Source organism: Thalassophryne amazonica, chromosome 23 (genome assembly GCF_902500255.1).
Source record: "Thalassophryne amazonica chromosome 23, fThaAma1.1, whole genome shotgun sequence".
Lineage (NCBI taxonomy): Eukaryota > Metazoa > Chordata > Actinopteri > Batrachoidiformes > Batrachoididae > Thalassophryne > Thalassophryne amazonica.
Genome location: NC_047125.1, coordinates 20950673 through 21094851, shown reverse-complemented (window position 1 = coordinate 21094851; position 144179 = coordinate 20950673). Strand labels below are relative to the sequence as shown.

General features: G+C 41.7%; 1 protein-coding gene and 1 long non-coding RNA gene across 3 annotated transcripts; one reads left to right on the top strand and one right to left on the bottom strand.

The window, feature by feature from the left end:
• The first annotated feature begins 42696 nt into the window (after nucleotides 1-42696).
• On the top strand, nucleotides 42697-134024 carry slc8a4b (solute carrier family 8 member 4b). Of its 2 annotated transcripts, XM_034164115.1 has the most exons (16): nucleotides 42697-42788; nucleotides 49372-49607; nucleotides 50269-50408; nucleotides 51943-52095; nucleotides 52189-52416; nucleotides 52520-52936; nucleotides 58758-58868; nucleotides 58960-59112; nucleotides 65818-65914; nucleotides 66112-66303; nucleotides 69980-70172; nucleotides 108487-108593; nucleotides 112519-112643; nucleotides 115141-115240; nucleotides 116467-116739; nucleotides 131968-134024. In XM_034164115.1, the coding sequence occupies exons 2-16, from the start codon at nucleotides 49448-49450 to the stop codon at nucleotides 132345-132347; spliced, it is 2829 nt and encodes a 942-aa protein (XP_034020006.1). In that variant the 5' UTR covers nucleotides 42697-42788; nucleotides 49372-49447; the 3' UTR covers nucleotides 132348-134024. The 2 variants fall into 2 exon arrangements, with proteins under 2 accessions (XP_034020006.1, XP_034020007.1); XM_034164116.1 differs by lacking the exons at nucleotides 42697-42788; nucleotides 49372-49607; nucleotides 50269-50408; ... (6 more) ...; nucleotides 66112-66303; nucleotides 69980-70172 and adding an exon at nucleotides 107136-107142.
• Nucleotides 120877-135177, bottom strand: LOC117504621. Its single transcript, XR_004558849.1, has 3 exons — nucleotides 134771-135177; nucleotides 124945-124952; nucleotides 120877-120888 (listed from the first exon to the last, which is right to left on the bottom strand). It is a non-coding gene; the product is annotated as an uncharacterized LOC117504621 (long non-coding RNA).
• Between the last annotated feature and the right edge of the window lie 9002 nt (nucleotides 135178-144179).

The following is a 144179-nucleotide window of genomic DNA, read 5'->3' as shown; positions in this document are numbered from 1 at the left end:
ATTAAACCTTTGTGAAATTAGCAATATAGCCTTAAAAAGAGTTGTGAAATATATCTGATCTTGTACCTCTTGTTGCTGCAACTTATAGGTTCAGGATAAGGACATAGACCCTTATAAACTTACTTGTATGCTTTGTCAGTCGATCAGTGCATCAGTGTGACAGCGAACTACGAGGGCCAGTGATGAACACATTTAAGCAGGGGTGTAAGCAGCTCTCAGTTGAATGGAGTCAGAGCTCCATCTACTGGACAAATGGTGCAAAGACATTTCATATTGCCGACACAAACATTAATTCAGTAATTGTTCTGTTTATGAGAATTATCGGCGTTTGTATCGGCAAAATTTCGGCTGATAGTGAGTACTTTGAAAGGGCTTATATCGGCCGATAATAGCGGCCGACCAATATATTGGTCGGGCTCTAATGAAACTCAAAAATTTCTCCTTTGACTCCAGTAACCTTGACCCCATTGACTGACTTTTTACCAAATGTGACCTCGTCTGGGCAATTCCAGAACTCACCTACATGTGTGACAGGTTTGGTGGACATCTGAGTGAAAAATCAAGTCAAAATTTTGACCTTTGCCAAAACAAACCCTTTTTAGAGCAGTTCCAAAACTGACCATCCATATACCCAAATACTGGTGTAATTCAAGCAAATTCTGAAGACAAAACGGGTAACTAACACACAGATGAATGTCAAATGAGAGCATGATGTTTTACATGATGGTACTGATTAATTGACCCTCAAACAAACAAACAAACAAATGGAGAGAATGAACAACAGCAGGGAAAAATCACCAGAGAGGCATAACAAATGACAGAATAATTACGAAGAAAGTGCAATGTAAAGAGGTGGACAAAGACAGGTGGGGATGAGTGGGACACTGCCGATGAGGGCGATGAGATCACATCAAGAAGGAACAAGAGGAGCAATCCATTTTGATTAGCAGCCGAGAAGAAAGAACAGAGAAAAAACACAACGAAGAACAAACACCAGTGATACGACCTACGATTTGTTACACAGACTTTTTTTGTTGAACAGTCAGACCGGAGAACATCTTTAAAGAACAAAAATTAACTCTGATAGTTTCTTACCAGTTAGTTACCTGTTATATCTTTCGGTGAATCTACAACACACACAACCTTTTTCACATTCCTCCTCCTTATATTTGACCTTTCGTCAGTTGAGGCGTATTTGCGTGAAGCGTCCACAATGTTGCAGAAATCCTCTGTTGCGCACCCAAGACTCTGGCCATCAGGTGTCACTGTCGTGCTGTAAAAAGTGAGTGGAAGTGAAGAGCCGTAAGCCTTATCAATAAGGTGCTGTTTCTTGCAGAAATGTAGAATTTTCCATGTTATTGTCCATTTTCATGATGTTTGGATACAGTCTTGACATTTGGCCATATGAGCATAGCAATAGGAAACAGAATGTGACCTTTTGACCTCTTAAAATAGCCATGTTTGAACTTGTCCAAGGTCTATGTCCCAAGAATGTTCCCTGTGAATTTGAAGACCCTGGCAATAATAGGAATGGAGTTATGCCGCATGCAGACAGTGGACAGACGCAAAGTCTTTGCAATACCCGATGGCCATAATTGGCCTCGGGTAAAAATCATCACAGTCGTCATGTTTCTTCATCTAAACTCACCTCTTTTGCAAGGATACAGAAGAATTCCAGCACACTTGATGAAGTTGCTGTTGCTTAGCATATCCTTCTTTTCTAATTTAAACGTAGTGTCCGTAGTCCAGGTGAGTTGTTTGCTGTTAGATGTTCAGTCTGCACAGGATTGGACACATCATGACCCACCGTGTCCTGCACCTCATGTACCCTCTGACCTAATGTTACACTAAAAGTGACATGTCAGAATTTTTGACATCTTGTGGGAAGATTTGCAACCAATACAATACATAAAAAATGATGCAGTTCAGATCAGACCAGAAAATCAGTATTTTTACATGAAGTCGACATTCATGAGCCTCTGCAAAAGCTCGACAATGACAGCAAAACTAGCTAACTTGCTAACTCTGACGTTTCATCGGAAGAAAAAGTTTATAAACGGGATAAAATTGCAACATGCATGAGTTTTTGGTTTGGTTGCAATTTGAAACTGCAGTACTAGGTGGCGTTGACTGTTATGCCACCGCAAGAGCAAGCTCTTTCACAGAGGAGTGGAGGAAACTCCTAGAATTTAATGAAGGGGAACAAACAGTTGGTGATATTATGCTAATGTTTAGAACTGCATGGTTTCAAGTATCTTACACTCCATGTTTGGTTGAATGTGGTCGTGTTAGTTCAGATAAATGCTGCCCTCGTACCAAATCAAGGCTGAATGAGACGAGGCAGTTTAAAGAACCACTAGACCCCAACACACACACACACACACACACACACACACACACACACACACTATACCGCTGTATATCTGACAATCAGTCAGTGCTGCTGTCTCCACCATGCCCAGCCATGCATGCAAATGTACCATGTCCCATTACCTTCACGCCACAATTGGGCGTAATATTGGAATTTAATGGAGTAGAATCCGTCAAAGCTGGAATATTACACTTAATACAACATTTAGCTCCAGCTGGGCGATATGATTGGACAAAAGTCATTCAGCAGACGCGGCTGTGGTGTAAGAGTTAATAAGGTGAGCTACAGGCCAGGCGACTGTCACTTTGAATCCCAGTGGAGGATTAAGTGTGGAGATGTGCACATCGTCCTCTGTCACCAGTGGCCATGACAACGGTTGTACAAACAAGAAATCCCAACTGAGTGGACAGTGCAGGACTCTGCACCAAATGTGATGAACAAACAAACTATCTTTCCATTGAGCTGTGGTGGAAAGTAATGATTGATGACTGTTTTATATAATTTTGCACTCCTCATACAAATTCCAGGAATTTACTTGGTGCTGAAATCTTATTACGTATAACATACCTTTATGTCTGTGGTATGTAGAAAAATTGCAGGTAACTTTATTGCTGGTAAAGTCAACATTTCAGGGGGAATTTCATGGCAACTACAGCCAGTTAGCTTTGTGAGATCTTGCACAAGACATGAAGGAGGAAGTGCAGGTTTATTCCATGTTTATACTTAGGAACTAAGAATTTCCAGCTTCCAAGTAGGTGAAACATGATACAATGCTAGCCTTAATTATTGGCAAATGAGTAACAGGTAACTAGGCCTCTGTGAGTGTTCTCTTCCATGTCCAGCAGATATCCAGCAAAACCTTCATGTGAAATACATTCAGATGTTGTCCCAAGTGGTTCCTAATGGATTCTTGATTTCATACATTTAGCAGCTGTGTCTGTCTCTTTCTTTCTGCTTTAATTTTCCGTCATTTTTTGGCACTTTCAGTCACAACTGAAAGTCTCTCGCGTTTCTTCAGCTTGTAGTTAGGTTCCAACCAGGTTTGTAGTCTGGGGAACATTGGCGTTTCTTATCTCAACTCACAAAGACAATAAACTGAAGCATGCTCCATGTGTGCCATTATTACGGTAAACAAGTAATAATTGTGGACTAATTGCTGTCTGAGGTAACTGGAGTGTAAACATAATTTCTCCACTGTGAGATCAATAAAGTATATATCTATATCATCTATCTAATTGTTGTCATATGCTCTGTGAATATTTCTCATAAGCTTTAGAACAAAGTGATAAAGGTTTCCCCATTAGTGAGTGTTGCAGGTTACAACAAAACTGCATACAACCGACAATAATTGTAGCTGTTTAAATTGCTACATCCGTTTATACATTGTTGTCTCATAATTTCATGGTATATACGTATAATAATCATAGAAAAAGCTCAACAGCTACCATCTGAGGTTCCTTAGATGAATTCTGCACATTGGATGGCAGGACAAGGTGCCCAACACAGAGGTCTTGGAAGGCGCCAACATGAGCACCATTCTTGGCGAAAGGCTCCTTCGTTGGGTTTGGCCACGCCAGGAGAATGGATCTGGGCTGCATTCCTAAAGATCTACTGTACAGTGAGCTGGCAGAGGGCAGTCGTTTGGCTGGTTGACCACACCTGCTCTTCAAGGATGTCTGCAAGAAGGACATGAAAATGTGCAGCATCAATGCCAACACATGGGAGCAGTGTGCAGAGGACTGTACAGCCTGGCGCCTTACTGTCAGAACAGGTGCACAGAGGGCTGAGCAGGAGAGGAACCAAGGTCTTACTGAGCAACGAACTAGGAGGAAGGAGTGACAGTGGCAGCCTCAGCAGGCATCACAGTGACAGGCATCACGAATGACTGATAAGGTTCAGATAGAAACAAGACAAAAATTTCCTGTATATTCGTAATGTCAATTGTGTCTGTAGCATGGCCCAAGCAGAGGGCCACCCCTTTGAGTCTGGTCTGCTTGAGGTTTCTTCCTCAAATCATCAGAGGGAGTTTTTTCCTTACCACTGTCGCCTGTGTGCTTACTCTAGGGGTTGGTAAGGTTAGACCTTACTTTTGTGAATGACCTTGACGCAGGTTGTTGTGGTTTGGCGCTATATAAATGAAATAAATTTAAATTGGAAAAGTGGAAAAAACAAACAAACCAAAAAAGCAAGAAAACAAACAAACTGGATGCTACACCATTGTCTCCTGCAGACGGACAAATGCCAGGATGGAATAATAATAATAATAATAATAGTAATAATAATAATCATCATAGATTGTAAGACTCGAAGCCCCCTCCCAGAAGGGCCATTTAATTGATCTTATTCCTTAGATTTTTAAATAATGAAAATGATAATAGTTGGAGCTCATTTAGTGAGTGCTGGCATGCAACATTTGGACTAAAAATATTTGATAATAAAATAAAAGTATGAACAAATTAGTGCTCGTAAGGAAGCGTGCAATGTGAAATCATTGTATTTTATTCTTTTGTTAAGTCTATTTTCAACAATGGTGCTTCAGTACCCTCAGTGTGTGATTAATTGCTAACTAGCGTGACTGGTCACCAGCTGGATAATAATTTAAAACTTTTGGTGAGGAAACATATTTCATATTTCCAGTCTTGTCTCAAAACTGACTGCAGACTAATTGTTTTGGAACAGACTACATTTTTATAGGGCGTAATTATTTAAAATTAGATTATGTGCCAAAGCTAGCTAATGCGATGGCTACTGGGTTAAGCTAACATGGAGAGCCATTGTAGCGACTGGGCCATGCTAGTTAGAAGCCATGCAGATTTGGCACACTTCTCTCCAATTTGAGCCTACAATGGTTTTCTTTCTTTCCTGCAATGCAGAAGGCAGAGCAAGTCTAGGAACTGTTTGACTGTGTGTCTGTTCATCCACGTGGTCAATATGAACAGAATATCTTGACAATGACTTTGGTTATCACGGTGAAACTTTATACACAAGGTCATTTCATGAGGACCTCAGATGAATTAAATTTTGGGCATGTTTTGGTTCTTCTTGTGACCACCAGGGGGGCAAGTTCCTGAAACAATGATTATATGATATACAGACAAAAAACTGGTGAAAATTGCTAAACAAGGTCACATCACCAAGACAGATGAATTCAACATTAGACACATTTTAACCCTAGATTTGGCCACCAGAGGGCTGAAAACTCTGAAACTTTATGTATGCAATAATGCAATAAGGTCTTCATGATTGAAATGAAACTTGCTCCTGTTTATTATGCTTTACTAAGATGTTGCAAAAATTTGAAATTAGGATCACCAACACGGGGTAGGGAGTGTCCTACCCTTGCTCTTGCTTTATTGCTCTCTGGAGAAAACTAATTTGTTGTTGCCCAACTGTAGAAATTTTGTACAGAAGTGAAAATCCAAAGGCATTACAATCCCACCCACCCTGTTTGATTGATAGGTGATCTTGGTAGATGCATTAGTAGGATTTTGGCAGTTGCCACAGCAGTGCAGTGGATGCTTGCAGTCTTTGAAATGAAAGCATTTAATATTTAAGCAGGAGTAATTTAATGCAGGCATTTGGCAGGGAGCTCCAGAGACTCCTATATTTTACTGCTGGGCACAGAGAGGAGGTCTGAAGCTGTATGAGAGGTTATCTGCATCTTAATTGATTTCCTCCTGGATATTTTAAAATTTATGTGAACATGCATACATTCTTAATGAATATGTACATTTCCTATTTTGCTATGCAAGTGGGATATGTAGTTTATGGTTTTTATAGTAACTGTGTGTACTGGAGAGCATATTATTAACTCTGTCTGTGTGAGAAAATGTGTTTGTGTGAATGATTTATTTTTTTCTGCCCCCCCTCCTTAACACGAATGGTAAAAATGGCTTGTGTGTGTGTTGGCGGCTCCCTGCAGCTGAGCCAGATGGCGGTGTCAAGTGCAGATCGCCAAAATCACCCTCTCTGACATCCCCACACACCACATCCAGCCGCAGACAGGCTCACGCACATTTGAGAGCGTGCACGTGGAAGCTGACCATAATGAGCAAACACAGACAGACACGCAGGCAGGATTCGGTAATTAAGAGCCAACTGTGAGGAGCCGTTATCACTGAAGGAATCTGGTGGAATCACACAGCTCCATGTGCATAACGGACACTTAGACCCTTTAAGTTTCCACTAGGATTGTTTTTTTTTTTTTTTTTTGGCTGTTTTTAAGATGAAAGTAATCATCTTTCTGATTCTTTTAATCCAAAGCAATTTTTGCCATTGGTTTGTTGACACCAAATATAGAAAAAAGCTTTTCTAAACTGGAGTGATGACTTTCGGTTTTTCCGGAAATATGCCAAAGTGGCCTGTCGGTGTTATTTTGAAGCTGTCATGCTAAGGTTGTCGTGAAAGTGTCGTGACACGGACCCACAACAAGGGGCGTTAATGAACGGACAATGGATAAGCCAAAAGTAACAATTTAATGTTGTGAATCGCACAACGACGTACAGACAATAACAATATGGTGGAATGTCAATTATACACCAGGTGACGTGTGGGCAGGCTCGACGATAGAAGACGCCTGGTGAGAGAAGAGCCGGATCCCACACAGCTTCCACCGCCAACGGAGCTGAAGAACACCGGAGCCGCCAAGCCCTGCGCCCCAGTTGGCCGCTGTCTTCAGCAGTCAGACCCGGTACTGCTGGCAGAGAACAGAGACAGTCCTGATGAGTGTGAGGTCGTACACTCAGTAATCCCACAGTCTGTACACAATTAGGAGGGAGAACCTCCACCTCCAGCAACAATTTCACCCATGCAGCTCCTGTTGGTCTCTTTCCTGGATGGAGTGAGAGACGAAGAACGTCGTCCTCTCACTGTCCGCCAATCCAGCCTCCGACAGAGCCCGCAGGAACACGGCTACACACAGAACAATGTTTTGGACAACAATAATTACACCAGAGAAGGTTACCTGAATGGTAGCTGATTTCTCAGCGGGGAGGTGGAGTTGCAGTCCGGCCTTTATGGTGGTGGTGATGAGTAGTGGATGAGTGACAGCTGGTACAGATGATGAGTGACAGCTGTCACTCCTGGTCGCTCCGACACCCTCTCGTGCTTGAACCCCGCACTTCAAGCAGGGCGCCATCTTGTGGTGGTGGGCCAGCAGTACCTCCTCTTCAGCGGCCCACACAACAGGACCCCCCCCCCCCCCTCAACGGGCACCTCCTGGCGCCCGACCAGGCTTGTCCGGGTGACGGGTGTAGAAGTCAGCCAGGAGGGCCGGGTCCAGGATGAAGCTCCTCTTCACCCAGGAGCGCTCTTCGGGCCATAACCCTCCCAGTCCACCAGATACTGGAACCCCGGCCCTTTCGACGGACGTCCAGGAGCTGGTGTACCGTCCACGCGGGCTCCCCGTCAATGATCCGGGCAGGAGGCGGCGCTGGTCCCGGGGCACACAGTGGTGAGGTATGGCAGAGCTTGAGTCTTGACACATGAAACACGGGGTGTATCCGCAGTGAAGCTGGCAGCTTCAGCTTCACTGCGGCCGGACTGAGGACTTTGAGTATGGGAAAAGGTCCGATGTACCTGTCCTTGAGTTTGTGGGATTCCACCTGCAGGGGGATGTCCTTAGTGGATAGCCAGACCTCCTGCCCGGGCTGGTATGCAGGGGCCGGGGAACGCCGGCGGTCTGCATGGGCCTTAGCCCTCGTCCGGGCTCTGAGCAGGGCAGAGCGGGCGGTACGCCACACCCGACGGCACTTCCTCAGATGGGCCTGGACCGAGGGCACCCCGACCTTTCCCTCCACTAGCGGAAACAATGGGGGTTGGTACCCCAAACACACCTCAAACGGGGAGAGGCCGGTGGCAGATGAGACTTGGCTATTATGAGCGTACTCGATCCAGGCCAGATGGTCATTCCAGGCCGTTGGGTGCGTGGAGGTCACGCAGCGGAGGGCCTGCTCCAGTTCCTGGTTCGTCCGCTCTATCTGCCCGTTCGTCTGGGGGTGGTACCCAGACGAGAGACTGACGGTGGCCCCCAGTTCCTGCAGAAACTCCTCCAGACCTGGGAGGAGAACTGAGGACCACGAGCCGAGACAATGTCTGATGGAATCCCATGCAGGCGCCCGACGTGGTGGACCAGGAGGTCTGCAGTCTCCTGGGCCGTCGGGAGCTTCGGGAGGGCCATGAAGTGGGCCGCCTTGGAGAACCGGTCCACTATCGTTAAGATGGTGGTGTTGCCCTGGGACGGCGGGAGGCCCATGACAAAGTCCAGGCCAATATGAGACCAGGGGCGACGAGGCACAGGCAGAGGCTAGAGGAGGCCTTGGGCCTTGTGGTGGTCGGCGTTGCCCCTGGCACAGGTGGTGGAGGCCTGGACATACTCCCGGACGTCGGCTTCCATAGATGCCCACCAGAAGCGCTGCCGGACCACTGCCACGGTCCTACGCACCCCTGGATGACAGGAGAGCTTGGAACTGTGACAGAAGTCAAGGACCGCAGCCCTGGCCTCTGGTAGGACGTACAACTTGTCCTTCGGACCTGTCCCCGGGTCCGGGCTCCGTGTCAGGGCCTCCCGGACGGTCTTCTCCACGTCCCAGGTAAGGGTGGCCACGACAGTGGACTCGGGGATGATAGTGTCAGGAGGGTCTGACGGCTCGGTCTTGACCTCCTCTTCATGCACCTGGGACAGGGCGTCAGATCGTTGTTTTTTTGTCCCGGGGCGGTAGGTGATCCGGAAGTCAAAACGCCCGAAGAACAGCGACCAGTGGGCTTGCCTGGGGTTCAGACGCTTTGCGGTCCGGATGTATTCCAGGTTCCGATGGTCCGTGAAAACCGTAAATGGTACCGATGCTCCCTCCAACAGGTGTCTCCACTCCTCAAGAGCCTCCTTCACCGCAAGAAGTTCCCGATTGCCGACGTCATAGTTCCGTTCAGCTGGGGTCAACCTGCGGGAAAAGTAGGCACATGGATGGAGAACCTTGTCGGACTCCCCGCTCTGGGATAGCACGGCTCCTATCCCTGAGTCGGAGGTGTCCACTTCAACTACGAACTGGCGCTTGGGATCGGGCTGCACCAGAACCGGTGCAGTCGAGAACCGGCGTTTCAACTCCCTAAACGCGGCTTCGCACCGATCCGACCAGGTGAAGGGGACTTTTGTGGAGGTCAGGGCTGTCAGGGGGCTAACTACCTGACTGTAGCCCTTGATGAACCTCCAGTAGAAATTTGCAAAACCGAGGAACTGTTGTAGTTTCCTACGGTTCGTTGTTTGGGGCCAATCTCTCACCGCCACAACCTTGGCCGGATCAGGGGCGACGGAGTTGGAGGAGATTATGAACCCCAGGAAAGACAAAGAAGTGCGGTGGAACTCACACTTCTCGCCCTTCACAAACAGCCGGTTCTCTAACAACCGCTGTAGGACCTGACGTACATGCTTGACATGGGTCTCAGGATCCGGAGAAAAGATGAGTATATCGTCTAGATACACGAAGACAAACCGATGCAGGAAGTCCCGCAAGACGTCATTAACCAAGGCTTGGAACGTCGCGGGCGCATTGGTGAGGCCGAACGGCATGACCAGGTACTCAAAGTGACCTAATGGGGTGTTAAAGGCCGTCTTCCACTCGTCTCCCTCCCGGATCCGAACCAGGTGATAAGCATTCCTAAGATCCAATTTCGTGAAAATTTGGGCTCCATGCAGGGGCGTGAACACTGAATCCAACAGAGGTAACGGGTATCGGTTGCGAACCGTGATCTCGTTCAGCCCTCTGTAATCAATGCATGGACGGAGTCCGCCGTCCTTCTTGCCCACAAAAAAGAAACCAGCACCCATCGGGGAGGTGGAGTTCCGGATCAACCCGGCAGCTAACGAGTCCCGGATGTAGGTCTCCATTGATTCGCGTTCCGGACGTGAGAGGTTGTACAGCCTGCTGGATGGGTACTCAGCGCCCGGTATCAAATCAATGGCACAATCGTACGGACGGTGCGGGGGCAGCGTGAGTGCCAGGTCCTTGCTGAAGACGTCAGCAAGGTCATGGTACTCAGCTGGCACCGCCGCCAGATTGGGGGGGACTAAAACCTCCTCCTTAGCTGTCACACCGGGTGGAACTGAGGATCCTAAACACTCCCGGTGGCAGGTTTCGCTCCACTGAACCACAACCCCAGATGGCCAATCAATCCGGGGATTGTGTTTTAACACCCATGGAAAACCCAAAATCACTCGGGAGGTAGAAGGTGTTACATAAAACACAATCTCCTCCCTGTGATTCCCAGACACCACCAATGTCACTGGCTGTGTCTGGTGTGTGATTAGTGGAAGAAGGGTGCCATCTAGCGCCCGCACCGACAATGGTGACGGTAAGGCCACTAGAGGGAGCCCAACCTCCTTTGCCCATCTGCTATCCAGCAGATTCCCCTCCGACCCCGTGTCCACCAGTGCTGGGGCGTGAAGGGTTAAATCCCCACTCAGGATCGTGACTGGGATTCGTGCAGATCGTCGGGGTTTCCCCACGTGGGTGTTGTGACCCACCCTTAGCCCAGTCTCTAAGGACGAGTGTTGCTGTTTTGACCGTTTGGGGCATTCTCTCTGTGTGTGCTCGGTAGAGCTGCAGAGAAAACACTCTCCACGGATCAGCCTCCTTTGTCTCTGATCTGATCGCTTTTTGGCCCTGCTCGTTTCCCTAGCAACGTCAGCAGGGGGAGCTGTCGTCACGTGGAGAGCCCTGGCAGCGGAGCGTGGGGAAGTCGGCTCCCTTTCGGACCCGGGAGGAAGAGGGACGGCTTGTGCCTGACCACGCCCTTCGTCTCGCTCCCGTCGGTGTTCTGTTAATCGGTTGTCTAACCGTATAACCAGGTCGGTAAGCCCATCTAAATCCTGCGGCTCGTCCTTCGCCGCCAGGTGCTCCTTAAGGACCAGAGACAGTCCGTTTACAAAGGCGGCGCGAAGCGCAACAGCATTCCAGCCGGCTCGTGCTGCTGCGATGTGGAAGTCGACTGCATACTTCGCTGCGCTCCGACGCCCCTGCCGTATCGACAGCAGCACACTTGAAGCGGTCTCGCCTCTATGAGGGTGGTCAAACACCTGTCGGAACTCCCTCACAAACTCAGTATAAACCGTTAGGAGCCGTGAATTCTGCTCCCAAAGTGCCGTAGCCCAGGCGCGTGCCTCTCCTTGAAGCAAATTGATCACATAAGCCACCCGGCTAGCGTCTGATGCGTACATGACGGGACGCTGTGAAAAGACAAGCGAGCACTGCATCAAGAAGTCCGCGCACGTCTCCACACAGCCTCCGTACGGCTCCGGAGGGCTTATGTATGCTTCAGGGGAAGGTGGGGGGTTCGTTGAACGACCAGCGGAATGTCTGTTTCTGGCACACGGTCAGCAGGAGGAGGTGCTGCAGCAGCGCCCTGAGCATGCGCTTCCACCTGGGCGGTGAGAGCCTCCATCCTACGATTGAGAACACTGCTCTGCTCGGTAACTAAGTCCAGCCGAGCGGTAAAGGCGGTTAAGATGTGCTGCAGCTCACCCAACACGCCTCCTGCTGGCGCCTGTGCACCTCGCTCTTCCATTGGCTGTTCAAGCGATGGTTGACGCCCCTCGGGATCCATGACGCTGGCCGAGAAATCGTGTTGTGAAAGTGTCGTGACACGGACCCATAACAGGGGGCGTTAATGAACAGACAATGGATAAGCCAAAAGTAACAATTTAATGTTGTGAATCGCACAATGACGTACAGACAATAACAATATGGTGGAATGTCAATTATACACCAGGTGACGTGTGGGCAGGCTCGACGATAGAAGATGCCTGGCGAGAGAAGAGCCGGATCCCACACAGCTTCCACCGCCAACGGAGCTGAAGAACACCGGAGCCGCCAAGCCCTGCGCCCCAGGTGGCCGCTGTCTTCAGCAGTCAGACCCGGTACTGCTGGCAGAGAACAGAGACAGTCCTGATGAGTGTGAGGTCGCACACTCAGTAATCCCACAGTCTGTACACAATTAGGAGGGAGAACCTCCACCTCCAGCAACAATTTCACCCGTGCAGCTCCTGTTGGTCTCTTTCCTGGATGGAGTGAGAGGCGAAGAACGTCGTCCTCTCACTGTCCGCCAATCCAGCCTCCGACAGAGCCCGCAGGAACACGGCTGCACACAGAACAATGTTTTGGACAACAATAATTACACCAGAGAAGGTTACCTGAATGGTAGCTGATTTCTCAGCGGGGAGGTGGAGTTGCAGTCCGGCCTTTATGGTGGTGGTGATGAGTAGTGGATGAGTGACAGCTGTCACTCCTGGTCACTCTGACGCCCTCTCGTGCTTGAAGCCCGCACTTCAAGCAGGGCGCCATCTTGTGGTGGTGGGCCAGCAGTACCTCCTCTTCAGCGGCCCACACAACAAAGGTCTTGTGTTTTTCATGCACACAACATGAAACGTCAATGACATAAAAAGACACGGAAAGACTCAGGCTGCAGTAAAATGGCTGATTTAACTGAATTATCCTTCGAAACAAATGATGTAATGAGTTTCAAGAAAAATAAAATCCATTTTTGCTCATGGATCATTGATATTCAATTTAAAATATGAGTGGAGGTTTTCAAATTCCACTCATTAAACAGCAGTCTTATTGCTTATTATCTGATAGCAGATGTGTGGCACCAGTAGCTTGAAGCAGTGATTTATTTTTTTATTTTTTTTTTAAAGCCACCTTATTTTGCATTCTTCCCACATATCTGAAGGATTATCATATGTCACGGAAGTCTAAAAACGATCATTTTCAGGGCTTTTTTTTTTTTTTTTTTTTTTTACATGCACAGAAACCAATTCACACTGCCATCTACTGGATGGTAGTGTGAATGACACCCAGTTATATCAGTTGCTGCTGCCTGGCTGAATCACAACTTAAACAAAATTTTCAGTTTTGCAAATGCCTTTTTTCAACAAATGAAAAAAAATTACAAATACACATTTATTTGTAAATGTATTTGTAAATGTATTTCCTTTATAAATTTATATCCACATTATAAGCTGCTTTGACCATATTTATTTTGAAAAGGTCATTATTAAGATGTTTTTTAAAAAAAATGTAGTTACGTAAACATAGTTGCAACTTTGTTTTCAGCAGATGTGGCTGAAGCTTTGCCCCGGAGTCTGGACCTCCATCTCTCATGTCATTCCTTAATTAATTTGACGTGTCTGAAGAGAAAACCAACAAGAATACAAACGCCATCAAAAATGTAAACCAGGAGCTGTCTATCTTGGATGTGTTTTCCTTTTTTAACCCTCTGGAGGTGTTTGATGCAGATACACGTCAAAGTCACATAACCGAATTAAGCGGTCCTCCCGTTCGCTTTTTCAATCTCTCCTTCTCTCTGCCCTGAACAATTACAATGTGAAACAAAACCCTGGCTTTCCGTTTCACTTTGGTTGTGCGTTTCCCACCAAATGGCTCGGCCTTCCCACCAAATGATAAATACAATGTTCACAGACCCACGTATTTGGATGTGGATGCACGCTGCCTTCGATGCATGCGTAAACATCTGTCTGCCTGTTTTGACACCTCTGGCTGGTGGAAAACAAGTCTTCTCCTTTGTCATTGGTGGAAACGCATGACATCACCAATGAAAAACCACCGACTCCACGTGGGTGCAGATGTCACTCAGATTAAGAAGAAAGAAAAAAAAAAGCCTCCAAGGGCCCAATGCTGCTGCCAACAACAAGGACAACATGAGGAAGTGTCAGGCCTATAATGTTCAACACAGGAAGGACCTTTAGATGGATTGAAATTGTTTTTCTGAGCGGCAGAAATACAATTTGTGTGGCATCTCACTGCATGTAAATAATTGTACAAAAAAACGCCTGAAGTTTTTCCTGCATTTTAATGTAAATAGTTGTGTGTATACACAAATTTGTGCATATGTTTTTCAAATTTACAATTTATATTTGCATTCAAAGTTATAAAAAATGTTTTTTTTTTTAACATATTTGTGGTTTTCAGAGTAAAAAATACAAAACTTTTTTCCGATTCAGATTTTATGTATTTGTGTGAATTTAGGTTCACTGTGCTAATGCAGTCACACAGGTGAGGTTGTGCTAAAAAAAAAAAGATACCAAACAAGGCCAAGTAAACCAAAGTTTTTTTTAAGGTAAATTCTGAAGGTAAAACCAAAAGTAGTCAAAAACACCCAATTATACCCTGGACTCAAGGGGGTTAAAGCCGACCTCTTGGGCTTCCAGCTGTTGTCATATTCTGGCTTCTTGTGCTTTCAGCTTTGTCGAAGTACTTCTTCATAGCTACCAGTTTTTAAAAAATAAAAATGAAATAGAACTCTGCTAGCCGAAATGGAAATTCACATCCTCCACATTAACCAGGCCATATATCTCATTTAGCTCCAGTTCCTGCATCGTCCTCTTGTGTTTTTATAACGCTAATCTCTTCTACTGATTTGACCCGTATTACCTCCTCCTTTTATGTAAATAGAAATTCGTGCTTTTAATGATTTTCTTCAGTTCTCTCTGGTTCATCCTCTTTCAATCACGGCTCCTGTTAATTAAAGAGTTGATTGCATTGTACCAGTCAGGTGAAGAAACTTCTTGCTTCAGGTGGACTGTGAAATATGAATTCATAATCATCTCACAGTTTCCACTGCACCAGTGACCAAGTTCAATGTGTTAGCCGTAGCCCCAGAGGTTTTCTATTCAGCAGCTGGAAAATAGTTGGTTCTCTGCCAAATTGTCACTGCTTGCAGAAAAAGCAAAGATCTGGGGATGACTTGCGGGTGGGTTTGCGTAATGGGGCTTATTTTTCAGAAAGACCTCCCTGTAAGTTTCCCCGAGGAGCTCAAATTCATCCGCACTTTATATGTTAATGTGGGCGTCCTGTTGTTACTGGCTCTTCAGCCACGCTTTCATCTCATCTAACTTCTGCCATTATCCCACGTGCCTCTTCACTCTTCCACTATTACAGTGAGGTTGATAAGTACTGAGGCTTTGATGAAGTTGTTGTTTCAGTTGACTGTATATTGCATTTGTAATGTGTCATTACATATGGAGTCCGAAGATTGTTATTGCCAGGGAATCGAGCATTATTACAAAAAGAAATCCCAGATAAATCCATCACACTGTCACAAAAACAGTATTTGTGGTCAAATTGACTATTTTGTCATTCTGAAAATAAAAGCAAAAGAAAAAAATGACACACAGAGGTCACAAAACACAAATGACTCTAATGTGTAGAAGGAACAAAAGTGTGAAGGAATACTCCATTGTAACAGTTGGTCAGATCAAGAACACACTGCAGGAGGTTGGTATAACTGTTTTCAAAAGCTAGAAACTAATCAAGAAGCATGAGATGTCCCACAGACAGATAGTACAAACAGGAACTTTGGTTGGGTTGGATCGGAAATGTATCAAAATCAATGGTTAGATCTTCTTTGTCAGTAACCCATGCTCCTGGTTAATCAATTTCGGTTAAATTTATCTTCGTAAAGTTCGACATGAATGGAAAAATTAACCCCTGAAACATACAAGATCCCCCTGTGTTCCATCAGTGGTCTGCTGCGTAAGCGATAGAGTGACGGAAGTGATAGCCGCCGCTCTAGTTAATACTTGCTATCTCACCAGGTGGATAGTGTATCTATGCTCTGCTTTGCTTCAAATGCCTTATTTTGCAGAGTATAAGTTGCACCGGAGTATAAGTCACACTTTCATTCTGTATTATCAGCTCTTTAATATGGTAATTTTGTGCACTCGTGGTGTATACTTTTATTATTGGCATTTATTATTTGAGTTGATTTTGTTTAGTGCTTTAACTCCTGCGAAAGCCCTATATAAATAGTTGTTGTTATTGTTGTTGTTATTAATAAATTATAATTATAACAAATGCATTCATTTTTGGATTAAGTTACACCACAGTATGAGTTGCAGGACCTCCCAAACTAGTTAAAAAAAATAAACTATGAGTTTTATTTTAAAATATGGTACTCACAGGTCTATTTTTGTCTGTCACATCTGACCAGCTTCTGACTGGCCAATAGAGTATTCCATCATCCTGTCTCAATAATTACTTCAAAATGTTCAACAATTAGCCATAAATAAAGATAACATATGCACTTGTTAATTTGTTTTAAAAAAACATTCCAGTTTAGAACTACAAAGCCAGTGCACAAAAAAAAAAAATCTGACAAAAGAGATCAAATTGTGTCAGTGTTCTTTAAAGGTCATCAAAGGTAATGTTTGAAATAATAATGATGATGTGATTTGGAGTCATATCGCCCAGCCCAACAACAACAGAAAGATTGGAAGAGAAAGAACTGTACTTGTAAAACAACAGAGGAATAGTTTCTTAATGCAGAGAATTAATGAAGTTGATCATCTGAGTCCAACTGACCTGCATTTAACATGTTGACAGCATAACAGGAAGTGAAGAAACCCAGCGTCTGGTGACATCTACAGTCTCTATACGCCATGCAGTCATTGAATGCAAAGCACAGTTCACCTAATTTCTATAAAAAATGCCTCGAATTAAAGCTGAAAACTGTTTTTTTCTAGACTTTTTCTTTAGAATGTCTCAGTATTTATGTAGAACTGTAGATGAACCGTGTCTTTTATGAGTAGAAAGTGTGAGGAAAAGAGGCATCACTACTTTATAATTCATACAGATGAAATGCTAATTGTTTGTTTCCATTGAGATTCCCAACGAGCCCATAAAGACAAACTGTTGGAGACCCAAACGGACGCCTGCAGGTCTGGTGTCTTTCACTCTGTTTGCAAGAAACATTTGAAGGTAAAATTGCAAAGAGTCAGAGAAGGGGAAGTGTGTGCGTTGGGGAGACAAAGCGCTGAAATCGTACGCCCCTGGACGTAATGCTGTACCCTTTGTTTGTCACACTCTTCGCGTGCGCACGAGCGTGCATGTGTAAAATTGTGTGACCTTGAGGCAACAAGGTCCATTCAGCTGTTGATTGCCAGACCTCTCTGCGCCGCTGTCAGAAATGCCGCCAGTCGATTTGCTGCCAAGCCTGAAATTTTCACGTCGTAATCCAAACCGTTCCCACTCCCTTTTTATTTCTTTTTTGCCGCCTCCACTTGGTCCCCCAACTGGGTTTTACCACCCACCTCGCTCATCTGTCGCTGAGCTTGGACTATTGTGTGTGTGTGTGTTTGTGCAGGCGTGTTGCTCCACTAATTGCTCGTGTTAAAACTCCTGCCAACCTCATTGCCGACTCATTACAACACTGATAGTAAAGTCTATCTGCATTCGTCTGTACTTTACTCTTATTGTTTGCATCCGCGCATGTGTTGTTATCACCCCCGTGACTAGCAGATGCTTCCACCTGGAGTTACCATTGTGTTTTTACTTTGTTCCATGTGTATATAAGCAAGGCTCAGGTTTTCCGGAGGTCGTGTCGGGCACTCGAGTTTAGATTAAAATTTTTGACATCTGGTTTAAGATGAATAAATTCCAGCTGGCTCACACCTGACTTATAAACAGGCGGGTTTCTTGTGGTTGCTCCCATTTTTGCTTGGGGTTGCCACAAAACACAACTCTAGATGTAGAGACGGTCTGTGTTAAATATTTTTAAGCTTCTTAACTGCTTTAACAAACAAAAAAATCATAGTTTTCAACCAGATCAGTTTTTAAATACAGACAATGACACAGTTGGCCCAGTTTTTGTTGTGGTTGTTGGGTTTTGTGTAGTTTTTTTTTTTCCTCTTGCATATCAGTGTAGCACTGATTGTAATTTGCTATATTCATTCATTCGTTCATATTAAAAAAAATGAGTAGGCTGGCTTTTGTGCAAGTTCACACATCACTGTAGGCTCGGGAATTCTTTTTTATTTGTTTTGTTGTTGTTGTTATTTGAGGGTGTGCGTGTGTGTACCACTTCCATGCACCTTTTTGAATCATTAATAGTAAAATAGAGTTGTATTTCTTGTCACCGCTCTAATTTATCACAGTACATATGTCCACTCACTCCACCACCTACACACACACACACACACACACACACACACACACACACACACACACACACACACACACACACACACACACACACACTCCGAAAACTGCCGCCATTCCATGCACAAATACAGCAGGGACACTTTCACTGACTTGGTTAACAAGTTTGGACAGATTGTGAGCACAGACGCATGGTACTGTTTCCCAATTTCGTCATTTAAATATTAAAAATGTTTTTTTTGAATGGATTGCAAAAGAAATCAAACATAAATGAGAAAAAGAGATCAACATATAAATTATACAGAGTCGCTGAATAAAATGATACACAGCCTTGAAAATGTGGAGTTTAGCAGTAATATCACATTGTTGAGATTTATTATTAGTAAGTTCGTAGTCGTCTGTCACTGTTGTTTGGTGGTGTGTGTGTGTGTGTGTGTGTGTGTGTGGCGGGGGGGGGGGGGGGGGGGGGGGGTTGTTTGCAGTTTAATTACCACAGTTGATCAGAGAGCAGGATCAAAATGTCAGCACAATTGAATCCACAGATTTAGCTGTTGTGTGTGTTGTTTGTGCACATGCCCAGGCTGCATCCAGTTGACATTCTGCAGATACTGAGATACTAGTGAATGTGTGCATCTATAATCTCTGTTTAAGCATTGAATGTATGAGGAAAACCATTTCATCTAGTCTCCAGTTTGGTTAATGTCGTGATTATGAATGTTGCTGTGCAGTTTCTACCTTCTTCTCACAGTGTACCCAAACATTTCATAATTGTAATGATAATAAAGTTCCAATACCATTAATCATAATGTTAACGCCATAACAGGTCTGCAGTTCTCGTGTAAAAAGTATTATTATTATTATTATTATTTTTTTTTTTTTTTGGTAGTTTCTGTACTGAAATACTGAGTTTAAGTCAAGCAGGGGAAGGGATCATATAACCTTATCAAGGTGCAGCGGCTTTATCAGACCAGAACACCTGCCTGAGACCATTTAATTACTCTTGTGTCCTTCATGGAGGATAGGTGAATGGATGAGTGATTTCAGTGACCCGTGGAGTCAGGACAGGCTGACAGGAGGGTGGACATTTGGGGTTTTTTGTCCACTTGTGAATGGGTAGTGCATTTACAGATTTTGAAAATGGGCCATAAATATGTATGTGGACATGTTGAATGTCATGTATCCCACAAAGAATATCAAAGACAACTGGTCTGTGTGCCTTTACACCATGACAGTTAAAAATAAGCTATATATATATATATATATATATATATATATATATATATATATATATATATATAAATTAACACTGGCAGTGTTAATTTAACTCTGGTGATTTTACTGTGTACTTATACTCAACAAAAATTAAACGCAACACTTTTGGTTTTGCTCCCATTTTGTATGAGATGAACTCAAAGATCTAAAACCTTTTCCACATACACAATATCACCATTTCCCTCAAATATTGTTCACAAACCAGTTGAAATCTGTGATAGTGAGCACTTCTCCTTTGCTGAGATAATCCATCCCACCTCACAGGTGTGCCATACCAAGATGCTGATTAGACACCATGATTAGTGCACAGGTGTGCCTTAGACTGCCCACAATAAAAGGCCACTGTACTGTATAAAAGACTTTTATGAGAGAAAACTCACCATGCACTTATTTTAATGCTCCAGGTGACTTGCTGGGTTCTTTCGTTGAAGGTCTTGCTGCATTTGATACAAGTTGGAAATCAAGAGTATGATTCTGAATGAGTTACCTCCAAGGAAACCCATGCTGGTGCAGCTGGGACATTTGGAGATAGAGTTCCATTGTTGTCTTTGAGAATGATGTCTTGAAACTGACTCGAGGTCTGCATGGGAAAATGGAAACAAAGACAAAATGATCTATTTTCTACCCCCAAAAGATAATGTAGAACATTCTGAAGAAAATACTACAGAGGGAAACTTTCCCACTATTCAAACTCCTAATCACAAGGGCACCAGACTGATTGGGCCAAAGAAGAGTGAACATTTACTTGGGAAAGTTGACAACTGTGGTCTGGAACACATTCAACACCCACCAATCTTGAATGATCTGCGTTATTTCACTTCCGTTTCTTCCACCACATGAAGACATAAATGTCACAACAGCATTTTTCAGTGTAATAATGTTGTATTATCAGCTTTTCAGAATTTATTTGATGAGTAGGAGGAAACTTCACAGCACGTCTGGCACAGGTATGTGGACCAACAAGGGGACCGGGATGAAAACCCACGAGCACAGAAATCCGTTCTGGAACAACATCTTAATTAAGCACAAAACCTTTCAGCCAATCATAGTACATTACTTGAAACTAAAGAGAGATGCAGGAGAGTGTGTAAAATGAAGCGGTACAGAGCAGGAGTGGATTGATGATGTTCCCGAGATACCGGTGTTATTATTAATGTTTATTACGAAGAGAGGGAGTGTTTGTAAAAAAGACTGCAGTAAGTGTGTTTATGTTTGTGTGCATCTGTCGCTGCACTACTGAGGGATATGAGAGAGATCAGGAAGGATTAACGTGGCTTCCAATTATTGTTCTTGTCTTTACTTTCTGTCTATCTCCCCTTTTCTCCCTCCTTCTTTCCTCACTCATCCCCTCTGCCCCCCTTTCAGAGAGCAAGTCTTATAGACAGCCGTCCTAATCTCTCTCAAGCCAATGGCCAATCTCTGTGTGACAAGAGGATTTTCTTTAGCCTTTTTATTAAGATTGCTTTTATTTGTCGTGCAGGAGAAGAGGGGAGTGAGAGGAATTGTGTGTGTGTGTTGGGGGATGGACAGAGCGGCCATCAAAGTTATGAATGACGTGGACTTCCGGTTGGACAGTGAGGGAATGGCAGCTTAAATCAGAGCTCTTGCCAGGAGAAGTAATTATACCCCACAAAACAACTAAGAAGCCTGAATACATACATCAAAGAGTGTGATGAGTGGGGGTGACAAACGTGAGAAGCGAAAGACTCGAATCACACGAAACAAAACTCAAGAAAACGCCGAAATGGCCGAAAATCCAATCGCTTCCGAAACTAGCATGCTAACGGCTAACACCTCGGAGCCACGAGAGGGGATACCTGGACTGACCATGCAAATTGTGGAACTACGAAAAGAAATAAAAGACGGATTTTGATGAAGTTAAGGCTGACTTCAAGAGGGAGTTTAAAACATTTAAGATGGACATAAACAAGAGAATTGACGACACTAATACAGAGCTGCAAGATCAATGGGAGACATTAAACGAAGCACAAACGCACATAAGTGAAGTGGAAGATTGGAACATGGAAGCGAAAGATGCTCTGCTTATGGTTCTTAAAGAGCAGAAAATATTGAAAGCTAAGCTGACAAATTTAGAAGGAAGGAGCCGCAGAAATAATGTGCGCATTTTCGGAGTTCCGGAACTTTCCGAAGGAGACTCTGTTATACGCTTCGTGGAGGACCTGTTGCAGAGAGAGCTGGATCTCCCCGCAGAGACAAGAGTCATGATACAACGTGCGCACCGGACTGGGGCTGGGAGACCCGACCATGGAGCAACGCCCAGGTCCATTATCGTAAACTTCCTTCAATTTGACACAAAAGAACTGGTCCTCAAGAAAGCTTGGCAGAAACGTGTTAAAATAAATGAAAAGCCAATATTTTTTGACCATGACTATGCCTACGATGTGGTGCAAAAGCGCAAAGCTTATGGAGGGATAAAGAAGGTACTAAAGGAAAATGTTAAGTTCCAGACACCATTGACCAACATCAAAATCCACTGGCACGACGGTCCCAAGACATACGGCAGTCCGGGAGAGGCAGCAGGGGAGATGCGGAGAAGAGGGCTCGAGGTGACGACCAGAAGTGCGGAGCAGAAGGAAGACGTGATGGAGAGATGCATTCAACAGGCTTTTCCCTGGACGCGCACCTCTACAGCGTCTGATACACAGAGCAGTGCGGGCCAAAGAGCGAGGGAGAGACTACAGGAGTTTCGGAAATAAGGTGGAAAAGTAATTAAAGGGAGGTAACTGATTATAAATAACAGATTATCTTTTTTTTTCCTTATTCTTATTACTTTCTCACTGAGTGAGCAAAGGGGTGAAAAACAAAGTTGCATAGAGACATTTAGATAATATATATTGAAATTCGAATTATTTTACGTTTCTTCATATTAACACCCCTCTTATTTAATTTATCGGAAAAAGAAGCTAGTGAGTGAAAACCCGATAATCTGCTTCCCGGGGAGGGGAAAGGGGGGGAGATAAAGAACTGGCAAGAAGCAAAATACAAGTTATGTTGGACTTGGGTAGATTGGAAGGAGGACTCTTCGAATCAACACCTACATCTACTGAGGGGCCCTTCTTTTTCAGGAGGCTTTACCCCTCTCCTACCAACGGGACTTTGGGACCAATTAGTGGTTCCACAGGATATCGGATAGATCCTTTTCATTTTTTCATTAAGTGTTCTACAGTTCTAGAGTTCATTGTGTTGTTATGGTCAGACTGTCTTCAGAGTTATTATCTTAGTTATAATGCATCTTGATACTGTAAGGTTCATGTCACTAAATGTGAACGGTTTAAATAATCCAATAAAAAGGGGCAAGGTTCTTACAAAGCTTAAAAAAGAAAAAGCTGAGATAATTTACTTACAGGAAACTCACTTGACAGACAAGGAGCACCAAAAATGACAAAATATGGGTTTTAAAAATACATTCTATAGTTCATTTAAAGGAGGAAGAAAAAGAGGGGTAGCGATCCTAATTTCTAATCATGTAAAATTTGAGGGTTTAAAGGAAATTAAAGATAAAGATGGAAGATACATTCTGATCAGGGGAAAATTGGAAGATCAAATGGTCACATTATTAAATATTTATGCCCCACCAGAATCTGATAAATCTTTTATAAATCTGTCTTTGATAATATTACACAAGAAACGGAAGGAATTCTAATCTGTGCAGGAGACTGGAACGTAGTCCTAAATCCTTTTCTCGACTCTAATAGTACTAAAAAGAAAAGTAAAACACATTTGTCTAGATACATTAATGTAACACTAACTGAATTGGGAGTGATGGATGTTTGGAGAGAATGTCACCCTTTAGAGAGGGATTATATATTTTATTCTGCTCCACACTCAGCTCACACAAGAATAGATTACTTTTTCATGAACATAGAAGATCGGTTTCGGGTTGCAGAATGCTGTCCAGCTGATCTATCAGATCACTGTTCCTTGAAATTAACACTGGATCTTAATAGGAAACCTAAGGTTACAAACTGGAGGTTAAATATTGGTTTGCTAAACAACCAGCAATTAGTGCAGGATATAAAAAAATCAAATAAATGCCTATCAAAAAGAAAATGATAATGGAGTGACAGATCCCACAATGGTGTGGGATGCTATGAAGGCAGTAATAAGAGGCAAACTAATTTCTTACTCCTCATACAACAACAAAAAAAGAAGAATTGGAAATATCAGAACAATTACATAAGAAAAACAAGGATCTGGAGTCCCTGAAAAAGGTTAAAGAAGCAAGGATGAAAATAGATAAAATATTATCAGAAGTAGAAAAGAAAAGAAAATTTGATTTTTAAAGCAAACATACTATGAAGAAGGCCCTAAATTAACTAAATCTCTTGCCAGGCGATTAAGAAACAAACAACAACTAAATACTATAAATAAAATCAGAGACCCTGTACACAAAACATTAATGTATAAACCAGAGGAAATTGAAAAGGCATTTGAAGACTATTATTCAAACCTGTAAAACAATTAAAACATTTTTAAATACATTAGACCTCCCAAATATAGGAGAAGAACAAAACTCAATATTATGTGCACAGATTACAGAGAAAGAACTAGAATATTCAATAAAAAGAATGAACTCAAACAAAACTCCAGGAACAGATGGATATCCTATTGAATGGTATAGGATTTTTAAGAAAGAGCTATATCCAATGTTACTTGCATCCTTTAATCAAACTCTGAAGAATGGTACACTGCCACCATCATGGAGAGAGGCTGTAATTACTGTCATTCATAAGGAGGGTAAAGACAGGGAGCATTGCGAAAGTTTTAGACCAATATCAATTTTGAACTGTGATTATAAGATATACACATCAATAATTTCAAATAGATTCCAATCATTCACTTCAGAAATTATAGATGAAGATCAATCAGGCTTCATTAGAGGGCGCCAAACTCAAGACAATGTCAGAAGGACACTACATATAATAGAAGAAATACAAAAAACAAACGAAAGTGCTGTCCTTTTAAGTTTGGATGCGGAAAAGGCCTTCGATTCTGTTAGTTGGCGATTCCTCTATCTCTGTTTAGAAAGGTTTGGGCTTAACTCACAAGCAATCAACTGTGTTAAAACATTATATCAAAACCCAAAAGCAAGAACTAAGATAAATGGTAGCCTCACAAATTGGATTAGATTAGAAAGATCAGTGAGGCAGGGTTGCTGCCTGTCTCCAACCCTGTTTGCCATTTATATTGAGCCCTTGGCTCAGGCAATTAGACAAGAGCAAGAAATAGAAGGAATAAAAATTAGAGATATAGAAAACAAAATTGGATTGTTTGCAGATGATGTGTTAATATATTTTAAACAACCAGACAAATGTTTACCTAAGATAATGGATTTATTAAGCTATTATGGTCACCTCTCAGGTTATAAGTTGAATATTGATAAAACTCAAGTGCTCCCCATTAATTATAGCCCCTCTCCATCTATGAAACAGCAATATACGAGGTCTATTAGAAAAGTATCCGACCTTATTTTTTCAAAAACCATATGGATTTGAATCACGTGTGATTACATCAGACATGCTTGAACCCTCGTGGGCATGCAAGAGTTTTTTCACGCCTGTCGGTTACGTCATTCGCCTGTGGGCAGTCTTTGAGTGAGGAGTCGTCCACCCGCTCGTCGATTTTTTTCATTGTTTAGGAATGGCTCAGAGACTGTTGCTTTGTTTGATAAAAATTTTTTCAAAACTGTAAGGCACAACTGAGTGGACACCATTCAATAAATTCAGCTGGTTTTCGGTAAAAATTGTAACGGCTGATGAGAGATTTTGGTCTGGTAGTGTCGCTTTAAGGACGGTCCACAGCGCCTGACGGCGATCTGCGCTTCGAGGCGGCAGCGTCTCGCGTTTCAAGTTGAAAACTTCCACATTTCAGGCTCTGTTGACGCAGTAAGTCGTCAGAGAACAGAGAACTTTCAGAAGAAGTCGGCATGAGGAGTTTATTCGGACATTCCATTGTTAACGGTCATTTTGTAATGAAAGAACGTGCGGGCAGAGTCGCATGTCGGGCTGGACCCGACCGCGGGGGGTCGCGGCAGGAAAAACACCTCCGATGGAAATCTTAACGGGCAAGTTGGAACATGCCCAAGCTGTTAAACAATTTCTCATTTACTCACTTGTTGAAAGCCATTAAAAGCCGCCTGAATTCTACAAATGGTTTTCAACACGGAGGTGTTTTTCCTGTCGCGGCGCACACAGATTTGCCGAGTCGTCACGGAAACGACTCGGCGAATTTGCGCGTACGTCTTTCATTAAAAAAAATGTCCTTAAACAGTGGAATGTCCACATAAATTCCTCATGCCGGTCTCTTCTGAATCTTCTCTGTTCTCTCACGATGTCCTGGGTGAATTAAGCCTTAAATTAGGATGTTTTCAGCTCGAAACAGGCCGACGACAGCGCCTGGAAGCGCTGCAGGACATCCCGCTCCGTGGGAAGTCCTTACACCGACAGAAACACCCCATAATCTCTCATCAGCCGTTAAACTTTTCACAGAAAACCAGCTTAATTTCTCGAATAGTGTCCACTCGGATATTCCTCACAGGTCCAGAAAAAATTTTGATAAAGCAACGCGCGCCGTCTCGAGCAGCGTGTGAAACAAAGGAATTCAGCCGAGAGGGCGGGACCACATCTCACTCAAGGCCTGCCCACAGGGAAATGACGTCACCGACACGCGTGAAAAAACTCACGCATGCGCACGAGGGTTCAAGCATGATTGGTGTAATCGCATGTCATTCAAATCCATATACATAGTTAAAAAAAAAAAATAAAAGGGTCGGTTTATTATCTAAGAGACCTCGTAAATACAAGTGGAATAAAAAGTCAATCAAATACTTGGGAATTCAAATCACCAACAACCCTACCAAGTTGTATGAAATTAACTACAGATCTTTAAATACACAAATATACCAAGACATGGTGAGATGGAACATTCATTTGCTAGATTTACAATCTAGAATTGAAACGATCAAGATGAATGTGCTGCCTTTGAATTTTATATATATTTCAATCTCTGCCAGTGCCAATACCAAGCAATCAATTCGTAGAGTGGGACAGAAAAATCTCTAGATTCATTTGGAATGGGGCCAAACCTAGAACTAAATTCTCAACACTTCAAATTCCTAAAGATGAGGGTGGATTGGCACTGCCCAATTTAGAAGAATATTTCTATGCACCACAGCTCAAACATATCATGGTCTGGTGTGATTCAAACTACATGACAAAGTGGAAACAAATAGAAATGGGCAATGTAGACCATGTACAAGCTATGATAGCAAATAAGAAGATGTTTAAGGAAAGAGAAAATAAGTTGGACTCTATTACTAGATTCACCTTGGAGGTTTGGTTTAAATTAGTAAAGAGATGTAAAATAGAGGAAAAAATTAAAGTATTTAGCTGGATAGCTTTTGACTTAAACTTTAAACCAGGCAGTATGAATTCTAAATTCAAGGAATGGGCAATTAAAGGATTAAACATTCTAAATAAATTTCTTTAAAAAGGCCAAATTGAAAGGTTTCAAACACTACAGAAAGAATTTGATTTAGCATCTCGAGATTTCTATATGTACCTTCAGGTACGGGACTATTATTTAAAAGAAGTAAAGCCAAATCTCCCATGTAAAATGAATGCAATTACACAAATATTAAATAATGCATATAAAAACAAAAGTAGTAAAGTCATATCAAAGTTGTATGAAGGATGTTTCTGTGTAGGCTCTCAGTTGTCCAGGTGGTTTCCATAGTAGAGAAGCTTGAATCTTCGACTGGACTGGGTTGCTTGACGCGAGGACGTTTCACTTCAAATCGCAGAAGCTTCCTCAGCTAAAATTCTTGCTCTGGAAGTCTGACTTCTGTCTGACTCTTGTAGAGAAGAATAAAACAGAAGCCAACAAAAGCTGGAGTTTTAAACCTAACCAGGCCCCTCCTACTGAGAGGCAGACTGCTATAGGCTAGTGACTAAACAATAGCTCTATTTAGCAACTATTGTGCTGTAGTTAGCACACCTAATGGCAGGACAGCTGTCCCTCTAATGATGGGATGGATGCCTTTCTGATGGCTCCCTTGATGATGTGAATGACGTGATGTGACATTACCATGAACAAAAGACTGAAAGTCCTTTGACCTGAGTACCCCATTGTAAACAGGGGATAAAGTGTGTCTCAGACCCCCTCCCCGGTTAAGGCTGGGTTTCAAACGTTTCACAAAGAATGCCTCCTTGACCCCTCTCTCAAACCATTTCTTCTCTCTGGCTAATATTTTAACTTCCTTGTCCTCAAACGTGTGGTTAGTGTCTTTAAGGTGGAGGTGAACCGCAGACTGAGGTCCACTGGCGCCCTCTCTGCGGTGCTGGTATAGCCTTTTGTGTAAAGGTTGCTTCGTTTCACCTATGTAGTGTTCGTTACAGTTTTCCTGACATCTGATAGAATACACTACATTGCTCTGTTTGTAACTAGGGATCATGTCCTTAGGGTGAACTAATTTCTGTCTCAAGGTGTTAACCGGTTTAAAGTAAACTGGGATTTTGTGCTGTCTGAAGATCCTCTGTAGTTTTTCCCCTACTCCTGCTAAATAAGGGAGAGACACTCCTCTTCTTCTTGTCTCTGTCTCCTGTCTAACTGGTCTCTTTGTTCTCTGGGACTTCTGCACTTTGTCCAGGGACCATCGTGGGTACCCACATACTGTGAGGGCTTTCCGGACACGTTGTTGTTCTTTAGCCCTTCCCTCTGCAGTTGTGGGCACCTGTAGGGCTCTGTGTTGAAGTGTCCTGATCACCCCGAGCTTGTGTTCAAGGGGGTGGTTTGAGCCAAAGAGCAGATATTGGTCAGTGTGAGTTGGTTTTCTGTAAACCCCTGTCTGGAGCTGCCTGTTCTCTCCAATCGTAAAATCACAGTCCAGGAAGGCTAAGTGGTTGTTTCTGGCATCCTCACGTGTGAACTTGATATTGGCGTCCACCGAGTTGATGTGTTCTGTAAAGTCCTCAACTTGCTGTTGCTTGATTTTGACCCATGTGTCATCAACATATCTGAACCAGTGACTGGGAGAGATGCCCGTGAAAGACATCAAGGCTGTCTTCTCCACTCGCTCCATGTACAGATTGGCGACAATGGGGGATACCGGAGACCCCATCGCACAACCATGAATCTGCCTGTAGTAATTCCCCCTAAACAGGAAATACGTGGTGTTGAGACAGATCTCCAAGAGTTGGCAGATGTGGTCTGGTGTGAGTTTGGTCCTTTCAAGTAGAGACACATCCTCCAGCAGTCTCTGCCTCACAGCTGAGACGGCCTCAGCAGTGGGGATGCAGGTGAACAACGATGTCACATCAAATGACACCATAGTTTCATCTGCCTGCAGCTGTAGGTCAAGATATGGTCTTTGTGACGCATGTCACAAGTGCAAAAACGAGCTGTTTTGAATCTGAATTTGGTTTACATCTGGGTAGTTTCTACATAAACAGGTGTAAAATTGTAGAACTTTGAAGTTGTACAAAGTGAAACCCCAAACATACTTATCAAAAGTACATAAAAATATTTTGCACAATAAGACCCCTTTAAATCATCCCAAGAAAATATGGAGTTGCACAAAATTGACCAGGGACTTGATCCAGCTTTCTACATTTCATCTGACTCAAGATGACATGTATATGTGACAGTTATCTTCGCTCTCTCTCTCTCTCTCTCTGTGTGTGTGTGTGTGTGTGTGTGTGTGTGTGTGTGTGTGTGTGTGTGTGTGTGTGTGTGTGTGTGTGTGTGTGTGTGTGTGTGTGTGTGTGTGTGTGTGTGTGACGGGGGCCCTCAAGAGTGATGAATGAGCTTGGTGTCAGATCAATATTAAGTCCAATCCTGTACAGAACACTGAGTGCCCACCACGTGCTCTGTCTGGCAGCCTTTAATCTTTAATTGTTTTCATTAGTTTCGGTCATTTTAGAGCAATTACCTTCATATACATATATTTAAAATGCAGAAAGTTTGTATTTTGGCCCTCCTGGTAAGTGTCTGTTTGTCCGTTTACTGAAACTGCTCAAAATTGCACAACATAACTCAGCAGGAAACCAAAAACATACGCTGGCTTCGACCACAACCTTCACCTTTTTAAAAATAGCAACATAATTATTTTGAATCCATAACTTTAGTGCTAATTAAGCTACAACACCCAAACAAAAACAGAACACCCAGTGAGATGTCCTTTGCAATTTTCTAGAGTTATTTAGTGTGTCTCAGGCGTACGTTAAATTAGAAGAAAGCTTCTCGTGTTAGATCGGACAGTTTGGAAGTGGTTATTAACTGTAATATTGATTCCTATCCTGACCTGTCCAGCTGTTATGGATGCAAGAATCCAGGGATTTTTTTAATTTTTTTGGGGGGGATTTTGATGCAGTGAAGTAAATCTGTACTATAATTTGACCAGTTTAACAATTAGTTTATCAGATAACTGAAACAATCCTTCAAATGGTGATACAAGCACCAAATTTGGCACAAATAATCCTTAGACATGACTCTTTGTCAAACAATTGGCCACTTGAATTTTCAATAGGCAGCCAGGTAGGGGTCAATTGAAGAATTACACAGGAGCCAAAATTTAAAAATGCTCTAATCAAATTGAAAACTACACATTATTCATCTGATCATAACAATTCCAAAAAGTAAGTAAGTAAGTAAACTTTATTTATATAGCACTTTTCACAGACAGGGGTCACAAAGCGCTTTACAAGGTAAAACAATAAAAATATACAGTAAAAATACACACTCAGTACTAAAAGATTATTGGCCATGAAAAGCATGTTTAAAAAATAAAGTCTTTAGTTGCTTTTTGAACATCTCAACAGAGTCCAGGGATCGCAGGGACAGAGCGAGTTTGTTCCAGAGACGAGGCACTACGGCTTTAAAAGATCGGTCTCCTCGAGTTTTAAAGGAGGTTCGAGGAACCTCTGAGGCTGCAGGCTGAGGTGTAAAGCTGAATCAAGTCAGCAATGTAATCAGGAGCCTGACCATGTAGTGCTCTTAAAGTCAAAACCAAGATTTTAAAATTAATTCTGGAGGCAACAGGGAGCCAGTGGAGGGATTCCAAGATAGGCGTGATGTGGGCTCTCCTGTTGGTGCGGGTCAGAAGCCTCACAGCAGAGTTCTGGACATACATATAAAAAAGTATAGTTTGGACTACCTATGACTGAATGTTATGGAGTTATGGGGTAAAAAGAGCAAGAATGGTCACAAAGGTCAATTTCAGTTTGTACAGGGGTCAAAAGTTAAAACTGCTCCAGTTTTGGTAAAAAGTGATGCAAATTGTTGGTTGCACTAATAGGATTACTAAATGGAATAGTTTTGACTGTGTTGAATGCTTGGTCTAGAAGGTAAAGGTCAAACAAGGTCAACGTCCATTGGATTCAATGACATGTGACATATGTTACCGCGTAACATGACAACTAAGCATGACACATGGTGCAAACTATTCCGTTTTAAAACTCTATTAACTCAACCAATAACTTGCATTACCTTTTACCAAAACTGGAGCAAGTGTAATATTTGACACCTGTGCAAACTGAACTTGACCTTTGTCACCATTCTTGCTGTTTTTACCCCATAACTCCATAACATTCAGTCAGAGATGGTCCAAATGATACCTTTTTGGAATATTTCTGATCAGGTAAATAATGTGGTATATTTTTCAATATGATTGGAGCATCTATTAATTTTGACGCCCGTGTAAATTCTTCAATTGACCCCTACCTGGCTGCCTACTGAAAATTCAAGTAGCCAGTTGTTTTTTGTTTTTACAAAAGAGGAATGTTTGATGCTTGTATCACCATTTGCGGGACTGCGCACTAAATGTGATGCAACTCCTGTCTTTTGGTAGAGATAGATCAAAATACACACAGCATAATTGGAAATTGTCAATATTGAAAATCCAGAAGTGGTTGATCCATGGCGTCTGTTTGCCGCACACAAAAGCCGTAAACGACTCACAGTTGCGATTCTGGCAAATTATTCCCATTTGTTGCACATCTACTACCTCCACCATCTTTGCAACCAACGTGAACTGTGACGTCGACACTGGACATGCCTCTCGAGAGCGACCGCTGGCAGTGCCCTGAATTGTAGATCCACTAAATTCCATGTGTGATCCGAAGAGGCCCACAGTACACGTTTTACCAGCAAAGTTACTTAAAACCTTCCTAGTTCCTCTGCTCTTTTATAATTCGCTGCATATAGTTAAAATTTTGCACGAGTGAGTTTAATGAACATCTGTTTGCAGATTGCTTTGACCGTCCTCCTCCAGTCTGCACATGCACACTACCATCACACCCCTGCAGCTCAGTGATGCAGGCTCTTGTGCGCTCGTTTGGAGGTAACGTCCAGGCTGCATCGCCGCCTCCTTTGATTTCATTCCGCTGGGTTGGTTGCCTTTGCCATCGCCTTAAATCTGCACAGTGCTGTGGAGAGTGGGTGCCACTGCACTGCCCAGTGGGGCGCGTTTTCTATCGCTCTTAAATCTGCCTAATTACACATCTCATCAGCTCCTCACATGCTCGATAACTGTAATCCCACAGACATCTCTGGGATTGTCAGTCCCTCTTTTCTTGGGTTTCATCTGCATCATCCTCCTCTCTTGTCATCCAAACCAGGCTCTGTGAGCCCAGTGCAGATGAGGCTGCACTCTTTTCTCCCCCTTGGTAACATTGCCTCACTGCCTCATTGCCTTCCCCCTCACCCCCTCGCCCAGCCTGGAGCTTCCATGGCTGCAGCCAACAATCAGTCATGCATGCACACTTGGAATTTGCACGCACACATCAAATTTGTGAAAATGGCACAACACTGGGAAAGTTGCAGCGAATAACCTATGTAGACCCCCCCCCCCCCCCCCACACACACACACACACACCAAAGATTATGAACAACATCAGTCATGCTGGCTTCATCTTCCTCACTTTCTCTCTGTGTGGAGCAGAGATAATAACTCTCCTGAGATATGAGGGAGGGAAAGTGGAGATAACGGGAAGAAGCGATGAAGGTGAAGACGAAGGGTAGAAAATGTAGGCAAGGGCAGCTGTCGATGTGCAAAAATGCTTGACAGAACCTAAATGGAGATACATGACAATGAGGCTGGGATAACACTGTGTCGGAAAAGGATGAGGGAGGTGTGAAAGATGGACCTTTGGGGCTGTATTTTCACCAAGGAGCAAGCAGCACATTTAATTCTGAGAGCTGTACTGACACCTAAATCCACTTTGTGTCTCTGTTTGACCAAAGCCTTGTGTTTCACCCCCGATTAGAACTGGCTAACATTAGAAGACTTAACTTAAAGTGTCTACTTCCTGATATCTGCATGCAGTTTTCATACAATCAGAATGACAAAGGCAGAAATTTGTTCATTTTAATGGCGGCTGAGGGCCCTATCTTGACCATCTATAGCACATGATCCAAGATGCACAGCACAGGTGCATGTGGCTTGTATCAAAGTCATTTTTGCTATTTACATGCCACATAATCAAAGTTGGGAACAGGACGCAAATGTCTTCCCCTGATTAGTCATGGGCGTGTTTTGGCTGTAGCATGGTATAAACCAATTAGTGTTGTCTGCCATCCTATATTCAGAAAGAGGACTCAAGTGCAGGTATATTGGTAAATTAAAGGATCTGAGCTAATGTGTCAGAATGCACCAACAGTGCCACCAATGCTCCCTGAGGTGAAGCAGTTCGGCAATAAGGGGATGTTTTATGTTTTTCCATTAGCGTTTACTTTTATCTTGCTTAATAGTTGTTTTCAATTCAGTTTTGTTGCATGTAGAAGCAGAGCTTGCGTGCATCATGAATCCTCATATTTGAAGTTGCATTTGAATATTACGCCCTATGATTATTACAACTATTCACTGGATGTTAGATCAGGTTTTGGTGGTCTGTGTCCTTTAGTGGTCACTGTACTTGCTGGCAAATAATTTGTAGATAAATTGGAATTTTCCTTACTGTGCTTTAATCAAAAGGCAGGCATTCAAGGTCCTCAACAGTTAAATAAATATGTCCACTCAGATAAAATTTCAGAAAGGAATTCATGTTTAAATGTGACATGTTCTGAATTGTTTAATTCATAAACCTTTTAATTATTGTTCCTGTTTTGTATTACTTTTCATGTACTCCTCCAGTAAGCATTGAGACTTGTCTATAAGGTCTGTCAAAGCAACGATATTCATTGGATGAAATATTGTATCTAAAATAATTGCAATAACTGATATTATCATAATTTCAGACAATTTTATTCAACTTTTAATTATGAATATTCACACATTAGATGTTGATTTTATCTGATGTTGCACTTCCCCAGCTGTTACATCTTAAACATTAACTAAATCCTACAGCTTTTTATGATGGTTTTATGGTGCGTTTATGCTGGATTTAGACTGGTTTTACATAGAATTGACTGTTTTTATGATGGTTTTATGATATATTTATGCTGGATTCAGTCTGGTTTTGTGTGTTTATGCTGGATTTAATCTGGTTTTATGATGGGTTTATGCTGGATTCAGTCTGGTTTTGACTGGTTTTACGCTGGATATAGACTGGTTTTACGCTGGGTTTTGACTGGTTTTACGCTGGGTTTTGACTGGTTTTAAGCTGGGTTTTGACTGGTTTTAAGCTGGGTTTTGACTGGTTTTAAGATGGGTTTTGACTGGTTTTAAGATGGGTATAGACTGGTTTTACGCTGGGTTTTGACTGGTTTTACGCTGGGTATAGACTGGTTTTATGCTGGTTTTTGACTGGATGTTATGCTGGATATAGACTGGATGTTATGCTGGTTTTTGACTGGTTTTAAGATGGGTTTTGACTGGATGTTATGCTGGATATAGACTGGTTTTAAGATGGGTTTTGACTGGTTTTAAGATGGGTTTTGACTGGTTTTAAGATGGGTTTTGACTGGTTTTAAGATGGGTTTTGACTGGTTTTATGCTGGATATAGACTGGTTTTACGCTGGGTTTTGACTGGTTTTAAGCTGGATATAGACTGGTTTTACGCTGGGTTTTGACTGGTTTTACGCTGGGTTTTGACTGGTTTTATGCTGGATATAGACTGGTTTTACGCTGGGTTTTGACTGGTTTTACGCTGGGTTTTGACTGGTTTTACGCTGGGTTTTGACTGGTTTTACGCTGGGTTTTGACTGGTTTTACGCTGGATATAGACTGGTTTTACGCTGGGTTTTGACTGGTTTTACGCTGGGTTTTGACTGGTTTTACGCTGGGTTTTGACTGGTTTTATGCTGGATATAGACTGGTTTTACGCTGGGTTTTGACTGGTTTTACGCTGGGTTTTGACTGGTTTTACGCTGGGTTTTGACTGGTTTTACGCTGGGTTTTGACTGGTTTTACGCTGGATATAGACTGGTTTTACGCTGGGTTTTGACTGGTTTTACGCTGGGTTTTGACTGGTTTTACGCTGGGTTTTGACTGGTTTTAAGCTGGGTTTTGACTGGTTTTAAGCTGGGTTTTGACTGGTTTTAAGATGGGTTTTGACTGGTTTTAAGATGGGTATAGACTGGTTTTACGCTGGGTTTTGACTGGTTTTACGCTGGGTATAGACTGGTTTTATGCTGGTTTTTGACTGGATGTTATGCTGGATATAGACTGGATGTTATGCTGGTTTTTGACTGGTTTTAAGATGGGTTTTGACTGGATGTTATGCTGGATATAGACTGGTTTTAAGATGGGTTTTGACTGGTTTTAAGATGGGTTTTGACTGGTTTTAAGATGGGTTTTGACTGGTTTTAAGATGGGTTTTGACTGGTTTTATGCTGGATATAGACTGGTTTTACGCTGGGTTTTGACTGGTTTTAAGCTGGATATAGACTGGTTTTACGCTGGGTTTTGACTGGTTTTACGCTGGGTTTTGACTGGTTTTATGCTGGATATAGACTGGTTTTACGCTGGGTTTTGACTGGTTTTACGCTGGGTTTTGACTGGTTTTACGCTGGGTTTTGACTGGTTTTACGCTGGGTTTTGACTGGTTTTACGCTGGATATAGACTGGTTTTACGCTGGGTTTTGACTGGTTTTACGCTGGGTTTTGACTGGTTTTACGCTGGGTTTTGACTGGTTTTACGCTGGGTTTTGACTGGTTTTAAGATGGGTTTTGACTGGTTTTATGCTGGTTAAAAGGTGGGCTTATGTTGGGCTTTGACTGGTTTTACGTCGGGTTTAAACTGGTTTTGTGCTTGGTTTATGCAGAGTTTAGACCTTTTTTTTAAAAAAAAAAATGGATTTACATTGGTTTTTACGACAGTTACGCTGCTGTTAGCAATGAAATGGTGGAAGACTTTCCCCCTTCTGGCTACAGGTGTTTGCTGGAAATGGTGTCTTTTCATTTGAAGGAGGAAAAAAAAGGTTTTCCTTTTAGCACCGCTATGATTTATGAAGCTTTTAAAGACCTATGAGAGAAGTGTTGTGATTGGCTTATTGGACAATGATCACTCAGCACAGGCCCATTTTACCACCATGTGGCCTTCTGTGAACAATATGAAGGAGTTCTCTTTTGTTTTTGTACCATTACGGTAAGTTGGGAGTCATGACTACAGTTATACCAAGAAAAATACCAACTTCGCCATTACACACAACACCTCGTGATTTAGTCACAGTACTTTAACTTTTAAAATAAGATCTTTAGTCTGAAAATACTACAGAGACAGGGCGGACAAGGACGAGAGAATTTAGAGACCAAATGAAGAGCTGAAGAGAGATGGAGGGACATAATGTTGACAAACTGGCAAATGTGCTGCGCTCATTGCAGGCTGTGAGAGAAATGCTTTCAAAACTTGCCGTATCTTTCTTTTCTTGCAAATACATTCATGAGAATAAGCCATACAGCTGTCAGAGCGTGGAGAAAAATCACCCTAAATTCAAAGTTGAGCTGAAGAACGGGGGGGAAGAAAAGGACGAAAAGCAAATCAGAAAAGCACTGAGGGCAAAAATGAAGGGTTGGTTGAGTGAAAGTAGATTTTGCTTACTGAGCCTCGAAAGATGTGATGAATCAAATGTCATTTAACCCCAAGACAACATTAGGCCTGTGCAGAGTCTGTGTGCACCATGATTCAAGACACCAAACCAAGCACAACTGATGGAATACGAATGAACAACCGCGGTCAGCGATTTTACTGCTGTTAATAAACTGGAGTCTGAGCGCGTATACGGACACATAGGTGTGAATATGTCTCCACTGATTCCATCTTCTATCAAAATGAGCTGTTTCAGTCCTAAAGTGTGCTTATAACAGAATCATGAAACCAAAGACATTTAATTTTAAAAGGGAAATAAATAATTTGGTGCAATATAACCTCTTTGAGAGCTTGGAGCATACTAGGATACATTGTAACATTGAGCATGGATGATGCTAGCCGTTAATGGTTAATTTCCCTCGGTCATTTAAACGCACCATATTGACCTAACAATGTTGAACACCAATGGCTGTTATTCCAGTTTTATTTTCTTTTACTACATTAGATTTAGTACAGTCACAGCTGTTCCTAATCCATCATCAGCCATCCAGCAGGTGGCAGACACATCTATGGGGTATTACATAAGCAAAGTAAAGCTGCTTTATGGAGTGATCTGGTGCATCAAAGTTCACCACATTTGAATATTTGTCCTCGTACGTGCCCTTTTCAAAAGCCTGTGAATCAGGTGACCCCACGTCCGGTTCTGACCACAAAGATGGGGAAATGTGCATCACTTGCCACAATACATGTGACGATTTGTCATGGGTGCCATGGGAACGAAGCTCTCTGTCAGGTTTGAGAAAAGTCAAGCCACTGTGTGTGTGAACTGTCACAGTGATTCATGTCCTACACAAAAAAGCAGCGGGAAATTGGACACGTGTGAGAAACACACACTTGTGCATGCACAAGAGGATTAAAGGGTCAATTATATCTCTCAACCTGCTTTCGATACTCAGTCTTCAAAGCTACAGTGTGTAGGATTTAGCGGTGTCCATTAGCAGAAACTGAATAGGTCATTCATAACCATCTGTTCATTAGTGTGCAATTACCTGAAACAATGAATCCATGTGTTTTCTGAAAGCTTTGGCTGTTCAGAGTTCTGGATCAAAGCAAAGCATGGAAAGTTGACTGGAGATGAAACGTGTGGTCGGAAAAGATGCACAAGGAACAGGGATGACCACAGCCTTGAGAAGATTGTGACACAAAGCTGATTCTAGAACTTGGAGCAGCTTCAGGAGTGGACTGATGCTGCAGTCAGTGCATCAAGAGCCAACATGCACAGATGGAAATGGGCTCCATGTGTTGTATTCCTGGTACCACTACTGAACAAAAGACAATGTCAGAAACGTTTTACCTGGGCTAAGGAGAAAACTAACTGGAATGTTGCTCAGTAGTCCAAAGTCCTCTTTTCAGATGAAAGTATATTTAGCATTTAATTTGGAAATCAAGGACCGGAGTCTGGAGAAAGACTTGGATAGGGTCAGAATTCAAGCTGCTTGAAGTTCAGTGAGTGATGATTTGGGGAGCCGTGTCATCTGCTGGTGTTGGTCCACTGTGTTTTATGAAGTCCAACGTCAACCCAGCCATCTACCAAGAGGTTTGAGAGTGCTTCATGCTTCCATCTGCTGACAAGCCTTATGGAGATGCTGATTTCCTTTTCAAGCAGGACTTGCCACCTGCCCACAGTGTCAGAACTATGAGTAATCGGTTTGCTGACCATAGATAATCCCTCATAAATTCTCTGTGGCAGCGATTCTCAATCTTTTTACAATAAGTACCACCTTAGAAAATATTTGGCTTTCCCAGTACCACCATTACAACTGGAATTAAAAGCATCACAGCGCTCTGTTTATTCACGAACAGTGTTCACCACAATCATCCTTCATCTTTTCAGCATTCTGCTCGTGACTAAAATACATCCTATTAATGATCCACCAAGACAAAAAAAAAGTATGTTAAATTATACTGTTAACAACAACATGTCATTGTCAGACACGGCAATGACATCATCATTTATAAAATAAACCTCTGCAAATTCAGTGGGGTATGACTATACACCAGAAGGCATCGAGAGGCACTGGAGGGCAACAAAAAGCTGTCTGTCTGTCTGTATGTATGTATCTTAGTGCAGGGTCAGTGTAAAAGGCTTGGGAGTGATAATTTTAAAAAATGGCACCTCTTGGACATGTAACATAACAGGAGGCATGTGGGAGATTTCCATCAATTTATAATTGCTCTCCGTCACATTTGCCTGTTACAGCAGGAACTGATTTACAGCTCGGTATCTGAAGCGTGTATTAGCCGAGTCCATCTCTTATGAAGCATTGCTTCATTTCGCTTCTCTTACAGAGCCAAGTTCGACTCTTATGAAGCATCGCTTCATTTCACTTCTATTACAGAGCAGAGTTTGACTCTTAATGTCTGAATAGATCCTTGTCGTCTGATTGGTGGTTTGTATGTCACGTGATATGGATCATTCATCTTATCTGCCCTTGTGTTCTATTTACTGTGCAATTTTGGTTCCATATGATTTGTACCATTGCACGGCGCCACCACTGTGCACGCTCACACTAGCAGCGACAGTGCTTAGCTTAATAAAAATATGCCAGGGTTTGTTTTATTAACAGTTCTCATTCTTCTAACATAAAAAACAAATTGACTATGGTGTAAGCCGTCTGAAAGCATTTGCAGTATTTGCTGGGACATCTCTACCTGAAGTACAAGTGCTGTCAGAGCTCTACAAATTTCTATTGTGATTTTTTTGCAGGATTGAGGAAAGGAGACAACAGTCTGTACACAAAGAATTCAGTACACAGCATCAGGCATAAACTACATCGTCAGGATTGTTAGGCTAGGGTCGAGCTTATTTTTAACCTGTTAAGAAAATTGGTCTCACCCTTTTAAATTATTCCTCTATTACATAAAACCATATTCTGAAAATATTAGGGCTTTTGGTTAATATTTACTGGTAGCTCAATTGGACTAAAGTTTCATAGTTTTAGTTAAATTCTACATCAAATGTCATGGTATAACTGAAAGATGGAAACCTCCTGTCTCTCTTCCAGTAACATATTCCAATCTCAGACATATAATTATGACTTTTTGGACACTATTTGTTGATTCTTAATAACTTAGCCAATGACAAACTAGTTTAATAATGAATTAAATTGTCTGATGTTTTCACTGACTGTCCAAAAGTTGGCAATTTCATCGTAGAAGATTTTGTTTCTCCAGAATCCAAGGTTATCTTAAACATGCTGAAATTGCCAGAAACATTTCTTGAAGTAGACCCAGCAGAATGGGATGAAAGGTAAGACTACCAACTGGCTCACAAAACTGTGATGGCCATCAAAGTTGTGAATGATCATGCAGAGCGAGGTGTCGCCCTTGTTCAAGAATACTGTGGTCTTATTACAAAGGATGAAGCTCAGCTCCAGTACCTGCTAAAAATTATTGAAAAACACCGCAAAGATTACCCAGACTGCCGCAAGAAGACATAAACTGCAACAGCCACTACTTCCTCAGTTACAGACTCTGTAGTCTAGTCAGTTTACACTCTACATTGTATATATAAATCCATAAATTTGATTGCAGTTTCATTGCAGTACTTACTTTTGTTTAATGTTTATTATTATTAAAGCTTGTATTAAACTATGTGTTAAGCTTTGGTAATTTTTCAGAAGTTTCACTTATTTCTACAACAGGGTTTAATATTTCTCATTCAGTTCAATATAATTATGATCAAACTTTGACTTCTTTGAGCTACCTCTAAATATTATCATAGGACTCTCAAATTTTACCTATATATTTTTTAACTTAAAAAGAAACTTTTTGAGGGGTGAGACCTTAGAAAATCTAAATAAAAAAAAAAAAAAAAAGTTAATTTTAAGCTCCACCCTATTGTTAGGCGTTATATAAAACAAATAATGAATGTTTTTTCATTCAAGCAATGGAAAAAATATTTCATTCGGGGAAAGATGGAATGATCCATCTTTCCTTATCCTTATTTGAGATAAAGCCTCTGATTTAATTACACCATAAAAATGTTAGAAGAATGTTTGTTCAGTACAGATCTACATACATGCACGGTACATGCAGTGACCCTTTTTATGGAGCCTTTCGTTGCCTCCTGGCATATAGTCAGAACAATTCAGTGTCTTTGTGCTGATGTGACGGAACCCGAACCTGATTATCATTTCAATATGTTTGTTTGAACCCGGCTCGACCCATCAGGTCCCATTGGGCCCGGTTTGGGTGCATACACTATATTCTGCATAATAATTATGGAATAATTCATCATGGCTTCAGAAATACCAATAAACTATATCTGTCCATCTGCGTCTTATTGGTAGGAAATGTAATCAAAACAAACAGGTTTAATCTATATTTCTTCTCCTTTTTTCCGGGCAATCATGAGTTTTCTCTGCCGCTGTTTTAGCTCATAGTTGCTGTTAGTGCAGATGTATATACACAGTCAGCACCAGTGATTGGTATAATTCTCACCTTTAATGTTCAAAATGCTTTAACGTTCGCAGTCCGCTGTCTGTACCCGTATACAAATTTCACTGGTGGTTTGAATGGGAGCCCAAGCAGTTAAGTCTCTTAAAAAATTAACATACATTTTTGTTTTTGAAAGATGAAAACCTCATTTAAATACAATTTCAGTGCTTACAAATTTTGTCATTCTGCTGTGTGTAGAGTACTTGTGTTTTTTTTTTTAAATAAAAAAAAATCTTGGTGGCTTGGAGTACCACCAGATGGAGCTCACATGGTACACGTACCACAGTTTGAGAAGGATGGCTCTATGGGGTATTGTCAAGTGGAAGATTAGAGTCGATAATAAAAAATGTGACTTTGATAACTCTTAACAGGACTGAATTATTTTTAAAAAGCTGTGAGATCACTGCCAGTCGGAACAATGTGAAAATGAGATTTCTCCGAATGCATTAATTAACAAGATAAAAACAACATGTTCTGCCTTTTTCAGATGTTGGTAAAACTGTATTTGCTTTCTGACCTTTAAATTTAGTCCCCACTAAAAATTGTGTGTGTACAGTGAGTTGTAAGTTGGCTGCACATCCACATATTGAGTAGTTTCATTCTGTACAATGTACATTTGTGTATTTTGATTCTGTATTCACTTGTTTAAGCAGAGATCATCTAAGCAGACTTAATTAAACTCATTTCTAGTGAACACCTCCTGGTTATTTTTCCTCTAGTTTTCTCCATTTGCGCCAGCAAACCTACTCGTTATGATCTGCACTGCCGTTGAGGATTAGATGAAAGGAGCGATGAGTTTGGAGAGCATGAAAGGAGTGAACGCGATGTGTGAAAAAGAGGGACGCAAAGAGAGAAAGGGAGAGAGAGGGTGAGCCAGCGGGGGAGATGGAGATGTACTACAGACATGAAGTGGTGATGTGTGGGTGGGTGAGGAGAGATGGCAAAATGAGCGACATATGAAATACTGCATGCAACACGAAGGGGTCAAGTCCAACATGCATTCACAGTTCACTGTTCAGTCAGGTGTACACACCTTGTGTTCAGCGCAGAGAAATGCACTTCAAGTGGTCATGAGAGGCTGTTTTTTTGTTTGTTTTTCTTCATCAAGTTGTACAAAATACACGCTCGGAAAACTGGCAAGACAAATTTGTCTCTTAGCTCTTAGATCACCGGGAGATCAATGAGATTGCTGAGAGACCGCTTCCCTTGGAGATCATTGAGAGATTGTTTGGAACTGAGGCAAAACTTTGAGGAGACCGTGGAGATCTTTGAGAGATTTTTGTGATCGCTGGGCGCTCACTGAAAGATCTTTGAGAGATCTGGTCATTTTTTCATCTCTCAATGATCTCTCAAGCTCTTCATCCTGTGTCAAGGGGGTTTAAGCAACAGAAACAAAAGAGCTAGCTTGCTAGCTAGCCCTAGCTTCCTGGTACACAGCACGGTCAATCCGAAATAGTGTGCAAAAGTCCTTGGGGTGGGGTTTCAACACACTTGAGGCAAATTCCTCACAGGCAAAAAATGGAAGGAGCATTGTACTATGTTGTGCAGAATGGAGGAGCCCATAGAAATGACTACGTACACACATGGCCATGTGGAAACGAGGCGTGAAGCTCCTCTGCTGCAGTGGGGTTAGAGGAGGAGGAGGAGAAACGGGAGCTTGAACTGACAGGTTGTTCTCAGCAGCGAGACCCTGGAAGAGCGATGGCGACAGGGTCAGCGAGCCCTTCCACATGTCATCACAGATGACTGTGTGTGTGTGTTCACAGGTGTGAGTTTGTGTGAGAAAACGGGCTGAACAGCGTTCACCGAGGCTTGTCTGAGGCAAGGAGACGTGAGGACACAGTCGGCCGTCTCTGGACTGCACGGCTGAAATCCCGTGTTTGTGCTTGTGTGTATCTTGTCCTGACAGTTCAAAATTTCCCTTCTATTTTTTTTCGGGGGGTATTTCCCCCTCGCAGCACATTAATTCTGGTCCAACAGCAGATGCACTTTGATTCGTTTGCGTGGAAACATATTGCCGCCGTAATGTGGCTGTCAACTGTTTGTCCTTGACTCGCGTTTCCTGCGAACAAACAGTTGACTTTGTACAGCCCCTGGCAAAAATTATGGAATCACCGGCCTCGGAGGATGTTCATTCAGTTGTTTAATTTTGTAGAAAAAAAGCAGATCACAGACATGACACAAAACTAAAGTCATTTCAAATGGCAACTTTCTGGCTTTAAGAAACACTATAAGAAATCAAGAAAAAAAGATTGTGGCAGTCAGTAACGGTTACTTTTTTAGACCAAGCAGAGGAAAAAATATGGAATCACTCAATTCTGAGGAAAAAATTATGGAATCACCCTGTAAATTTTCATCCCCCAAATTAACACCTGCATCAAATCAGATCTGCTCGTTAGTCTGCATCTAAAAAGAAGTGATCACACCTTGGAGAGCTGTTGCACCAAGTGGACTGACATGAATCATGGCTCCAACACGAGAGATGTCAACTGAAACAAAGGAGAGGATTATCAAACTCTTAAAAGAGAGTAAATCATCACGCAATGTTGCAAAAGATGTTGGTTGTTCACAGTCAGCTGTGTCTAAACTCTGGACCAAATACAAACAACATGGGAAGGTTGTTAAAGGCAAACATACTGGTAGACCAAGGAAGACATCAAAGCGTCAAGACAGAAAACTTAAAGCAATATGTCTCAAAAATCGAAAAATGTACAACAAAACAAATGAGGAACGAATGGGAGGAAACTGGAGTCAACGTCTGTGACCGAACTGTAAGAAACCGCCTAAAGGAAATGGGATTTACATACAGAAAAGCTAAACGAAAGGCATCATTAACACCTAAACAGAAAAAAACAAGGTTACAATGGGCTAAGGAAAAGCAATTGTGGACTGTGGATGACTGGATGAAAGTCATATTCAGTGATGAATCTCGAATCTGCATTGGGCAAGGTGATGATGCTGGAACTTTTGTTTGGTGCCTTTCCAATGAGATTTATAAAGATGACTGCCTGAAGAGAAATTTCCACAGTCATTGATGATATGGGGCTGCATGTCAGGTAAAGGCACTGGGGAGATGGCTGTCATTACATCATCAATAAATGCACAAGTTTATGTTGATATTTTGGACAATTGAAAGGATGTTTGGGGATGATGAAATCAAGATGATAATGCATCTTGCCATAGAGCAAAAACTGCAAAAACATTCCTTGCAAAAAGACACATAGGGTCAATGTCAATGAGCAGATCTGATTTGATGCAGGTGTTAGTTTTGGGGATGAAAATTTACAGGGTGATTCCATAATTTTTTCCTCAGAATTGAGTGATTCCATATTTTTTTCCCTCTGCTTGGTCTAAAAAAGTAACCGTTACTGACTGCCACAATCTTTTTTTCTTGATTTCTTATAGTGTTTCTTAAAGCCAGAAAGTTGCCATTTGAAATGACTTTAGTTTTGTGTCATGTCTGTGATCTGCTTTTTTTCTACAAAATTAAACAACTGAATGAACATCCTCTGAGGCCGGTGATTCCATAATTTTTGCCAGGGGTTGTAGTAGCACAAATCTGCAGCTCCGCTGTGCCAAAGTGTGGCATTTACAGCTGAGCAGAGATGTGCACATGAGAGTCAACATGTCCATCATGTCCACCGGGGAATAGGAGGGGGAACACATGCTAATCCCTCAGGCACCATCATTTAGATGAGAGAATGCCTGGAGTAAAAAAAAAACAAAACAAAAAAAACCTGCATGCTTTGACGTTTTCCTCTTTTGGCTGTCACTGTCCACTTCTACGTCATGTGAGGAAAGAATCATTTAAAGGCCACAGTGAGAAAATCAATGCTTCTGCTATAACTCAGGTTGCAAAGGGTGGAACATTTCAGGAAAATTTCCCGAAGCTTTCCATGGGGAAGTTAAGCTTGAGAATTCTGGAAGGTTTGACCTGCAATTTGCAAAATTTCAAGTTGGAAAGTTTCTACAGGAATTAACGTGAATTTACAGAAATTAACTGGAAATTTGGGGTAATTTATACAAATTGTATCATGTACAAACATAAACATGTGTCAGAAGCAGACAAAACCTTTTTCATTTAAATCGCATTTTTGAACTTCTTTAATGGAACCAAAAAACAAACAAATGAATGTTGAATAAAATAAATGCATTCCCTGTGATTCAGTCCTTTTTCTGTGCATGTGGTGGAGGAACACACTGTGTAGAGCAGACATTAAATTGAATTTGCATTAAATCTGGTTGTTTTAACTAAGATTACGCTGCAAGATAATATCATCGCTCAATGACTGCAACAAAAGGTTTTTAAAAAAAGTACAGTGTATATCACAGAAAGGCTGAAAATATTCCATATGTATAGAGGGATAAAAAAACAAAACGTAGCCCTCTCTTTGCATTAACAAAGTCATAACGAGGCTCCATCGCCCAACAAAAATGGATTTTTGAAGCTTTAATCTGTATGTGATGTGCTCCATTTGACAGAGACCCCATACTTTTCGGATCAATATATTATAAATTGGTGTATCTGGCCTCAGCCTCCTAACAGTTATACATTTTAATGCAGCTATGAATAAAACATTCAGTAGATATTTTGTGGCCCTCTCTTCCAATCCTCCAGGAATTGCCTCCACTAATGCCACTGTAGGATCCCGTGGGATATCTTGTTGGAAAACCACTTTGAAGGCATCAGATACCTCTCTCTAATAAACACTTATCTTAGGACAAGACCAGAATATGTGTGTGTGTGATTCGCTAAAAGCGCTCCACAGTTCCTCCAATGTGAGCTGGAATGAGCTGGGCTCATCTGGACTACTGTTTCTGGTGTCCGAAGAAAACCTAAAGATAATTTTCCATTTAAATTCCCTCCATGTGTTTGAATTTGTGACCTGGTTCCAAGTACCCTGTGGGATGATCTTGATCATCTCTGCGTCCCACCTCTGTTTTATTTGTAGGGAGTTATGCAGATTCATAGATAAGAACAAATGGTAGAATTCGTTAATTATTTTCTTATCTCTATTCCCCGTTTGAATTTCTTTTATGGAGGTAGATTTTCTAAGTTTTGTCCATTCCTTATGTGCCATCAAGAAAGTTCTTAACTGTAAATATGTAAAGAAATCTGTCTTCAGAAGATCAAAGTCATTTTTCAATTGTTCAAATGTCTTAAGGTTTTCACCATTAAATAATTGGTGTAAATGAACCAGTCTTTGATCAGACCATTGTCTAAAGCTATTATCTAAGTTGTTAGGTATGAATGTCAAATCCAATACTCATGCAAAAGATGACTGTATCTTTTTTCCAGATTTTAAGAGTAATCTTAGTCCAGTCCGCTAGTTCTTTGATGGGTGTGTATAAATAGGGTAGCATTTGCATGGGTTCTGGGCACATTTGTTCAATGGATCCAAACTATTATTCAGTTTTGCAACCCAGAAATAATATTTTAAGTTTGGAAGCTTAAGACCACCATTTAGTTTAGATAACTGTAAGGTTTTAAATCTAATTCTAGGGCGCTTTTTTTTTGTCATATGAAATGTGAGATTATTTTATCCAGTTTATCAAATATTTACTTTGGGATTTCTACAGGTAACATCTGAAATAAATAAAGCAGCCTTGGAAAAACATTCTTAAGGATACTCTCAACACCACCAAGCAGAGAGAGAAGGAGCACAGACCATCAACAATATTGTTGATGTTGGTTTTGTCAGATATAATAATACATCATCAGCGTATAATAATATTTATGCTCTTCTTTATTTATGGCAATTCCTTTTATATTATCATTGTCTCTAATGCGCTGGGCCACTGGTTCAATGCTAATGGTGAACAGCAGGGGTGATAGAGAGCAGGCTTGTCTGCATCCCTGTACCAATGTTGAATTCCTATGATCTATACTCATTGATGTTAACAGTTGCCTGTGGAGATGAGTGTAATGTTTGTATCCAATTTGTAAAATTAGGGCCAAATTTAAATCCCTCTAATGTGTGAACCAAATATTCCATGAAACCTGGTCAAATACCTTTTGGGTATTCTCTGGATATAATTATTGATTCTGATTTCTGTACTTTTTAATGGGATATTATATTTAATAGGCACTGTAAATTGTCTCCATAGTATGTCCCAGTGAAAAATCCAGTCTGCTCAGGATGAATAATTTGGGTGATTACTTGATTAACTCTTCTGGCTAAAATTGCTGCGAGTATACTCAGATCTGCATTCAGTAATGATACTGGTCTATAGGACTGGCATTCAGTGGGGTCTTTACCCTCTTTATGTATGACTAATATGGCTGCTTCGGTCCAGGATGGTGCCATAGTTTTAGATTCTAGTGCAACATGATACAGTGCATCCGGAAAGTACAGGGTGACCCCCCCGTTGACCGTTGGGGTTTTTCCGTAATTATTGTATGGCCTTGCCTTACAATATAAAAGCGCCTTGGATTCAGGTGTGTTGGAGCAGGGAAACAACTAAGAGTGTCAGGAATGTGGCTCTCGAGGACCGAACTTGGCCACCCCTGATTTACACCCTTTGCTCAGTACTGTGTTGATGCACCTTGGGCATTAATTACAGCCTCAAGTCTTCTTGAATATGATGCTACAAGCTTGGTGCACCTGTTTTTGAGCAGTTTTGCTCAAAGCATCAGCATCAGGTTGGATGGGGATCGTTGGTGTACAGCCATTTTCAGATCTCTCCAGAGATGTTCAATCGGATTCAGTTCTGGGCTCCAGCTGGGCCACTCAAGGACATTCACAGAGTTGTCCTGAAGCTACTCCTTTGATATCTTGGCTGTGTGCTTAGGGTCATTGTCCTGTTGAAATATGAACCATCGCCCCAGTCTGAGGTCAAGAGCGCTCTGAAGCAGGTTTTCATCCAGGATATCTCTGTACATTGCTGCATTCGTCTTTCCCTCAATCCTGACAAGTCATGCCAGGCAACATGATGCCTGGCGGCACGTGCAGTACGGTGACTTAGTGGTTCGCACTAATGCTTCACAGCCCTTTCTGTGTGGAGTTTGCATGTTCTGTGGCGGTTTTCTCCGGGCACTCTGGTTTACTCCTACAATCAAAAACATGCTTATTTAGGGTCTGCTCCTTTCTCTGTCCCTGACCAAGGCAGAGTCCTTACATTTGGAGTTGGTCCCCAGGTGCTGGACTCAAGCTGCCCACTGCCCGTAGTGGCTGGATTGTGTCTAACTGTAATTAAGATGAGTTAAATGCAGAGGAAATATTTTGTTGTATGTATGTATATGTACAATGACAGCAAAGGCTATATTATTATTATTATCATTCATGACAGCAAAGGCTATATTATTATTATTATTATCATTCAAACTCAATTTTGAGCAGTTACACCAACCTTTGGTGTCCTCAGTGAGCTTTAAGACTGGTTTTGATGCCGAAATAGCTGTTTTGATATGACAATGTGTTAACTTCAGCAGGATCTCTGACAAAGACATCTTAATCCCTACCTTCCTCACTAGCTCCCCCCCGGCAAGATGTTGTTAAAAACATTAAAGTTCCCTGTTATCAGCTAACCTGCATTTTTCCCATTTATTCCTGTTAATTCCAATGGTATAGCGGACATTCAACAAGTAATACACATTGTGGACATAATTCACCATACCAAGGCGTGCATACTGAGTTTTCCTGTCTTGGCCCCTTCGTGGGAGAGCAATGTGTATTCTATGCATATAAAGCTGTCCCTGCAATGTGTATGTCTGCTATGCATATAAAGCTGATTCCTGTTCTCAGAGTGCTTCTGCCTCTTTGATGTGTTCCAGCTGGGACTACTGTTTTGCTGATGTGTATGCCTGTTCTGGTCACATGTTAACATGTGTGCGGTGCATATCCAAGCTTCTCGGCCCCTTTAATGTTGTTCCTGTCAGGCAGGTGACAAAACGCTGAGTCTTTAATGTTTTCCTGTTGGGACCCTGTGTTGTTAATGGGTGGGGCCGAGCTGCTGTTAAAGGTCTGTGAATTGTGTGACAAGAAATAAAGGAGAAATGCAGAATTCACGAGAGAAATAAAGTGACACGCCGATGTGCTGTCAAACTGGGAATTGTGGCTCCTTCATTCATCACAGTTTCTACAATGGAAAGTTTCCAACTTTGAAACTTTCCCAAATTTTGCAACGCAAGCCATAGCTGTTTGGTAATTAGGTAATGTTAGGTCATGAGTTATAATGCTGCTGTTGTACGCTGTTAATGAAAAAAGTTGTGTTTGAACTAATCTATAATAAGATTTATAAACCTTGTCATAGATTGATTGATGACTATTCGTTATGTCGCTCCCCTTCTTCCAGATTGTGGATACCTGAGCCGACCTGGTAGAACTCTGTAGAATCTGGCAGAAGCCCAGCTGCATCAGTTCCAGCAGCCATGGCTGAGCCTCCATCCTGCTTCACCTCCCTCCACCCGTCCCGCCTTTCTTTCTCCTCCTCCCTCCTCTTCTCAGTCATTTTGCTCCTGTCGTCCCCCGGTTTGGTCCAAGGTTCATCGACAAAGAACTGCACAGCTGGTGGAGACCCCTGTCAGGAAGGTGGGTTGGGTGTCTCTGTGGAAAAAAGGTCAAACGGACTCCCAACAATTATTTGTAAGCTTAGAAAAAAATCTTGTACATAGAGCATTTGGTGTTATGTTGCTTTGATCGCCGGTCTTAGCTGGGGAAGTAACCTGTGATGGACTGGTGTCCCATCGAGGGCAAGTGGTAGACTCTCATCTGCTTGATGCTACGGAATCTAAAGATAAACACCAGCACTAGTGGGTCTATACAGGACTTACAGTATTAATAATAATAACTGTAAGTGCCATATATATGTAATGATGTACATTAGCTGTGTTTCTGAAATAGACCACACTTGGTAATGTTGTGTTTCGTTGTCACTATTAAGCTTGTTGGAAATTGTAGTACAGTTCTAACTATATAATATTGCTGTTGTTGCCCCTTGAGGACCGACTGTAATATTTTAACATAACCCTATATTAGCTGTGAATTATTAGGTTGTTTTATTCCCTGAATCTAAAGGTCTTTGGACAAATGGGCCCAAATGCAAAGTATCTCATTCACAGTCAAACTCTGAATGAGTGTGACCCATCCTGTTGTTTTCATGTGTGTGTGATGAGGGAGAACTGTGACGAATCTGCAAAACCGTTTTCTGGTGTCTTTTTTTTTTCTGGGGATAAATAAATGGAAATTTCAGGAGTGGTGCTGCCAGTGTGGAACCCACAGAATCCCTCCGTTGGAGACAAAGTGGCACGGGCCATCGTGTACTTTGTAGCGCTCATCTATATGTTCCTGGGAATGAGCATTATAGCAGACCGGTTCATGTCGTCCATCGAGGTAGGCAACAAATGAGTATGTCCTCATTTTATCATGATTGTCCCGTTAAATGATATAACGGTAATAATGTTATTCTCGCCAACCGGCAGGTAATGCTTTCAGCTTCACCGCTTTTAGTGAAGGTTGGTGTGGAGGAATGAGGCATATTAAATTTTTCATGCAGGAAATTTTGTTTTGCTTTGCTTGTAATCATGAACTGAGATACATGTATTTCTATATAAGTCTGCTAAATAAAAATATTTTGGCAATTCTGTGATGGGTTCTAGAACAGGTGTGCAAATGGTAGAAGTGAGGGAAATGTGTTGATGCAATATTAAAAACAAATTAACAAACTAAAATGGAATCCAACCACATAAGGCAATGATTTGTAAAGCAGGTACACGTAACTTTGGTCCTCAAATGGCCAAACGTTGGCCCCCAATTCTTCAAGGGAAATAATGTGTTGGAACAATCCCATGTCAGGTTTTAGCCAAAACTGCAGCATATAAACAGTGCTCACTAAAATAGGCAATGATCTGAAAATAAATTCTGACATAAGAAATACAACATTAATTTTTATCGTTATGTTGATGACAAACATTACTGTCGAGGTTGTCGATTAAAAAATAAAAAAAATATATATATAATATATATATATATTTATGTTCTCACTCAGATCCTGTTTATTTGTAATCAATACATGGATGAGTAGGAATTTATTGTAGCTCAGTGACCACAAAATGCATTTTTCTGCTTCGAGGCCAAAAACATGGACAATATTTGCCTCATATAAAAACTGAATTCACAAGTTTGGGTGTTATTTTACACTAATTCTGATTTTAATTTAATTTTAAGAAAGATATCCAAAACGGTCTTCTTCCACCTTAGAAATATCACTGTACTACATCTTTTTCCATGTTGGCAAAATGCAGAAAAGTTCATTCATGTGTTCATGCAGGTTAGGAATTGTAATGTACATTTTTACTGGCATTCCAAAAGAAACAACTGAAACTCAAAATAAAAACCAAGAAAAAAGAGCCATCATTTCTGTGTTTGCTGAAATTCGCTGGCTCCCAGTCAGACTAAGAGCGGGTTATGTGTTGGGACAAGAGTTGGACTACCAATATATAGTCTCTGGTATCATTCCAGGTCCGGGATTCATGCTACCTGTCTGTCCTTAGACAAGACACGTCATCCTCATAGTTTCAGCCCACCCAGCTGTAAATGTGTACTAGCCTTGGCTGGGCAGTCAATGCTTGGTGATAGTCAACTGTAGTACAACCTCCCCAAAAGCATTAGAGAGGCGAGGTCAGTGAATGTACTTGAGAAACAACAACAAAAAAAACATCTACTCTGTTTAGCATTTAATTAGGCCATTATTTTATTGAATCTAACTTTATTTTATATTCTTATTTACATTTTACGTTGTCATTAAAACAACGGTATTTGATGGGATGACATTTCGACAGCCTTGTTGATATTTGTAAAATACTTGACAAAATGAAAGCAAGAAATGTAAAAATGTACCACATTGGTTCTCTCAACTTCTTCTCAGGTTATAACCTCTCAGGAGAAGGAAATCACCATAAAGAAACCAAATGGTGAGACTACCACGGCCACAGTCAGGATCTGGAATGAGACCGTTTCAAATCTAACTTTAATGGCTTTGGGCTCCAGCGCACCTGAGATCCTGCTATCTGTGATTGAGGTGAGTACAATATGAGATGAGTGGTTACGCGTTATTCTAACCAATATGATAGGAAATGGGAAGACTATAATCTGATTGTACCACCACTTATAGGTTTGTGGACACGATTTTGAGGCTGGTTCTCTGGGTCCCAGTACCATTGTGGGCAGCGCGGCCTTCAACATGTTCGTCATTATCGCCCTGTGTGTGTATGTGGTTCCTGATGGAGAGACGCGCAAGGTCAAACACCTTCGAGTGTTTTTTGTGACAGCTGCCTGGAGCATCTTTGCCTACATCTGGCTGTACCTGATTCTGAATGTCTTCTCTCCAGGGGTGGTAGAGGTAAAGTGCATTCCTAAAGGAAGGGTCTAATAAAAAAAATAATAACGATGAAAGATCGCCTTAGTTATTTCTCCACTTCGTTTTGTCTGCTCTTTTCCTATAGGTATGGGAGGCAGTGCTCACCTTCCTCTGCTTCCCTCTATGCGTGGTCCAGGCCTGGGTGGCTGACCGTCGCCTGCTCTTCTACAAGTACGCCCGCAAGCGCTATCGTGCCGACAAAAGCCGCGGCATTATCATTGAGTCAGAGGGAGGGCCAGATGGAAGGATTGGCGGTGGAGGTTTGGACAGAGGAGGTGGAGCGCTAGGCCTGGGGGGATTCACCAAGATGGACATGTTGGAGCTGGATGGGCAGATAGGACTGAACTGTCACAGCGGGATAGATGGAGGGTTGTTGGAGGATGGAGGAATAAAGGACGAGGAGGATGAGGCCAGGAGGGACATGGCAAGGACGCTGAAGGAGCTGAAGCAGAGGCATCCGGATAAAGACATGGAGCAACTAATTGAGATGGCGAATTATCAGGTAGGGTGGACGAAAAAAAAACATAATGTCACATATTTCACATTCACCTACCTAGAGATAAACAGAGTACATTTGCCTCCTTCACGATTTCCTCTAGTGTTGCCATCCATATTTTCAGGAGTATAAGCCAGACGTTTTTGTTTTTTTACTACATTGGGCAGTTCTGCAACATATATTCCAGCTCAACTTGCATCCCGAAAATCACACATTTAATAATAACGATTTATACGGGGCTCTGCCAGGAATCAAAGCACAAAACAATCAAATCCAATAATCCAAGAATAAATGCAGGGGTAGTGGCCAAGTAGTTAGTGTACTTGGTTTCAGTGCGGAAGGTTCCCGGTTCAAATCCCAGCCCTGTGACATTTCTCCATGTAATGTAGAGTTGTGTCAGGAAGGGCATCCGGCGTAAAACTTGTGCCAGTTTAACATGCAGATCCACCTGAGATTTGCTGCGGCAACCCCGAGTGCAAAACAAGGGAGCAGCCAAAAGGACTTACTATTCAAAGTACACTACAACAAAGCACAAAAATACCAAAATCAAGAGCCGATTAAAAAAAAAAAAAAAAAAAATCAAATGGGCTCATGTTTTTATTGTTGTGTGCCCAACAGTGTGGGCCGGCAATTTGTGTCCATCTGATGATTTAATTTGTTCAAACTGCATCAAGTTTAATATGCTGTCCATTGAACATTAATTTCTCCATATTACTTATTTTTGTGGAATTTAACAGTACTTATGTTACACGTGACAATCTGAGGTCTTTCTACATAAATCCACAGTTCAATTGCCCGTGTTGCTGTAGACCAGCAATCTGCATCCTTGCATCCATCTTGATTGTTTTTGGAATTTAAAAGTCCTTATGTTAAGTAACAGCACAGACTGTGGTGTGCACATGCGCTACAATGACATCCTAGCTATTGTTAAATTTGCCCTCAGAAAAACCCTAACGTGGTATAAATTGATATACAGAAAACGTTGCCACTTGTATAGTTTTTCCTCTCTTCAAAATGTATTTTTTTGACAGGTGCAACTTATACTTATTCATCCAAACTCCAGTATGGCACAGAAAGCCAACATCAGAAATAAAAGTTTTTAAATGATAATGTTATTTGTTAGAGGTACAACATTATCCCACACTGACTGAGCATGAGTGAAAAGTTATTAATTTCTTTATTTATACAGCCTGAGTCCAATCAGTAGACACATAGAGGCTTGAATTTGGCCCTACTGAATCTAAACATCACTTAAATAGAACCTTAACAGCAGCGTGAAATAGATTACAATACCTCAACAACAAGCACATTATGCCAGAATCAAATTAGACTCCCTGAATTTGGAATATATTGGTGTGGAAGGGACCCAACACCCTTTATAGGGGTCTGGGACTCACAAAAGAACCCTAATGAATATTTAAGGATCTTCAGACCTGTCTGTTGTCTGTTTGACTCAGCGTTCCTGAATCCAGCATCAGAAGGAGACCAAGTACAAATGATTGAACTGGGACAATTTCAGGCAGCAGAACACTGCATACAAAGAAGAACATAAAACCTTGTCTCAAAGTCGATGAAAGCATTATTGAACAATCTTTTATTGAATGATGAGTCTTCAGTGTAACATTTTGGAAGATATAGATCCTGTTCCATCAGACTAATGCATAGCATTAGTCAGTGAGAACATTATAGCATGATGGCAGTAGAGTGTCCTCGCGTTTGGTTTTGGTGCGGAAGGTTCCAAGTTCAAACTACACTCCTGCCCATTCTCCATGTAATGTGGAGTTGCGTCAGGAAGGGCATCTTGTGCCAAAATCAACATGCAGATCCACCTCAGATCTGATGTGGCGACCCCGAGTGCAAAACAAGGGAGCAGCCAAAGGACCTATATGGAACTCCCTTGAGGTGAAGATCCAAGATCATCAGTGGGATGTTCATGCCCAAAAATCTTCCAAATATTAAAGTACTTCTCCAAAGAATAGTAGCCCAAAATACCTGTCAGTGAAGCTTCTGTTTTGTTAAGTTTATCCACATGAGTGATATTGGTGGTGACTAATTTTTGCTTGAATAAAACAAATTGGTTTTGTCAACGAGAGGAAATCGGGGGAAGGGAACAAAAAAATGTGGCCTGTTGTTTGAAAAGACACAAATAGAATGTAGCAGATCCAAGTGTTTTAGGTGACAATCCTGAGAGGTGACATCACACAGATGTTATACAGAGAACATTTCACAGATCAGCTTAAGAGCTCGTTAGCAACTTCATGTGCAACAGTACTGCTCAATGTCGTACATTTAGCTGAGCAAATCTGGTTACATTTCAATTTTCCATACTTATGTACTATATTGACTTGTTGACTTGATTGACGGCACTAATATGCCACCCCTCTGCCATGCAGGTGATTTTTGGCCCGGTAAGTTATGGAACTATTAGAACATATGTGATGAAAATTTAGCACTTGTGTAGTTGGTTCTAAATGTAACTCTGGGTCACTGATTCCCAAAGCACAGGCCACAGCCCTCTGGTGGGACGTGATAGTCCCCCAGGCAGGCCTTAAGTGATTATTCAAAATGAGTAAATAAAAGCTCCTTGGATTTTCAATTTGTTCTAAAATGTAAAATCACCCCAAAATATGGGATGATTTTTTAAAAATATAACGAGAATTCTTAAACTGAAATATATGGGGTTTAAATGTTATAACCCAACCTGTGGCTTTATTAGATTTGGGAATGGTTGCTCCAGGTTATATGTTGAGCAAAAAACAAGAAGAAGAAACAGTTGAGTTCATAGAGTCCTTTGTTACTGCATATTTGCGGGCATGACAACCAATTAACCAACCAAAAAGTTGGTTAATTGGTTGTCACGCCCGGTGAACATAAGGAGCTGCAAACACACAACTAATACACAGTACTTAATTTGTAAACTGGGGTGGGGAGCTCATAAAACCACAGAGATGTGCTTAACTGTCATTAATTGGGGCACCACAGGGCAGGGTAATTGACTTTGTGTGAGATGATACAAAAATGACCAGTTAGGTAGAAAGGAGGTCATTATGAATTTAACGGTCCAGAAAATCTTGACCCAGAGGAAAACCTTCTTGCCCCAGTTAATCTTTTTTATGCTCAGAAGACCAGAAGCCCTCAGATACGTGCATCAGTCATGAAATACAAACAGCATGGTGCTGAATGGTAAATCTGTCTGGAGAAGACAGTTTTCAAAAACCGACTGGCCATGCAAGAAGGAGACTAGTGAGGGAAGCCACCAAGCCACCCATGACAACTCTGAAGGAGTTATGGGCTTCTGTGCCTGTGACTGGGGAAACTGTGCACAGTGCAACCTTTGGTGCACTATGCACAGTCGTGAAGATGTACAACTGGTGTATAGTTAACCCGCAGCGTATTGTGAATTCATTCGACTTTTGAAGTACGTTTGAGGTTGAGTGCCAGCGAGCCTCCGTACAAGTAAAGCTCTGCACATCATTACTGTAAGACTGAAACTATCACATGAAGGATTTTCTTCTTAATCCAAAGTGCACACACGCAATGTGTCCACTATTCCTCCTTTTAGTGCTTTTCCCTTCCACCTCTCCTCGCCTCCTCTCCGCATTATTTCTCACTCTTTCTGGCGGTGGAGGAATGTGTGCGTGTGTGTTTGTATTAAATCCTCACTTCCCCTGCAGCCGACACGAGGCAGGAGACGAACGTGGCAGCCTCATGTCATCTCTGCAAAATAAATAAATGAATAAAAAAATCAAAGCAACCCTACAGACGGAACTTGACTGAGCAAATAAGAGTGTAGTAATTGAGAATATTTAAGTAAAACATGCACTTTTATCAAGGTAGTATTATTAACCTCTGTGTACATTTTGTGGTGATTCTGAAATAAATTCTCCCTTGTTACGGTTAAACAAATTGTAGTTTTTCCACCTCTAAGGCCGCATTAAGTTCAATTTCCTCCATGGCTGCAGTGGCCAGCTTGTTTATTTTCAATTAGTTGCACTGTTAGGACAGTAAACTGCGACCCACTGTAATCTCTTTATTCGCATTTTATTTAATAAGCATTGTTGAAATTGATGAGGCTCATTAGGTTTAAAGCCTGCAGCCACCAACGACGACGTGGTAAACGGAAGGCTAACGGCGTGTACGCTGAGGCGTCGACCGCCGTGACGTCAAAATCATCCATCATCGGCGCGATTCAGCCCGACGAGTCATCTCGTCAAAAAGTGAAAGGAATTACAGCGGCTGGAGGCAGGAACTAAAGCTCCATCATCACTAACAGCACAGAAACAGACGACACAGAGTCCCAGTGTCACTGTTTGGGTGCAAAACTCAAACACCTGCCTTGCTCAAGTGTTTTTTTTAAACATCATGTGGAAACTGTAGGTTGACTTTGTACACCAACCACAATGGAGTTACAATTAAATAATCAATACATACTGTTAGTGTTGAATTTCAGCTTAAAATGAAAAGGCTTAACAAAAAAATACAGCATTAATCGTTGAGTTACAGCTATTTTACACAGTCCTTTTACATTTTCAGACGCCATGAGTAATTGGACCAATTAAATCAACAAATACAAATCATGGAACACTTAAAAGTCATTGACTATATCTTGAGTTACATAAATCATTTAGAAATACAAATAGTATAATACTGTGTGGTAAATGGGAACTTTCCACTAGTCCTAGGAAGCCCTAGTCCGAGTATTAAGGAGAGCATGTTGAAGTTGTTTTTACATTTATTGTAGGCTATATGTTGCACTAAAGTAAGATAAGTAATGTTACAAAAGTGTGACAATTAAAAAAAAAAAAACAATTAATTATGATGAATTACCATTACTTTTTGATTTTCAATTCAACAAATTTACAGACAGCAGTATAATTAAAGGTGATTAATGGTGTATGTCAACAGAATCATATGTTTTATTTTTTTAAACTGAACAAAACTGGATCTAGTTTGTTAGCTATTTGAAAGTATTACATTTTTTAGTGAACTCTAAAATCAGTTTGGGGTTGTAATATACACCATCAAATAATAAGAGGTTAGGACTAGTGGACAGCAGGACTAGTGGACCCTCCTGGTGGGAAATCTGTCTGGAGGAGGCAGTTCTCAAAATGTGAGCGAGCATACAAGAAGCAAACTAGTGATGGAGCCACCAAGGCAGCCATGAAAAGTCTAAAGGAGTTACAGGCTGCTGCAGCTGTGAGTGTACAAACTGTGCACAGTGAAACGTCAGTCACAGCTTCACGGTGGAATGGAACTGAGAAGGATTTTGTGACAAGAAAACAGAACAAATCTAGGCTCAAGTCTTCTGTGTGCCTTCTGACAAACTGTGTCTTATTTTGAAGTAAAGATTTCTCGAGCCACCATGAAGCTGTTCAGCTGTGCAGTTTCTCCAATCACAGCCACAGAATTCAAAACCTCACTTCAGAATTATCGTAGGTGTCTTGTTGGCTTCCCTCACAAATGTACTTCTTGCACACTCACTTTTCCTGAGAATTGCGTACTTCAGACAGATACAGAACTGTACGGTTTGCATTTCTCAAAAAGTGATATAAATGTAAACCAAGACATACTGAGCGAGTTGAAATGTCCCATGTGTCCATCGCCTGATTTGTCCAAAGAAAATTGGCTGTAAAATTGTACATTTAGAAACGGTTGATGTGATATTTTTGTGACACCTCATGTACAGAGCTCAAAAGCACAAAAACCGGCATTGTTCACTCGCAGACCTGACTGTAGCAGTCAGGTCAGAGATGAAAGTCTGTAGCAGGAAGTCAGTCAGAGACAAAAGGTAAGAATTAACAATGAATTGATTGATTTTGTCGATCAGGTGCTGATGCAGCAACAGAAGAGCAGAGCGTTCTACCGTATCCAGGCAACCAGGATGATGATCGGAGCCGGCAACATCCTCAAGAAACACGCCGCTGATCAGGCTCGCAAGGTAACGCACCTACGTTATCAACAGATGTATTGACAGACCGGAGCGGCGCTCTACCTGACTCTGACTCTGCTTCTGTGTTTTCTCGATGAAGGTGGTGAGCAGCCATGAGACCCAGGCCCAGGAGGACGACCCCCACACCATCAGGATGGAGTTTGAACCCTCTTTGTACCAGTGCTTTGAAAACTGTGGCTCCCTGAAACTGACAGTCGCAAGAAACGGAGGAGAACCCGGTGTTACGGTGAAGGTGAGAGCCAAGGGAATAGTCGAGAGCAGGACTGAGAAGAACAAGAAATGTGTGTGGGCGAGTGAGCGAGGGCAGTCAAGAGACACTCCAGGGAACAAATATAGTCTCCTCTGGACTGATTTCACTCCCACTCTGGCGCCTTTCCTAGTAGTCGTCTGATTCTTACTCATAACTCTGTTTTCACCTCAAGAGGCTTTCAGGCATTGATGCTGTAATTTCTACACATCAAGTGCCAGGAAAGGAAAAGAAGAGGAATCCTGAATAGAGAGACAATAACTGTCACGTTCCTTACACAGGGAGTCCTAAAAATGTGTAAATATTGAGTTCCGTTGAGTCCTCTTGATTAACTTGTTTCGACCAGGTCACCAAAGACAAAGTATCACAATTGTACAATACGACAGGAAGCACCAAGACCTTGAAGTCTTGAAGTTTGTGCTCATGGAAAAATATCAACATCTTAGTGTTGATCCAGGGCAATCACCAACAACTCACTCCATTTCTTAAGTGCTACAATCAGGGCTTCCATTGATTCCACAAAGATCACAGTGTTGTCCACAAAGTCAAGGTCAGTAAATCTCTTAGATGTAATAAATTACATTTTGGCCTTTTTGGGTTTTTTTTTTTTAAGATTACAGAGATGCTTATTGTTTTACAGCTTCAAAGTGTTGGTTTTCAGAATGTCGCCCAAACTTGATATCACCCAGAGAGCATTTTTGGCAGTGAAATGATGCCGCATGTGCTCCCCGTTAGCCTAGTTGGTTTTGAATTGCTGGTTCTTCTTTCTGTTCTTCCTCTGGCCCACAAAATAAATCCAACATCAGTGGCTGCACGCTGATGGCACAGCCTTTGTTAGCATTGTGGCTTGCCTCTACTGGTGGTTGGCTCTCACTGTGGTATTGTATCACTTCCTGTTCTGGAGCACAGCGGTGTTTTGCTGTATCTGTTAGCTGTTTAATCTGCGCAGTTAGATTGATCTAGTTAACTAGATAATGATTTGTTTCACAGTGTAATCTTCACGTGCCTTAACTAAAGCACTCCCTCTGCTGAATCACCTCTAAATTATTTACACATTATTCACTTTGTGTGTGTAACTTTGCAAAAACAATGTCGGACTCTGTAGTTTTCTCTGGGCCCCTCCCCAATCGGACCGGGAGTGACATGTTTAGCCGCATGTTCTCCTTGAATTGCTGGCTGTCTGAGTGGTGTCCAAAAAATGAGGTGGGCTTCATAGATAATTGGCAAAGCTTCTGGGGAAAACCTGGTCTTGTTAGGAGAGACGGCATCCATCCCACTTTGGATGGAGCAGCTCTCATTTCTAGAAATCTGGCCAATTTTATTAAATCCTCCAAACCGTGACTATCCAGGGTTGGGACCAGGAAGCAGAGTTGTAGTCTTACACACCTCTCTGCAGCTTCTCTCCCCCTGCCATCCCCTCATTACCCCATCCCCGTAGAGATGGTGCCTGCTCCCAGACCACCAATAACCAGCAAAAATCTATTTAAGCATAAAAATTCAAAAAGAAAAAATAATATAGCACCTTCAACTGCACCACAGACTAAAACAGTTAAATGTGGTCTATTAAACATTAGGTCTCTCTCTTCTAAGTCCCTGTTAGTAAATGATATAATAATTGATCAACATATTGATTTATTCTGCCTTACAGAAACCTGGTTACAGCAGGATGAATATGTTAGTTTAAATGAGTCAACACCCCCGAGTCACACTAACTGCCAGAATGCTCGTAGCACGGGCCGAGGCGGAGGATTAGCAGCAATCTTCCATTCCAGCTTATTAATTAATCAAAAACCCAGACAGAGCTTTAATTCATTTGAAAGCTTGACTCTTAGTCTTGTCCATCCAAATTGGAAGTCCCAAAAACCAGTTTTATTTGTTATTATCTATCGTCCACCTGGTCGTTACTGTGAGTTTCTCTGTGAATTTTCAGACCTCACTGCATTTAATCTATTATTAGACTCAATTGGCTTTGTTCAAAATGTAAATGAGTCCACCCACCACTTTAATCATATCTTAGATCTTGTTCTGACTAACAGTATTCCCTGAAAACTCCCTTCTGTCTGATCATTTCTTAATAACATTTACATTTACTCTGATGGACTACCCAGCAGTGGAGATTAAGTTTCATTACACTAGAAGTCTTTCAGAAAGCGCTGTAACTAGGTTTAAGGATATGATTCCTTCTTTATGTTCTCTAATGCCATATACCAACACAGTGCAGAGTAGCTACCTAAACTCTGTGAGATAGAGTATCTTGTCAATAGTTTTACATCCTCATTGAAGATAACTTTGGATGCTGTAGCTCCTCTGAAAAAGAGAGCTTTAAATCAGAAGTGCCTGACTCTGTGGTATAACTCACAACCTCGCAGCTTAAAGCAGATAACCCGTAAGTTGGAGAGGAAAGGGCGTCTCACTAATTTAGAAGATCTTCACTTAGCCTGGAAAAAGAGTCTGTTGCTCTATAAAAAAAAGCCCTCCATAAAGCTAGGACATCTTACTACTCATCACTAATTGAAGAAAATAAGGACAACCCCAGGTTTCTTTTCAGCACTGTAGCCAGGCTGACAAAGAGTCAGAGCTCTATTGAGCTGAGTATTCCTTTAACTTTAACTAGTAATGACTTCATGACTTTCTTTGCTAATAAAATTTGAACTATTAGAGAAAAAATTACTCATAACCATCCCAAAGACGTATCGTTATCTTTGGCTGCTTTCAGTGATGCCGGTATTTGGTTAGACTCTTTCTCTCCGATTGTTCTGTCTGAGTTATTTTCATTAGTTACTTCCTCCAAACCATCAACATGTCTATTAGACCCCATTCCTACCAGGCTGCTCAAGGAAGCCCTACCATTAATTAATGCTTCGATCTTAAATATGATCAATCTATCTTTATTAGTTGGCTATGTACCACAGGCTTTTAAGGTGGCAGTAATTAAACTATTACTTAAAAAGCCATCACTTGACCCAGCTATCTTAGCTAATTACGAATAGGCCAATCTCCAACCTTCCTTTTCTCTCAAAAGTTCTTGAAAGGGTAGTTGTAAAACAGCTAACTGACCATCTGCAGAGGAATGGTCTATTTGAAGAGTTTCAGTCAGGTTTTAGAATTCATCATAGTACAGAAACAGCATTAGTGAAGGTTACAAATGATCTTCTTATGGCTTCAGACAGTGGACTCATCTCTGTGCTTGTTCTGTTAGACCTCAGTGCTGCTTTTGATACTGTTGACCATAAAATTTTATTACAGAGATTAGAGCATGCCATAGGTATTAAAGGCACTGCGCTGCGGTGGTTTGAATCATATTTATCTAATAGATTACAATTTGTTCATGTAAATGGGGAATCTTCTTCACAGACTAAGGTTAATTATGGAGTTCCACAAGGTTCTGTGCTAGGACCAATTTTATTCACTTTATACATGTTTCCCTTAGGCAGTATTATTAGACAGCATTGCTTAAATTTTCATTGTTACGCAGATGATACCCAGCTTTATCTATCCATGAAGCCAGAGGACACACACCAATTAACTAAACTGCAGGATTGTCTTACAGACATAAAGACATGGATGACCTCTAATTTCCTGCTTTTAAACTCAGATAAAACTGAAGTTATTGTACTTGGCCCCACAAATCTTAGAAACATGGTGTCTAACCAGATCCTTACTCTGGATGGCATTACCCTGACCTCTAGTAATACTGTGAGAAATCTTGGAGTCTTTTTTGATCAGGATATGTCATTCAATGCACATATTAAACAAATATGTAGGACTGCTTTTTTGCATTTGCGCAACATCTCTAAAATTAGAAAGGTCTTGTCTCAGAGTGATGCTGAAAAACTAATTCATGCATTTATTTCCTCTAGGCTGGACTATTGTAATTCATTATTATCAGGTTGTCCTAAAAGTTCCCTGAAAAGCCTTCAGTTAATTCAAAATGCTACAGTTAGAGTGCTGGCAGGGACTAGAAGGAGAGAGCATATCTCACCCATATTGGCCTCTCTTCATTGGCTTCCTGTTAATTCTAGAATAGAATTTAAAATTCTTCTTCTTACTTATAAGGTTTTGAATAATCAGGTCCCATCTTATCTTAGGGACCTCTTAGTACCATATCACCCCAATAGAGCGCTTCGCTCTCAGACTGCAGGCTTGCAGGCTTACTTGTAGTTCCTAGGGTTTGTAAGAGTAGAATGGGAGGCAGAGCCTTCAGCTTTCAGGCTCCTCTCCTGTGGAACCAGCTCCCAATTCGGATCAGGGAGACAGACACCCTCTCTACTTTTAAGATTAGGCTTAAAACTTTCCTTTTTGCTAAAGCTTATAGTTAGGGCTGGATCAGGTGACCCTGAGCCATCCCTTAGTTATGCTGCTATAGACGTAGACTGCTGGGGGGTTCCCATGATGCACTGAGTATTTCTTTCTCTTTTTGCTCTGTATGCACCACTCTGCATTTAATCATTAGTGATTGATCTCTGCTCCCCTCCACAGCATGTCTTTTTCCTGGTTCTCTCCCTCAGCCCCAACCAGTCCCAGCAGAAGACTGCCCCTCCCTGAGCCTGGTTCTGCTGGAGGTTTCTTCCTGTTAAAAGGGAGTTTTTCCTTCCCACTGTTGCCAAGTGCTTGCTCACAGGGGGTCGTTTTGACCGTTGGGGTTTTTCTGTAATTATTGTATGGCCTTGCCTTACAATATAAGGCGCCTTGGGGCAACTGTTTGTTGTGATTTGGCGCTATATAAATAAAATTGATTGATTGATTGTGCTGAGGGCGGAGTTCCTCAGTGAAGTGGCATTCTCAGCTTGCTCTCGTGCTCTCGGGGCACGATGTCAGAGCAGCACTTCTATGATTAATGTTCAAACTAAAGAGATGACTGGATTCACCGAGCGGGATTTCCCACTACAAGGCCAACTGATGGCTTGATGGCCGGCTTATTGAAAATTTTCAAGTGCACAACCAGAGACTGCTGTGTGACCTTCTCTGAATATGTAATTTGATTGAGCCATCTGTGCGCTATCTTTGTCCATAAGAATGGAAAACAGGTCACTGTGATGACAAATGTATGCCCTGCTTCCACCGGATTGAGACCTATATAAGACCTACAAGATCATGACATTTTGTCAACTCCCACAAGTCTTGGCTGATCTCCGTTGTGACACAACCCAGCTTGCAATCTCAGTGGGAGTTAGTGAGAGTGACAGCGAGCAGAGGCCTTTTTTTCTATTGCAACTCGGCCGTGGACTCGGTGTAAATGGGGTGCTACTGCCTTTGTTGCGGTCAAACTGAAGGAGCAACATGGACGTTTTTCTCAACTAATTCCAACTGTATCATTTAGACAATGATAAAACGTTGCAAACACATTTTCCGACAACACAGCTTGTACATGTGCTGAATTTCCAGTCGAAGGCACCTACATTTTCATGGACTATGAAAGCTGACATTGTGACCATGGCCAGCGATACTACAGCTGGTGCTGTGTATAATTTACAATTGACATGAAATCAAGGGTTTACTGACCTTAATGTTGTGGACGATGGTGTGATCTTTGCAGACTCAATGTAGCACACGAGAAGCCAAGTGAGAAGTCAGAGTATGTGGGTTTACCATTGTGTTGGATCAAGACCAAGTTCCAGGCTCTCAAAGACTTCCTGGATTCTGCCATCAGAAGTGTATCTGTATGTGGCGAAAGTGTCAAACTTGTAGAGACATTAGCTTCGCAATGACATTCATGTCTCTGGGTCGTCAGCCTTTGAGATCGAGAGAGTTCTGGAAACAGCTTGTGGAGTCATGAGGTCTTTGGACAGAGGTGTTTTATGCTGCTGATATCTTTGCAGAAGATGTCCTGGTGCTTCTTGTCTTAGTGTGAGACTTGGACATTAACCACTGAGGCGATGACTCGGTGCCTTTGATACTAGGTCTCTTTGAGGAATCTTTGGGTAGCACAAGAATGACTTTGGGTCAAAGAAGCAGATACTTAGGGAGATTCATACGAGGAGTATCGCTTGCATTGTGAGGGAACATCAGCAACAACATTTTGACCTTGTGACATGTTCCCTTTGCTTGATCCACCACTCTTGTGCCTCACTGTTGATCACCCCAGCAACTGGAGAAAGCCAAGAGGACAAGCACATTTCACCTGGCAGCGGCGGGTAAATGGCTGCTTTCTAGGTGTCCATAAACCGGTTGTCTGCCTGGGTGGCCGACATCTAGGATCCAAGATGGTTTCATAGTGTGGTGCTGCCAGACCTGACCTCATTTCCATGACTTATGCACATCTGATGAAGACCTAAAAATAGAAGAGTTGTGATTAAGTAGTTCAGGTGGGAGTTCGTTAAATCCTGCAACATCTGTAACAGGTGGTGGAATCATTCGGTTCAAACAGGTGTGTAATACACAAAGAGGGTTTAAAACGAAAGCAAACAGGGAAAGTTTTGTTGTTCTAACTTTAAAGTCTATCTATCTGACCCGTAGGCTTGTTTTAATGAAGCCGTTGTTCTTGTTCTCTCTCACCCTCTGCTCCCATCTCTCCAAATCTACTATCCTGTCTTTGTTCTCCACCTCTGTCTTTGTATCTTTCTCTCTTTGTCCTTCTTTCCCCGCTGTGTTTATCTTCCTTTTTCATGAGCAGTCGCTTCTTTTTCATGCTGGACGGTGCTCTGTTCCTCATCTGCATCCGCTCACTGTCTATCTCTGCGTCTGTCCCAGGTGGATTATCGCACGGAGGATGGCACGGCTAATGCAGGTTCAGATTACGAGTTCGCTGAGGGTACGCTGCTCTTTAAGCCAGGAGAGAACCTCAAAGGTAATAAATGGCACCTTTTACTGAGGCCGTGCCATTGAGACATTGAAGCACAAACTGCGAGATCACCTGCAGCACTGAAGGCACATGTGCTTTTTGTTTTTCCTTGTATTGTGATTTCAAGGCTCATTGGCATTGTTTAGCCGCAGACTGTTTGTGCAGGCAGGAGCATCATAACTGACAAATTGCTTCTTATGCAGAAATCACCGTCGGGGTGATCGATGACGACATCTTTGAGGAGGATGAGTATTTCTACGTCCACCTCAGCAATCCTCGCGTGGTTGGCTACCCAGAGCTTGGCTCTGCCCCTCTGGATCCTAGTACCACCCCTAAAGCAGTACTAGGTGATGCCCACACGGCCACTGTGACTATCTACGATGACGATCATGCAGGTAAGAGAAATCTACTGCAGGAACTATCTTGCTCTGGCATTGTACATAGCTGATTACAGTAATTGAATAAGATTTCTGGCTGTAACATTTTGATGTTAACCTTCTGTTTGCTTTGAGAAACTACCACAGACAAAGCGGCAATAGCAAGAAAAGAAAAAAGTACCATAAAATATGACCTGTAGTAAGAGCTGTAATCAAAATAAATGACCCCAAAATGTGCATCCCCCTAACATAATTTAGCTGTTGCATAAAGCAAATTCCTGGAGTATGTCTGTCCTTTAGTATTTAATTTTGAGATAGTCACCAAACATTATGTAGTTACATCTGATATTACGCAGGTGCAGGAGTTATTAGACTAGAACCTCTTTACTCCTAATGTGCTTGAAACCTGAGCTTCAACTCCAGGTGTGTGCAGTTTACCTGCATTATTTTCATTGTCTTTTGTGTTGTAAACTACCCAGAGGAAACGAAATAAACCAAGTTTGAATCGATTAAACACCACTAGCCAGTATTATGATGGTTTCATGTTAATCCAACTCTTGATGAGATTTTGGTTTTGGTCATGGGCGCAGCTAACCAAAAAGTTAGCTTTGATAACCATTAATCCGATAACTGAAAAGTTATCTTTTATGACGCTAAACTGATAAACTGCTAAAAAAAATGTATTTTTATTACAGATAACCAATAACTTTTAGTATTGATTCGGACGCGGCCACATCAGATTACACTGTCGGCTTCTGATAAAGTAGTTTCACTTTTCGCTGTTGGGTAAATTCAAGGATCACAAACACATAAGAGCACATGAAAAATGAATGAATACAAAAATAAAACCCCAAACACTGCCATCATCTTTCAAAAGCAGTAAAACACAGTATTAGAAGTCACAGTTTATCTCGGTATTAGATACAACGTCATCTACAAACTAAAAGCTGCTGTTTTTTTCATTCACTTTGAACTCTGCGGCTTAAACAACCCAAAATACATCCATTAATGCATTGACTGGCAGAGTAAAATACACGTAGTAAATATAAATTCTTACCTGTTAGTTTCTGTTGGGAAAGTGTAGTGACACAGACCCACAACAGGGGGCGTAAATGAACGGACAATGGAAGGAGTCAAATTATAACACTTTACTGGTGTGAATGTCACAACCAAACACAGCAGAATCAGAATGTGCAACAGTCAATTAATAAAAGGTGTCGTGTGGGCAGGCTCGATGATAGGAGACGCCCGTCTGGAAACGAACCGGAACCACATGATTTCCACCGTCACCTGAACCCGAGGAATACTGGAGCCGCCAAGTCCCGGAGTCCCCAGGTGGCCACCTTCCCGGCGTGTCGGATCTGGTACTGCTGGCAGAAAGCAAAAGACAGTCAAAGGGTGGGTGTGTGAACACCCAGTAACACTGGTGGGAATGCCACCTCCACCTCTCACTCAGTGCGTTGCAGCGGTCTCAGCTGAAAAGGAGCGCCGTCTTGCACAGTCTCCTCAAAAACGACCAGTTCTCCTGCAAACACTCACAATAAATAGATTTACAAAAGGCTGAGGATATTACCTCCAGATGAAGATGATATCTCAGCAGTTTGGTGGAGGTGTCTTCCTGCTTTTATACCAGATGTGTTGATTAGTGACAGCTGTCACGGATGATGGGTGACAGCTGTCACCACGGCTTGTTCCTGAGGCGGCAGCGCCCTCTCGTGCCTGAAGCCCGCACTTCAGGCAGGGCGCCTTCTGGTGGTGGGCCAGCAGTACCTCCTCTTCTGGCAGCCCACACAACAGTTTCAGTGGCATTCTTCTGAAAAAATAATCCACATAAAGCGTCCTCTTTTTAAAAATACAAAATAGTGTGTAAACGTGAAGAAAAGTCCCTCTGTACACACAGCTGTGGCGTGAGAGCTCCTCTCCCCCACCGAGTCTTGGCGGTTAAATTACAGCCACAAAGAAATAAAATGAAATAATGTTAAAATTAGTCTGTTTTGTTTTTGTGTCGAGCGGACTCACTCACTGTAATGTCCAAAGTGAACCTGAACTACACTACCCACAATGCTCCCTGCATCGATCGGCCAATTACGTTTTGCACTTAATGATGATGTCATCAGGAAGCGACAGGCAGCCAGTCTGCTACAAACACACAACAGATGGACTAAAATGTTTGATTTGAGGGTTTACAAACGTTTTTGACCGTTAAACTTTGCTCACTTTACCAGCAAAAAAAAAAATGTTTTTGGACTGAAAGTTATCTGAACTAAATTTATCGGAAAATAACTGGTTCGATGATGGTTTTAAAACTTATCTGAAAAGCTAATCCGCTAGCAAAAACATTAGCTTCAATAATTATCTGTTATCAGATTAGCTGAACTGTGCCCACCACTGGTCAGGAAACAGATACTTGTCCTTTTCAAAGAATTTCTAAAGCTGTTCTCACTTACAGGCATCAACTAGTGAAAAAAATAGGAGATAATTATGTTTTAGTTATTGTGGTGTTTAGAATTACAGCAATTTGAAGGTTGAGGATATTTTGTGGCAATATTCTGATTGCAAGATGATAATTTATCCCAATATAGAAAATACAGTTCACTACTCAGAAGACTACCTTCTAACCTTGGGCAGAGACTGGGCTGGTGTTCTATGTGGTCACTTGACCGAATTGTGAAAACACTGGTTACATGGATGGTTGTCAATCAGGTTTTGTTTTGGGTGGCGTAAAGTAGAGCTGAGCAATCAGCTCAGTGGGATAGGAGTTGGACGACCAGTGGGTAGATCTGGATTTGATTCCCAGTCACGCTACCTGTCTGTGGCCTTGGATTTCATCTGCATGGTCTTAGTTCACACAGCTGTAAATTGCACCGGTCTTAGTTGGAGAAGTAACCTGGCATCCCAGAAGTAAGTCCTGTACAGACCCAGAGGCCAATTAGTACCTGAACATATTCCTGCATACCGTAGCATCTGTTTCATGCTACGGGGTCTCGGGATAGGTTTGTGCACCAAAGGGCCCCGGGGCCTGTATAGGACTTCCAGCACCAGCCATTTTCCATCTCTGACTCCCCCCCCCCCACATCTGATTAGCTCAGTCAGGCATGTAGAGTTTGCCAAGAGCTGGAGGGGACCAGAGTTCATTTAGTGACTCCCCTTCTATTCAAAGCTGGAAAACTACATGAAAAAAGGTGCTGCTTCCCCAGAATTCCACCCATTTCTCATCTCTGCTTAATGGTGACTGGTCACATCCCCTATATTGCACAGCTCAGACGCACCTGACAAGTTTTGTAGCATTATTCCCGTGACATACGAGTGCATCATCTCAGCTGCCGATGTGTGAGTCAGTTTTTTTTTCTTCCTTGTTATAGTAATGACCTCAACATTACCGTGGAAGCCACACTAAACTAAAACCATCCATCATATGACATCATAATAATACGAAGGTTAGAGAGTTCCTGTCCCTTCAGTGGTACCGTCTTTTCAGTACGGAGAGCAGAGTGGGTGTCTTCCTCACGCTTATTAGCTTTCCTCTTGAGACAGTAGGTGTAATCTGTTAACCTCCCCGTGCATTTACTGTACTCCCCACAGAGGCAGCCCATCCTCCACAAAGTAGGTCGTAATTAACCCCATCCTTCACGTCTTTCTAGTGTTTCCCCCCTTGTGATCTTTCTTTCTTTCTTCGTTTTTCCTTTCACTTCAGGTATATTTACCTTTGAGAGTGCCAGTCAGAGGGTTAGTGAGAGTGTAGGTGTGATGGAGGTGAAGGTTCTCAGGACCTCGGGAGCCAGAGGCTTGGTAGCCGTCCCGTATCGGACCGTAGACGGCACTGCTAAGGGCGGGGAGGACTACGAACTGACCGCTGGCAAACTGGAGTTTCAGAATGATGAGACCATGTGAGTACATGTACACAGCAACTCTCACGTCACAAAATTATCAAGTGACTCTTGGAAGTTTGCAATGGTTCTTCAGAATATTCAAATTTGTATACTTGTGAACGAAACTAGTACAGTGTTGAGGACAGTAGGGTGAATGTAATGTCAAAGGTCTCATGGCTTATTCACAAAATTGACCAACATTGAATTCAGTAAAAACATTTGTGGAGTTGTTTGGCAAGGAGAAAATTCTGTTGCCCAGTAGGAGATAGTATAGCTGGTGATTGACCAACCCAGTCCATGTGTTGAGAAAAATTTGACAATTCATCACTGTGTGGCCTTCCAAGTTACTCATGTCTTTATTGTCTTATAGTTATCACTAAAATTACACCTAACTACAATGGTACCATAGGAAAGCAGGAGTCACTATGTAGGGTGGTTCTCAGAATTAGAAGTTGCTGGACATTGTAGTCAGGTGCTGCAAGTGCTGTGTAGAGAGGAAGCAAAACGGGTGATCCTCAGGGATATGCTCCGGCGCCTCCACTGTTCAGTGCTTGCGTAGACTAGGTGTTGAGTAGGATTGTGGAAACCAGCAGCTTAGGTTGTTTTTGTTGGCGAGGAAAGGTTTACAGAGCTCGACTTTGTTCATGACACTGTCACCTTTGCGGAATCAATGGATTGCACCATTTGATAAACTGAGTGAGGAATCAGAGTGCCTGTGTTTGTGATTGTCCTGGATCAAGACTAGCATCCAGGCTTTGAATGACTTCCTGGGTTCGGCCATCAGAACTTTAAGTGTATGCAGTATAGAGAGAGCCACGTACGGGGACACGTTGAAGAAGAAATACTGCCAGTTAATCAAGCCTTTAGCCCGTATCCTGAACGTGAATGTCTGTATTTGGAGATAACATTGTAATAATGCCACTCTTTAAGGTTGCCAACTCTTCCTTAAGGGGCACACAGGCACATGCGCACACACTCACAAAACTGCTCCCTGCCTCCTTGAGCACATGCATTTTTAACATGCTGATGTTAGCTGTGTTAAATTGACCAATACATAAAACTGTTGGGAATGCAGTTTCCACACGGCGCCCTGGGGCCGATAAAGCACCCGCTCCGTGTTTGTGTGGGTCACTGTAGTTATCTTGTGTTGTGGCATATGCAATGGAATTATCTTTGCATATTTGCAGGTGTATAGAAGTAATGTCTGCATGTGTGTTTGAGCCTGATTGTGTTTAATGTTGGTTAGTGTTGAAGAAACTGCTCATCTGTGGCTGACTGTAGATAAAACTTTTGAGCAAGATGGAGATTCTTTCTTCTTCTCTATGTGATGGATTCAAATAGTCTTCCTCACCAGTTGCTCAGTTGGTAGCACTGTTCTATCCTAAACTGATCTAGACTGAAGGCCTAGATGGCAGCTCCAACAGGTAGACTCAGGACTGACTCACTATGTACCCAAATCCTCAGGGTGTGGTGTTTTGTGGGTGAAGGCTTGCTGTCATCTTCAAGGCTTTTTTTCCTCCTTGAATTCTGGTGCCAATGGGTTCATGTTGCAAATGAAGGAGCATCGTTTCTCAGCGCACCAGCCGTATCTGCTTGTGAAAGTCTCTTCTGAGAAGAAGGTTTTGTGAACTGCAGACTAACAAACCAGATAGTCTCTGAAGTAAACACACAGTGAGTTTGATTAATGTGGCATCACTCCTTTGGAGTGACACAAACATCTCCATCTAAAGTGTTATACAGCCCAGACGCTCACAGAAAGACACCTTGTCCATACGCTGGAAAACCTTAGAGAGTTTGGGTGAGTGAGCTGGGAGTTTGTCATTGTGACGTGGTCTTGATTGAAGTTGGTGCCTTGGAAGAGCTGGCTGAGAGGATGGGAAAGTCTGATCAATAATCATTTGTTGCCATGCAAAAGAGTGAGTGAGGGAGTGACAGAAGGACAGAAGTAGAAACACCTCTTGCATATTGAGCTATTCTTCCTGTAGATTCACTTCCCACTTTTTTCTTCTCTCTTTTTTCTCTCGTCTTTCATCTCCTCATTGTCTTCCTTCATACCGTTGCTCCAGCACGCTCATGTCGTGTGTTCTCCCTTCCTGTTTATTTTTTTTTCCACAAAATTTACTTTGTTGAAATCTAAAGCAACTTTAATTCTGTTGCATCACAAAATGCCACCTAATTGTATTGTTGGCAATGTATTTTCAGGGTGCATCTACTAACACTAAAACATTTCTCTTCCCACTGACTCATTTGGACAAATATTGCAACTAAATAGAGCCCGACCGATATATCGGCCAGCTGATATTATCGGCCGATATAAGCCCTTTTCATAGTACTCACTATCGGCCGAAATTTTGCCGATAGAACGCCGATAATTTCTCATAAACAGAACAGTTACTGAAATAATGTTTGTGTTGGCAATGTAAAATGTTCTTGCACCATTTTTCCAGTAGATGGAGCTCTGACTCCATTCAACTGAGAGCTGCTTACACCCCTGCTTAAAAATGTGTTCATCACCGGCCATTGTAGTTCGCCGTCACACTGCACTGATCAGCTGACAAAAGCATACAAGTAAGTTTATAAGGATGTTGTTTGTAATAACTTTGCACTTACATTCACCCTACATTTCTCCCTTTCAGTTCAACTCAGTTTGATTAACTCACTTTATGTAGTAAGATCAGATGTATTTCATAACTCTTTTTAAGGATATGTATTTGCTAATTTCACAAAGGTTTAATTCTTGATTGCATTTTCTGAACTTGAAAATTCTTCTCTGTTATAAAGTTAATCAATATGAGGACAAAGCTTCAGCTTTTAGCTCATACCTTTTTTGTTAAGGGTCCAAAAAAGGACATTTTATTCATTTAAAAAATATCGGCTGATTTATCGGCTATCGGCATTTTTTTTTCATCCAAATATCGTTACCGGCATCGGCCTCAAAACATCCATATTGGTCGGGCTCTACAACTAATAGTAATTAATGTTACTACTGACAACTGACACAACAGACCTGTGTGAGCGCTGTCTTACCGTAGCAGGTATCCAGCAAAACATTTTTGTGAAATGTGTTTGCCCGTCTTTCCGTTTACATTTGCCTTCTTTTTCCCTGTGGGGTCTACGGTGTTTCTTCAGCTCTGTGATTGTAACGCCAGCATATGTAGCTAACGTTACAGCATATCATGCTGGGAAATGGAGTTTCTAAGTGTGTCATGGAATCATGTCACTGTATTTTAACCCACAGGGGTTGAAATCCTAAATTGCTTCATCATACTGGCAGTAAAATTGTTAGACACATTTTATTTGAATACTAAGGAACAAATTTATATTGGTGCAAAAGAAAATCCTTTTTTGTGACTGCAATGGTTAAAAGATAAAAGGGAGTACACTTTTAAGTATCCGCATTTGCATCCTCCCATCCTCTCATCCATCCATCCATCTATCCATGAAAAGGAAAATCTGTCTTTAATGTGTCGTGGGAGCTCATTATTCTTTTGTTCTCTTCTCACTTTCTTCTTTGTTTGGGCTTCATTCCTCACATTTCTGCCTGCATTTATTTTTCACATCTTTCCTTCACTTTGCCCTTTTTCTTTCCGTCTCTCGTTTTCATCATACTTTCTAAAAAAGAAAAAAAAAACACTCCTTTTCATGACATTAGAATTTTGTTTTAATTGCTTGTTTCATTGTTTTTTTTTAACAGACTTTTTTCTTTCCTCTCCTCTTTAATGACTCCTCTGCCTTTTCTGCACTCTTCCACCTCCTCATTTTCAATCATCTTCAACTCTTTATTCTTTCACCTTCACTCATTTCCGCTGTCAGACTCCCCTCTCACCTCCTGCTCCTTCTACCTGACACCTTCCCTCACCTCCTTAAAGTCTGTCCTTATCCTTCTTTCATACCTCCTCTTTATTATTCTTCTGTACTCCTCCTCCTCATCTTCTTCTCTCCATCTGTCCGTCCATCCATCCATCCATCCATCTATCCGTCCATCCATCCATCCATCCTTGTGTAAACTAAATTCCAATAAAGGACTTGATGCCAATTCACTCGCTCACAGCGCCGTCATAACTCATCGTCCACTCCTCCCTCCTTTGTATTCCTCGTGTTCATTCATCCTCAACACATTTCTTCCTTCATTTCTCCTCTTTCGCTCCTTTTGTCTACTTCCTGCATTCAAGCGCTGCATATTAATCTGTCACTTTTCTTGTTTTCTCTGTTCAAAAGAGGGAGAGAATTAAATGGCTTCAAAACTTTGTGGGGAACATTTAAAACTCACCAGAGCCGAACTGTCGGAGGAAGGAATTAAATCAAAGTTAGCGAGGGAGGGAGAGAAAGAGAGATGTTCACAAACTCTTTGTAGAAATCCCGTGTTGATTTTATGGCCATTTCCATGACTTTTGGATCCCTAGGATGAGAGTTCAAAGGCCATATTTCTGCTGAGCATTACTGCAGTCACACTTGTGTGACTGTGAAATTTTCGAGCAAAGATCAAATATTTGAATGTAATTCACTGAGACTTTTGGATTCACCCTGATTCCTCCAGGAGGCAAAGCACCGCAAAGTGGAAAGAGGAAAATGCAATGTCAATGACTTTATGTCCACTTGGTGAACAAAGTTGCTGGACCCTTGTCTCCTATCATAGGTCACGGAAAGGTCATCAGCCAAAGGTTAAGGTCAAATTAGAGGTCATTGCCTACAGTCCACAATAATATTTTCAAAATGCAAAGATCAGATTTAATTAAATTTTGTGGACAAACTGAGTGGATGGTGTTGATGTAACGCAGGTCACTTGAAGGTCACGGGTCTAAGGTTAAGGTCAACTCTGAGGCCACTGTCTCCTGTTCATGGCAATTTCAATCAAACCAAATGCATCCAATCCACTAATAGCACAGGTTATGCGAAGGTCATACATCCAAGGTCAAGGTCAAATCAGAGGTTGCTGTCTCCTTTTCATGATCATATCTTCAAAATGCAAAGAACAATTTCAATCAAAGGAACTGCATAAATTAAACAGGACAATCCACTAATAAGACAGGTTATGTCAAGGTCATACATCTAAGGTCAAGGTCAAATCAGAAGTCACTGTCTACTCCTCAGTAGTAACATTAAATGATAACAAAGGTCAAAGTCATAGGTATAAGGTCAAGGACAAATGAAGGTCATTGTGTAATGTCCATGCTGATATCTTCAAAATGCAGTGAACAATCTGAAATAAACTTGGTGGATAAACTCAATGGAATGTCCTCAAAAGAGGTCATGTCAAGGGCCTAGGTCTAAGGTCAAGGTCAAATCAGAGGTAATCAAGAAATACCTTCATAATTCCCATATGTATCTCATCAAGTAGATGATGCTGAAACACAGTTTTCTGTATGGACTTTAGTTTTCCTGGGGATAGTTTTGCGCCGTTTCATTTGGCTCTAATTGATGCGCAAATTTGTGTTGCTGCCCACAAACAAGTAGTTGTAATACTGCTGTTCCTTAGTGACAGAAATAAACCCTGTCCAAATTGGGGGCAGCTCCAACTTTTGTTTGCCGATTCATTATCAAAAATGTGTGGCGCTCCCCTCAAAATGTACAAAACACTTTAACAATAATACACAAGGGAATGTGAAAGCAGAACATGCAATATTAATAAATCAGCAGTTATTCAAGTTTGTAATGTGGCTTTAACTGGAGTAATTTGGTTTGTAAACTGTAAACAACCATGCAAATACAACAAAACGACACTGCAGGATTGATGTCATGTTGTTGTATTAAATCTGACTCTCTGTGGGGTAACATGTACGTGTGTCTGCGATATGTTGCATTGTGTGTTATTGAAGTTGCAACCTGACTTCTTAATGTTTGTGACAAAGCTGTCAAAAGAGCTGTGATCAGGCTTCGCTGGTGGGTTTGGAGACGCTGGCTTTTGCCAAGATGTTTTTATGGTGTTAGAGGGAGTGAGATGGAGGAATTTGAGGAAAGTGTGAGCGAGTTTGTCACAGTTCTTGTAAAGTGTTTGATATGTGCAACCTGTTTCTCCATCTGTCACCAATGTAGGGTGACTAACCCAAAGCTGTTACCAAAACAAAGCCTCCTCTGAACTACCAAATCCTCAAAGTGTGTACTGTGGGTACAGAATGTGAGTGTGTATCTTTCTGTGCCTATAACACAAAGGTTACTTGTGCTTGAAGTGTGTATTTTATCATCTTTAGCATAGTGTAATACTGGCTTTAAGAGTCTGTTGCTTCAAGGTGACACACTGAAAGAAGGCAGAAAAAACAGGAGTCAGTGGTGTGACTCCGTGATTGTTTCCTAATATTTGGAATCCTCCAGAAGGCTTTGAACTTCTCCAGGTGCAACTGTTTTGTGCTTCAACCAAAAATTTAATCTCTCTGCATCGTATGTCTGAATCCTGAGTGCTCCTTGCGTCGCCTGTCTCATTTTCTGCTGACGTCATCACAGAAATTCCACAACAGTTGCTCGTGCAGGCTAAGAAATTTGAGAAACCTGATTTTTATGAAATAGAGATTCATACATTTTGCTTATCACAAGAAAAAGCTAGAGAGCAAGAATCCCCATAGTCAAAGAAGCGAAAATATGAAGGGAAGGAAATTCATGACTTGTAATCTGCAACCTCACCACTAGATGACACAAAATCTGACACACTGCAGCTTTTAAGGGCCCCTCCACTTCATAATCACCTTTACACATGCTTATGTGTCTGTGGGGCGAGATTTGTATGTAAGTGAGTCACGGAAGGAGGGGCTTTCCAATATAGAGGGGTCCATTTAAACCTGACGTATTCTCTGTTGCACAATTCTCTGAAACATCGGGTACCAGAAGTAAGAACAGATCTTGTAGACGATTTTGTCTCAACATGAAAGAAATCCAAGCACAAATTGTGTGCTAATGCTCAGTGATCTTATTAAAGCGAGTGGAAAAGACTTTATGACATCATAAAGGTCTATTAAAATCAGAGCACATGCAGGAGGCAAGTATTTAATGTGCTTGTGCTTTCCCCCTGCAAGACAAACCCCTCCTCCTCAAACACTCCGAATAGAATATCAAATTTGTAGCTCAGTCATGCTGATGTTCCCTCACAATGCAAATGACAGTTCTCACCTGAGTCTGCCTAAGTAATGGCTTGTTTGACACAGAGTCCTTCCACTGGTACCAAAGGTCCATCTGAAGTCACCAACTCCCAAAAGCATCCAATCATTGCCTTAGGTTGCATATGTACTGAAAATCACGACCTTCTGTTTATCACATACGACTGAGTAGACACCTGAACAGTCACAACCATTACCCAAGGATAATGACTGGCTCATTATCCACGGTTCGCAGTGTGGATAATGACACTATTATCTTTTGTGCAGCAGCATGGATATGGATTATAGTCTAATCATCATTTGTACCGCTGCACCAATTATTAAAAAGTGCAGTCTGACACAAGAAATAGGTTATAGAGATGTTAGCATGTTGTGAATCTAATACTGAAACTGTGAGGCTGTAGGTGCTCTATGTTTATGTCATTATGGTTACAAGTTCCTGCTGGTTGTATTTATGCATCAGATTTAGTACTCAACCATAGTAACGTCATAACCTAAACCTAGATAGTAGCTGACTTATTGGCTCAAAGTAGCAGATGTTTGTTATCACACAGTTTGTACTGCATTTTACCACCGGTCTGAGAGTGCAAGTAGCTGTCTAAATGCAGAATGCACATCCATTTGGGGTATGTTTAAGTCTTTGCTGCTATCTTGTGGGCGTGCAACCTGAGTGCAAATGCGTTTACATTAAAGAAGTTGAATTTGCAGCAGTAGCTTTACACATTTAGTTTTACTACCTGCAGCAAACGGGCAGACTTAGTCACAGAAACTTCATTTTACTGTTATCATAGATAGTGCATTTCTTAAAAATTTCAGGCACAGCAGCTTCCAGCTTTGCACGGGCAGCCCTACATTCTGATGTCATGATAGGGAAACCTTGAAATAAATTAATTTGCTTAGTTGAAAACCAAAAAGAAAAAAAAAAGAAAAAAGGGGAGTCATTGACAAAGGAAAAAGGAGAAAGGGCTTTGTTGTTTAATAAATTGCTAGTATTGTCAGGATTTATTTTTCACCCTTGTGTCTAAAGTTTAAATAGTGGGAATATAAAGACTATTCTCCATAATATGTGAGTTTGCAAAAGCATTGACAATATCAGATGCGCAGGTTATTTTTTTTAATGAAAGTATTAATTGGCCAAATGAAATATGAAAATTAAAGACTCAGAACAAATGAAATTTTAGCCAAGTCAGTGTTGTTCTACAATACAAAGGGGGAACGAGGAGAGACTGTGATAAAGAGAGATGGAATGATAAAGAAGACAGCAAAGTGAATAAAGGCAAAGAAATAGAGTGCACGTTCATGTCAGCCTCCCTCCCTCTTTTCCAGCCTCATCTTGTTTCTCCTCCTTTTCCCTATTTTTTGATTCTATTATCTCCTCCCTGCCATCGCCTCCTAACTCGCTCCGTCATTACTCCTCTCTGCATGTCATAGCTGTCAAAGTTAAGTCGCTTAAGTGAAAATTCTTAACTTCAGAAGCTTCCAGTCTCGGTGTGTTTGTGTGCACTATGTCTCAGCAGCCAACGGAAATCATCACGGCACGCTCCGTCTGCTCTTTGCCGATCCGCATTTTACTCAGCCCTGGAGAATTTTGACTGGCAGCGCCTCGCACATAAAGCCACGGAGCACCTCTGGCTCTGCCGAACTCAATTTCAAACCAGTGTAAATACACACTTCTGGCTTTCCCCCCTCTTTGTCTCTTGCGGTCTTGTAGTAGAAAAGCCTATTGATTTGTTGGTCTAAGATGATGCAAACAACCTGACAGCGGTAGTTAAGGGTTTTACAGCAGTGCTTTGGACTGTTAAAATCCAAAATGGTGTTGTGTTGAGCCAGCTCACACTTTCACATTAACCTTGGCAGCTCTGTGCGGATATATTTTAGTTTATATGAGGTCTGTCAATAAAGTATAGGTCCTTTTTATTTTTTTCAAAAACTATATGGATTTCATTCATATGTTTTTACGTCAGACATGCTTGAACCCTCGTGCGCATGCGTGAGTTTTTCCATGCCTGTCGGTGACGTCATTCGCCTGTGAGCACTCCTTGTGGGAGGAGTCGTCCAGCCCCTCGTCGGAATTCCTTTGTCTGAGAAGTTGCTGAGAGACTGGCGCTTTGTTTGATCAAAATTTTTTCTAAACCTGTGAGGCACATCGAAGTGGACACGGTTCGAAAAATTAAGCTGGTTTTCGGTGAAAATTTTAACGGCTGATGAGAGATTTTGAGGTGATACTGTCGCTTTAAGGACTTCCCACAGAGCGGGACGTCGCGCAGCGCTCCCAGGCGCTGTCGTCAGCCTGTTTCAAGCTGAAAACCTCCACATTTCAGGCTCTATTGATCCAGGATGTCGTGAGAGAACAGAGAAGTTTCAGAAGAAGTCGGTTTCAGCATTTTATCCGGATATTCCACTGTTAAAGGAGATTTTTTTAATGAAAGACGTGCGGACGGATTGCAGCGTCTGCTCGCAGCCGCCGCGACGCTCCACCACTGGAAAAACACCTCTGTTGGAAGCCTTAAGGACAAGTTGGAACATGTCCAGCTGTTAAACAATTTCTCATATACTCACTCCACTGAAAGCCATCAAAAGCCGCCTGGATTTTACAAATGGTTATCAACACGGAGGTGTTTTTCCTGTTACGCCGCACCGCGCTGGCTGCGTCCCGATGCGCGGACCCGTCCGCACGTCTTTCATTAAAAAAATCTCCTTTAACAGTGGAATATCCTCTCCTCCTCCCACAAGGAGTGCTCACAGGCGGATGATGTCACCGACAGGCGTGGAAAAACTCACGCATGCGCACAAGGGTTCAAGCATGTCTGACGTAAAAACATATGAATGAAATCCATATAGTTTTTGAAAAAAACAAAAAGGACCTATACTTTATTGACAGCCCTCGTATTTCCTTCTGTACCATTAAATGGGTACAAGCCTTGGCTGGCAAAGTAACCTGTGTCAGACTGGTGTTAATATTCTTGATAAATTCCAGTCTGGGTTCCGTCACTTGCACTCTACAGAAACTGCCCTTCTCAGAGTTTCAAACGATATTTTAATGTGCAGACGCAGGTGAATATTCTGTACTTGTCCTTTTAGATCTCTCTGCAGCTTTTGACACGGTGGATCATGGAGTTTTAGTTGAGAGACTAAGGACTTGGGTGGGCATTTCTGGGTCTGCTCTGGACTGGTTTTTATCTTATCTTTCACGCATGACTTTCGCTGTTGCTACTGGTAAATTTATGTCCTCCTCTGCCATGCTATCCTGTGGTGTGCCTCAAGGTTCTGTTCTGGGACCTATATTGTTTGCTCTATATTTGCTCCCACTTGGTCATGTCTTGAGCAGTTTTAAAGATGTCTCCTACCACTGTTATGCGGATGACATCCAGCTGTATATTTCATTCACTCCTCAAACGGTGTCTAGGGTATCTGCTCTTCAGAGCTGTGTTGAGGTTATTGGTGGCTGGATGGTGGCCAAATATTTGTCTTTAAATATAACAAAAACTGAGGTCCTTGTTTGTGCCCCTGACGAGTTTGTTCCCACTGTGGTTGGGAATCTTGGTTCTCTGGCCCCTTTTGTTCGCTCAGCAGTGAGAAACTTGGGTGTTACGTTCGATCACTCTCTCAATTTTGACGCGTATGATACCCGCCTGGCACAGTCTTGTTTTTTCCATTTGCGTAATATTGCCCGTCTGCGCAGCATTGTGTCTCGGGCGGAGTTGGAGATGATCATTCATGCACTTGTGTCGTCACGTCTGGATTACTGTAACTCACTATTTTTTAGCCTTAGCAAGTCCTCTTTGGACCGCTTACAAACGGTTCAGAATGCGGCTGCAAGGCTGCTGACGAGGTCATCAAAGAGGTCACATATACCCCCAATCCTCTCCTCCTTGCACTGGCTCCCCATCCATTTCAGACTCCAATTTAAAATTCTAGTACTGACTTTTAGAGCTCTGCATGGTCAAATGCCATCTTATATCACCGAGCTATTACAGCCATATGTGACAAGCAGGTCTCTGAGGTCTTCGGACCTGGGCCTATTGGTTGTGCCTAGGACAAGACTGAAGACCAGGGGAGACTGTGCTTTCGAGGTGGTGGCACCTAAAATGTGGAATGCACTGCCTTTGGACCTACGCTCCGTGGACTCTGTTGAAACATTTAAAGTGAAGCTAAAGACCCTTTTGTATAGGCTGGCTTTTACCTAGTTTTATGGTTCTATGTTTCGGCTGCTTTAAATTTCTTTGTTCTTATGTGAAGCACCTTTGTGATTTCTATCTTGAAAGGTGCTATATAAATAAACCTTACTTACTTACTTACCTCTCGGAGAGAGTCGTGCTCTCTCACCTGCTTGATGCTATGGAGTCTGTGTATAAGTACCGGCACCAACGGGCCTCAGAGCCCGTGTCAGACATGTGACTGAGCAGTGCTGGTATTGAGCTTAACAATCTGTCGCTGTTACCATTCAGAGGCTAACACATGGCATTTCCTCAGATTGCCAAGGGACCTAGTAGACATTAGGATTCCAATTATTAGGGAACAATCATGGAGTCACACTGGTGCTGGTGTCTGTAACGTAGCAATGGTTGCTAACGCAGACTTTTCAATTTATCTATGTAAGGACCATGTCACACCTTGACGATGTAGCTGACTCATGAAAAATGTGGCGAATACGCTGGATACGTGGAATAAGTTATGCAGCTGTCACACCATGATGATTTAGCCGCCATATGCTGACAGCCCCATTTCCTCTGAGCGGTACGGGCTGGTATGGTACGGGTTGGACAAGTTAAGTCTGGCTTGGTTTGCATTTCCACCGCCGGCAGAACCCTTTTGTTTGACAGGCGAGGCACGCAGATATTGTCCAGGTCGTCATTGTAAATGAGAAAGTGTTCTCAATTGACTTACCTGGTAAAACACTGAATAAATAAAAAATAAATAAATATTAACAAGCATGTTATCAAGCGCACATAGACTTTTGCGCGGCCTCTCTGCTACACATGGAGGCCAAACAGAGTAACTTAAATTTTATTTTGTTTCTGTCTTGGTGGATAATTGGATTTATTTTCATTGCATGCAGAATTCTGAAGAATTGACTGATGCCTGTGATAAACACTGACGTGAATGAGGCACCGTGACTGTTTCACCTTTTAAATTAAGTTAATTGTGTTGTTGTGGTACAACGCACCGGCATTCTCTGGTACAGGCTGAGAGACAAAACCCAGAGGGACTTCTTTTAAAATGCTACATTTCTTCAGCCATAACGAGGAACTAAAGTATTTTCAAATGTCATTTTCCAAAATCAGGACACTGTATGGAGTTTCCATCAGGCTGTGATGATGAATCTGACTGAAATGAACGGGTAATATTAAGACTTTATATTTACTCTGTGTGTGAATGATTTTAATATTTGAAACAGTCTGAACTGTTTGCATGAAGACTGCAGCTTTCAGTTGTTTAGCCTCTCGATTGACAGTGTGTCAACAATGGCATAACTTACCTACAACTTATGGCCCGCATATGTGGGACGTATCAGCCCTATGCTTGCATGCGTAGAAAATATTGTCCATGTTCAAAATTTTTCAACGTACTTGCCGTAATATGCCGCATACCAGCGTGCTTCAATGTGTTGTTAACTTACACAAAACGTATCCATAACTTATTAGATGTAAGCCAAACTATTCCGTGTATTTTTCGTATATCAGCATACGCTGGCTAAATCCTCAAGGTGTGACAGGCCTGTAAGTTAGTTTCCTGTGGTTACACATTTGCCATATTTTCTGTTTAATCTCTGTCATAGAAAAACTTTGAGTTTATTCTTGCTACTCATTTAAAAGGGTTAAAATACAAAGAATACCAAATTAACTAATTATTTAGACATTATCTCATGCCTTCAGTTCCGAAGAAAGAAGACGCTTAGGGTGTGCATCTCCCCCTTATAAAACAATCCGATACGCAGGGATGATAGGCTCTACTGTAAAATAGTTGAATTTGGTACGAGACGATGTGATTTCATACAGGCTTACTTTTCAAAGGGAGTCCTCGTGGTTACTGGCATTTCAAATATCAGTAACATTCACTGGTTCACTTGGTGGCAGTGCTTGAGGATGCATCTACATCCAGAAAATACACAGTAACTCTTTTCTTTTTTATGTTCTGTCTACATATTACTCCGCAAACCTGCTATTGATGGCATGTTGTTGAACAGATGTATTCCCTTGACTTTTAACAATATGATCTAATAATACAGCGGTTTGTCTGTCAGGGAGTTGAGCCGTTGAAGGTTGTGTTGGATCACCTCCTGCCTGGGCTGGGTTGCTTTTGGCATAGTTGGATTCTAGTTGTGTTTTATAGTGGGTTTTGGTTTATATGTAGTTCTTAGCATCCTCCAGCAGTTTTTTTAAGCCCTGTAGTCTCAACAATTTTCTCTGTACAAATACACCCTATGGTCAGAGTCTTGGCCACAAAGCTTTGTCATCAAACTGTGTGGATTGCCACACCCTGTAATTCTGGTTTGGACAAACCCCCCCCCCCCCCCCATGGAACTGGAGCAACTCTGGCTCCCTGCTCTTCCATGTTCATGATTAGAGCCTCACCAGGGTACAGAGACACCCGCTGCCCCTCTCTGCTGTCCATCTGCTCTCCTGTAGTATTAACAGCCACCTCCCTGCTGAGCCAAACCCACATTAAAGGTCTCTGTGTTTGGTTCACTGACCAGCAAGGCGAAAGTAGAATCTTCAGGGTGGGTCAGCGAGGGCAGCTTTGACATGTTTTTTTTTTTCTGTTTTTCTTCTTGACTAGAAGTTAGACTTCTCAAGTCTTTTCTCATGAGACTGTGTGATTGAACTCAATGAAGTTCCAGCAACATGCAGCATTACTCCTGCAATGTAATGAAGCATATTTCAGAAATCAGAAATTCCAGAAATCTTCCATGAACTCCAGACTCAACTTTTGTTTCCAATTGCCGATATTTTATTGACTAGATGATTGTCCATTGAAAGAACAAGATTATATATCTGTGATACAAAAGCTGTCTTATGGGGCCTAAATTCAAGAGGTCCTCCCAAGGATGTTTAGGGGGCTGAGTATGGAACTCAGGAAAAATGGTAGAATGCACAATGTCCATCCATCCATCCATCCATCCATTCATTTTCTTCCACTTCATCCGAGGTCAGGTCGCCGGGGCAGCAGCTCAAGCAAAGCCGCCCAGACCTCCCAATCCACACACACATATTTTTTATTTTTAATTAGACATTGTGCATTCCCAAGAAAGACATTATCCCTAAAAACATCACAGAAACATTTAAGGCCCTTCTTACCCATAAATGAAATGCAGCATCTACGAAGGAAGGAGGAAAGAGGCGATAACAAGAGCAATCAGAGATTTCTGACTTCCACCAATCCAGATCTGGATCCCCTCCAAAATTCAGTGAACTCTTCCATGCCCTAATATCTATCTGTGGTGCAAATTTGGTGAGAATCCATGAAGTAGTTTATGTATTACTTCAAAGCGTATTATCAAGTGAAATCTTGATCCAGAATCCGTATTTGGATCACCTTCAAAATTTACTGGAGTATTCCATGGCCTAATATCTATCTGTGGTGAAAATTTGGTGAGAATCTGTGAGGTAGTTTTGATGTAATCCTTCAAAGCCTATATAAAGTGAATGTTGATCCAGAATCTGGGTACAGATCTGGATTACCTCCAAAACTGAGTGGAGTCTTTCATGCCATAATATCTATCTGTGGTGCTAATTTGGTGAGAATCTGTGAAGCAGTTTTGACGTAGTCCTTTAAAGCGTATATAAATGAAATGTTGATCCAGTTTCCAGATTCAGATCTGGATCACCTCCAAAATGTAATGAAGTCTTTCATAGCCTATTATCTATCTGTGGTGAAAATTTTGTCAAAATCCGTACAGGAGTTTTGACATAATCCTGCTAACAGTAATCCTTCAAAGCCTATATAAAGTAAAACTTGATCCAGAATCTGGATCCAGATCTGGATCATCTCCAAAATTTAATGGCTTCTTCCATGGTCTAATATCTATCTGTGGTGAAAATTTTGTCAAAATCCACACAGTAGTTTTGATGTAATCCTGCTAACAAACAGACAAAGAGACAAATAAATAAATGCCATTGATTTTATTATGTCCTTGGTGGACGTAATTACATAAAGGGCCAAGAGCAGAAGCAGAAACACATTTGAAGTGAAGTCAAAATTGATACCATATTTTAAGAGAGGCAAATACAACAGGATTATCTGTGTTTTGAGACAGGGACACAAGGAGGGATGAAAATAATAAGGCATGGAGAGAAGGAGATAAGCACGACTGAGCTTCTAACTGACGCCAAGTTGTATGAGGATCTTTCAACCAGTTAATGTATTTTTGAATGTTAGCTGCCCAGTAATGAAATAGCAAATTAGGTAAAGACAGACCTCCACTGAGCTGACATTTTTGGATTAACGAGCGATGAACTGAACACTTCAAAAGTTGGATCCCGATTTCAAATCTGGTGTCGATGATTGTTGTAACTACTATTAAAATTCAGTAAGGTATGTCTTCTATAATACATTCCCATTGTAAGGTAGAACTCTACTAGTGTACACTAAGGTATATCTACAACCCCTGGCAAAAATTATGGAATCACCGGCCTCGGAGGATGTTCGTTCAGTTGTTTAATTTTGTAGAAAGTAAGCAGATCACAGACATGACACAAAACTAAAGTCATTTCAAATGGCAACTTTCTGGCTTTTTTGTTGCACCACCTCTGGCTTTTATAACAGCTTGCAGTCTCTGAGGCATGGACTTAATGAGTGACAAACAGTACTCTTCATCAATCTGGCTCCAACTTTCTCTGATTGCTGTTGCCAGATCAGCTTTGCAGGTTGGAGCCTTGTCATGGACCATTTTCTTCAACTTCCACCAAAGATTTTCAATTGGATTAAGATCCAGACTATTTTTTGACCCTATGTGTCTTTTTGCAAGGAATGTTTTCACAGTTTTGCTCTATGGCAAGACGCATTATCATCTTGAAAAATGATTTCATCATCCCCAAACATCCTTTCAATTGATGGGATAAGAAAAGTGTCCAAAATATCAACGTAAACTTGTGCATTTATTGATGATGTAATGACAGCCATAGCCCCAGTGCCTTTACCTGACATGCAGCCCCATATCATCAATGACTATGGAAATTTACATGTTCTCTTGAGGCAGTCATCTTTATAAATCTCATTGGAATGGCACCAAACAAAAGTTCCAGCATCATCACCTTGCCCAATGCAGATTCGAGATTCATCACTGAATATGACTTTCATCCAGTCTTCCACAGTCCATGATTGCTTTTCCTTAGCCCATTGTAACCTTGTTTTTTTATTGTGTTTAGGTGTTAATGATGGCTTTCGTTTAGCTTTTCTGTATGTAAATCCCAATTCCTTTAGGCAGTTTCTTCAGTTCGGTCACAGACGTTGACTCCAGTTTCCTCCCATTCGTTCCTCATTTGTTTTGTTGTGCATTTTCGATTTTTGAGACATATTGCTTTAAGTTTTCTGTCTTGACGCTTTGATGTCTTCCTTGGTCTACCAGTATGTTTGCCTTTAACAACCTTCCCATGTTGTTTGTATTTGGTCCAGAGTTTAGACACAGCTGACTGTGAACAACCAACATCTTTTGCAACATTGTGTGATGATTTACCCTCTTTTAAGAGTTTGATAATCCTCTCCTTTGTTTCAATTGACATCTCTCGTGTTGGAGCCATGATTCATGTCAATCCACTTGGTGCAACAGCTCTCCAAGGTGTGATCACTCCTTTTTAGATGCAGACTAATGAGCAGATCTGATTTGATGCAGGTGTTAGTTTTGGGGATGAAAATTTACAGGGTGATTCCATAATTTATTCCTCAGAATTGAGTGAGTCCATATTTTTTTCCCCTCTGCTTGGTCTAAAAAAGTAACCGTTACTGACTGCCACAATTTTTTTTTCTTGATTTCTTATATTGTTTCTTAAAGCCAGAAAGTTGCCATTTGAAATGACTTTAGTTTTGTGTCATGTCTGTGATCTGCTTTTTTTTCTACAAAATTAAACAACTGAATGAACATCTTCCGAGGCCGGTGATTCCATAATTTTTGCCAGGGGTTGTAAATATCTAAAGAAAAACAGAAGAAGAGTAGAATAGAAGAGTAGAATAGAGTAGAGCCACTTAGGTGCCTGGGCTTGAGAACCAGGGATGGTAGGTTGAAACCCTTTTTTATCCCATGGGAACTCTCCCTACCCACCCAAATGGCTCAAGAAAATGGACATCATGTATATAAGTGATATTTACACAATAACGGTAGTAAACAACATATACAAGAAATCTAGTTACTACATAATATTATAGGTGTTAGCTTCTAAAACCTAAATATTCATACAGGAGAAGATTGTATTATACGTATACCTAGTCTGTAGACTAGTAGTAAAATTAAATTATGGCTAATAGGCTAAGCTATAAATATGGTTATTTTATTACAGAAACAGAAGCAATGATGTAATATGTTTTAAGTATCTAAAGTTCATCCTGCTAGCTTACTATAGGAAGACAAAATACATATTTTATATGCTATCTAATGGAAACCCAAACTTAGATACTATATGTTGATATCTATTAAAGAACCTATAAAATGAAGAATCATTAAAAATCTACACCATGTAAAATAAAAATGTAAATCACGAAAAAAAGCTAACTACAGCTAGATGAGCTACCGTTAAATTAGCCGTTAATAATCCAACCGTACCTTGCTAGCCAACAAGGTTAAACAAAGCCAGTAACTAGTGTATAAAGTACAATAGCGTAGTTTAATCCTACAATAATGGTATTAACAAATATATATAACAACAAATGTAAACAAAAGTGTACATTAACATCGGCTTCCAAAACAGAACAGAACCGACTATATTATTAGCTATGATAAATGGTGCCGCAGCCGGCTAGTTAAGCTAACGTTAGCTGTTAGGTTTAGCTAATTTTATCCCACTCCTCCATTTTTATCACAAATATAATAATATTATTAAAAAAGAACAAGAAAAAGTTAAAGCGTGCTGAAATGTATATGGAAACATCATATAAGTACCTTAGTGAAAGGATATAGAGGTGGAACCGCTCCCGGCTAAAGAGAGCTTGGGGCTCGTGGCCGCAGTGACATGTAGGCCAGGTTAGCCTTAAAATGCATATATACTATGTATACCAAGTTACTTCAAGATTGACAAAGATGGATCAAGTTACTATGATCCTTCAAAATGTGCCCAGAGTTGCTATTCAAGAGTAAACGGGAAGGAATGGTGCTCTGTGGAATAGTTGTTTTAGATTCTGTGGCAGTGCCAACTAATATGGCTGGCTGTCCAAAAGCTGGGTTGTGCTCGTAAGCAATTGTCTTGTAAGTTACTGCAAACTGTATCTGTTTTTTGGAACATTTTATGCTTCACCAGGGCCAAAGTATTAAAGAATGTGAAACTGTTAGCAAAGATGACAGCCACTGCTGTAAGTTTTTACTGGTTAGCAACTACATTTGTGCTGTGTGGTAGCTAGCATGGGGGAACAGAAGGTGAAGCACATGGTGTCAGACTGTCCATTTTTCCTGATATGTGTGTATTATTTTCTCACATATTGTGTGGAAATCTTGGGGAGAGAAGGCAATGATGTGGTCTGTCTGTTTAATGGAGTGTTATTTTTGCCAAACAGTTCTCTCTTACATTGGTTGGAGGGCATTGCTCAGTTCAGTCAGAGCAGTGCCCTCTCTTTTTGCAACATCAGTTCCTTTTCTGAGGACATCTGCTTAATGTGAAGCGTAATGATAATGCAGTCTTGCGTGTCAGATCTGTCCTATGGCAAGGACTTCCATATGTACATGAGAAACATCATAATAATTCACCAGAAATAATCGTAATGGGCCAAAAAACGTACTTTGTCCACATCAGTGTTGCTTGTCGGTGCATTAATGAGTTTGGATCAGGTCAGGTGTGGGAGCACGTTGCTGCATTCTGATGTTCCCAAGCTACTGTGAGTTTTGCATACAACCTTCCCTCCTGAAAGCAGCCATCTATATATGCTGCAGCTAGGTGTTACGTGGACATCCCCTTGGTCTTTCCTAGTTGCTGGGGTCCTCAACACTGAGGCACCTGCATGCTAGATCATGACCAGAGAAAGTGTCCACAAGGCCAAAATGTCAAAGCTGATCTTCCCTCACGATGCAGGTCAGGTCAAAGACCGTGCAGAATGTTTTACGGTGGTAGAAGGGCCTATCCCACCACCAACCCACAAAAGAGAATTATTTGTCACCTGGAGGATGCAGTGGACCATCCTGGCCAGGATGCAATTAATGAGTTCCTACAATAGTAATTTATTATTTAAGTCACTGATAGATGTGGAAACAGTAACACGGCTCTACTGGGGTGATAAACCCGTGATCTGCTTCAGGTCTTGGACTGTCCTTTCAGAAACCAGACTTTGACATGATGAATGCTACAGCATCAGATTGATGAAGCTGGTCGCTTCAGACTGGACTCACACCGGATAATCTGGCATGATAAGAAAGAAAGAGAGTGAGTGAGTGACTGATGTCATTGTGATTGAATCACAAATAGCTCATGGAAGAGATGATGGGACTCACAAAAGTTCTCATTGCTTTCTGTCTTTGTTTTGTATATAATAGTTTCTTCACAAACACACCTGTGTCATTACGTGTCAGTCAATTTCTCTCTGTCCTTCTCTTCTTCCTTCATCATCTTCATTGCTTCCTCTAACTCTGTCCAAGTATCCAAGTTGGTCCTGATCTGCTCATTCCTCAACAGTGCTTCTCCTGCTTTATTAACCTCTCGTTTTTGGCTTCATCCGTCTTCCTTCTGTGGCATCCCTTCACTCTTATTCCCCCCATCACAGATCTCTTCTTTACTTTAGATGAAGACATATCACTTTTCACACCTCGCCATAGTTTCTCCTCTTGTATTGTTTCCCTGTGTCAATTCCATTCAACCTTCACCATGTCATCATTTGCTCACCGCATTCCTTTAATGGGGTCATACATTCACCTTTTGGGGATGTTAATACAGTTCAGCAAGTGATTTAAAAACAGATATTCAAGTCTGTTGCTCCAAAGTATCAATGTGATAAAAACAAAGAAAACAGTAGCCTCGTTGATGGAGGTTATGTTTTTGCCCGTTTGTGCCTGGAGCCCACAATTGTTCATATACTGTTGTGCAGTTTTTATTGAATATTGATATCCTGATAGGCAAGACGTGATAAAATTTTCAAGGTCATTGGTAAAAGTCAGGAAAAAATCTTTGGAAATTGGAAAAAAAAAAAATCCCTGTACTGTAACATTGAATGAATTTTCAAAAATGCATAACTGTCAAAAAATATAAAATTTCTTTCATATTTGAAGGTGTTATGTAGGATGGTATCCTTTATCGACTGACAAAGTTTGATTTGGATCTGATCCAGAATACAGATTTTGTGGCCATTTAAAGTATATTTTACATTATATCTTTATCAGATAAGCCAGAGAGAGAGAGAGAGAGAGAGAGAGAGAGAGAGAGAGAGAGAGAGAGAGAGAGAGAGAGAGAGAGAGAGAGAGAGAGAGAGAGAGAGAGAGAGAGAGAGAGAGAGAGAGAGAGAGAGAGAGAGAGAGAGATATGTCTTTTCTCTTTAAGTCTATGAAAATAAAGCTATAAAAGTCTAGAAAACAGAAAAGTACTTAATTCTTTCACCAAAACATCAAATCTAGGTTTCATCTTAAATATACCTTCTGGCAAATTGTAGCTGAACTTTGAGGTCTTTCGTTTTAAGAAAATCCTCATATAAAATCAACAATAATAATGGCAATAATATTAAAGCAAACAGAGCTCTGGTGTCATATTGGAAAAGTTTCGGTATCGGCAGCTATCCAAATTCAGATATTGGGATCGGATCGGAAGTGAAAAAATTGTGGATCCATGCATCCCTAATTGTTACGTTCATTTAGGATTATTTTTAAAATGACCCGTCATCGACGTAATATTGTGGTTAAAATACGCCACTTTTCTCAAGTATATGTCATATTGACCTAATATAAGATGACCTGTAATTCTCAAGTATATATCATATTACAGGTCATATAAGATGACCTGTAATTCTGCTTAGAGGATGATCTTATATTTGGGCTACAATGGTAGCAAAATGAGCATGAAAACTCTTTTGTGTCATTCTGTCCAATTATAAATTGTTCTATAATGGAGCTTATTCAAAAAAGTCATTTGATAAATAGAAATATCAGAATCAAATTTGTAATATTTGCATTCACATGGATGCCATTTCCTGTAACAATCCCAATCAGGCTGCAATGATTATATATAATGTACTTTGCATTAAGCAAATGTCCTCAAAGCTTTGTAAATTCAAATGTCTTAGATCTATTGTAACTGTGAGTGGAGTTTGGTTGGGTGTAAACCAAATAATGAATGGGTCCCAATACCAATTTTTTTTTTTTGCCTGCCAATTTGTATGTCTACATTTTATGAAGTTAGAGCTCGTTTAGGACTAGGGTTAAACTTCCTGTCCACATGTACCCAGTTAGGTTGAGGTTGGCTTCCTGTCGCAATCCACCTTCAAGCATACATGGTCATCCTGTAGCACGCCGCCCGCTGTGTGGAGTGTCTGGATTATTGGAAACCAAATTTTGGACTGTTCAAAAATCCAACCCTGATAGAAATAATCGGGAGCTCATGGCAACTTAACCGGGCCGTCTGCATCTTCCCAGGAACCGTGGTGGAAGCTGTCGGCGTACTGATGCAAATCTGTACCCAGTCTGCTGTCCTAAAGCACAGCGCAGAATGCAGGCGGTGAAATATTCCATCCCATGAATAGGTGTCTGCCAAGGTCACTGCCAGCTTCAGCTCCATCCCTTTTTGCGGCTTCGGATGCGACTTCTATCTGGACCACATCTGGAAGCTGACAGAAACATGTGGACACCAGGTTTTAAAAAGAAATGGACAAAATCTCTTCAGATTTTCTTGACCTTGATTTTCCTCCCAGAGTAAAGTAATATGCCACAAAAAAGTGAATATGCAAAGAAACAACTGTGTGTGTGTGTGTGTGTGTGTGTGTGTGTGTGTGTGTGTGTGTGTGTGTGTGTGTGTGTGTGTGTGTGTGTGTGTGTGTGTGTGTGTGTGTGTGTGTGTGTCCCTCTCCTGTGTAAATGGCACCTTGGACACACACAGTTTTTGACATACAGGGAATGACATAGGCTCTTGAGCACTGTAGTAGTAGAGTAGGAGTGCTTAGACACTTTATTAGGCATCATCGTCGGCAAGTGTGCTGAAAGGTTGGTGTCAAACTTTTCTGTTCTCTTGTTTTCCCTTGAACTTTTTACGTCTTCATTTTTGCAAGTAACAGTAGAATAATAGTAGTAGTAGTAGTTGTAGTTTTAGTATTACAACCCCTGGCAAAAATTATGGAATCACCGGCCTCGGAGGATGTTCATTCAGTTGTTTAATTTTGTAGAAAAAAAGCAGATCACAGACATGACACAAAACTAAAGTCATTTCAAATGGCAACTTTCTGGCTTTAAGAAACACTATAAGAAATCAGGAAAAAAAATTGTGGCAGTCAGTAACGGTTACTTTTTTAAACCAAGCAGAGGGAAAAAAATATGGAATCACTCAATTCTGGAAAAAAAATTATGGAATCAGGAAAAACAAAAGAACGCTCCAACACATCACTAGTATTTTGTTGCACCACCTCTGGCTTTTATAACAGTTTGCAGTCTCTGAGGCAGGGACTTAATGAGTGACAAACAGTACTCTTCATCAATCTGGCTCCAACGTTCTCTGATTGCTTTTGCCAGATCAGCTTTGCAGGGTGGAGCCTTGTCATGGACCATTTTCTTCAACTTCCACCAAAGATATTCAATTGGATTAAGATCCAGACTATTTGCAGGCCATGACATTGACCCTATGTGTCTTTTTGCAAGGAATGTTTTCACAGTTTTTGCTCTATGGCAAGATGCATTATCATCTTGAAAAATGATTTCATCATCCCCAAACATCCTTTCAATTGATGGGATAAGAAAAGTGTCCAAAATATAAACGTTAACTTGTGCATTTATTGATGATATAATGACAGCCATCTCCCCAGTGCCTTTACCTGACATGCAGTCCCATATCATCAATGACTGTGGAAATTTACATGTTCTCTTCAGGCAGTCATCTTTATAAATCTCATTGGAATGGCACCAAACAAAAGTTCCAGCCTCATCACCTTGCCCAATGCAGATTCGAGATTCATCACTGAATATGACTTTCATCCAGTTTGTTGTGCATTTTTCGATTTTTGAGACATATTGCTTTAAGTTTTCTGTGTTGACGCTTTGATGTCTTCCTTGGTCTACCAGTATGTTTGCCTTTAACAACCTTCCCATGTTGTTTGTATTTGGTCCAGAGTTTAGACACAGCTGACTGTGAACAACCAACATCTTTTGCAACATTGCATGATGATTTACCCTCTTTTAAGAGTTTGATAATCCTCTCCTTTGTTTCAATTGACATCTATCGTGTTGGAGCCATGATTCATATCAGTCCACTTGGTGCAACAGCTCTCCAAGGTGTGATCACTCCTTTTTAGGTGCAGACTAACGAGCAGATCTGATTTGATGCAGGTGTTAGTTTGGGGGATGAAAATTTACAGGGTGATTCCATAATTTATTCCTCAGAATTGAGTGAGTCCATATTTTTTTCCCTCTGCTTGGTCTAAAAAAGTAACCATTACTGACTGCCACAATTATTTTTCCTGATTTCTTATAGTGTTTCTTAAAGCCAGAAAGTTGCCATTTGAAATGATTTTAGTTTTGTGTCATGTCTGTGATCTGCTTTTTTTCTACAAAATTAAACGACTGAATGAACATCCTCCGAGGCTGGTGATTCCATAATTATTGCCAGGGGTTGTAGTAGTAGCAGTAGTAGTAATAGCAGTTGTCTCTTCTTTCTTGGCTGTAGTTGTGTCCTTACGGTTCTCTGGAATCCGGGATAGGTGGGAGGTGATAGCCTTATTGGGAAAAAACAAAGTTTTCATGTCAGTCTCTGAATCAAACCTGCTATTTGAGAGATAACGGGCGATGGAAAAAAAGTGAGTAAAGATGCGTGGTTTTTTTTTTTTTCTTTTTTTTTTGTTTTCTTTGTTTAAATAGGCAAAACAATTCCATGCGGGAAGGTTCTGGTGAAGTCAAAGGCCAAATTTATTTGATCTGGTTTTAGGTGAAACAATCCACACAGTTACAACCTGCACTGACAGTGTGTTGAGCTTCTGATCAGCACCACGGACAGTGAACTTCACGGTGCATGAAAACTTTGTCTCAGAGGTGGAATCTCATTTTCTGGCAACGTGTTGGATTGAAATATGGTCTGGGCTTCTTGTTAGACACCTTCAAAGTTCCAGATTCTGTGCTTTGACGACTGTGATATGGCACAGAAGTAGATATTTGAGCTCCTGCTTGTTGTGAGAGATGACAGATCAGCATCTGGCAGCAGAGGCACTGATGGTCAGTTAACCTCCTGTTGCCCCCTCGAAGATGGAAGCTACTTCTGTGTGGGCTGACAGGTGAGAGACTGAAGAAGGCAAAACAGCAGCAGAGTGAAGGTGTGGAAGTCAATCAATCAATTTTTTTTTTATATAGCTTAGCTAATTGGTGTGTGTCCTCTGGCTTCATGGATAGATAAAGCTGGGTATCATCTGCGTAACAATGAAAATTTAAGCAATACCGTCTAATAATACTGCCTAAGGGAAGCATGTATAAAGTGAATAAAATTGGTCCTAGCAGAGAACCTTGTGGAACTCCATAATTAACTTTAGTCTGTGAAGAAGATTCCCCATTTACATGAACAAATTGTAATCTATTAGACAAATATGATTCAAACCACCGCAGCGCAGTGCCTTTAATACCTATGGCATGCTCTAATCTCTGTAATAAAATTTTATGGTCAACAGTATCAAAAGCAGCACTGAGGTCTAACAGAACAAGCACAGAGATGAGTCCACTGTCCGAGGCCATAAGAAGATCATTTGTAACCTTCACTAATGCTGTTTCTGTACTATGATGAATTCTAAAACCTGACTGAAACTCTTCAAATAGACCATTCCTCTGCAGATGGTCAGTTAGCTGTTTTACAACTACCCTTTCAAGAATTTTTGAGAGAAAAGGAAGGTTGGAGATTGGCCTATAATTAGCTAAGATAGCTGGGTCAAGTGATGGCTTTTTAAGTAATGGTTTAATTACTGCCACCTTAAAAGCCTGTGGTACATAGCCAACTAACAAAGATAGATTGATCATATTTAAGATCGAAGCATTAAATAATGGTAGGGCTTCCTTGAGCAGCCTGGTAGGAATGGGGTCTAATAAACATGTTGATGGTTTGGATGAAGTAACTAATGAAAATAACTCAGACAGGAGAATCGGAGAGAAAGAGTCTAACCAAATACCGGCATCACTGAAAGCAGCCAAAGATAACGATACGTCTTTGGGATGGTTATGAGTAATTTTTTCTCTAATAGTTAAAATTTTGTTAGCAAAGAAAGTCATGAAGTCATTACTAGTTAAAGTTAATGGAATACTCAGCTCAATAGAGCTCTGACTCTTTGTCAGCCTGGCTACAGTGCTGAAAAGAAACCTGGGGTTGTTCTTATTTTCTTCAATTAGTGATGAGTAGAAAGATGTCCTAGCTTTACGGAGGGCTTTTTTATAGAGCAACAGACTCTTTTTCCAGGCTAAGTGAAGATCTTCTAAATTAGTGAGACGCCATTTCCTCTCCAACTTACGGGTTATCTGCTTTAAGCTATGAGTTTGTGAGTTATACCACGGAGTCAGGCACTTCTGATTTAAAGCTCTCTTTTTCAGAGGAGCTACAGCATCCAAAGTTGTCTTCAATGAGTCTAATAATAGATTAAATGCAGTGTTGAGGCTGTCATTCTCAGCATCTGTGTGGATGTTAAAATCGCCCACTATAATTATCTTATCTGAGCTAAGCACCAAGTCAGACAAAAGGTCTGAAAATTCACAGAGAAACTCACAGTAACGACCAGGTGGACGATAGATAATAACAAATAAAACTGGTTTTTGGGACTTCCAATTTGGATGGACAAGACTAAGAGTCAAGCTTTCAAATGAATTAAAGCGCTGTCTGGGTTTTTGATTAATTAATAAGCTGGAATGGAAGATTGCTGCTAATCCTCTGCCTCGGCCCGTGCTACGAGCATTCTGGCAGTTAGTGTGACTCGGGGGTGTTGACTCATTTAAACTAACATATTCATCCTGCTGTAACCAGGTTTCTGTAAGGCAGAATAAATCAATATGTTGATCAATTATTATATCATTTACCAACAGGGACTTAGAAGAGAGAGACCTAATGTTTAACAGACCACATTTAACTGTTTTAGTCTGTGGTGCAGTTGAAGGTGCTATATTATTTTTTCTTTTTGAATTTTTATGCTTAGATTTTTGCTGGTTATTGGTGGTCTGGGAGCAGACACCGTCTCTACAGGGATGGGGTAATGAGGGGATGGCAGGGGGAGAGAAGCTGCAGAGAGGTGTGTAAGACTACAGCTCTGCTTCCTGGTCCCAACCCTGGATAGTCACGGTTTGGAGGATTTAAGAAAATTGGCCAGATTTCTAGAAATGAGAGCTGCTCCATCCAAAGTGGGATGGATGCCGTCTCTCCTAACAAGACCAGGTTTTCCCCAGAAGCTTTGCCAATTATCTATGAAGCCCACCTCATTTTTTGGACACCACTCAGACAGCCAGCAATTCAAGGAGAACATGCGGCTAAACATGTCACTCCCGGTCCGATTGGGGAGGGGCCCAGAGAAAACTACAGAGTCCAACATTGTTTTTGCAAAGTTACACACCGATTCAATGTTAATTTTAGTGACCTCTGATTGGCGTAACCGGGTGTCATTACTGCCGACGTGAATTACAATCTTACCAAATTTACGCTTAGCCTTAGCCAGCAGTTTCAAATTTCCTTCAATGTCGCCTGCTCTGGCCCCCGGAAGACAACTGACTATGGTTGCTGGTGTCGCTAACTTCACATTTCTCAAAACAGAGTCGCCAATAACCAGAGTTTGATCCTCGGCGGGTGTGTCGCCGAGTGGGGAAAAACGGTTAGAAATGTGAACGGGTTGGCGGTGTACACGGGGCTTCTGTTTAGAACTACGCTTCCTCCTCACAGTCACCCAGTCGGCCTGCTTTCCCGGCTGCTCGGGATCTGCCAGAGGGGAACTAACGGCGGCTAAGCTACCTTGGTCCGCACCGACTACAGGGGCCTGGCTAGCTGTAGAATTTTCCACGGTGCGGAGCCGAGTCTCCAATTCGCCCAGCCTGGCCTCCAAAGCTATGAATAAGCTACACTTATTACAAGTACCGTTACTGCTAAAGGAGGCCGAGGAATAACTAAACATTCCACACCCAGAGCAGAAAAGTGCGGGAGAGACAGGAGAAGCCGCCATGCTAAATCGGCTAAGAGCTAGTAGCTGCGCTAAGCTAGCGAATTCCTAAAAACACGCAAAGTGAATAATGTATAAATAATTTAGAGGTGATTCAGCAGAAGGAGTGCTTTAGTTAAGGCACGTGAAGATTACACTGTGAAACAAATCCTTATCTAGATAACTAGATCAATCTAACTGCGCAGATTAAACAGCTAACAGATACAGCAAAACACTGCTGTGCTCCGGAACAGGAAGTGATACAATACTGCAGTGAGAGCCAACCACCAGTAGAGGCCTGGTGGTTGGAAGTGAGACGAACAGATTTAAGAAGAGGCTGTAAATGAGAACATGGCAGACAGAGCTGTGGAAGAAAGACAGGAGCAAACATGGCTACAGGGAGGGAGGGAGGGTGAGTGTGCCACCTGGTGGTGGAGTACTGAATGAAGGGGTGAGTGGCGTCACCGTGAAGAAGTGCAATAGCTGCACATGTTCAAAATATGTATTAAAAATGTGTTGTAACTGAAACAATGTATCATTTTCATTTCGAATGTTTTAAAACTTTGAAGCATTTTCTGAAGCAATTGTTGAAATTACTTTCCATACAATGAATCATTTGCCAAAGCAACAGTTTTGTTTAGTGCATCAAGTGTTTTGTAACAGAGTTATTTTATGATGTAAAGGTTTTATTTTGTGTTTCAAACAATTGTTGCTTGGAGCCACTGGTTCATTTTGTTTTCATTTTGCATAGCCAAATTTTTCCAAAGAGTAACTCATTTTATGAAGCAATGGTTTTTGTGTTTCGGGAGTTTTGAAAGAGTATTACTTTCAGATGAAAGTCTCATTAACTGATCCAAAAGTGAATAGTGTCGTAATGCACATTGATCATTTATAGCTGTGTTTCAGAATGGTGTATCACTGGGACATGGTTTCATTTACTGTCTGGAGTCTTTAGAAATGAAACCTTGTATGAAACAGTGGATCGCTGCTGAAGTAATGGTTTGATTTACTCGTCTAAGCCTGTTCAAAAAGTGAATTGCTTTGTCATACATTTACTGTTTCGAGGGTTTCAGAATGATGAATCTTTTGGGGTGGCTGTCATTTATTGTTAGCTGTATTTGAAAGTGAATCTTTGAATCTCAAATTGGTGTCTGAAGTAAATCGTTCATTGACTGCTTTAAGCCAGCTGAGAAAGTGCTTCGTATTGTGATGCGCTATGTTCATTTACAATTTTGAGAGGCTGTCAGTGAATCGTGTAAAGCAGTTGGTTCATTTGGTGTAAAGTTTCAAAGCTGTGTCACAACTCTGTGTGGAATATGTCTAGAGGGTTTGAAACCCACTCCCTGAGCGCCGTCTGTGCTCGACCTCAACACTGTTTGACCATCGTGTAAATAAAGGATGAGCGGTGTTAAAACATACATGAGAGGGTAAGCTAGGGAACAGGAAAAACAAGGGAAGACAACCGAAGGGGAAAAAGGGACAGATGAAGGACAGGTGTGTTTATGGCTTGAGTGCTTTACTTTTCACTCGCTGCGTCTTAGTGCTGTTTGGTTTGTGTCTCTAACCCATAAGAAAGGAAGGCACAGACAAGAGGAGTGATGATAAAGGGAAAGATTGTGTGTGTGTGGTTTCCTTTTTGTGTCTGTACACTCATCCATCCATCCATCCATCTGCCAGCTCAGTTAAAAATATGATGGCAATGCATAATTAAAAGTGTCTAAAAGCATTTGGAGAAAAGCTGACCTGGCAGCTTGTCAAATGCCAGTTTGACAGGGTCGGGAGAACAGGGTGGCCATCATCACTGTCGCCATCACCACGGCAACCACCTAATGACAGCATTTCAGCTGTGACAGTGGCACGCCAAAGAGTGTGGGTGTGATAGTCGCCGCATGCTGCTGCACCTGTGATTAGATTTTAGCTCAGATAAACAAGAAGAGAGAGCAATAGCATGAGGATGTGTGTGTGTGTGTGTGTATATATATATATATATATATATATATATATATATACATATACATGCAGTTCAATCAGTTCATATACCCTCTAATCATGATATATACTGTATCGGTTTAGTTCAGATGCCAATCACCTTGACCTGCTTTGTCTTGGATGAATGACAGTTTGAATTTTGTCAGAAGCTCCTGATCATTCAGGATGGATTTTCTACTTTGTGATTTAGCAAATCCCATCCTTCTGTATCTCGCCCCTTTGGAACAAGTGCAGTATGTCCTCTGGGTGACAGTACACCACACAGATGATGGCACAGTGAAGTTGGCGATCATTTTCTCTTGCACATAATGCATGTCTTTGTGTGCAAATGGCATCTAATCATGTGACTTGTGATGTGAAGGCACACTTTTGCATGTCTGCAATTACATGTGTCCCAACCCATTTTTGCGAGGTTGCCATCACGGCCACACGCCCGCCATACCGACCGTAATTGTTTCAGATTGCGATAGCCGATGCAGACAGAGGCTGTAGTTCCCACAGCAGAAGCCGACCTGTCAGAACAGAAGCTCCTGCAGCTGTCTCAGGCTTGGATCCCGAGTTAAACCGGATTTATGTTCTTCTGGTGAGGTTTTCAGGTGATGCTGCAGCAGTTGGCCTCAGGGTCTTTCGTTTTAACAAGTTGAGTATCACAGCCCACCAATGCTGCGGTGTGCAAATGTCAAAATTGATCAAAAGAATTAGGAGTGGAAATAGTTTTTCTTTGTTTGGTCGCAAATTAAAATTTGCCCTTGTGCTGAAAAATATAACAGGCAGCTTTATTAAAAATTAAACTCAAAGTGAAAGTCAGAAAATCTGCCAGCCTTGAAAATATCAAAACGAAATGATTGAAAGCTCACAGAGGGGTTATATTGTCCAAAATCAGCTTTTAATGTTGTTACAGTAAAATATGGTGAGTGGTTTGTGCTGAACCTCCTCCAAGTCCCACAATCCTGCATGTGCATGTGGAGATTAACCTGTCAAGTGCAACATGAACACATCAAAAGGTTTATTGTTAGGGCTTGTTCTACACCTGGTGTCTTATCTGATTTCCACCTGATGTAGTTGTCATTGGTCTGCCCAGCACCTGTGGTGGGTGTGTTTGTCCAAAAATCAAGTGTGACTGGCAGCAGAGCTGAGATGCTGATCACCAAAAATCTGGTCAAAAGGCCAGTGCTGTATAAATATGCTAGCAGTTAGTCACTTTTTACAAAGCATGTACACTTTGCCTGCACATACAGCAGTATGATCTTTTGCTGTGACTTTATGACATTTCTTCCTTTGCTTTCATGGGCATTGTGACATCAGGAAGGGACGGTGGAAGTAGCAGTGCTGATGGGGTCGCAGAATCCCCTATGGATGAGGATCTGTAGGTGCAAGGCAGCAAAAAGTGAACTAAAATGATCATATTGTAGTTATACAATTAGCGTGCATTTTAGTCTTCAACATTAAAATGAGGCCTGGGGATAATGTGGGATAATGTTTCAAACTTTTTTGCTTTGTTGTGTCATTTCAGCAAACTCCATCAGACATCAGAAAGAAGTCTGAGATTTATAGGAAATGTTCCCCAAAGTGGCGTTTTCCACAGCTGCTTTGCATCTAATCTGCCAAAGCTGCCGACAGCTTACTTAAATACCGTGAAGTGTGGTATGATGTTGGTGCCAAAGTCTCAGTTTCATGCACCCTTTAAAGTCTTTAGAAGCATGCAAATGTAAGGAATTTGGTGTCATCTTAAGAGGTAAAATGAGGAGTCCTTGAGAAATAAGACCACCTCCTGCAATGACTGGAGGCGTGTCTGCAAGAATGAGGTTAGGTTTTAAGTGTCACAGGGTGTAATCTTCCTACACGTCTCTTCCGGCAGTTCACAGCATCTGGTGAACGTATTCATGGTTTGTTTGTGTACAGGAGGTGAAGCTTTATTTTGCCGCAGAGCTGGAGAGCAGTTATGTGTGTGCACGTGGTAGGCATCATAGCGTCGGGTAACATTTTGGTTTTACTTGTGTAACCTTTTCTTGGACAAGAAAAGCTGAGTGACCTCTTATGTGTGTGAGACACAAAGGCTTTTGATTGCACACATCTTGTCTGGACTTTTTAATTCAATCATGATTAGATTGGAGTTGATTTTTGAGAAGTGACATTTTGATCCTGTGGTGCAGCAGGGTCTTGTGCTGCTTCTCTGTGGATGTGTCTGCATAACCCCATTTGGAAATGGGAGCAAAATTTCATGACATGTAGTGGGAGCATTCCATAGTGTGTCAAGAAGAATACATATAGGAAGAGAGTGGTCAAAGGTCATAGTGGTCACAAATATAATGTCACGATGATGTCACTCATGCCACATAGTAACAAATGATTAGCTGATGGATCTAAGCTTTGGGTCACCTCTCTAGGCCTACTGGTTGTTGCAGTACCCAGGCAAAATCCTTTCTGGTAATCTATGTTTGATGACCTTGACCTTTGAGACATCACTGAAGCATCCTGAATTTAGTGCAGCAGATAACTGAACCAATGCTTCACATGGTGATACAAGCATCAGATGTGGCATGAATGTTCTTCATAAATCAGTGTTTGGGGGAAAAAAAGTTCTGGCCAGGTAGGGGTCAATGAAGAATTACACAGGGGTCCAAATTGAAAAATGCTCCAGTCATATAGGAAGCTATATCACACTGTGTGTGCTCACAGATTCCAAAAAGGTATAGTTTGGACAATCTATGACTGAATGTTGTGGAGTTATGGGGTAAAAACTTTAAGAATGGTGACAAAGGTCACTTTCAGTTGGTACAGGAGTCAAATGTTAAAGAAGCTCCAATTTTGGTAGAAAGTGGTTCAAGTTATTGGTTGAAGTACTATGAAATGGAATAGTGGTGACTGTGTTGAATGCTTGGTTTGCAAAGTAAATGTCAAACAATGTGGACGTACATTGGATTTTATGGCATGTGATACATGTTACCCTGTAACATGGCAACTGAGCATGACACATGGTGCAAACGGTTCCTTTTTAAAACCCTATTAACTTAATCAATAATTTGCATCACACTTGACAAAAGTTGGAGCATTAAAAACTGAAACTTACCTGTGTCACAATTGTTGTTGTTTTTACCCCATAACTCCAAAACATTCGGTCACAGATAGTACAAACTATACCATTTTTTGGGAATATTATTGGTCAGACAAATAAAGTGTTACACTTTTCTATATGATTGGAGCATTTTAAAATTTTGACCCCTGTGTAATTCTGACCTGGCTGCCATATTGGATGTTCAAGTGGCTGGCACTTTTTTCTTAAACAGTGATTTATGAAGAACATCCATGCCAAATCTGATGCTTGTATCACCAAGTGAACAATTTTGGCCAAAAGTCAAACTTATGTGCTCCACTAATTGTGGACAGTATCCTAAGACCAAACATTTCCTGGCTGGCACATCACGGAATGTAACAATTGCGGTAACTGTGGAAAGACATGAGTTTTAAGCAAATGTGGATGTGTATAGCAGGGAATTATCATGGAAGGTGCTGATGTGCACACAGGAAGGCCATTAGAGTTTGGAGTTTTGTTCAAGATAGCTTTGATGCACAGGCCAGCAACCCAGGTGTTTGGGCAAACAAACCTGTGGTTAATGGACAACTGGGTAATGTGGTTAATGGTGTTTTTAATGTGATGTGAGTGTAGGTGTCCTTCAGATTCCAGATGGGAAACTGTGCTTCCTGCATCAGCTAAAAAAAAACTGAGAAAGTTTTGTGAATTAACAATAATGAAGACAAAATAGAGTTGTTGCTTTGTGGAGTCCTTGAGAAATGTTGGTGTTTGTCATGTAAGGAATGTTTTGTCCTTCTCCAAGATCTTTAACCTTTATTGAACCAAGAAAATCCTGCTGAGATGAAGAACCTCTTTTTCAAGGGCTATACTGTATTGTTCCAAGTCTAAGACAAGCCTGACTGTAAGACTGCCAACTTTTATCAGACATGTTTTTTTGCCTGTGGAAGAAAATATTGGAAGTGCAAATTATTTGTGTAAAGGAAATAATGGTATTTTCAAATAATGTTAATCAAAGAGCATTTTTGGAGCAAATCTAAAGTATTTTGCAACCATGTAGTGACACACTGCTGCTTTTAACACGACAACAAGTGTTTTGAGTGGAAGCATTTCTCGGTTCTTTTGGCCTCACTATGTTCAAACATACAGTCTGTATTTCTGGGCTGCTTGAGAGGTGTCTGATGACTCCTTACATGGGTGACTTTTGAAACACAATCCTTTTAAGATGATCACGGTGTTTGTTATGTAAGGTAGCAGCAAAAGTGAGTTGTTTCAGTCTTGGGGCGCACACAAGTTTTCTAGGTATTTGGTGTCACTTCCTGTTTTGGGTATATATGAAAAGTAAAAGTGTAGACTTGGTGTAAGGCTATGTATTTCGGATGTTTGCAAGGAAACAACAAAGTCTTATTTTCTGAACAATACAGTACTGTCTTTTCTGGTTTCCTCTTCATGTCTTGACTTTATTTTACAGCAAAGTGACAAAGTCAGACAGGTTGAGTGGATCAAATATTTCACTGTTAAGAGAATCATGGGCCCATGGGCTGCATTATCCAAATGTTACAGTCTAAAATACTTAATGATGTACTTCCTGAAGCTTCAGCCTCGCTCTCAGATCTTTAGCGGTTTGAGTGGAAGCAAAAACAGTAAAACTGCAGCGGGTATATAAATCAATTCACTCCAATAAATGAGTTTGTTTGTTCCTTCACATACACACAAAACCCTGAGAATAAAAGCTGGCAGTGTGTCAGGGCACATGGGCTGTAAATCAAAAGCAGAAGCGCAGCCAGGAGAAAATGGAAAGAGCGCAAGCGATGGGAACATAGATCCTACTTTTGCCCGCTGAGTAATGCAATGAGCTGTAAACCAACCAAATCAAACTCAATCATTCACTTTCTGTTTGAGCTTTACAAGCATGTGGTCACATGGTTCCATCTGTACTTTTCAATCATTACTTTTTCAACCGTATTCACTCTGTTTTTTTTGTTTTATCTCCCTGTGCTTTTGAGAATCTATTTCTGGCAGTGAAAGTTGTGTGCTGAGTGAGCTTGGTCGGAACTTCTGTGTCAGGCTTTTGACAGTCCAGGGCACTGAGCAGTGAGCACGCTGTCGAACAGAAAGCTTCAGGGGAGCAGGTGTCAAAAAGTAACAAGGTAGAAATCCAGTGACGAGCTGAGACAGAGAGAGGGAGTGGGGATGAAAGAATGCAGGCGAGATGTCGTCCCTCCAGTTGTCTCAGCTGTCTTAGGCATGAAGAAGAAGTCGTAATGTTTTATCAGTTCCAGTTCAGGTCGCGCATCAAATTGGCCTGCCTTTCCACATTGTTTGGTAAATTGCCTTGTCTGCGCCCAAACAGATGGTGACTAAATGCAGTGGTCCTCCTGGTTTGTGTTGTCCATAACTGAGTTGTCACTGTCAGAGGCAACACAGAGTCTTCATCTGCAGTACAACAGTGCCTTTTAGCGGTGTGGCAGAAATGACCGGATGTTTTTGTTGTTTCCAAGCAGTCAAACTGTTATAAATATACGAGGTCTGTTAGAAAAGTATCGGACCTTTTTATTTTTTTCAAAAACCATATGGATTTGAATCACGTGTGATTGCATCAGCCAAGCTTGAACCTTCGTGCGCATGCGTGAGTTTTTTCACGCCTGTCGGTTGCGTCATTTGCCTGTGAGCAGGCTTTGAGTGAGCACTGATCCACCCCTCTCATCGTTAAGGAAATGGCTGAATGATTTGGAGCTTTGCTGCATCAATTTTTTCCTGAAACTGTGAGAGACCTCCAGGTGGACACCATTTGGAAAATTAATGTGGCTGTCAGGGACGATTTTATGGGAATTACACAGATTAAGGAGTGCTCCAGCTGGTTTAAAGACCGCCCACAGCGTCTGAGAGCGAGTCGCGCTCCGAGCGCCGATCGACAGGATCAAACCCCGCTGAAACAACCACATCATTTCCAACGTGAAGGCTTTGTTGATCCGGGACGTCGTCTGACTTTCACAAAAATGCAGAAGGCGTGGACACCAGCACTTTTTTGGCACATTCCACTGTTACAGGAGTTTTTTTCATGGAAAAAGAAGCGGACGGATGCGCCACCGTGCCGCTCATGGCGCGGGACAAAACCACCTCCGTGTTGGTCTCTCAGGACGGCTTTCAGGTGGCTTTCAGACGGCTTCCGGTTGCTTTTCATTCATGTGAATATCTGAGAAATTGAGCATGAGCTGGACAAGCCCCAACATGTCCTGTGAGGCTTCATCACGGCGTTGCTTTGTGCCATGCGGCTCTGCCGCGACGCGCGGAATTCCTCCGCACGTCTGTCTCAATGTGCCGAAAAAGTGCAGATGTCCACGTCTTCCGCAGTTCCTGTGTTAGTCAGACGACATACCGGATCAAGACAGCGTCCAGTTTAGAAATGAACGGCACATTCCACTGTTGCAGGAGTTTTTGTCATGGAAAGAGGAGAGGAGGAATCTCGCGCGTCGCGGCGGAGCCTGTCGATCGGCACTCGGACTGCGCCGCGCTCTCAGACGCTGTGGGGGGTCTTTAAACTGGCTGGAGCACTCCTTAATCTGTGTAATCCCCATAAAATCGTCCCTGAAAGCCATATTAATTTTCTGAATGGTGTCCACTTGGAGGTCTCTCACAGTTTCAGGAAAAAAACTGATGCAGCAAAGCAAAGCTCCAAATCATTCCATCATTTCCTTAATGATGAGAGGGGTGGACCAGTGTTCACTCAAAGCCTGCTCACAGGCGAATGACGCAACCGACAGGCGTGAAAAAACTCACGCATGCGCACGAAGGTTCAAGCTTGGCTGATGCAATCACACGTGATTCAAATCCATATGGTTTTTGAAAAAAATAAAAAGGTCCGATACTTTTCTAACAGACCTCGTATGTGTATATATGTATATATATATATATATATATATATATATATCCAGAAAACATTGAAATGTGTGTTGTGTAACTGAAATTAATTGCACCACCAGTGCAGAAAGGATCAAATATTGTTTGACTGCTACATTTTATTTAAGCTGTCACACACCTAAAATTGATATCCATATTTGATACAAGAAGTAAGTTAGATGTGAGAGTGTTGTGTTGTTTTTTTGGGGTGGGGGGGGTGGGGGGGGTGTTGTTGTGTGGGTGAAAGGACAAAAACACAGCTGAAGGAGTTTAGAAGAGGAATGAGGGATGAATCTCAACATAAGTAATGAAAACACTATACAGTCTGTGTGTATTGGCCAAATTAATGGATAAGTCAAGAGTGTGATGCACTTGTGTGTTGGAAGACGTTGTCATGCTCATTGTGTTTATGCACAGTGAAGGGAGAAATCATGGTGCACAGTGTGTGCGTGTGTGCATGTGTGCGTACGTCATTAAATAATAACAGTCGTACCTGGACGACACTTGATAATGACACCATGTTCTGATATTGTTCCAGTGTTATTATGATTAAGTAGCGTGTTGACTGTGGGGATCCATGGGCTCTGGATTGGGTAGCGTTTGCAACTCATGTCACACTTCACCTCCTGATGACAATATGTCAAACAGATGTTACTGGTAATGGCAGAAACACGATTAAATCAGTGCATCACCCTACTTTAATGTAAATATACTATTTACATCAATAGGAAAAGATTCCCGTGTTTCCTAATTTTCCTCCATAACCCTGATTTCCCAATGGGCTCCATTTGTAATAATATGTTGCAATTACAATGTAATGACATGCAAATTTCCAACAGTGGTGAAGTAATAAGTATTATTATATGGCTGTGGCGTTAAGTACGCTCTGATTGGCTGATTACTGGTTGGATATTTTCCCATATCGGACCGGTTTCCATAACAATCAGTCTGAAATGCGTATTTTCTTTACAAACCTGAAGCTAAAGATGCGATAAAAAAAGTAAGTTGCATATGAATGTAGTCCATCAATCTGTAAAGAGCATCTGATAAAACATACAGCTCGAAAGCTTACCAGCTAACAACTGGACCATCTGTTAGCTAGTTCTTCATGGAGGTGAAGCAAAAGTGGGACTTTGAGCTGTCAGCAGCTTTCATATTCGGGCTATACTGTAAGTTAGTGTGTTTATACATATAATAGCCATATACTAAACAAATTATTAACCTCATTTGTTTGGTCTGTATGGGGATGTCAGACCACACAGTTGGTTAATAATCCTTTAATATTCTTTTGAAAGTGGTTGTTGTGATGAGTGATTTGTTCATGAAATTCTTAGTCACATTAGTAATTCATATGATAATAGTAGGTGAGGTAGCTGTGTGTTTGTGCTTTTGTGTAATAATGACAATCCTGACATTTATTCCAACAGCAGCAGCAGCATGTGTGTAGTGTAGTATTTGTGGGGTTTGCAGGGCAGTTGATGGCTTTGTGCATCATACTGCGCTCCCTTGCTGGTGCAGGTGCTTTAGCAGAAACTGCACATTGTGTCCACATGAACTGATGGAGTGTGTTGTTTGAGTAGGCAGGTGATGGTGTGTTTTTTAAAATAACATGAGGCTGATGAGGACAGATGTTGTAGTTATCAGGATGAAAGGAAGGAAAGTGGGTTGCACTCACTGGGAGATAGATGTCAGTTTACCACTTTGTGTTGTGTAATATTGACATCTGAACTTTGATGTGTTGAAATGTCAAAGCTGAGGTAGGCATTGCTGCAGTGACATACAGTTAGGTCCATGAGTATGTAGATGTTGACCAAGTGTGATGTTGTGGAGTTGAAGTCATTTCAGTGTTGTCTTGTTTTCACAGGAAGATAATTGAGGTGAAGATCATAGATGACGAAGAGTACGAGAAGAACAAGACGTTCACCATTGAGCTGGGGGAGCCGGTTCTGCTGGAGATCGGGCAGAAACACGGTGAGTTTGTGTGTGGAGGTGCTGCATGTTTTCACACCCGGGCAGCAGTTTCTGTGACCAGTCAGTGCGTACTGTGGACTACAGAGGGATGCAGGTTGGAAAAGAGGGAAAGAAAGGTCATAAATCCCCCCCAGTTGGCTGCCTTTGCTGAAATTCAACCTTGAGTGGAGAAAATATCATGAAAAAGGTGACAAGTAATCTCCCAAAGTTTATTTTTTGTCTGCTGTCACTGAGGCTTAAGTCAAATCCAAGGATCTTGTGAGATGGGAAAAAAATGGTTTAAATGTTTTCTTCCTTATTTGTTTTTGTTTGCAAGTGCAGCTCCATTCCTACTTTATTTCTTCTCTGTCTTTGTAGATTGGATTATGTTTCCCTTCTTATTTGTTGGTGGATTGTCAGTTTCTAGTGAAATTTGCAGTCCTTCAGCTGTCTTGTCCAGAGTTCCTAAATTTGTGTTTTTCCTGTGTAGAATTTCCATTCCCTGTGTGGCCTTGTGTGGCTTCTCCCTTTCTGCCTGTTGTCTTTTAAAGTTTGTTTCTTCCTTGCTTTGAATGGATTTCACACTTTGTAGGTTTTGCATGCTGTCTGTTCTGTATTCTCCCTTACTTTTGGCTTGTCAAGACATTTCCTGCCTTCTTCTGTCCTTCTCAGCCTTTGTTGTTTAGTCTTTTGCAGGTTAGTCTGTCCTTCCTCCTTTCTTTGTGTAGTTTTTTTCTAGACTGTATGTTACATCTTCTCAGTGTTGTATAAAGTACTGGAAAATCACACTTAAGTAAAACTACAGATACCCATATCAAAAAAAAAAAAAAAATGACTTTGGTAGAAGTTCAAGTAACTGATTGAAATGCTACTCAAGTAAAAGTCTTAAAGTATCTAGTATTTATTGTACTTAAGTATGACAAGTAATGTACAACTAAATGTACTCAAGTATTGAAAGTAAAAGTACAAGTAAATGGTAATAATCAAAAATGGAGTGAAATTTTTTTTATCAAAGTTTATCTGTTAGTATTAGTCAAAATACTGAAAATTGTGCACATCACACAAAAGTACTTCAGAAACAAGGTTTCAAAACCTAAACGAGAGTAGGCTACTCAGTAGGTGTTCACAGAAAACAGTTATTTATTTCTATATGTATTTATTTATTTTCATTGTTACATGGTTTTATTTTTTCTGTTGTTTTGTTTCATTAGGTTCTTGTTGTCTCTTTCTCTAAAATTGTATTGTAACATTATTAGTCTATTATTATTGAATATTATTGTCTATTATGTAGACTATATAAAAATCAATTTTAAAAATTATAATTTGACTCTTATACAACGAACACAATTCAACCCAAATTTGCTGATGCGAACAGCTTAATGCTACCTTTAATGTTGAAAACGCCATAGACATGCTAACGCATTCGCATCGGTCCCGTTTTTATGTTTTAAAAGACATCTATCAACTGTTTCAGAAGACCATAACAGGTCGGTTTAACATAAAAATATTAAATATTACTCACAGACATATGCTTTTCAGGGTTTTAGCGGGAAATAAATTAGGATAATGGGAAATAAAAATTCACAAATCGTAGATTGAAGCACTGCTTCGACCTGCAAATCACTGCTTCGATTGGTTCAAGGTTCAAAGCTGCACTGCGCTGCAGAAAAGTTGATTACAGACCCGCTGCAGGTCTGTAATCAATGCAGAGAAATGATAATTTTCCTGACAAACACCCTCCAAGTGTGCAACTGCAAAAAAGCCTACCGGACATGCCTCATGACAAATCAGCCTGACTTTGTTGCAGTCACCAGTAATCAGTAGTGTCTCTGGGTGAAAACATGACTTTTTCATGTGTGTGTGTGTGTGTGTGTGTGTGTGTGTGTGTGTGTGTGTGTGTGTGTGTGTGCGCGTTTTTTGTTTTTGTAACGAGTAACAGCATGGCGCATCGGAAATGTATCGGAGTAGAAGTATGCAATTAAGGTTGGAAATGTAGTGAAGTAAAAGTGAAAGTAAGCTGAATAAAAAAACTCAAGTAAAATACAAAGTCTCCCAAAATGTACTTAAGTACAGTAGTGAAGTATTTTTACTACATTACTATACAACACTGCATCTTCTTAAAGTCCATCTTTCCTACTTTACTCCTGTATTTGCTGCCCTTGATTATTTGTAGCTTCTTCCTTTTGTGTTTGGTGCCTGCTTCCTTTTTTTTTTTATCTTTTAGAGAGCCTTGGTTGCTTCTTTTCTTTGTCTTTTTCAGATGTTGCTTTCATGTTATGTTTACTGTTGCATGAGTTAATGAAACGCAATTACCAGACGATTACCAGACGAGCTCCAAAAAGTAGCAGTGTAGTAACGTCTTGTAACTTTCAAATGGAGTGACTCACAGTGAAAACATCACCATCTTGCCAAGTGTCACAGGATAAGTGGCATATGTTGTAAAGTTACAGTATGGAGGGAAAATGTAGTCTTGTACGTTTATTGTGATGCCAAACCAAATGTAATCTGCAGGCTCCACCTGTGTGAAAGCAGATGATCCAAAAAATGTAAGAGTGGCTGTAATGTGGGCCTTTTTTGGCTCGTGTCATCTGTTTTTTGTTTTTAATCCCTTGTATGTGGTCATCATCATTGTGTTTGACCACCAGCATGATAGTTTGAGTGTGGCTGACTTGTGAATGCAGCGTCAGGGGCGGCAGGCTGCGGTGTGTTGGTCCATAAGTAGATATGTGATTTGTAACACAGTTACAAGCACTGGTTTCCAATTGCAGCAGGTCTGCTGTGTATGTGTGTGAGGAGTCAGTGAGGCGAGAGCCGCACACATACGGAGGAAACGATGCTGTTACTGCAGGTGTGTTTACTCATGAGCAGATAAATGGGTTGATCCAGGGGGAAGTTGGGATTATATTTGAAGGCATGGCTGGTTGGTACAGTTTCACAAATTGTGCACATGTTACAGTGTGTTGTGTGTGTGTTGACATCTCCACAATGTGTGAGAATAGCTGATGTGTTGGCTGGAGTCTTCCATGTTATTTCTGACAAACTCCAGCTGTTTGACATGTAGACGCTATGTTCATGGCCTAATGTGGTCTCTCAATGTTAGGTGTCATAGTAACAGATCCTAAAGGTTCTCATCAGTGCTGGTCGGTTGAGCTGTTGTGAGGAGGTTTTGGGTATGTGGCCAGAGGTTGATAATGGAGTGGGCACAAGTGTAGCTGGTAAACATATTAGGGAAATTGTTGTAGTATGTAATTACAAGCAGTGTCCCACCAGGTATTGGCTGGGGGTGTCATTGTGTTAGTTATGTCAGTGTCACGTAAATGTAAATGCAGTGTTCCTGGTTGCATGGCAGAAAGTGTGTGCTGGTGTGTATATTTGAAAGACCATGCATGTGTGCGTGTGTGTGGCAATGTGTTGAAAAAGCAGAGGACAAAAGAAATCCAAACAGGATGATAAAGTGAACACAGATGATGTCAAGGTCATGGTTGTCAAACAGAGGTCAAATGAGGTGATAATGTGTTGGGAATTAGATGGGATTTAGCCAAATTAAAAAAATGTAATGGCAATGATGGAAAGAGTAGTGGTCAGTGGTGGCACAGGAGTTGTTCTTACTACAGTGTGCCTGGAAAGAATCAATACCATCTCAGAATGGTGTTGTTGGGTCAAAGTGAAACAAAGATGTACACGACAGGGGGCAGAGATGATTGAGTGTGAGGTGTTTCCTTTCCAACTTGGCACAAATGTCTGTGCAACAGTCCATCTTAAGTTGGGAGTGAAACAGTCCATATGTTTATGTTGTCCTTAGATTGGCCAGTTGGGAGATACGTGTGTCGAGGCTCTTGGGCTGTTTATTTATTTATTTATTTATTTATTTTTACTGCAGTGTGTGTGAGACCAATTGCAGGATGCCAGTTTGCCAGCTGACTGATGTACCTCTGTGGTGTCTTAGGTGATTCCAATGAGAATAAGCCACTGGTTGGAGCAGAGGAGGAAGAGGTGGCCAAAATGGGTTGTCCCAGTCTGGGTGAACACACACAGGTGGAGGTGATCATAGAAGAGTCCTACGAATTTAAGGTAAGTACATTAGAGAATAGTCCAAGTCAAAGTATAGTGAGTAGAAGCTCCTGACTGTAGCTGAAATGGTATGTAGAGTTAATTTTGAGAGTAGATTTAGATGGTGAAGATGGCATTGTTGAGTGAATGCAGTAGTGCAATAGTAGAGAAAGTGAATGAGAGCCCAAACATTGAAGTCATCTTGATATGTTGTGAATGTAACATGAAAGCGTGTAACCCTGATGTTTGACCAAGGTGCCAGAAAACAGAAAGGCTGAAGTCCAAATTAGCCATTAAGCTTTTCACCCCAATGCATTGTTAATCACCTTTTTGATGTTTGTGTTGAAAGTCATTGCAGGGAAGATTCTTTGTGTTTGGATTAGTCTTGATTGTGAGGCAATCTGTCAGGATGTGGGTCAGCTGCATAAAGACTGAGGGAAAGTGTTGAGAAATCCAAATGAATATGTAAAAGAATGTAAAGTGAATGTGATGTGTCCTGGGTGAGGGGAAGAATGAATCATTTTGTCAGTGTGTAATAGAGTGTATCGTGAGACATTTGTCACTATAAGAGCTAGAACCCCAACTCTGAAAATGAATTCATCAGCAGTGAGTCTTTGTGTTATTCCCGGGCAAAAAGTAGTAATTGCACAGTAAACCCCACAATGCAGCTACCGGAGTTTATCCATCAAATGTAAAGTCAACTTCTTTGGATGTGTCCTAAATGTTGTAGAGGGGAAGAAATTAGAATAATAGACAGGAGGATCATTGTATTTGTGGAGCATCAGAGTGAACGGCTTCTACTGTTTGTGTTGTGTGTATGTGTGTGTGCGTGCGTGTGTGTGCAGAGAGCGGTGGATAAGCTTATTAGGCATGCTGAGAAGGTTCTCTTTCCATCTTTGTTTCTAATGCCACATGTTTTCTGACTGTCTTACTGTAACATCCGTTTCTGTGCACTTTGTTTTGAATGTGTTGAGAAGCTCAACTCAGCAGGACCTGCATGTGTAACTCCACAATAACATGTTGAAATGCATGGAGTTGGTGGGATAGTATGTCCAGTGTTGACTTCTGAAGTCCACGTTTGTTGCTGATGAATGCTGGTTAAATGGTGTGTTGCTGCTACAAGTAGCTTAGCATCAGTGTGTTTAATGTGAAACAAACGTCAGCTTTTGTGGTGGGAGGCTTTAGTGAGACATCAGTTGGAATAGATGTTTATTAATGAGCAGGTCCCATGCCATTGGGTGGCTAGCTCCAGTGCTGGAGTTGCGGTGGGTGGTCCTCCAGTCAACTGTGAGGCATTGTGTGTTTGTGAGATCAGAAAGCCAGTGAGCCAGTTGGAGGTGGATGCTTGCATGGACTGTGTGTTGGGTAGTGTAGTGAAGTGAAGGCAGCTGTTCCAATGGGTACTGGCTTTGGTTGGGGGCGTACATGTAAGGTATCATTGTAAAGCGGTGTAGAAATTCAGTGTTTGTTATTATAGGGTTGTGGCATGCTCCAGTTTAAGACAAGGTGCCTTTGTGGGTGAGGGTTGTTGTATAAGGGTGTGGTGATAGGCGGTCCTGAGATGCTGACTGGGGAATTGGACTGTGTGGCTTTGTGACTGTCCTTGTTCCACAGTCGGGTAGGATAAGATCAGTGAAATGTCCCATGGGAAGGAATGAGGCTGTATGGTATGTCAGGTCATTGCAGTTGTAAAGAGTACAAACATGTAGTGGAAAAATCAAACATGTTGTAGCATGCACTGGAATGGAAGATGAATGGAATGTGGACTTTGCAGTGTGTATGGAGGATCTTGTACACTGTAGCTGGAGTAGTGACGCCATCAAGGCAGCTGTCTGGCATGATCGTACTATGGGAATAGTTAATATGATGACTGATAATGACAAGATCAAATGTTTGTGTTTTTATCAAAGTTCCCACAAATGTCTTGTGCCATTAATATTTGGATCTTGTGCTGGAATGTTGGTGACAGTCTCCTCCCGTGGACAGTTCATGGCAATTGGACAGTGTGTGCTGGTGTTGTAGTTGGTGTGTGACAGAGAGAGATGTGTGTGAAGACATTATGGAGTAATGAGGTCACACGAACAGAGGTGTGTCATGAAAAGCAGTGGCACCATGTCTGTGACACAGGATGGTCCGCCTGGAATGATTAGATGTGAAGTGTACATATACTGGGGGGGCATCTTAGAGATGTGGTGCATTAGTCAGGACATGATTCGGTATTTGTGTTGTGGTCAGTGGTGGCTGGTGCCAATTGATGTTAATGTTGTGGGGGTGTGAATCACGTGGTTGTGTGTAGCAGGTTGTGTGATGTGTGACACTTGTGTATGCTGTGTGTGGTAAACTGTGCCTAAATGTGTTGTTCACATTCTATTACTGTTGGCTTTGTGATCTAGTGTAGCAAAAGGCACACGTTTGATTTGTGTGGCTGTGAGTGTGTTAACAACTTGGATGTGTGTGTTTTCCTCTTCTGCTTTGGCTGTGTGTGTGTGTGTGTGTGTGTGTGTGTGTGTGTGTGTAGAGTACGGTGGATAAGTTGATCAAGAAGACCAACCTGGCTTTGGTGGTGGGAAGCAGCAGCTGGAGAGAGCAGTTTGTCAGTGCTGTTACTGTCAGTGCAGGTAATATACACACACACACGAAGGACTTGTAGGGTCTTGTATGCATATGACCTTCATATCATGTGGCCATGAGTAAGAAAGGAATGTAAATGTTGTCAGAGCCAATAGTCTCTTTTCAAGTGCAGTGTGAGGATGGACGGACAGTGAGTGAGTGAGTGAGTGAGGGAAGCCACTAAGACTAAGAAGAATCAGTTTGTGGCTGCATTGATGAACTTGTATGTGTGGCACTACCTGACACAGGTTGGAGTGGTGCAGAGATCAGTAACAGAAAGGAGTAGATGTAGGTTAGATGGAAGCATGTGTGTGTGGAGCTGAAAGGTGGTGATGTGTGAATCAAAGTAATGTGCAGTCATTGGCATCAGACACCTGTGTGAAGATGTGGTGAAGCAACAGACAGAGGTAGGCTCCCACGCCAGTGTACTTCAGTGTGCTGGTTGAGTTGGTGGCGCAAAGCTGTGCAGTTGTAAAGGAGTGTTATCTATGAGGTGTAATTGTGTGGAAGGTGGTCTAAATGGTAAATGGAGTGCATCTATAGAGTGCTTTTCCATCTGCTCACAGTGTTTTACACATCAATGCCTCACATTTAGTCTGATGCAAGGTGGCCACTACACACTGGGGGCAACTGGGTGATAAAGGGTCACGGCCAAGGGGCCTTAGTGATTGTCAGGTCAGGCTGGGCTTTGACACCAGGATGTGTGATGACTCTGTGTTCCCAGGGTGAAGAAGAAGAAGAAGTCTGTGGGTCAAAGAGCTTTGTCTTATTGTGCAGGTACTCTGTGGAACGGTCGTCCTTTGACCATGAGGTGATTGGAGTCTGTTGACATATTTAAGTCAAGACTTCAAATCTATTTTCCTTCTCTGTCTTGTGAATAGCTTTTATTTGGTTACATCTGTTTAGAACAATGTCTTTGATTAGTTAAATATTATATTGAATTGCCCTGTGTGAGGCACCGTGGGATGACTTGTGTTGTGATTTGGTGCCTTAGAAACTGATTGTTGAATGGATCCACTGGTCTCAAATCCAACGTTTAGACCATCACCCCTCCTGTGAATGTTGTGTTGCTTCATACGGATCGTTGTGGGCCACACCTCCAGTTGTGCAGCTATTGCTACAACAGAGGAATGTAGTAGTTTGATATTTGTTTGGATACATAGCTGGTACTTGTCAAACACGTCTGTCCTCTTTGTGTGTTGTGTTTCCATGACACTGTGCACCATCTGAGAAGGAGATGACGACGAGGAGGAAAGCGGTGAGGAGCGGCTGCCGTCCTGCTTTGACTACATCATGCACTTCCTGACAGTCTTCTGGAAGGTGTTGTTTGCCTTTGTGCCACCCACGGAGTACTGGAATGGTTGGGCCTGCTTCTTTGTGTCCATCTCGCTGATTGGTGTCCTGACGGCTATCACCGGTGACCTGGCATCGCACTTTGGCTGCACAATAGGACTGAAGGACTCTGTGACAGCTGTCGTGTTTGTGGCGCTGGGCACCTCAGTGCCAGGTGAGCAGAGCGATGACTGGGCTCAACAACAATGAGCATGTGTTTGTTGTAGTGATTGCTGGCCTTGAATAAAGGGGTGGAATTGAGTGGTTGGTTGTGATGTCTGCTGTGTACAGTACGGTGACAGGTAGGCACACAGTCACTTTTCCAGCTGGTGGTGGGTCTGTGGAGGGGTGGGGTCCATCACTGGAGATGTTTGGGTCTTGATTATACTTAATGAGTGCAGCCCGGTTCAGGGCTGGAGTCATTGGGTCCAATGTGGTCCATAAAAGGCAAGGGGGTGTGTACACACACCAGGATTCAATGTTAGGTAACGCGGGCGGCGGCTGGTTGCAGCAGAGCTATTTCAAGGGCAGAGTTGGCCGGAGCGTCAGCGTCAGCCTTGGGCGAAGACCTTGGGAAAAGACCAGCGAGTCTCCCCGTACCAGCGAGTCCCCATGGGCGGGCCACCCTGCCTGGGCACACCCGCAATGGATCTGCGACATGAACAAGACCCCTAATGTCATCTACCCCACAGTGGTGAAGTACTACGGAAACCAGAACTACTCCCTGTCCACATACCCATGGGCCTGACAATGTGCCTACATCTGATTTGACACTATGGCTAAACTAACACCACAAAGGGCCAAGAGAGTGCAGGTGTCTCTGCCACCACCCACTCTGCCAGATGATGTCATTAGTGAACTCATCCCATCTGCTCTAAGTGATGTCAAGCAATGAGTGAAATCACCTGGTGGACAACACACAGCACCATCAGTCTACCAATAGCTGCTGGCACAACATGAGATGTGGCCAACTACAGCTGACATTTAAACTCACACACACAACCTGAAACCTGGGTGCCCACAATACAGCCACACAGACGACCCCACCAGGTCAGAGAAGTACCATGATTCCAAACCATTACTACTGTCTAAGTAAGAAGGAACACTGTCAGGTCTGCTCAAACCAACACCGGGAGCCAATGCACAGAGGCTGCCAGTGGACTCATGCATTCAAATGTCCCTCCTCCAGTCAGGATATACACTGCCACATGATTTGGAGACCTCGACTAGTCTCATTTGACAGACCACAGAAAAAAAAAAGAATACACTGAAGACCAAAATACTTTACTCTCAACACTATTCCCCATTTTACAGATACACACTCACTCATACATACACCTACACAATACCCCCATCTACACCACACACAATACTTCATTACACCCCACACTGCAGCTCATCCAACTAAACAGCACAAGTGACACTACAACAAACACCTTCAACACATCAGTCCCTCAGGACCACAACAACCCACCTCCTCTGTGGCCCCTCACATCAATTATTACACAATCCAATGCAATCACTCTGACCTTTACCTATCTGCCCACAACAACAACTCTCACATTCGTCACTAGTCATTAGGTGGATCCATGGCTGCAAGTCCTCCACCAACCATCCAAAGGTCCAGCCACATACAGTCTCACACTATGGCCACAGAGCAGTCACCTCACCTCAACGGACAATACACAATAAGCACATCAATTTCTCACATTACACTAATCCTACAGCTCCTTCCGTTAGGCCATCTCCTTAGCTCGACTATCGCTATTACAACACCATGCACCTGGTGGCACCACAATTCCACTAAGTGCACAGTATTTCTAAACATCAGCCATGCGCACGCAGGACATGGTCCACATGTCCACCAGCATGAGCTACCTTCACTGTCGACCCAATGACCACAACCTACTTGCTCTGACAACATGGACGTATGTTATACATCTGACAAAGAGGCACTGAAACACTCATAAGCCCTCAAACCAACACTAATCATACTTCTCAAATGTGCAAAAGGTCTCAACACTCAGGTGACACATATATGCATGATTGTGCTTCACATGCACAAATAATACCCTTTGCAATAACAAGCAATGCACAGGCCAGACACACCCACTTCAAAGTCACATGCTTTACATTGACTGATATGTTCTCCACATCTACACTCACCCAGTTACGGGATGACAATAACTACAGAGTTGAAAATCCACAGTAAATAGTGTGCACTCCATTTTGGAGGCACCCACTCTCCTTCACACTTAAAACACAACACCCCCCTCTGGTTGCATCCATCAGTACACTTCTAACAATATGCACTTCAACCAGCTCAAGCTTCCACACAGACACACACCACATTACTATTCTACAACCTCTGGCAAAAATTATGGAATCACCGGCCTCGGAGGATGTTCATTCAGTTGTTTAATTTTGTAGAAAAAAAGCAGATCACAGACATGACACAAAACTAAAGTCATTTCAAATGGCAACTTTCTGGCTTTAAGAAACACTATAAGTAATCAGGAAAAATAATTGTGGCAGTCAGTAACGGTTACTTTTTTAGACCAAGCAGAGGGAAAAAAATATGGACTCACTCAATTCTGAGGAATAAATTATGGAATCACCCTGTAAATTTTCATCCCCAAAACTAACACCTGCATCAAATCAGATCTGCTCAGTCTGCATCTAAAAAGGAGTGATTACACCTTGGAGAGCTGTTGCACCAAGTGGACTGACATGAATCATGGCTCCAACACGAGAGATGTCAATTGAAACAAAGGAGAGGATTATCAAACTCTTAAAAGAGGGTAAATCATCACGCAATGTTGCACAAGATGTTGGTTGTTCACAGTCAGCTGTGTCTAAACTCTGGACCAAATACAAACAACATGGGAAGGTTGTTAAAGGCAAACATACTGGTAGACCAAGGAAGACATCAAAGTGTCAAGACAGAAAACTTAAAGCAATATGTCTCAAAAATCGAAAATGCACAACAAAACAAATGAGGAACGAATGGGAGGAAACTGGAGTCAACGTCTGTGACCGAACTGAAAGAAACTGCCTAAAGGAAATGGGATTTACATACAGAAAAGCTAAATGAAAGCCATCATTAACACCTAAACAGAAAAAAACAAGGTTACAATGGGCTAAGGAAAAGCAATCGTGGACTGTGGATGACTAGATGAAAGTCATATTCAGTGATGAATCTCGAATCTGCATTGGGCAAGGTGATGATGGTGGAACTTTTGTTTGGTGCCGTTCCAATGAGATTTCTAAACATGACTGCCTGAAGAGAACATGTAAATTTCCACAGTCATTGATGATATGGGGCTGCATGTCAGGTAAAGGCACTGGGGAGATGGCTGTCATTACATCATCAATAAATGCACAAGTTTACATTGATATTTTGGACACTTTTCTTATCCCATCAATTGAAAGGATGCTTGGGGATGATTAAATCATTTTTCAAGATAATGCATCTTGCCATAGAGCAAAAACTGTGAAAACATTCCTTGCAAAAAAGACACATAGGGTCAATGTCATGGCCTGCAAATAGTCCGGATCTTAATCCAATTGAAAATCTTTGGTGGAAGTTGAAGAAAATGGTCCATGACAAGGCTCCAACCTGCAGAGCTGATCTGGCAACAGCAATCAGAGAAAGTTGGAGCCAGACTGATGAAGAGTACTGTTTGTCACTCATTAAGTCCATGCCTCAGAGACTGCAAGCTGTTATAAAAGCCAGAGGTGGTGCAACAAAATACTAGTGATGTGTTGGAGCGTTCTTTTGTTTTTCATGATTCCATAATTTTTTCCTCAGAATTGAGTGATTCCATATTTTTTTCCCTCTGCTTGGTCGAAAAAAGTAACCGTTACTGACTGCCACAATTTTTTTTCCTGATTTCTTATAGTGTTTCTTAAAGCCAGAAAGTTGCCATTTGAAATGACTTTAGTTTTGTGTCATGTCTGTGATCTGGTTTTTTCTACAAAATGAAACAACTGAATGAACATCGTCCGAGGACGGTGATTCCATAATTTTTGCCAGGGGTTGTATACTGTGGGAAACATCCGGATTCTTTTCTGGACATTTCCTTTTGGAACGTGAATCTTGATACATCACTGAACACCAGTTCCACAGTTTCACTAACCTCATCATCACCCACCAAACTTGGTGCTTCCTTTGCCACATCCAACACTATCTACACTGACAATGTTTTATGTAAGATTCTGCCCCTTAGCAAAAAACCAAACCACTATATTTCTCATTTGGAATTTAACGGATGTCACACCTGGGCCTCTCACAGACAGCATCCATCTTGTGAAAAGGCCACAACTGTGGCTTGTACAACACTTTTATACTAAATGCGTAGCACAGTGGGTGCAGTTTAATTTCACTCTTCTAATGTTACTGGCTCTCACCAACAGGGGGAGAGCTCCCTGTTTCTGAAACTTACAGTATGATGGAAATGAAACTTAACACATATTTCCCCAAAGGTTCCAAACAAATAACATAGACAAACACTTGAGAACTTGCATAGAATCCGGAATTAGTTAGCACTGAATCCAGAATGGTTAGCACTGTTGCTTCACAGCAAGAAGGTCGTGGCTTCAATTCCCGTGGCTTTTCTGCGTGGAGTTTGCATGTTCTCCCCATGTTTGCGTGGGTTTCCTCCGGGTGCTCCGGTTTCCTCCCGCATCCAAAGACATGCGGGTTAGGTGGATTGGACTCTTTAAAATTGTCCAGAGGTGTGTGTGTGTGTGTGTGGGTGTGGGTGTCTGTGTTTGTTTGTCCATTTCTGGCCCTGCGACAGACTGGCGTCCTTTCCTGGGTGTACCCCGCCTCACACTCTATGACTGCTGGGATAGGCTCCAGCCCCCCGCGACCCTTAATTGGACTAAGCGGTAGAAGATGAATGAATGAATGATCTAACACATACTACACTTATACACCAGGGGTCTCCCCACAAATAGAGCACTCCTTTTGCCAAGTATCACCCAAAGCAACACACAACACTTGCATTTAGGGCCCCGTCCCACACTGTGTCCCAACACAAACATTACTATCTTTGATCCATGTTTCCACACTGACTCTGTGTTCAATTGTTGATTCATTAAATTCAGCTCAATCCTTTGGATTTCATTCACACACTGTATACATGTTACCAATGTGCAATTTACTTACTTGTATGACAATAACATACATAAAGACTACTGTCAATATTGGACATTCCACACTGGTTTACACATTTCTCCTGCAGAAGTTGCTACTACTACAGTTTGCATTCTCTAATCACAATATCACCACAATGGGGACATTCCCTTAAACATGTCAACACACTGTCCTGATGATTCAGATGTGAACATCCCTCCAGATTGTCCACAAATACATAGCTATACAAACACTCCAGCTTTCCTCCCCCTAAACATATATAACTGCTAATGACTAACTTTGAACATAAACAACTACATTTGATACTGAGACCTCTTTTCACACACACTTAAAAGTACCTATGCAAGTCAAATGGAAACATAACCCATACAATTATCCTTTCCATCAAACCAAATAACATGACCTACACAACTACAAATACAAGCACATGTCACACATTATTTCACACCCCACTTAGCAACACTACATCTAAGTATTCATGATTGTAAGTCTATACATGCACATGCTAAAATAATTACTGGTCAGTGACGTCTCTGATTCCTAATTATCCCTCTTGTTCCACATGTCAGCAGGTGCACTGCCACATAATGCCTCACTTGCCACTTGAGGAAAAGCACAGACATCTCAATGGCTGACACACACACTGAAATGAACACTATGTCAAGGAACACAACTTCTCAGGTTTCATTCAAAAGTGGTGACTCACATTAACACACGATGTACAGACAGCAGACAAGACACCTCATCCCAAAACACTACTTTTTCAGAGTCCCTTGGATTTTGGATCCCAGCATGGGCCAACACTGCACAACTCAACACTATTGTACAGCCACCGTCAACAGCCACATGGAATGTCTCCACAATGCTGTCTTTACAAGCTGCCTCAACATGCTGATGTATCTCCAACATTGCAAACAAAGTCAGAATACATCATTTTCAGACCATAATGGACTTTCTATTTGACATGCAAGATTCATCACAGAACTTTGTGAGAGGCTGACAGCAGAGCTGCCATGGGACATTGTTCTCCAGCTGCCCAACATACATTGAGGACCTCTTTGATGGTGAGGACTTGACATACTGAATCTTGGAAATAGTCCACACCTGGGTGACCTTGCCAATTCTCCTTTCTTACCTTTTGTAGTCTGTTCTCCTCAACAGAGCCTCTGCCATCTTGCAGCCTGCATAATCCATCAAACACATGTATTACTTAAATTTTTCACAGTTGGATCAATGACAACACTTTAATTCTTACTTGTTATTTTACCAGGTTACTCCCATTGAGATCAACATCTCTTTTGCAAGGGACATCTGCTAAATTATTGTCTCCAATTCACCTAACCTAAGTTTCCTATTCACTTAGACACACAAAGCTCATGCGCTAGCATACACTGCTTTACCAGGTTACATTCATGATGGTTTTCTGCAATCTCCATAGCATAATTTGGTGCAAATACCATGTGCTTTGACACCACTCACAGAAAGGCACAAACTAATCCCACTCTATCATCAGATGGTTACTAAGCCTAAATCTACAGTGGTATGACTTTGGTGCTACATGTCCTTGAAAACATAGCAGTATGGCAATGATGCACACCGCTAAACCTCTACATGGCAGTATATCTCCCCCTGTTCAATGTCACAGGGGCCACAGCATTGTTATTGGCCTCCAATCTGGTCAATCCCACAACAAACTGCATCCATCAAGCCACTTGTGCACCAACCTCAGTGTCCATGACACTCAGATGCCCCTACACCATCAAACAGGCTGTGGTCACCACCATAGACTCAACAAAAAATGCTGACATCATCCTCTGATCATCGGCCTTTGTGTAACGCTTGCTTTTTGTGCTGCTTGGTGTCATCTGCATGTCTACAGGATACAAAGAATAAAATAAACACCTGACTGGACTGGCACAGTCTGAACCCCACCAAGTCTCACACTAAAACATCATAGGATGACACCACTCAGTATAGCAGCACAGCGCTGTTATTCCATTGTCTGGGTAGAACCCTACAAACTACAGTACACTTCTTATCCTTGGTTCTTTAAGCAATAATTTAAACTACATCAGTAAGCACTAACACAGCTGAAGCTTTACACATTTCACTTTCCTACCTACAGCAGGGGTGTCCAACTCCAGTCCTCAAATGCCGTGTCCTGCAACTTTTAAATGTGTCACTGCTTCCACACACCTAAATCAATTAATGACGTCATTAGCAGCACTCTGGAGAACATGACTGCATACGGAGAAAGTCATTCAACCATTTGATTCAGGTATGTTGCACCACGGCACAGCTAAAAGGTGCAGGACACCAGCCCTCAGGCAATGGAGTTGAAGACACCTGATCTACAGCAGCAGCAGCAGCAACAACAACAACACACACATGTCCACAGCAGCTCTCACTTGACGATGGCAAACTTGGAAGACATTTTACCAGGACACATTGCACAGGCACCTGCTTACCTTAGCCTTCTTCCTGCTTAGCTACGCCACTCCTGACAACCATATAAGTGACCTGTCCACGAGTGGGATCGTTCCTCTTGTCAGCACACCACCACCAACATAACTCATTTCAGCTTCACTATAGCACATTCTTTACATAACATTATGTGCATGCATCCTTTTCCAACAAACACACACACACACACATACACACACACACTACTCTTCTATAAACACCTCCGTAAACACAACAAACACGAGTAACTACAACACACACATGACAGATGAATAAAAGGAGGGCGGCTGATCCTTCGCCGCCCTCGGTGTTTAGGCTGCCAGTCGAAACTGATTTGTTGAACCTGCTCTATCACCACCGTCAGCCTGAGCCCGTCTCCACCCAGAGGGGACGAGTCGGCCCACAGCTTTAATTCAATTCTTCCCTCATTCTTCTCGTCAGCCGTTTTATCTTCACCCCTCTGTATGAGTTATTGAAATAACTTCCCGGTGGCGTTTGCCCGGTAATTTTGATGGCTTGCATCACACTCACGGGAAAGTAAAATCCAAATCTATTCCTGCAGCAGCTACAATATATTGTGGGCTGGAAGTGGAGGCTGTAAATATGGATGTGAGATCCCTTATTATGTGTGTACTGTCACAAATCATTTCACTGTTACTTTTCTGATTTTGCTGGCCTCTTGTTTTGAATACTTCATGGATATGTGTTGCTGCTCGCACAGCCGTCCATATCATTATCACATCACAGTTACTAAACACATCACACTCAGTGTACTCCCATTTCATTATTTGCTACACAACTACTCGTGGCCACAGCAAACCTCATTCTCTTATTCTTACACCTTACCTGCATCTGGTGTTATTATTTTAGTAGTAGTAGTAGTTGTTGGGACCTCACATCACACTCCCCCTCACCTCCTATAACCGCACTCACACATTTATGATTTATTACATCACAAACAGGCTAAAGGATTATTGGTCACATTTCGAGCCAATCAAACACCACTGAACCATCCATTACATGTTGCTGATGTTGTGTATTGTCTGCACTGGCAGTAAAAACACTGAGGTGGTGACCTCATGCCAACACTGGTGACATCACCTGGTCAATAGTGATTTCACTTCCAATCTAAAACATGCATGACACCATCATAGCTTCTTTTAAAACAGCACTGCCACACTGAAACAACAACAATCACCAGCTGATTCACTCACACACACACACACACACACACACACACACACACACACACACACACACACACACACACACACACACACACACACACACACACACACACACACACACACACACACACACACACACACACACACACAAATAAACACATACTGAGTGCATGGTTCACATATCTCTCAGACTATTTGTCACATCAGCCTCACCTTTCACATATGGCTTGCACACAGCACAGTGATGTACATCCTTTATTATGAACTTTTTGGGCTCTCATTTGCCAAATCTGGACTTTGAAACCTTTATTTTGATTTACACTGGAACATTCCTACTTCCAACATGGCGTGGCTTGCTGATGTTACTGGTAGAAAAGTTAAACATCACCACTTAGTTCATGTTGCACGCACCATTTCACAATACAATGTTTAATGCCAGCATCCCACCAAACACTCTTACTGTGAAACACTGTCACTGTTCCTTGCAACTGAGTTTTACATAACAACACTGAGCAGACATTAGCTGACATCCATTTTTTCCAAACACCAACACATTGTATGGCCTTGCCTTACAATATAAAGCGCCTTGGGGCAACTGATTGTTGTGATTTGGCGCTATATAAAAAAAAAATTGATTGATTGATTGATTCCCCAGTATTCATACAATGTTTCATTAAATACAGAAGATGAAAAAATATTCTACTTGCTGTGAGTTCACATTTTAATAAACTGGGTTCAGGAGGTGGGGTACTTAGGATTTGCTGTTTCAAATATTCTACAATATTCTTCCAAAAACCTGTTTAACAGCAATCATTTTAGTTTCATATCATTGAAAATAAAACTTTTTTCCACATGAAATACTACAATCAATTACTAATATAATATAAGTACACCTTTTTCAACATCCCACCATCAAACACAGCCTCATATCCATGAAACCTCTACTTTAGCTCCCAATTGCCTATAAGAATACACACTTCCTATAGCCACTGCACAAGTTTAAAACAATGCATGGATTTGGAAGCCTATTCAAGCCCACCTCTCTTGTTTATGGGGTTACACTTGTGCTCTCAGACTTTGGAGGATGCTGTATTTCTTTGGCAATGTACTGACTGCCTTTCCAATGATGATTAAGACCATCTCAGCAGCTGCTCTAAAAATAGATGAGCACAGACTATAACTGGCAGGTGCTTCTCTGGTTTTCTCTGCCAATGCAGTGCTGGAGCCTCTGCACGTTTCATCCGCTTTCTCCTCAATAATTTAGCCACTAACTGCTCCACTTTTCGCCACTCTCAACATTTTACACTATTGATTCCGCCTGCTCGAACACACACGGGACCTACAATACACTTTCATTGATTAAAGAAGGACTGTCTGCTACATATCAACATTCTAACAGGGATTCATGTTCTGAAACAATGACTTCTGCTGTTCTCAGGGTTTGTGGAAGGTTTTACATTTGAAATCCACAAGCCATTATTAATGCAGTACATACAACCACTCTGTCTGCCTCACACAATGAACACATGGAAAAACACATTCTATTGAAAAAACAATTTGGTATCAATGAAACCTTGTGTTAGACGCAACATTTGGCCTGAGATGACCTCATCTCACATTTATGACTCCTGAAAAATCCCACAACAATAACCATTTTGGTAAGACTCAAGATGACATAGTTCCACAAAGGCCCATATGTTTAACTCTGAAAGAACTACAACAGCGACACATTTCTCATTCCATCATCACAACTGCTGACCATCAAACATCTTTCCATAGGTGGACTTTGACACATTACATTACTTGACAAATATCACACTTTCCTTTGGAAATATGCAACATTTTCACATCTGACACCTTCGTGTACACAGTGATGACATAAAGGTTGCTTATGTACACAACAACACAGAAGAACACACTTCGAGGACGACCAAATGCAAGCTCCCCAGCCTCATCTGGTACCGAGGTGGCCTGTTTAACACCCCCAGACTTTTGCACAATCCAGTCTATGTTACCAATGGTCAGCGCTGCAACGCCCAACTGCAGCCACCAACCTAAACATCCCAATTTATACTTTACTCCTCATCAATAATTCAGAGATAATCATCAACACCACAGCAAACTCACCTCTACTACTTTTTACATTATACTCATATATAGTAAGAAATACTGCTTTTACTAAAGTGAGCAATTTCATGCACATTTACACATAAGCTGACCTTTCAGTCACAAAGTCTTCAGAAACACAACACATCTGGGCCCATGTTCTCCAACATTCACACAGTCCTCTCAGAGAGCTCCCAACTTCGCCATCAAATTCCTAGAAAGGAATCTTAGCTTCACAGTGATCCAGGAAGTGTCTGACAACAACTCTGAGCAAGGAGGGGACAAAAACTTTCATCTTCATGACGATGTGTGGGTGACCCCGTTGCAAGGTACGACGGAGTCTTCTAAAAGCTGTGACTGGTTGTCACAAAAACAGAAAGACAAAGGGAAAAAAAAGCACTGCATGCTTCTACTTAGGCCTGGACAGTCAAATCAACCAATCATAGAACCTGAACTGCATTAAGAAATGTGTAATCGTGAAAATAATTTCATGTCATAATGACAAAACTCAGCAACATTAAATCATTTGGCACACAGCTTCCAAATGTTGGAACCAACCTCATTCACATGCGAATATTACACCAATTACTTTCATGTTATGTTTGGTCTCCATGCTGGTAATCTCACTACTTCATGTATTTGATATTAATGGTGGACGCAGACTCAGCTAGCAGCTATTCCTGCGATTGCTGGTGTCCTTAGAAAAAGCAGGTTGATTGGCCAGAAGGACCAAAACTAAAAAACAAAATGGATAAAAACAAAACAAACAACGACAAAGCCCAAATGGACAGAAGAGCAGTGGCTGCAGTTGGCACAGCTCGTGCAGGACAGTAAATGAGGAAATTAGGTCCCGGAATCACGGTACACAGAAACAGACAGACTTGGGAGCACACTGCCCAACAAATCAGTGTCGTTCCTTCACCTCGTGCACACAAGCAATGAGTGTGAGAAGCACAAGTACGTGCTGCAATCCAAAGCCAGAGCGCAGATTGCAGCACGCAAGGCAAATTCTTCTCCAACAGGTGAGTGTGGTACGCTACCATTCAGACCGTGACTGCTGACATCGCTTACTTTGATATTAAGATTTGTATGACTGTTATAGCATTTACATGCAAGTTAAATTTTTCCCACAGCCAGGAATCACAACGTTGAGATGACCTTCATCTTGTTAAGTCATCTCATTCATGATGAGGTCAAACACAATCATTATCCCTGCACCATCAAGCTTGTAGCATCTGACTGAATCACTGCCAGTCAACATATGGACAACATCTCTCCTTCCTCTCAGACTTTCCACCATCTTGTCTCTTTAAAACACTCTTATGGCTTCTTCAAAGTCCTCCTCCCTCCTCTTAACAGTTCTCACTTTAGGAGCTCTCTTAACACCCAAGAAGCTTTGTGATTTACTTTTATTACCAAGAGAATATTCCACTAAATGTCTCGAGGAATTCCACCATTTCTCCTTGAATGACATCATTAAGACCTACTTTTAGCCTTAGGATGCTTTGTGAATATACAGGCCCTGATCTTTGGACAAACAAAACATTTATTCCTTTCTATCTGTTAAAAAAAATAGACCTGCAATGCACAGTATTCCTCCAGCAGTGACCAAAAGTGGCTACGTTTACATGCCGTTAATATTCAGGATAAGGTCAATATTCTGGTTTCTGAATCATTAGGAATAACCCGTTTACATGCTGAAGTATACATGGTCATTGGTATCATTTGGAATATCTCCATCTAAACAGCGACGCACGTCTTCCACCGGTGCTTGATTTGGTCTGGCGTTCGTGCAAATCCTGCTTCGCATAACTTTTCACCCACCTTCTTGTAAATGTCGCTATCTCGATACTTTCTACATTCAATAGAAGACATTATATTCATGTCTTCTTTCACAATACTAATGAAGCACTCGGTTTCCTCCTCGCTCCAAACGTGTGGTGCTGTGCTGCTGCGTCTGGATTTCCCCATGCTTGTTTACTTCTGCTTCTGTGGTGTCCGGTGGGTTGCGCGCGCCGCATACAAGTACTTGCCGTACTCAAAACACCAAGATTCCTTGTGGATAGGACATGCACAGAACACTAAATAATGTTCCTTTCTATGGGAACATTCCAATACGTGTTTATATGACCTGATATTCAGGTTAGAAAAGGAGTAACCCAGGGGTCATATTCAGGTTTTTATATACCAGAATATGAGCATATCTGGGTTTTTGCGTGTGTTTACATGGCCGTATGCAACCGGGTTATCGCTAATATTCCGGTTATGAAAGGGTTATTGGCTGCATGTAAACGTAGTCACTGTTGCAGCCTTTTATCTTCCCAATTGTTGGCCAAAACCATTCAGACACACCCTGTAAGAATTATGACTCCATTACTGTGGGACTCTGTTTGCTAGATTCAAAAGCCACGCAGATCCAGTGAGAACCACAGGAGGAGTCGTGTTTTGCCATTTTGGCCCAATTTGGACTATTTCCTCTTTCTGTGGGAAATGGAGATACAAGTTCAAAATTGTGACTCTGTGGACCTATTTTACATGCTAAAACATTCTGACTGATCCAGTAGTAACTCCAGCAGCTGGAGCAATTTGCTGAAAAAGTTGGCTGCACACAAAACAGAACTATTATTACAAGAGTGATGAAAATGGCCCATGGGAAGAATAAAAAAAAAAAAAACAGTTTTTGGCAAGGACCAAAGGCCCAAAGCCCCTAGCAGGGAGTCTGGGGGTTCTACCCCAGAAATATTTGAAATTTCTGATGAATTCTGGTCTATTTACCCACCAAAAAAATCTCCTACATATTCTATTTTTGGTGAGTCAGGGCAATATTTCCACCCCAGAAAAGAGTCCTTGTATTGTTGCTATGCAAGTTGTGTGAAAACACTCTTTTCTCCTATTTGCAAGATGACAAACCTATCACACACAGTCTGTCACATGGATTAGAATACAGTGTTATTACTATTTGATAAGACCACATATTCACATTGGACTGTTACTGGTCTATCGCTACATTTATCTAAACATTGGACTTCAGTAATATGTACTTTATAATAACTGATAGTGTCTTAAAATAAACTAAAACAACATTTGTTACAAGCTTCATCTACTATTCATTAAGCCACCAATATAACTTTTAGTTCTCAGGAACACTGATTTGGGTTTACATTTGGATTCTTATTCACGTGTACAAACAGCAAATGGAACAACACAGATTTTTTTCAGCCAGTGCTGATGTCAGCATTTACAGGATACTCACAACTTTTTGCCCCTAAACAATGCACAAACCTGACTGACTGATTCCTACGAGCATGGTCAATATTGATCATATTTTCCTCCGCATAAATATATCACACCCATGTAACACAAGAAACCATAAAATGCATCAACTGACAACCAATTCCATCTAAAACATGAGATAATAACATCAAAGACTTACTGGGTGTTAGCTTTTTCAGATAAACGATGACTTCAATGTCAGGTCAGCCTTTTGGTAGAAACTGCCCCATCTGAATTCAATCCTGATAATGACACAGAGCTCATTTTAGAATCCATAACGGCATCTCTCATTCGCTGCTGTGTGGACGAGCCGAAACACATTACACTATCCTTCAGTCTCGGATCAAGGTGTGAACATGTGACACTTAATACCCACTGTAACGTCTCATCAGAGATGTTTCCAAGCAGTTTCACCCATACAAACAACATCAAGACACACCACAGACTAAATCGAACCCAGGCCAGGAAACCTTAAGTAACACGAGTTTCGAGTTTATGATGTAGGGATTAGGGATTTCATACCACTGACTTTTACAACGAAACAACTTTTTAGAACACTAATAAATTAGTGAACCACAAGCAGGCATACATCAGACTCCACCTGGTTACAACCTTTAACACAGTTCACATGTTGTACTGACAGCAACAGAATGTTGTGCACATAGTTAGTGTGCAATGCAACGCACCAAAGCAGATTATTGAGCAGCTTCACCACTGACTAAAACATTGTCCAAACTGGGAAAACCATCTGTGTTCCTTTGACTGTTAGGAGCTTCTCTCCTTTACCATCCTTTGTTGTCACAGCTGACTACATATTTCAGACACTCTGACCGATTCCATTTTGTACCTTCCACTATGTATGTTACATTTTTCAAACTCTAAATGTTGCACGACACTGCACCATTGCACCCAATACGTGTTATCATTAAGATTACAATTTCATCTCTGCAGCCCTTCACCACAAAAACATTTTGATGCCACATCTCTGCCTTGTTTACTTGGCGTTTACAGTTTCCACTATTACTTAGAGGAAATGTGTCATTATTTTGACAGTATTAGCTTGTTGTTTGAATACTCTGACACCCAGCACGCTGATGTTTGTTTGCCTGGTTTTTTCTTTCCTGTTTGCCTGCAGTAGATGGTTGGATTTTTAGCATCTTATCATGAAGTCAGATGTAAACACGTTTTTTTTTTTTTTCCCCTCCACACACAGATACGTTTGCCAGCAAGGTAGCAGCCATCCAGGACCAGTACGCAGACGCCTCCATCGGAAACGTCACCGGCTCCAACGCTGTCAACGTCTTCCTGGGCATCGGCGTGGCGTGGACCATTGCCGCCATCGCCTGGCGCTCCAAGGGCATGTCATTCAGGGTGGACCCGGGAAACCTGGCCTTTTCCGTCACCCTCTTCACCATCCTGGCTGTGGTGTGCGTCCTCACACTACTGTACCGGCGCCGGCCCACAGTGGCCGGCGGCGAGCTGGGCGGCCCGCGGACTTGCAAGATAATAACGTCGCTGATGTTTGTGTTGCTGTGGCTGGTTTACATCATGCTGGCATCACTTGAAGCTTACTGTCACATACCAGGGTTTTAAACACAACTCAGAGGATGGACAGACCCCCCCCCACTGCCATGACATGTCTTCAGAGACAGAAACGGAGAGATGGGGGAGGGACAGAGGGGTCCTCGATAAGCATAGCAGCATCACGAGCCATCTTTAAAATGTTTTCAGTTTTGCCTAGTTTGTTTTCCTCTCCACTCTGACTTGGATATATGAACATATCAGTTCAATCCTCCAGACTAATGACTTATTTTCTTGCATTAAAGACATTTTTGAGCCAGTGAAGAGGAAACATCAAGCAAACACAAAGCCTTGAAATTAAGAATTGCTTCAGGCAAACATTGATTTTATGTCCTTCACAGCTGGGCGGTGCCAACTCCTTCGCTGGCACTTTTAAGAGCTCATAAAACAGTACAAGTGCAAACGAGCCAATCAGCTGATGGGACGATAAAACTAAAGGGTTTCTATTGAGCATGATCCCCTCCACCACCACCCCCCCCTCTCTCTCACTTGTGTCTGTACTGTACCTTTGGGACAAATGGATCCTCCTAAAACACACATGCACACAGTGAAGGTCGCCTCACTACCAGGTTTACAAGTGGACAGACAACACACAAACGGATACCCTCCTCTACTTGGATACACTGCGCCCCCCCCCCCAACAACACTCCACTGTACAGACTTTAGAACCTCTTCCCTCCTTCTTGCCTTACGATTCCATCCTCCACTTACATATTTGTCCTACATTTGTGATCACCAAGACCTACAGTCAGTATCACCTTCTAAATGTATCCAATCCCAACTTCATCGCTCCCACAAACACAAAGTTCTCTCTTTTTTCAGAAACTTTTCAATGGCGTCACGTGTTGATGTTGTTACCGTGCAACTGTAACTTACTAAAAAAGACAAAAGACATCACAGTATGACGTGAGAAGCAACGTTCTACAGCTGGCATGACCAAGATCCCTGTCCAGGTTGCACAGCAGCAGGATAAATAAGCTCATCCACTCATCCCTGTCCTCACACATCTCAAGGTGTTCTCAGCCCAGATGGGATATAAAGTCATGTCAGCATCTTCTGGGTCTAACACAGGGTCGACCGCTCATTGGACGTGTCTGGAAAAGCTTCACAAGGAGGCGTCACAATCGCATGATGAAAACACCTGCGCTGGCTCCTTCTACTATGACCTGCCCTGTGAGCCGTAGTTCTTTTGGTCATGACCCGCTAATCGCTCTGCCTCGTAACTCGTGAGGCAGATTCAGGCGGGGGTCTTGTCGGGCTGTTTCCCAGATGCAGAAGAATGGAATGGGTACACCCACTGGGAGAAATTACAGTGGGATGTTGAAGAACCAAAACAAATGTTGCTAAATGGCCTGCAAACACACCAAAAAAAGCGGGTCAGTTGTTTGAAGGCAAACCTGACACCGTGCCGGACAACCAAATACTTCAGTCGTATTACTTGGGATTGAAGACATTTTGTGCACTACACATTGAGTTACACTGTTTACATACTACAGTTGCATTTATTGCCGGGGGAAGCATACATTAAGGGGGAAACATCCCTGATGTGGACAACTCCAGCTGACCCACATCAACACCTGAAACACAGAGCGGACCAATCACAATAAAGAATGATGACCGCTGTGACATGCCCAAACCAAGTATTACTAAATGTATGTGATGATGTGACATTGAGTTCTGTGACAAAAACCTAAAACCCCAGCAACACTGTATACTTACTGTTTTTGGAAAACAAGTGAGGAAACACTTATGCTACAGTCACATTAGCTACATAGGATGGCAACAGGCCGTTCCCGAGGCGTGCCCGCTACATCTCCGTAAGACCTTTTGTACATCACTTCGGAGGTGTTAACTGGTTAAAAAGACAAACATTTTTTTTTTGTCTTAGAAGTGTTTATTTGACAGAAACAGAAACAGGTGTTTTTTTTTATTGCTTTCTGCCATCTTGGAATATTTTGTTCAAGCTAACTACTACCTGACATTACGCTGCCTATCCATTCTGATTGGCAATCACTATATCATGTCGCTCAGTATTTGCATAAAATACTATTCAGATCTATTTTTGTCCTGCCTAGCTTGGGCCACAGAGACTGTCGTCTCTTGCCGCTGCTAAACGCTCTGATGGAAAATGAATGGGAAGTCATCCCCTTTGCAGACGACGCTCGCTGTCACTTGTAGCTAATGTGACCACAGCTGTATGTGCTCCCTTTTTTCTCCCCGAGTGTTCAAGAAAACATCTGAGGAAATTTGTTACAAAGCTAACATGGCTGAAAGCATCTGAGGGAAACGTACGGCAGCTCCGACATGTCACGTGACTGTTAAGCCACAGAGGTCAACGCTTAATCTTTGTAATACAAATATTTGTCTGAACTACATTTTCAAAGACCACAAACCAGGAGTGTCTATGTGACATTTAACCGGCCTGATCGCATTACAAAAAAAAGAAAAGAAAAAAACAAATCAAACACTGCAGTATTAGCAAAGAGTGTGCACTGAGATACAAAACGTGCAAAACTGGTGATTTTATCGTTATGAACCTGTGTCAAAAGCTGTGCTATTTATTTTGTTCTTGTGAACCGTGTGTTGATTCCGGTATTGTGTGCGTGAAAGCTTCAATGAGAACATTATGACACATATCATATGAAATCAACTGTCTTGTCCTCGTGTGCCTGTTGGAAAACGTGTTCTGAAGGGAATTAAGGCTTATGGCTCAACACTACAGATCAGACAAAAGAATAATTAAAAAACAAACTACAAGAAAAGAAAGAAAATTGTGTTTCCCACAATGCTAATCACTCATTTTATTCTATTATTTCAGAAAAAACCATTGTGGACATTTGTGTTGGCCCCCTGTTCACTAACAGCTTGCAGGAACAACAGGCCCTCCCCATCATTCACCTTGTGAAACACAGACAAATTACTCAACCTAACTGAAACGCAGCCTTTGTAAGACCGTCATGACAACGCTAACGGGGGCCCGGCGATGCCGCCAGCTTGTCCCACACATGACACATCCTCGCCAAGGTCAATGCTTGCACAAATGGAAGCTAAGTGAGTGATTTGGCGCAGTGCTGCTGCAGGTGAATGCTAACTCCCATATTTCCACCTGTTACCAAAGGCATTGATCAGTTGCACTCGTATGCTCAGCGGAAAATTCGCCTGACACACCAGTGCAAATGCCAGACACGCTTGCCCTTTCTCACAGATGAAATGTTAAAAATGGCAGTTAATTGATCAGCAGATAATTAACAGAAGAAGGGAGCTACTTTTGCTGTAGCGCATTCAGTGGCTGCCTGTTTTTTTACCCTCAGCCTAATACAGCTTCCTGCTTTCCATCAATCACTAACTGTTAATACAGAAATGCATCTTTTGGCATGACAGGGCCAACTTGTTTTCAATATGCTGAAAGGATCATTTTTTATGGACTGAGGCAATTTTGCTACATAAGCACATAGGCTTCTACCGTCACCGTCTCCCCCTCCCATTTTTATACTCACACTAAGCCAACAAACACAAATTACATTTACAGTCTGGTACCCTTTGTGAGTTAAAGCTGGGTGACAGTAGGGAGAACAAACACTGTATTTTTCCCAGTTTATCTACATAAAGTCACCTCATAATAAATTTTAACAAGCATACAGTGCATCTTATATGTACTTTGCACACTGTATGAACCCAGGCTATTTCATATTTTATGTGGTCAACCTCATTTTGTTTGTTGGTATATACCCAGTGTTGCAGTTCAGGGCTGCTACATATTAGTAAAAAAAAAGTTGGGACACAGGCATTTTAGGGCTAGTCATCAGTAACACAAACATCTCCACAATGATTTCAAACAGGTAATGGGTCTCCAGTTTGTCAAGAATGACCAAGAAAAACAATGTTTCTCAAACAAAGGTTGGAAAGCATTTGCATATTTCTTCCTCTACAATGCATAGTGTCATTAAACGATTCAAGCAATCTGGACCACTGTCACATCATAAAGGACTAATGCGGGAGCATAAGTTGAAGACCCACGATCTCCAATCCTGCACACGGCACTACGTCAAAAACTGTCAGTCATCAATACATGATATAACCACATGGGCAAGTAATTACATTGGGATACCATTGTCAAGCACTATAACATGGAATTACATTTTAAACACCACTGTGCAATAACACTTTTATGTTAACCTTGTCCTGAAGCAGCATCAACTTCTCTGGTCTCAAAGGCATCTATTTGGGTTCCACCGTCACAGAGTGGAAACATACTGTGGTCCCATAAATCAGCATTAGAGATATTTTTTGCCAGCAAATGGTTGCCATGTGCTCCAGACCAAAAACAAAAAGGACCATCCAGACTGTTGTCAGCAACAAGTCCAAAAGCCAGGACCCGTCATGGTATGACATTGTGCCAATGCCCTGGGCAAACATACATTACACTTCTGTGATGGCAGCATCAATACAGAAAAGTATATAGACATTTCAGAGCAATATATGCTGCCTTCAAGACAATCTTTTAACACATTTTTCCAACAAGACAATGCAAAACCACATTCTGCACACATTACAAAGACCAAGAGGATACAGATACTAGGATGGCTACACCTGCAGTCCTAGCCTGTTCACAATAGACTATGTGTGGAGAATTTTGAAAGGAAGAAGGCGACGCTGATGACCCCAGACTGCTGCACACCTTTACAAAATTGAACCTGAAAAGTTTCATCACTTGGGTCCTTAGTTCATTTTATAAATGTTGAGAGAAGGAATGCAACATTACAAAGTAGTAAATGCTTTAACATCCTTAATGTACTCGAGGAATTCATGTATATTAACTCATTTAATAAACGTGACCACACAAAATATGGCAATTCTTGGGTTCATGCAGCCTGCAATTAAATAGAAGTCAAAGGAAATGGAAGGATCACTCCAACATTTTTTTTTTGACATTTTCTGTATCATTGAAATTTTTTTCTCCTTTGCGCCATCACATATTATTAGTGTTTTTTATATTATTGCAGCAACAGTGCATGTCTTGGACGTTTGGTAGGTATGTCTGTTGTTGCCTGACAGTGATTTCTGTGCAGAAAGATTTTGCTCATCTTTTCACACAACAGCCTCAGTGCATTTATTTTATATTTATTTTCAAAATTTATTGACACAAATTCACATTCAGTCACTTGTCATAACCCTTTCTGGGTCAAGTTAACATCTCAGTCTTCCCCCAAATTTCAAAAGCTTTCTTTGTCCACCGAACACCACTTTGTGGTAGAAAATGGTCATGTACTTTGATGTGCATTTGTTTTTACTTGTTTTTCAGTCGAACGGGCTTACATCTTTCCAGATCCAAAATGACTGTGAACCTACATTTTGTCGCCATGTGTTATCATGACTGCTTTAGCGTCCTGCTCTACCTGAAGCCTCATCCTGACACTGCCCACAGCAGCAGTAATGCTCCCACTGCACAGAAGCACCTTAAGACAAATGCCACTGTTTCCAAAGTTGTGTGACAAAGTAGTGATTTAATGGCTCAGAATGACAATGATTTAAGACCTCAATGTACCACAGCTGCTTGAGTTTGTTGTTGAGCCTCCACAAAGATAACACTCTTTGATTGGATTTGCTCCTGATCTCAAACACCCGACTGTCTGATACCTTTGACAGCACAGCTCAGTCAGAGCAGCATAAGTTGGAGGTGTCACGGTCAGGGATTTAGTATTTTCCTCAAGAACACTTCTGCAAGATGCACAGTGAACAGCCGCGGTTTGCATCCGTATCAAATTACTCAGCAGGTTGACAGTTTGGATCCTGTCACCCAATTTGCACATCTGCTGACACTCTTTTTCCTCAATGGTTTAAGCTGCTGTAGCTCCAAAGTGTTTAAGAACGCGTGGGAACAATAACACAGCCACTGACGCCACGGGAGCACCAGAATACGAAGATAAATTTAGAAATGTGGGCTTTTTAAAAGGGTGATATCAACTGCCGGAGGACAGCTGTGCGTGCACATGTGCCTCGGCCACTCGAGAAATACAACCATATTTTTAGTCTCGCCTGTTGCTTAGCGACCAATGAACCCAAGCTGCTGTCTTTTTGACTGTTGCTCATGTGTGTGTGTGTGTGTGTGTGTGTGCGCCGCTTTTGACTTTTTCCCCACTAATTATGGTTACTTTGTTCCTCAGTTTTCCTCATTTAGCTGTTGAATATCAACATAATTTATTTATCTGTTCTTTGAAATTATTCTATTGCAGCAATAGTTTGGAAAATTGGCAGCTCAAATTTGATGGAAAAACTTTGGGACCCACTGCTTCCATGCACGTGCCTCTTCTTGTTTGCACCTTTAACCATTGTGTGTACATCTACGTGTATGTGTACAGCCCTTTGTGTGTCTATGTGTTACATTCTGTCCTGGCTGAATGCTGCATGCAGATTAATGAATCGGAATGGCGACATGACCCACAGGAAAATACAGAGAGAGGCACCAGGAATAATGGATCACACTGTTGATTGTTTGAAGTCAGAATTTTTTACTTGTATCCATTTTAATCCCTTTGAGGAGAAGTGCAATTCAACAAGGTCCACTGCACAGAAGCTTAACACACGTCCTACAATGTCAATTTCAAGACCACCCAGGAATCTATGGAATAGGAGCGACGCAGCAAAACCTGCACATCAATAATCCTAAAATCTGACACTGGCACACATTCATGTGTCCATTTATATACTAAGAAAAGCAACATTAATCAAACAGCCATGAGAATTTCTCATAGATCCGTAGATAGCAGAGATAAGCCACCTTGACACTTGCACAAATTCCATCCCCGCTGCCACACTGTCTTGTGTGCTGGTGAGTAAACTGGCTGTAAACTGTGCATCAACTACGTGAGGCCCTGTGCACAATGACACACTTTAACACGCAGTGTTTGCAAATAGGTTGTGCAATGTTCACAACTAGTTCACACACGTGGTACGACATTTACGCGTGCCAGAATTTTTTAACATTTCTAAATTTGCTTGGCGCACTGGCACGCAGCCTTGCACAGTTTACGCACAGTTTGCTCATAGGCCACGCACTGTGTGCCAGTGCAGGGATCAAATTTGTGCAAGTGTCAAGGTGGCTATAGTCTTAGTTATCCTTTGGCAATCAGTGTACCATATTCTAGTGCTGGATAAGGTGCATTTGGAGAGGCCGACATAATTGCATTTTGGGCAGTCGGGCACGGAAACATCATCTGAAATGGCTGCACTTGGGTGAGGCTGTGGCAAATCACAAGTGGATATTTTGGTGACTGAAGTGACTACCAAAAGCCAATTACATGCATCCAGCTGGACACTAAATGAGTTCATGGCACCAACTACCCCAAATGACAGAATTCAAGGTTTCACAAATAAAATTTGAGAGTCATGTGAGCAACTCTGTCAAAAGAAACCTCAAAGCTGCTCTGAATCTTTAAGTAGAGCCAAAGCCGACAATTCTAACCTGTACCATCATTAGCCATAAATGCTGAAATAGTTGACATCATTCACATTACAGCCGACCATTCCAATGTAGCTGCTAGGTTAAAAACTTTACAACAAAAAATGTTGCTAAGCTGGGTATTAATAACATTTGCGACATGAGTGGAAAAAAAACCCTACATTTTTGTTGACGTGACTTTTAGAAACATCTTTGCGTCTTTTGCTTTCCATACTTTCTTCTATTTACTACTTTCTTTACCTTACAAATACATCTTTTGTCATTTTATTTATTCTGAATCTATATATCATGCAGCTCTATTTAAAAAGTCACAAAGTGCTTCTGACAGAAATATCCAGTGTTTAAATTTCTCCATTATTTTTAATGTTGTTACGTTGTATTTTTTTCTACTTCTGTTTTGTTTGTGGTTTATTTTCTCTCACCTTTTTGTTGAGCAAACAAGCCTTCAGAGTGGAGAACTGTTAGACAACAGCGATCTGTTGTCCTGTGAGCTTGCGTGCATGTGTGTGTTCTCCTTTCTTCATGTCATTCCGTCCACGAGTGTGTTGATGCATGAATTCAATCCATTCTGAAAACTCTTGATGTTGGAAATGTAAAGACTAGAGTATTTTTCAAACACTGAAAATGACATGAAAAACAATATAGATGTTTATAAAGACCAAACTTTTGTTTGTTTTTTGTTTTGTTTTTGTTTTTTGTCTCTTTTTTGGGGGGGCTCAAAACATTGAATTAAACTTGACTGGTAAATGCAAAGTGATGTATCCGTCTGTTCTACTTACTCAGAAAAAGGCTTGAACCAGCTGAGAATGGTGACTTATTATTGCTTTATTAAATGTTCAGTACAGCAGCACGGTGGCTTAGTGGTTAGCACTGTTGCCTCACAGCAACAAGATCATGGGATCGATTCCCACCTGTGGCCTTTCTGTGTGGAGTTTGCATGTTCTCCTGTGTTTGCCTCGGTTCCCTCCGGGTACTTCGGCTTCCTCCACATCCAAAGACATGTAGGTGAGTTGAACTGGAAACTTTAAATTCTCTGTAAGTGCGGCAGCTGTGGCAGACTGGCATCCTGTCCAGGGTGAATCCTGCCTCACGCCCTATGACTACTGGAATAGGCTCCAGCCCCCTGTGACCCTTAATTGAAGTAAGCGGTTGAAGATGAGTGAACTATTCAAACTGACATCTGAAATGGCAACCCACCAGCATTTGGAGCAGACTGATCACGTCGGCACATCCCGATTGTGCCCCAGATGAGCCGGACGCCGGACGCCAGACCCCCCCCCCCCCCCCCCCCACCCACCCATGCATCCTGTTTGTAATGTGCAAAATCTGTGGCACACAATCATTATGTGCACTAGACACAAACATTGCGCAATCACACCGAATACACAGTGAGTCAGTGCATCTCCATGACACGCTGATGCGCACTGCAGCCATCTGGATGGGGTCAAACAGCCATGTTAACATGATATTATAGATACATCCTCTGCTGCACTCCAAACTGTGCAACTCGTTCGAGCCAGCTTCATACCACATTCTGGGTATTCGCACGGTATTCATACACAGCTGTACAAATGTTTAGCCTGTATGAATGCACCTGGAATTCTGTTTGTTTTTTTCAGATTCGTGTGATTCTTATGGCATTTGTGCTCGAGTGTGACGGGCCCAAAGGGATGTCCACGTTTCACCTGGTTGTGGAAGATAAATGGCTACTTTGGGGGGATGTGGCTGGACAGACTGTCTGCCTGAGTGGTGGCGAGACAAGTCGCATAAGTGCAAACCTGTAAACGCAACATGGAAGTGCAGCTGCAGCCCGTGTGCGGTGTATCACGCTGGACTGTTCGGAAAATGACTAATCACTTGATGGAGAAAAATAACACAAAATCAGAGCAAACACACACACACACACTCACTATCAGTTTGATCCGCAAAAACACACTTTGATTTTCTTCTTCAAACAACCGACATGAAACAACAGATTTTTGTGTCGGTACACCTGCCTGCTACAGCTCCAAAAAATGATACATAATGATTAAAAAACCATTAGAGAGATTTCTCACCTGCCTGCATTAAAGCTTTGTTTTCATGATGACAAGACAATGACACGCGCATATGATAGTTTGCCTAATTTGGATGGGACTCAAGTGGTGCACTGGATAAAAGTGAACAGATACAAGATAACAAGCACAGAGTCACACAAGTGTTGGAGAATTAATGCTGGTTTCACTCAGCAATCATTGTTCTGACTGTGAAGTGGGAATATGCCTGCTATAATTTGTTCTGTTAATTATTTTGCTCCCAGGACAGCAAACATCCCCTCTTGTGAGATTAAATTCATTTTCATTTCCAGCGCCACAATCTCACCATGAAGTTATTCCATGACTCAAATTAAAATACTTTCTGTGCAAAACACACACACCTATAGCAAAGTCAAGACCCCAACAACTGCAAATCATTTATTCAAGTATTTTTGACATTTATCGATTGCAATACTCATTGTCACCACTAGGGGCATGATTTTTTTTTTTTTTTTTTTTTTTTTTTTTTTTTTTTTTTTCTACTTATACTTGCTCCGTGTATCTCCAGCCTTTCTGGATTTGCTGGCTCGTTCACTCTCTTCCTTTATGTTGCTTTCTGTTTCAGTAATAAGGGGACAGTCACAGAAGCATTTTGCCTGCAACATTTCAGGCCAAATTTTCGTTTCATCTATGTAATTCCCCACTATTGGTAGATTCAAAGGAGGAAGAATAATTGTTGAATAATCTATCAAAATACTTTGCAGCTCTAGTTCTAATTTGCTGCATCTTGAAACGCTAATCCATACTGATGGCCAATCACCACAGCTTGGATACTGCTGACCTTTGAGGCGAGGAAACTGACCAACGGGGCGGTACCTCACTTGCCAGGGCAGCTAGCTTTGCTCATATTTCTTCTTCATATCGATTCAGATGAAAAGTCCATCAAAACACTCTTCTGGAACGTGATGTAAAAGAATATTCCAGGTGTCCACCCTCATGAGCTGCCTCAGGTTTGGACCTGGGTGCCTCTAGATGGCAACAAGACTGGGTGGTCGAAATACAGGACTCAAGGCGGTTCCGTGGTGTTGCGGGAAAGCGCAGCACCAGCACATGCTCCCAGACTTGGCTTGACTTGACTTGTGATGTAAATAAACCTATATGTTGTTGTTAATACGAGATGGGTCGACCTTGTTAGGATAAACGAGGTCAGCCAGCCTCACGTGGCCATTTTAGTTGTAATCTGAGCAAACAGACTTGCCTCACAGTTAATTCTCTCATTAGTATTCACTGTGTGTTTTGAGCTGTTATCTAACTTGGCAAGATGATGAACAACACCATATTTATAGCACCAGGCCAGGCTGTCCAGGGACTCAGGCAGACCCGGTACCTGACCCACACGACACGGTGTGAAGCGCTACAGGACAATTTCAGGGTCAACAACACCGAGCGTGGATCAATACTCCAGCTCATAGCCTGAACCTATCTGTACGTAAAGTCGGACACGGTTGTAAACGGGATGAAATATTTATGGAAGAGGAGTTTATGTTTTGTAAATCTACACTACGTTTCTCATTTAACCTTCTTCTTCTTCTGTCAGTTTCCGAATGAAAATGTGCCAGATGTTATTCCAAAGAAAGCCCCTGGGAACCGCAATATCATGACACATCTCCATCCTCCGCTGGAGAAGAACGAGACGAAGACATGACGTGTAAACACAGCAGTCCTGAGGGACAGACAAAAGAGAGCAGGAACAAACAAAAAAAAGGTGGTGGTGGTGGTGGTGCGGGGGGGGGGGGGGGGTGAAGGGAAAGACAGTGGTGGAGGATAAAAATGGTGTGAATGCCACTGAGATAAACAGAAACAATGAAAAAGCAGCAGAGGAGCAGCGAGCGACGCTGGTGACACAGACTCGTCCTGTGGGATAAAGAAGTAATACGCTACATCGACCATCTTGTCTCAAAGGTGCAAATGTTTCCCCTCACACACACACACTGATTTTGACACCAGGCTGCTTAATTGGATCTCAAATTCCAGGCAAAGTCATATTTGTTGACAGCAATGCACAAAGATGACACCTGATATCTCACCAAACAACCCAAAATACAATGTCCCACAACAACAAACAAACATGGCTTTCAATACAGGTACTATAGTTATATCTAATACATGTATTTAGTTTTATGTTATTAGAAATAAACAACTGGCAAAAACTCTTCCAAAATCGAAAAGCTACAAGGAAATACAATTTGAAACAATATTTGGAAAGAGAATACATTTTGAGGTTGGATTAAAGCTGGACTACAGCCTTTCAAATGTCACTAAACTGACGAAATCTAGTGTCTACTTAAAATCACTCATCACTCACTCGTC

Bases quoted from the DNA above. Each gene is read 5' to 3' on its own strand.
- slc8a4b (XM_034164115.1), top strand. From the start codon at position 49,448: ATGGCTGAGCCTCCATCCTGCTTCACCTCCCTCCACCCGTCCCGCCTT. The intron at 52,937-58,757 runs GTAGGGTGGACG...TTTGTCGATCAG, and splicing joins TTGAGATGGCGAATTATCAG to GTGCTGATGCAGCAACAGAA. The intron at 70,173-108,486 runs GTGAGTACATGT...TTGTTTTCACAG, and splicing joins TTTCAGAATGATGAGACCAT to GAAGATAATTGAGGTGAAGA.